Genomic DNA, 144,179 nt, shown 5'->3' with positions numbered 1-144,179 from the left:
GGCAGCTTGAGAAGTTAGATTTGGAAAAAAAGTGTGGAAATTTTTGAAAGTCTACCAAAAAGTTTTCATTTCAACCCCAGATCATGGGTTTTCCAAAGATATTGGTGGTAGGCTGTGATTAAAAAGAATTAGAGAAAGAATTTCAAGAGCTACTTCAGTGTGGAATCATGAGGTTCAATCTTGAGGTTCCAAGTGCCCACATGAATTAATAAGGTATAAAACAGAAAGCATTAAAATGTTGGATTTTACTTCAAATTTGAATGCAATCTTTATTTGTCATATATAGATATATAAAATATATTTGATGAGTATAGATAAATGTGACTAAAACATCTTACTTTATTATTATTTGTCAAATTTATTGTCAGATTTTTAAAAACTGAATGAGAGAAATCTTAGCAATAAATCAAATTGTAATGTTTATATAATTTATAATTCATATTTATTCATCAGTATGCTTTTACACATTTCATGCTTTTCACCTGGGCATGAGTGAATATTGCTGAAATTCAAGGTTAAAGCTAAAGTCCTAATTTTTTAAAAAAGCGAATTTTTGTGCTACTTTTATATATTGACACTATTTAGAAGGCTTGTTTTTCTTCTTGGCTTGGTATTAGTAGCTTCATCATCACATACTGCACAGCCTAAATCAAAGCTTGCTCAGTTGTCAGAGATGTATCACATTATCACAAAGGTGAGAAATATAAAACTACAAAAAATACTATATGATTCATGAGCAATTCTTGTACTATAAATGTAGAAGTGAATTTTTTCATGACAAAGACACTTAACCCCACATCTCAGAAAATAATTGATGATTTGAAAATAAGATCTAACATAAATACTGTTTTCTTTAATATTACATACAATCAATGGAAAGATATTATATAAAAAGATGGGGAGACATTCAGAGAATAATTTGCTCTGTGGCAGGTATGTTGTATCATTTAATTCTCATAATACTACATTCTAATGTGAGAATACTAAAAGTTAGAGATAGTTAATGTCTCAGCCACAGAACTAAAAATTGCTGGTAGGGGCAGTAAGGTCCAAACACAGTATTTTTATACTTGCTACCCTGTTGCTTTAACTCTCTATATTTGATAGTGTTGACTCTTTGAAAATTAGATATGCTTTCCAAGAAAATGTACTTTCTAGTACTCACATTCTATAAACATTAGTTTATCTTGGAAAAGAACATGAATCCTAATTCTTTTATACTAAACTTTTAATAAAAATAAATGATTGTTTATGATCTAATTCAAAAACTGCCAAGTATGAACCACAAAGCAAAACAGAATTCTTAGTAACTAAATTGTTTGAATAGTTGAATTGGTGCATAGTCATTAAAATTTTTGATCTAAAAGTTATATTTTAAATTTGAATATCCAAAGGAGGGATTGTGGCAATTAAATTTGTTATGAATCTAGCAGGAACTAATGATTCTCTGAACACTTATCAATGTGAAAAATGTTAAAAAGAAAAAACAAAACAGCAATAAACACGAACTAGTACATATATCAATAGATTGTAGATTTTTGTCAGTGTTTTTCAAGCTCCACTCTACATTTGAATCATCTAAGGGACTTTTTAAGAAGACCAATATCTGGACCTCTCCACCATGAAAGTTTGATTTAATTGGTATGTCATGAAATCAATTTATCTATATTTTAAAATATCACTTTCATTTATAAGGTTGTTGTGATAAGAACCTCATTAAAAATACTGAGGGACTATGGTCCTCCAGTCATACCCATGCCACAATATTTATCTCTTTTACAGTGAGTTTTTATGGAACAATGAATTACTAAATAGATGGTAGCTACACTAGGTATTTCAGAACACTAAAGGTTCTTACTGCATGCCAAAAGAAAACTCTGGAGCCATAAGATGAAAACACAAACATTAATTATTTTTTGAAGGTGATATAAACCAATGCTGTTTAAATAGTGTATGTTTTCATTACACATGCATATATATGAATAAATGTATAATGTAAAAAATATATATGTACATTTTCTTGGGTTTTTTTAGTATTGGCCATGGATGAAGTATTTTCAGAATATAAATTTCAAAATAAACAATGCTGAAATATTGTATCTGGTAGGCAATTTGTTGAAAGAAGAGATGCTGAGGGAGATTCAGGACTATGCTATGTGTCCTAATATGGCCTTATATTTTTATGTTCTCTATAAGTGTCACAGAATGTTGATATTCATCCTGTTAAAATGTCTCAAATAGACAAAGAGAAAACCTAAAAATACACAATTGTTCTTGAGCTGGTTTCTTCTAAAGAGTGTTTAATGGTATTTGAGAGTTTATTTTAAATATTAACATTACTAATTTTAAGAAATCTCTGTGAAGAGAATGACATAGAAATCCTTAAGGCATAATAGTACAGGTATGGTCTCTCATAGGCCAGTGTTTGCACATCATTGGTTTGTATTTGGAAATTCGTTGGCTCTCTCACTGTGAACAAGCTGTGAGGGATGGTGCATGACTAAGCCTATTGTTGTTCCAAGTTCAGGATTTCAACCTACTATCTCAGAAAATGAAGCAGGACGATTTCCTTAAGTAAAAGTGAAAGTTGAACTGCAAATATTTTTACTGTTAATGCTGGGTAAATAGTATATCTTGTGAGTCACATATGATGGAAGTAGGGATCCATCTGTACATGTTTGGTTTTGAATTGTTTTTCAAATAAAATGCTGGCAAAAGAAAAAGAAAGCATGCTCTTCTGCATAATGGAAACTATTCTGAAACATACTTGAGATCAAACATCTTAAGAATGTCATCTTGGGAGGAAAACTCTGGAACAATATCGTAAAGTCAGGAGGTGAGTATACTTGCCCTTCCTTTATCCATCATGGAAAAAATTAGTATTTAGAAGGAATTATTTTTTAATGACAAAATACTCATCTAATCTTCAAAATTCTACCGAATTTACTCTCTTCTGTGATGACTTACGTGGCAGGCCAAATTGAAAGTTTTTTTCCTCATAATAAACTCCTGTGACATGCCCTCTGTAAAACATTTTTTGACTGCTTCCTTGAAGCTTCATTTTGTGAAGTGTAGTGGGCACAATAATGGGCCTGCAAAGGTGACCTCCTCCTAATCCTTGAAGCCTGTGGATATTGTACCTTACCTGGCAAATGGACTCTGAAAATGCAATAGACTTGAGACAGGAGACACTGGGTGATCCATGTGCATCTGATGTAATCACAAGGGTCCTCGTAGAAGGGAAACTGATGGGTCAGTGTCAAAAAAGGATGTGAGGAGTGGAAAAATGGAAACTGGAAAAGGCAAGGAAATGTATTTTCCCCAGTATTTCTTTTAGAAGGAATGCAGCCTGGGCCACACCTTGATTTTAAAACACTAAAAATAATGTAATGTGTTGACATTGACAAATATTGATATCAGTTATTTTTGCTCATATTTTATACTCTTCTCATGTTCAAAAAGTTCCCATTACATAATAACTTCAATTTCACTTATGAATAAATAATGGCCTCATTTATTAATGATAGTGAAATGTTATCCAGCTCTAGTTTATTTAAATTTTAAAATATAAACTTTAGTAAGCAAAAGGAAACACATTCAAAGATAAAAATTTATATATTCTCATAGTAAATTTTGTGAAACATAATAAAAAGTAGTATGCCATACAATAGACATATTTTGTATGCATGTGAGATAAAACTTAGATTTTGTCTACTGAGTTACATTTTTTTTTCAGAAAAAAGACATTAATTCACATAAAATGCCTGAGATTACATTTTTTATCTAAAGTTTTTCATGATATTGTATTTACATTATTAGTTAACAAGAATGTACCTTTTCTCTTGTTGAACTCAAAGAGCTATATAGAAATGCATATTTGATAATGTTACACATATAACTCAGCTGTTTCTTGCCAGATTGTACCTTAAAGGAGTTGCACTGCATTTCCATGCATATTGCCATGCACTCTTTTCAATCGTTATGATGCATTCATAAATGATTAATTAGAATATAGAGTACAAGATGAGATATTTCATTTTTAAGCACATAGAGATAGTTTCACCAGGTTTAAAATTATCCAGCTGAGAAAATAATTCCTACAGTTTTTCTTTCAAGTTAGCAAGTAGTACAGAAAGTGAAATTGTGTCCTTACTATTGTACACACATTTTTTTTAATTCATCCTTTACCATGAACTGTCTTCTAACTACTGATTAGTAGGGCTTTAGTCAGTTTTTTTGTGCTGTGACCAAAAGACCTGACAAATACAATTTTAGAGGAGAAACTTTGGCACTCATGGTTTCAGAGGTCTCAGTCCACAGACCATCACTCAATAAGTCGGGTCCCATGGTGAGGGAGAATATTGTGGAAGGATAGTGGAGGAAAGCAGCTCAGCATATGGCCACCAGGAGGCAGACAGAGCTCCCCTCATGAGGAACAAAATACATACCACAAATGAACATCCTCAAGGACCCACCTCCTCCAGCTGCACCCTATTTGTCCAAAGTCACCGCCCAGTTAATCCCCACCAGGGGATCAATGCACTGATTATGTTGACTCATAACCCAATCACTTCACCTGAATTTTTTGTCTCACATGTGAACTTAGGGGGAACATCTCACATCTAAAGCATAACAAATCTCATCCAAAAATATCACAAAAATAGAAAACTAGAAACCAAGAAATTGAAAGTAAAATAGAGAGAGTCCCTTTGGAATAGGTTATTTTATCTAATCATTTTTTACTGCCTTTTAGATATGGAATAAAGGACCCAAGGGGTAAAAAATGCAAGTATTAAAATAAGATTTGTTGCATTGTCCTGTTGATGATGCTTTTCAGCTTCAGTCTTTGTGGAAGTTAAGAGCTTCCTGTCATTGTGTACTCATTCCATAAACCCATAATGGTCACATAGTATATCAAATCCTGAGCAAACATAGTCCATTATCTATCTTTTCTTAAAGACTGCTATTTTTGTTGCTTTACAGTCACTTAAAGTCCAAATCTTGAGGCTCAAAAAATATTGTTTATCTATTTTATTGATAATTTATAGCCAAATTAATACAACATTAGTAATATTTTTTAACTTGGTTCTTTGCAAAAGACAGTACAATCTGTAACTACTAATGGGATTGTATTATTTTATGGTGACAACTAGAAATGGAATAGGAATAGTAAAGTCTACATGAATGGTATGTTTTGTGACTATGGAAAAGCCAGATTTATAATTGGAAATAACATTAATAGCTGACAATGTTTAATCATAAATTATTAGAAATCATAATAGGAAACATAAATGGGTATTTTCATTTATTTTTAAATAATTTCATGGGTTAGATCCAATGAAACAAAGTTTAGAAAATTTGTGTAACCATTGTGGCTTTTTAATGAAACTGTGTGAACAAAGAGAAAGGCCAGTAGATGTGAAGTCAGAGAAGTGGCTTTGAATTAAGAATAGACTGAGGCAGATAAGTGTATAGAGACAGCTGAGAAAGCTGTAGTAATAATGCAACTGAAAGACAATGGTAGCTAGGATGCATGATAAAGGTGGGCAGGTACTTCAAGTATTTTCTGTATGTCTCCTGCAAGGATCACTGTTAGCTTATATTTAAAGTACTCTCAAAAAGGAAGAATAGAATTCTCTTTAATTTTATATAGGAAAAACTTGAAAGGAGCAGGTTACTGAAGACAGGCTTTGCCTCTGTGCTCTAAAGTCTGGAGGTGACAAACTTTGCTGATCTGTGGAGAAAACTGCCTGAAAATGAAACCAACACAGAGGAGAGCAGATGCATGAGATGGGCAGAGAAAAGCTCCCATTTGCTTTCACAAAAATCACAAGCTGGCTTTCATTCATCTCATCCTTACTTGCTGGTTTCCAGCCACAGTGACATGCTTTTCATTTCTCATACAGGTAAATCTCTTTCTCATTCCATTTTTTTCCACTCACTGTTCTATTTGCCTAAAATACTTCCTTAGTTCCTTGGACTGCCTTTTGCATACCCTTCAGTTATTAGCATGAGTATTCACTTCCAAGAGCTATATTCTACGTTCTTTAATTGTCCAAAATAAAGTAGAACAATCTGTTGTTACCTGTTACTTTCACCCACTATGTCTTTTATTATATGCATGCAGTAATATATATACTTCAGTGTCTATATGAACATATATACTTCATATATATATATATATATATGAATATACTTCATGTGTTCATATATATGCTTATTTCATTAATATGCTGGCTCATTATATATCCGTTTAATCAACTTAGTTTATTAATTAAATTTAAAAGCATGAGGCTATTATTTACTGCTCTATTCCCAGAATTTATCACAACCCTTAGAATATACAATATGTGAATGAATTAATAAATTTTCTTTGCTGATTTTCTGTTGTCTTTGTATTAGCCGCCCTCCTCCTCCCCCTCCTCCTCCTCCTCCTCCTCCTCCTCCTCCTCCTCCTCCTCCTCCTCCTCCTCCTCCTCCTCCTTCTCCTTCATCTCTTTAATCCAGGGATCTTAATCTGATCAAACAAACTTTGATATCACCTTTCCTTTTACCATAACTCAGCATAACTCTGCTTTGATTTAGTATATTTAGAGTCTCCTAATTTACTGCAGAAAATAATTTTCTTCTCAACATGCAGATTCATGAAAACACCCATATCAATATTTGAACACATTTACCTAAACGTAGTCTGATTTCATCATCGGAATTTTAAATCAGCTTTCTTCATTGTAACTAGAAATGTGACACATTTTCATCACCCTGGAATATTGACTATATATTGGTTAAATATTGGAGTTAATGAGTATATCTATTATGTTAAAATTTAGAATAGTCCAAAGCATGACCAAACCTTTATTGGTAGAATTGTCTAATTCACCAGAAGAGTCACAGTGACTTTTTTCTAATGTAACCCTGCTGATTAACCAAAGATTAAAAGAATATAGAAGGCTGTGTTTATTTCTAAGATTCTATCAATGAATAAGTATAAAATTATACTCAATTTACTTTTATTTTTAGCCATTTTATTCTTAATTATCTGAAAATTGAGGATTCTTTCAGATATCAATAAATTAAATTTACAAACCAGAAGTGGTAACATGAGCTTGTAATCCCACCTAGTTAAAGGTCAGCCTCAGAAATTTGGTGAGACCCTGTATCAAAATTAAAAATTAAAATGGGCTACGAATATAGCTTAGTAGTAATGTTCCCATGGGTTTAGTCTTCAATCTAAAATAAGTAAGTAAATAAATAAATGAAAGTAAATTCATAAGAGTATAATTTCTTTTACCATTTACTTCTGTGTCCAGGCTTCCAAATATCGAGAATCTTTTCAACTAATTCTATTTAATACCATTTTCAACTAATTCTAATTATGTCATCTCTTATAAATTCAAAACAAGTCATCCGAAAATAGAAGGAGTAGGGCAATCTCTAAATTGGACATCTGGATACTAAAAATATTTAAAGGAAGGGAAACAATTTTAATAAAACTAGAAAATATCAAAGCTTTGAATGAGTTAAATGGAGCATGAGAACACAAATATATATTTTAATAAAAGACTGTAAATTATTTATTTATTTATTTATTTTATTTATTTATTTGTTTGTTTCTTTAATTATTGGTAATAAGGATTGGATCCAGGGGCACTTATCACTGAGTCACATCCACAAACCTTTTCTTCTCCTCCTCCTCCTCCTCCTCCTCCTCCTCCTCCTCCCCCTCCTCCTTCTTCTTCTTTTTGAGACAGGGTCTAAGTTGCTGAGGCTGACTTTAAAATTGCAATCCTCCTGCCTCAGCCTCTGCAGCCACTGTGATTATAGGCATCCATTACCACATCCAGCTTAAAATTTAAAATTTTAGAAAATTGTACTTAGAAATTCCACAGTATGTATCTACTTTGTATTCACACATAACATTCATGCTAACTATAGAGAAAACTCCTAGTATAAATGTCCTGAGCTCTTGCCCAGAGACTAGCATTAATAAGCTCTCACTTTTGTTTCTCTAAATGAAATAACCCCTACTCCTTTTTTTCTCTGGAAGTATTTACATTTGCATATATTTACTATAGTATTTTTCAGAACTCAATGAATATATTTATAAATTATATGAAATCACATTTTCATCTTTATAGTAAAATAGTGTGGATAAAATGTACTTATTTCTTACAATTTAGGTTATATAGGTATCTTATGCTCATTTTTTTATGGTTGGTAAGTATCATATTCTGTATGATTTTTAGTAAACTGACAATGTCCCATTATCTTATAATGTGACATTAAAATCAATTTCATTATATATGAAATTTTGAGAACTCTTTTTTATGACAAATGTTTAATATTCTTTGTGTATCAAGTTATATTTCAGTTTAATTAAATACATAAATATAGGAAATTATAAAAGTCTTATAAGAAAATCTCCATAAATATTAATCAAGGTAGAAATTATCTTAGATTATGAAAAGAGAAACATTGATAAATTTTACTACTGCTGAATTTAAAGCACATATCAAAATCAGTGAAAATTGCCAGGCATTGTGGCACACACTTGAAATCCCAGTGGCTGGGTAGGCTGAGGCAGGAAAGTCATGAATTCAAAGCTAGCCTCAGCAAAAACCAAGTGCTAAGCAGTTCAGTGAAACACTGTCTCTAAATAAAACCCAAAATAGGGCTGGGGATGTACCTCAGTGAGGAAGTGACCCTCAGTTCAATCTCTGGTAACTCCCCCAGCCAAAAAAAAAAAAAAATCCCTGAAGCTAAATTAAAAATGTATCTAGAAAAATGGTTACAACAAAGTGGACAAGCAAAACTAATGTCTATATTCATAAAGATTAAAGATGTATGGGATGGCCATCTTCAATAAAGAAAGCCTGTCAAAGTAAAAAAAAAAGATTAAAGGAGAGACAATTCCAATAGAATAATATACATAAAATATGAATGAGCAGATGAAAAGCAAAAAATGAAATACAAAAGGCCAATTAATATAGAAGGAAATTTATTATCCTGAACTATCAAAATTATCCACACCAGCTCTGTTAGGAGCAGAGGTGGATTAAGATTTACAAATTGTGTTCCTAATTCACACAAAGAGAGATGGCATTTAGAGTTGTTCACCAGGGGACTTTAGGGTAGCAAATCCCTAGCTTCCATTTCTAGCACATTGCCTAAGTCAAAGAAGAACAGTTTTATTTAATTGAAAGACTGAAGCATTGGAGTTTAATAATTCCAAGCACTATTGTTAATGGGAATGTTAGATCATGTAATTTTTTTAAATATTTATTTTTTCAGTTATAATTGGATACAATACCTTTATTCAATTTATTTATTTATGTATTTATTCTTTCATGTGGTGCTGAGGATTCAGGGTCTCACATGTGCTGAGGGAGCGCTCTACAGCTGAGCCACCACCCCAGTCCAAGATCATGTAATTTGATTTGTAATTTTTATTCAATATAAGAAGACACTAATTGTTTGCATGTTAAAAACTATTTCCACAGAATGAAGTATAATTTAAGCCCACTAGTATACAAAATTTTAGCGTAATTTGGATTTGGTAAATGAAATAATAAAACTAAGTTACTGATATTTGAAAGTATTTACATAATGTAGTCTATTTGTTGAGGCTATCTTTAAGCTTCCATATCTATTGTATTTTAAATAGTTTTAAAGGTACGAAATATTCTCAAGACTTCCAGACTGTGGTCTGATAACCTGATTCTAGACCTTCAGAAGCATCATCAGATATCAAAATGCTTACTACTTTAAGGTCTTCTCACTTCTCATTCCACATACACCACCCTCTCCAAATCAATGCTTGAAATTTAATTATTAAATCTCCACGGGCTGGAGATGTGGCTCAAGCGGTAGGTAGCACGCTCGCCTGGCATGCGTGCGGCCCGGGTTCGATCCTCAGCACCACATACCAACAAAGATGTTGTGTCTGCCGAGAACTAAAAAATAAAATATTAAAAAATATTCTATCTCTCTCTCTCTCCCTCTCTCTCTCACACTCTCTCTTAAAAAAAAAATCTCCACTACAAAATCCTCAAGGAAACAATGAAAGCCATTACGGGTCTGTTTGAAAATGTTTAGGAAGGAGAACTTGTTTCTCATTAAAATGCACTTTCATAAATCTGTGAAAAAAATACTTTCAAAGGATGCACCTAGAAATCTACTTCATAACAGAATCCTAACAGGGTCTAGTGGGGCACATAGAGAGATGTTTAGTGTTCTTGCCTGATCTCTGTGTCTGTCCTAAATTACAATTTTCCCTTCCTAAGTGGTAACTTAATGCTGAATCTTGACTCCTTCAGTTCTGGGATGTTGATTGAATAAGGTCTCTGTGTACTGATGGCTCTTGCTGATACTCCCTTCTGTTCCTTCATTGCCTTGCATGTAGTAAGTGATAAATAAATATATTTAATTCTCAAAATGTGTTAGAATAGACTTGAAAAATCTTAATGCAGTCATATCCACATGAGAATTTTTTCTTTTGTTGAAACAAATATTTATAATAACTACAAATAGCCTAGTTGTGTGTTAACAGCTTCTAAAAACCACAGGTAGTGGATCTCCCATGGAAATGGAATACCTTTCATAACTTCTATGCTTAGGTCATCTACAGGAACAGCAAAATTGGAAAAGTACAATTTTTTTTAAAAAAAACTGAAAAATCCACCACTGTTAAGTCTGTGTTATAAAAAAAAGCTCAACACCATGAATCTACCTTCAAAGAGCCTATCGTTCAGTAAGGATGATAAAAGATGCACACAGAGAACTGCAAAACAGACAAGATTTTGAGAGGTTGGGTGCTATATAAAAGTTACAAAGAAATTGAAGTTTTCAAACACTCCATTGTGACAATATGAATGCCTGTGGAGAAGTAGAGCCAAGATTTTGGGGGAGATGTGTATAGGTTATCAATTTGCAGAAAGATTTTTTTATTCAAAATAAACTTGACATTTTTAAAAAAATATATTTTTGCTTTTCTTATTTATATTATTGCATTATATAGATCCAGAAAAAGGAAAATAGTTAACACATAAATTCTCAAGCATAGAAAACTCAACTCTTGACATAGTGACTCAGGCTTCACAATTTTGACTTTTTAACATATGGATCATTACTGATTTCATCTTAATTGATATGACAATTCCCTTTATACTCTGTAGCAACATTTGATGTTGTGGTTTTACTCAGAATGAATAACTCAAATATCTGACATCTTAATTGAAGGACATCTGTCAGTCTCAACTAAACTGATCATTGATTTTTCACCATCAAAATATTTAGAATGTAAGGTGATAGAATATAAACTAATCTCCAAAATAATTTGATCATTTTCTATAAGTGTGCATTTAAGTCTAAAAGAGTATGCTTGTACAATATATATTTTAAATCTTTTTCTTATAAATATCGACATATCAGCAAAATATATCACCCACAGTTTTGTGTTAAAATAAAGTTTTTCCTATGGAATTGCAAGAAGTTTTAAAATTTCCTTTTAGTGAGATAGGATAAAATGGATTCTCCTTTTGGCTGATTTCTGAAAGATTTTTTTTTATTTCTGTTACAATGTCTGACCCACAAAAGAAAAAAAAAAATTAAAAATATCACCAGTAGTATATCTTGTGATTTTTTCCCCCAAAGTTTTAAAATAGCAATACATTGTTGAAATTGGTAAAATAGTGGCTGACAAAAAAAATGACATAAAAGATTCTCAACTGAAACAGATTTTTAAAGTCTTTAAATTAATTACCCCCACTGTGTTCTCTTTCACACAATCCCTTCTCCTTCCCTTTACTGATCACTGCTTTGGTCTGCTGTTGGTACTGACAGTGCTTTCTATTCATTATTTGTGTGAATTAACAGGCAAATGGGAATTATTTCCCAAGTGATTTGTGAGAGGGACGGCTTTTGAGAATCTTTACATTATAATGTTAAAAAGAATTTCATACTTAGTAAAAATAAATTTTTTGATACTATAATATTTAGACAATTTTCCTGAACAATGAGGATAAACACAAATTAATTCTATTGCTTTCCCAAAACTGATCATAGATAGAATCATTCTTTCTATTCAGTCTTTGCCTTTTTTGATATGCTCCCATGAATGTTAGAAAAATACATATTGGAATTATGTTTTAAGAATTACTGAGAGCTTTGCCAGTTGTAATTATTAGCATTGAACATGGAAGGATGGTATCAGAGCCAAAGCCTGAATTTTCACTGATGCTGATGTAAATGTTTCATGGCTCATATTTGGAGAAATATGAGTCTGAAACTGTTTGAATTTTAATCCTGGGTCTGCTTTCTTTCTTTTCTTTTCTTTTTTTTTAAGTTGAGACACCTCAGGCATTGCTTATTTAATGTAACTAATTCTCAGTTAACTCAACTGCATGCCAGAAATAATATGTTTCTATTTTCTAGAGTTGTGGAGAGGATGCAGTGATGTGATGCATCCAAAGTATTTTGCCCAGAGGCTGGTCCTAAGAGAAAGCTATCAAGTTCTAACATCATCATCATCATCATCATCATCATCATCATCATCATGAAATAGACATCCTGTAGAACTCCAAACTGAAGATATTTAAAAGAATCTTCCCTTAATGCTTATTGCTTCCTTTGATAGTATACTACTCTATGTTTCATTAAAGTTTGGTAAGATATTATCTAGAATTCAATTTGCTTCTATGTTTTGAGCTTTTTTTGGTAGGGAGTCCAGGCAGAGTTTTTTTTTCCCTAAATATAAAAATATTTAGAGCTAGTTTACTAAAGAAATTTTTCATTTTTGTAACTGTTGCAGATTTCTAAGCTATTTTAGGTGAAAAAATAAAATATTAAATTATACCTAGCTGGGAAAAGGGAATAATTTGTTTGTCTTCAGGAATAAATTTGTTTCTTTTCTCATGATAAAAGCAAACATTCCAGGACTGGTAGCTGCTCTCCTACAGAGAAGAACACACAGATAGTTCTTTATTCTCCTGTTATGCCACACTTGAGGCAATTAAGAATTGAAGAAAAGATCCTGATCACTTTGCTCAACCATATATATATATATATATATATATATATATATATATATATATCTCCTGCAGTTTGGTATACAAGCAAGGCAAAAACAAAACAAAACAAAACATCTGAAACACAGAATTTCTGCCTTCCAATCAACAGGAGTGAGAGGGTGCTTAAGACTGGTGCTCAACAAGGTTATATTGAATGAGAAAATCTGACAGGACTACCATATTGTTTCTGGTGACTTCACTGTTCCAGGATTTGTACCCAGTTTTTTTACTCAGAGAATTCATTTGCCCAAAAGGTTTTCATAAGCAGTGAGTCAGAGGTGGGGCATACATCCACTCTCCCAAGTGATTTGTGAGAGGGACATATTTTGAACTCTTCCTAAATCTGAATAAATTGATAGTCTTCTAAATGTTTTCCCACTTGGTCCTCTCTCAATTCCCTTGAAAAATCACATTCTTTAAAAGCTTCGTGAAACAACCTGAAATAATGAAAATGTTCTTTATCTTCATAGGGTGTTTTTTATGCTATTTGCACCAAACTCATTTATTTACACAATTAAAATTATATATTGAAGGTCCTATACAGAAATTTTTCTCATTTAGAAAGGAAAGACTTCTCTATGTTGATCTATATTTGAACTTTGAGGTGGAGTTTTATACAGGTTTTTATTTATATTTTTTAATTGTTAAAAGAATCATAAATATGTACTTCTTCTTGTTCAGTCACAAGGTATTAAGCTTGAGTGTCAATTATTTGGTGCCCTTGTTATCTACTTGAAGCATGTTACCATTGGAAGAATAGGATTTTAATGAAAAATTCCAGCACAAAGATGGAAAATGGAAAATAATGTTTTCAGAATGATATATTCAGCCCTCATAGTTTTACAGTTCTTGTATGAATTTGAGACCAATGTATGATTTAATCTATGAAGAGTATATAAGGAATGAATATCTGATAAACATTTCTCACAACCTCCAATGTTCCTAACAGATTGTAAGGCAAAACAGCACACAATGTCCACTTTACAAGGCTACTTTAATGGACACAGTTTAACTCAGTGTATTACCTCTTGAACTCTTGTGCAAGTCAAGCAGTGCCCACTTGTGGAAGGCTCTGAGTTTGTAGAACAAACATCCTTATTCTTTTCACTTACACTCTTTTGAGATGGAAATAGAAGAAAGGACAAAATCCACATTGTTTATGTATTTTGGTGGATAAGCTCTGTTAAATAGAAAATGTATACGAATTGACTTTGTCCAGCATCCAGGTAAATGCTTTCACCTGTGTAAATTAAAAGCAAAGGTAGACACAGAGGAAAAGAGCATTTAGGGAACATTGAATTTAAAAGACAAAGAATTAAAAGACACATACTGAAAATATGTGAAATCAGGTTATGATATATGTAGTTACCATTGGCTTTAGTTGTGAACCCGATATAATACAGATCACTATCACTGGGTTTTAGATGTCAAAACAGTCTTTTTGAGACTTAGATTTTCAGCGTTCCTACATTACTAAAACATTGACACCCAAAGTAAAGAAAATTATACAGTTCATTCGTCAGGCACTTTTTGCTTAAAAGGGAATTTGTAAATCCCTGTGTATTATTTGCTAGACCATGTTAAAAGAACACAAGTGGTACTGACTCCTAGGATTAAAGGCAAATGCAATGTCAAGAAATGCATGTAAGTTTAATAGAATTATTATAATAAATTTAAGGTAGGAAAGAGGAAGGACAGGAATCAGTCACAGGAGAGGACACTAAAGGGGGCTCAAAGGTTTAGCATATTACTAGTGAAATCTCCAGGCTTTCTGTTACCTGTCTAAATTTCCCAGTGGCTTCTCTTTATCTCAGGGCAAAAGCCAAAGCTCTGGTAATGATCTAATCTACCCTCACTTATCAGTACGTACCCCTTTATTCAGTCTTTCTCAGACACAACTCCCTCCTTGCTGTTCCCCAGAGGCAAAAAACATGGCTTCCAACACACAACTGTCTGAAGCTGGTACCCTCACTTCCTTCAAGAATTTGTTTAAATGTCACTCTCTCAGTGAAGAGTACCTAATAATAAAAAAACATTTAGGAGCCCTTTCCCCTATTTATTGTTTTCCATGAGACTTAGCACCCATCACTATATGATGTACACGTGTATTATGTTAAAGTCCTATTCCCCCAACTGCATCCCACCAGGAATATTTGTCTTTTATTCACTGATAAATGAACGAGGAGCTACATGTGGCATGTTTAAAGCAAAAGGTATTCAGGATTTCCTGATGCTACAGGATACATATCATCTATGTGCCTTAGTCCATTATACTCCTGACACATGGAGACATCAAGCAGCAAGGGCCATCCTTGAGCACAATCTCCTTGTTAGGGATTTTCCCAGAATAATACTCTAAAGACCTTGCTGTTTAGCTATCTCTCTGATCCTTGACTCAAATCTCAGGACTATACCCCAGATTCAGGTTTCTTCGTACTGATGATTAGCTTGGGTTATAGTTGAACTTCTTTTCCTTCCCTCAACATCTATATATTATATTCTTGCTAACCATTCATCCAGAATCAACTCTGTCATCCTTCTTAAAGGAGGAGGAACTGACAGAAGCCTGTTTCATAATTGCTCCCTTAAAATATGCAGCCTTCAGGCAAGCAATTTGCCACCTACAAATTTGTACTTATAGCCATGTCTGCAATTTTTTAAAAAATCCCTGTTATAACATGTAAAACATGAGGAGGAGAGGCTTTTTTCCCCCATTACTTCTATTTCATCATCTTATTTCCTTTGTTCTTCAATCGATTTTCCTCTGCTTTCTGCTAAGTGGCTTGCCTTTGGGTTTCTCAGTGTCCTCTGGGCCTGCTTCACGTGCTTTGCCTCTCTATAAGTTAAGTTTCAGAAGCAGGTGTGGAGTGTAGGCACCTGAAGCACATCATCTGCCAACAAAGTGCAGTGGCAAACACCAAGTAGAGGCCAGGGATGAAGCAGGGAAGAGGACCGGAGCCAGGACTGAACTGGCTCATGTTTCTGAACTGTGCAATAGGAGTCAAGGAGCCAAGAAAAAGAGCCAGATATAAACTTTTCATCATATTGAGGTTTTAATTCTGGGAACCAGAAAGATTTATTTTTAAGTCTTGGTGTCATCATTTGCTAGGGGTGTTAAGAGTTGAGAAAAACTTTTACTTCTGCTATTTTCATAAGGGCCTGGCAAAGACAGTCTTTGCTGAATACAACTGACAAACTCTGAGGTCCTCCAGCTCCCCTGCCATGATCCCAGTCTCTTTGGGTTGGTGCCTTTGGGTAAGACTTGTGGAAAGGCGCTGTGACTTGCTTCAACTCGATACAATTTGGCAAAGGGGAGTGATGCAATGTCACTCCTGTACTTGTTATGTTATATAAGACTCCATCTTGCCAGCTGACTTGCTCTAGAGATGTTCTTTGCTGGCTCAATGAAGTAAGCAGACATGCTTGGAAAGTTAATGTGACCAAGAATGCATTAGCCCATTGGGTCTGGGAAACCTCTAGCAGCTGAGTGTGACCTCCTGCTTCGACCCAGCCAGCCAGAAGCTGGGATACTCAGTCTAACAATTGGAAAAAATAAATAAATAAACTCTGTCAAAAACCTGAGTGAGTTTCAAAATAGAATGTTTTTCAGTCAGATCTCTAGATAAGAGAATATCTAGCTCTAGCTGACTTTCTCTGAAGCTTTATAAGGCCCTAACCTAAGCAAATCTATTCAAGAAGGTTCCCTTCCACATTTATAAAATTATTAATTACTTTTACTCTAATAAACTTTTCTTCTTTTCTTTCAATATAGAACTAAAATCAAGTTCTTTTTTTTTTTTTTTCAAAGCAGTTGATTCTCTCCAGCTGGTTGATGAGGCTGTTGATGACAAAGACCTGGGGACCTTTGTTCTGTGGTAAGGAAGTTGTTATTCTAGTGGGAGAAACACCACTTTCTTACTTTCAGTTGGCATATACCACTAGTTCTTGAAGTCTGGTCCTGGTATCATTAATATCTCCCATGAACTTGGAAGAAATTCAGATTCTTGGGTTCCACCTAAAGCTGTTCCTCCAGTTGATTCTGATGTTATTCCACACCAGTGGTTCTCAAATCCCACTGGAGATTGGAAGCAGGTGGGGGATTTCACACACACAAGACTGCAGTGAGAGCCACTGGGAACCAGGGCTGGTGGGGAGTTAGATGGAACTCTGGTGGTTCTGTTGTCTTGATTATGGTTGCTAAGGCAGCACCAGGCCTGCTCATTCATTTACCTTGCTGATGCTGCCTGTCCTTACTTCTCAAGCAGTTTGTCCTCAAACTATTTGGTACAGGTGATTGAGTCCAGGGACACTTACCACGGAGCAACATACCTAGCCCCTTGTTATTCTGAGACACTATCTTACTACGTTGCTTAGGGCTTCGCTAACTTGCTGAGGCTTGCCTTGAATTTGTGATCCTCTTGCTTCAGCCTCCTGAGCTGCTGGGATTGCAGGTGTATGCCACTGTGCATGGCTCTCACTCTTTTTAAACACTTTCCAAGTCTGACTGGAAGAAGGCAGCTGCCTTAATTGGCGCTTTGCAGTGACTCTGGGTGGAGTCGACTGTCCCTGGGCAGCTGTTGAACGCAGAAGGCAGCTGCAAAGGTTTCTAGAATTTGATCCTAGCATTGCTTTGAGATTATGTGGCCGATTTTCATGCAAGACACACTATTCCTCAAATATTAAGCATAATTTTATATTTCTAGGGGAAACTGCAATTGTTTGGAAAGCAGTCTTGGTCTGATTAGTTTTTAATGAAAAAACCTGGAGTTTATTATCAATGGAGAGTTTGGGACAGAACTTCTGGGAAGTTGGGCAGAGCTGGTGGTCACTTGAGTCCTAGAGGTACATGGAGGACAGCCCTTCCTTTCAGTTGTGAAGGCTTTGCCAATGGTGTGAATGCTCTTATGTGGCATTTTGTGGATGAGTTTCCATCACTTTTGGGCAAATACTTGCTGGAATTTAGGGTTTAAGTTTAACTTGGCAAGAAACTGCCCGTTCTTCAGGTAAAACAGTATGCTGTCAAGTCATGTATGAGAGTTCCAGCTGTTTTCAGTCTTACCAAGAGCAGATATTGTCTGCATTTTCCACATTCCCCATTCTGGTGGGTGTGTAGTTTTAGCTGTAATTTTAATTTGCATTTTTGGGATAACTAATAATGTGCTCCCTGCACATCTTCTTTGATAAAGGACAGGACTTCTACCTGTCTTGTTCTGTATCATAATATTCCACTGTTTTTCAATATAGTTTTACTCATGAGTTAAGGTGCCCTTGACTAGGTACCTTTCTTGAACACTCCATAGACTTCTAATATGTCACACTTTGACAGGGTCTTGCTATGAGCTCAACTCATGAGCTCAAGTGATGTCCTACCTCAGCCTCCTCACTAGATAACAGATGCACACCATCATGCCCAGCTTAAAATGTCACATAATTGAATATGCAGTCCCACTAGCTTTTTCATCTACCAGGCTCGAGATCACATTTGGTGCTGGATAAGCCTCTAGCCCCACCCTGTCAGTAGTACTTCCATGGTTCCAAGTGTGCCTCTGTGTGGCTGCACCTGCACCTGCATGTGTATTCTTGCCTCACTGAGGTCAGAGACCTTGTCTCACTCTGCTTTGCATTCCTAGTGCTTGTAACATGATCTGCTATGGAGTCAGGGCTCAAGAAATATTGCTGATAATTTGTAATACATTTGATTCTCCCAACATCTCAATGAGAAAGCCTGTTAGCCTCATTTCTTAAGGTGGAGAATAGGTATTATAAAATTATCTATTATACTTAGGTTTCGCTGGGTATTTTTTTTAAGGGTAAGGATCCAGAGGGGTCAAATGACTTGTCCTAGATGACATATTAGAGAGCCAGGCACTACTTATTTACTATAAAGTTTGAATCTTTAATATAAGTTTTCCAAACAGGTTTGTTCTTTGAAGTAGCAAGCTATATGCACCCAGATCTGCATACAGGAAGACTTTAAGAGCTTTGTGGGCACTGCATAGTTTCCAGGGAGTCAATTTCCAGACCCTTGGCCTGCATATACTTATCTGCAGCTGACTGGTGTGAGATGGTGCCTGTGGTGTTTTGCCTCCTCTTCATAATAGCCTTCTCTCACTTTGCACAAAAAGGCAGACCTTCCACCCACTTATTGTCCTCTTAAGGTGTGGTGCTGCAAGATGGAAAACCTGAAGGCCACGTAACAAAGGGATAACTAGACATATCCAGGGTTCTGAGGTGTCAGTGACGGTTTTGCAACTCTGGAGTCTCCACTACTTAGTTTTCACATAAACTGAAGTGCCAACCATTTCCATTAACAAAAGAGATGGCTGCCATGCTTACCCGAGCAAGAATTCTTTGGATTGTGAGATAGTCAGTGCCAAATCTTCTGAGATGAATGTTCTCATTCCTACAGAAGGCGGTGACTTTAACGAGTTCCCAGTCCCTGAGCAGTTCAAGACCCTATGGAATGGGCAGAATTTGGTCACCACAGTGACAGAAATTGCTGGATAAGCAAAGTGCCAGTGGGTTCTTTGCCCTCTCCCTTCACACCATGGGATAAATCTGTTATCAAGACGGTTCTTTTCTAGATTTCCTCTACCTTTCTGCTCTTAAACTGCTTCTCTGCTCTGAGAAGCCCAGCTACCTGCCTTCACTGAATATACCTCGGCTGAGATTTGGGGTGGGATAGCAGGTCAGTTGATCCTCTGCAGGAAGGTGCAGCTTCTCCATATCGGTGTAGCCATACCAGCAGTCCATTCTTAAGGAACTGCAGACCTGGACTGGTGCAATTTAGCTTCCAGCTTTTGGAGGTTATTCTTCCAACACACAGTCCTTTGGGAGGAATAAAACAGTCCCAGGAGTTAACAGATCAGAATGTGCACACTAGTTATTTTTTTTTTCCCTAACAATGAGCATGGAGGTAGCAGAAGTTGGTATGATTCCTGATAGTTTTCCTAACCAAACTAATTTTTCACTGTTGACAAGTGAGGCAAGGGTTGCATTGGACCAACAGCTGAGGCTTGGCCATCTAGCATTCCAAGCAAACTTTGTTTCCTTTAAGTATTCCTTTATTCTGCATTCCATCCTGGGTCTGCCTCAATCATGAGACAGTAGGTTCTCCAGTCCTGGCTGCAGTAGCAGTGCTATGGGTCTTGTACCCTTTCTTTCTCTGGGATCCCTGCTCACCACCTTCCTACAGAGATAACTTTAAAAGAAAAACATCATGCCATTCCAAGGAATGGGGCCCTCCTCCTCCTCCCCTGCTAGGTGCCTGTCATCCACCTTTGCTGCCTCCTTTTGCATGTCATGCTCAATAGCTTAGGGCTCCTGTCCAGATCCCTGAGCAGAGGACTAAAACCTCCACTGCAGGTTGGTTTTAGGTCTCAATTTATGTAAGAATCTTAAACAGCATTGTTAATATCAGTTTTCCCTTCTAGGACACACTTACCAAAATATGCAACTTTTTTTTTTTTTTGGTGGGAGGAGAGATTGCCCTGTGACTTCTACCCATTTCCTAAGGCCTGTGGAAATAAACCTTTATGTACTTAAAGTTATACAGAAAATAGAATAAAGTTAATACCAAACTTGAAAAAAAAAGATAAAAGATAAAATCAAGTTCTTATTTAAATTTTATAACAAACATAAAATACTCCTGACAAACTCATTTTCTAAAATCAATATAACATCCTAAAACTGGTTATTTAACACAAATAGTCATCTAGTTCATCAGGATATCATGTACTTACTATGTTTTTAGAAATGTACAGCTATCCCTCTATATTGATAGGTTCTGTATCTGGTAACTTAACCAATCACAAATGGAAAATATTTGGAAAAAAAGCTTTGCAATTTTACCTACATTTTTCTGGTCTTCATTTCCTAAACAATACAAAAACTAGTTACATGACATTCACATTATTATGTTATTTTAAGAATCTAGAGATGATTTAAAGTAAATGGAAAGTGACAAAAACAGCATGGTACTGGTACCAAAACAGGCAGGTGGACCAATGGTATAAAATAGAGGACACAGAGACTAACCCACAAAGTTACAACTATCTTATATTTGATAAAGGGGCTATAAGCATGCAATGGAGGAAGGATAGCATCTTCAACAAATGGTGTTGGGAAAACTGGAAATCCATATGCAACAAAATGAAACTGAATCCCTTTCTCTCGCCATGCACAAAAGTTAACTCAAAATGGATCAAGGAGCTTGATATCAAATCAGAAACTCTGCGTCTGATAGAAGATAAAGTTGGCTCCGATCTACAGATTGTGGGGTCGGGCTCCAAATTCCTTAATAGGACACCCATAGCACAAGAGTTAACAACTAGAATCAACAAATGGGACTTAATTAAACTTAAAAGTTTTTTTTCAGCAAAAGAAACAATAAGAGAGGTAAATAGGGAGCCTACATCCTGGGAACTAATTTTTACGCCTCACACTTCAGATAGAGCCCTAATATCCAGAGTATACAAAGAACTCAAAAAACTAGACAATAAGATAACAAATAACCCAATCAACAAATGGGCCAAGGACCTGAACAGACACTTCTCAGAGGAGGATATACAATCAATCAACAAGTACATGAAAAAATGCTCTCCATCTCTAGCAGTCAGAGAAATGCAAATCAAAACCACCCTAAGATACCATCTCACTCCAGTAAGATTGGCAGCCACTATGAATTCAAACAACAACAAGTGCTGGCGAGGATGTGGAGAAAAGGGTACACTTGTACATTGCTGGTGGGACTGCAAATTGGTGCGGCCAATTTGGAAAGCAGTTTGGAGATTCATGGGAAAGCTGGGAATGGAACCACCATTTGACCCTGCTATTGCCCTTCTTGGACTATTCCCTGAAGACCTTAAAAGAGCATGCTACAGGGACACTGCCACATCGATGTTCATAGCAGCACAATTCACAATAGCTAGACTGTGGAACCAACCCAGATGCCCTTCAATAGACGAATGGATAAAAAAAATGTGGCATCTGTACACAATGGAGTACTATGCAGCAATAAAAAATGACAAAATCATAGAATTTTCAGGGAAATGGATGGCATTAGAGCAGATTATGCTTAGTGAAGCTAGCCAAACCCTAAAAAACAGATACCAAATGTCTTCTTTGATATAATGAGAGCAAGTATGAACAGAGCAGGGAGGAAGAGTAGGAAGAAAAGAGTAACATTAAACAGAGACTTGAGATGGGAGGGAAAGGGAGAGAAAAGGGAAATTGCATGGAAATGAAGGGAGACACTCATTGCTAAACAAAATTACATATAAGAGGTTGTGAGGGGAATGGGAAAATAAACAAAGAGAGAAATGAATTACAGTAGATGGGGTAGAGAGAGAAGATGGGAGGGGAGGGGAGGGGGGATAGTAGGGGATAGGAAAGGTAGCAGAATACAACAGTCCCTAATATGGCATTATGTAAAATTGTGGATGTGTATCTGACGTGATTCTGCAATCTGCATTTGGGGTAAAATTGGGAGTTCATAACCCATGTCAATCTAATGTATGAAATATAATATGTCAAGAGCTTTGTAATGTTGTGAACAACCAATAAAAAAAATGTAAAAAAAAAATAAAAAAATAAAGTAAATGGAAGATGTGTGTAGGTTATAGATAATTTTGAAACAATTTTATACAGAGGACTTGAGCACCTTCACGTGTGCACTAGTGGTCTTTTTTTTTATAAGAAAGATAGTAGAATGAAACAGACATTATTTTTTTTTAAAGAGCAAGTGATAGAGGGAGAGAGAGAATTTTTTTTTATTTTATTGTTGGTTGTTCAAGAGAATTTTTTAATATTTATTTTTTAGTTCTCGGCGGACACAACATCTTTGTTGGTATGTGGTGCTGAGGATCGAACCCGGGCCGCACGCATGCCAGACGAGCGCGCTACCGCTTGAGCCACATCCCCAGCCCTGCACTAGTGGTCTTTAAGCAATCTCTTGAGGATGAGGAAGGGAGATGGTACTTTGTAAAGGCAATGTTATACTGAATGGCTTATAGGGATAATGATATATAAGAAATACTTTAGAAGAAAATATGCAAACAGCCAGAAATACCTAAGCATTGTGAATTGAACATTGAAGGTACAGCATTAATAGAAGTCTGGTGAGTAATTTTTTGCATCAACATGGCTCAGCCACAATGACTAGATATATGGTAGAATATTATAGAGACTTTTAGAACACTGTTCTGGGTGTTTCTGTGAAGACATTTTACAACAACAAAAAACCTCTGAAGTAGAAAAGTTTGGATGATTTGCACTCTATTTCTATTTTTCATCATTTGTATAATTATATTTCATTAGTGCTAAAAGACAATAGTTATAATTGCATACAAATTGAAAAAGAAAAATTTATGTGCCAATTAACCATGTTCTAAGTTATGGTTCTAAGGAAATAAGTTAATATGCATATGATTCCAGCACAAATGGTTGTAGGTAGAAAAAAAAATCTAGGTAGTATTTTCACCAAAACATTGAACACTGTTATTCTTTCCATGCATTTTGTTTTTATTCATGAACTGACCAGAATAACTGCTACTTGATTATCATTTGGTTAAGAGATATAAATTTGATATTGTTATTATATTTATTTTCAGTGGTTATTCCATCTTTACAATGCTTTTAAAAGCTAATGGTCTATAAAGAATTTTTATGCATACATTATCAAAAGCATCTACATAGAGACACAAAATAATTTATTTTCCTGATAATCTATCCATGTTGGCAACTATGTTTCTTTAAACAGATGGCACTATGATAAATTATCCAATATGTAGGAATCATGGCATGAATCTGGAAACTTTGCGCAGATGCTTATAATGAGATGCTCATGATCACACACCACTTGTACGTTCAGAGAATGACAGAACCTTCTGTTGTGAAAGACGTTTATATGCTGAGGTTTCTTTTAGTAATGTTTAGTCGTGCTGCTTTGGTTCAATAATGATATATTCCCTGGTAAATATATTTATTATATATAGTGATTTCAGTTCTTAAGATGAAATATTACTAAGATAAAATTTTGGTAAGACAGATCAACTGAGACTTTATTCATTTTAGTAAAAGGAGCTGAAAATACTCTAAGCTTAAAGGTGTTTACAAAACTAGCTTTCCAGAGCTCAATACAATTTTAATTTTCAACAGCAGACCTCTCCAGGATATCAGAAAAAAAATTCATTTTCTAATATGGAAAAAAAATTGTTTCAAATGAAAAATAAATGTTGATATCAAGATTTATGAATTGTGGTGCTATATCAATTCTCCTTGAAATACAGATTACAGAAGAACAGATAAAATGGACCATTCAGAACAAAAAGCTTTTATTCAAAGGCACAAGGCTAATCAAACTTGAGTTGTAAAGAACTTTAAGATAATATAACTAGGGAGCTAGTGACTTGGAATGTTGAGTGATGATTCCTGAGGAAGGCAGATAAATCACTTCACATAACATGAATACAAATAACTGGCAGGAGCCCAGTTATTTGTATTCATAACAATATATTTCCTGGTTCTTTAATACTGAACAATTTAAATCTCTAATATTGGAATGTCCAAATCTCAATTATGTGACAATTCCGATGTTTTTCTGACTTATGATGTATGGAGAAAAACCTAGATTCTAGTACATTCTAGGCCCTAGCTTACTTATATTTACTCTCTTTTTTCTGTGTATGTCTCATACATCAGCATCCACACATAAACAGAATTTCTAAAAGTTTAATTAAAGCCAATAAGAGATGATTTGAGACATGTACACAATTATTGAATGTTTTAAATTCATTTTAGACTTTACATATTCAACATAAGAAAGGTTATCTATGTATGTTTATTATATTGTCAGTTATTATTAATCTTTAAGTGTGTAAAACAGTGCTGATGAGTTGGATGTCTAATTGTGTACCATCTATTTTCAGTTTTTTATTTCTAAACTGTATCACAAACACTTTTTACCTAAGCACATTTGAGAGTTACTTAAAACTAGGTATAAATTGAACTAATATATATTTTATTTCTCTTATAAACATTATATCATCAGGAATTTTATTGAAGTGAAAAAAATGAAATGGTGGTATAGAAATTGAATCCCTGATCTCTGAAATCTCTAAGTTTCACATTATTTTGATTCTTCTTATATAGCTCATAAATCATCACTTTAAGAAAATAGTAATCTGATACTGGATCAGTATGAAAATGTGAGAGCTATTTATTTTCCTTCAATTTGTACTATAATGTCAATATACCTTATTTAAGGAACAAAATTAAAAATATACAAAAGCAATTATGAGAAGATGAATTATGTAGAGGTAGAGAGAAGAAACAGTATTTCCCTGTATTTTTCTCACTTTCTATTTCTTCACTATTTACTTTAACTTACTTTACTTATATTGTGTTATTGTGCTTAGAGGGTCTAACAAAACAAGAAAACTCCCCTTGAATAAATAGGTCAACAGTTTTCCAAAAAGGATCCAGGGATCCCAGATGTTTCTGAGATGGTCAGGAGCTTTAGGATATCAAATTATTTCCAGAATACTGAGATCCTGTTTTCCTTTCCACATTCTCATGGGGTCCAGTGGAATTTCCAGAGGATGCATAACATGTGACATCCCAACAGCCTAAAGGCTGAAGTACACATGAGAATTCAGATGACTTCTGTTAAGGCTGACACTGAAATAATTGTCCATGTGTAAAGCATACTACTCTCTGACAGAAATCTCTGACCAGAAAAACAAAATACATAAAAATCTACATTTTTACGTAAAAAAATGTGTAACCTCAAAACATGTTTATTACTGTTTTTTGTGAATTAATAGATAAAAATATTTTAAATTTCTTTAAGTTATGATACGTAAATGTGAATAGGGCTAGCTCTCATTCAAAAAGAATTTGGAGGGACTAGGATTGTGGCTCAGTGGTAGAGCACTCACCTAGCACAGGTGAGGCACTGGGTTCAATCCTCAGCACCACATAAAGACAAATAAATAAAGGTATTGTGCCAATCTACAACTAAAAAATATTTTAAAAAAAGAATTTGGAATCCTTAACAATTTTTAAATATTTTATAAAGAGTTCAAAGTTCTAAAACTTGAAGACTTCTCAATCCAACCCTACCAATGTCTGAAATAATTGCTATTTTTAGAAATGCAAATACTTAAAGTGATTTGGTTTTTATTATACACACACACACACACACACACACATAATGTTAACCTATTTGATAAAAACATATTAAGAATTTTACTACTCAAATCACCATGCTAAATATTGGAGCTAAAAATTATCAGTAAGATCCCATATCTACCTCACAAATAAACACTTTTCTGGAGATGTTAATAGTCTTCTAACAACTATGAGGCAGTTATCCTCTTACAACATTGTTTCTGATGCAGCATATTTACTAAATACTTGGAGAATTTTTGTTGTTGTTTTTTGCATTTTTACATTGATTATTATTCTTCTTTAGGTGGAATTATACCAAAAAATCAAGGTGACTGCGTTTCCATACCTAAGGTTCTGGTCCTGCTCTATGCATGCTGCCTCAAGGAATTTTAACTGTAATATGGAAGAAATAGAAAAATAAAAATAATTTGTAATTTTTTCTTATAAAACAGACACTTCAAATGTTTATTTAAAAATCAAATCCCTGAATTTATAAAATTTGAAGTTTGTTATAAGATTTTTTTTTGGTACCAAGAATTGAACCCCAGGGGTGCTAAGCCACATTCCATAGTGTTTTGTGTTTTATTTTGTGACAGAGTGTTACTAAATTCTTAAGAGCCTTGCAAAATTGTTGAGGTTGGCTTTGAACTTGTGATACTCCTGCCTTAACCTCCCAAGCTGCTGGGATTAAGGCATGCAACACTGTGCCCAATGAGAATAAAATATTCTTGAAAAAAAAAAGCAAGTCACTAAACAGTAGCACAAAAGTTTAAGTCACAACAATAATTGGAGGGTAATAAAGACGTGACTTATTCCAGAAATATGTAGCTCATCTGGCCAGAAAGGAGGTTACCAGACGAGAATGAAATCTAGAATAAGAGATGAGGTTTAGGAAGATTGCATATGCAGAAGCAAATACAGTATCATAGGCCTGGATAGCAAGGGACACAGAATCCTCTCAGAGCTGCATGGGATCCATGACAAGGCTTAAACACATTAATTCTCACATGAGCACTTGCCTTACACATGCTGAGATCTGGAGGCAAGTACATTATGCTTCTCATCATTGCCTGGCAAGGGTGTTGTTTAACAATTTTCTCCAGGATGCCGGTGAATCATCCCACAAAAGTGATTCTCACCTATGCTACAAGACATTTTTTTCTGAGCTTCATTCAAAAGTTCCACTGTGGACATTTTATATTTACCTACAGAACTCTTGCAAGCCCTCTATGTAACATCATAGTATCTACCAAGTAGATTGATATATACAGGAAAGATCATAAATACCAAACAATAAACTCCAAACTCAGATATTTTACACGTAAGGATCTATATCCATAGTACAGAGTTAGTAGTAATCCCTAGTGGAAAACTCTAGGCATTTGAACACAAGGTCATGACTATTTATGAAAACACACATGTGCATGCACTGCACCCCCTGCACCCCCCCAAAAAAAATCAAACAACAACAATAACAACAATCACACACAAAAAAACCCTGGAAATTCAGGAAACATAAGAAAGGAAGAAATTTTCTTTCTTTTCTTCTCTCTCTCTCTCTCTCTCTCTCTCTCTCTCTTTTATTTTGGTACAGAATATAGATTTCCATAGTAACAGTTCAGATGCTTCTTTTCAAATATTGAGATAAAATTTAGAGGTCTGAGCATAACTATTTGCTAAAATAAAATTATAGGGAAGATATCATATATAAAGTGTTATGTTGTGACCTAGAGGATCTTTGAAATCCTAGAATTTCTAGAAGATACTGGACTTAATATCGAGACTAGAAAAAAAAATGCAGCTGAAAATGTGGATAGTGAGTTACCTGAGTTGTGTTTTTGAAATTTAGAGAAACATATCACAAATAGTCTTGCCATTATTTCAAATGTGAGGGCATTCATATTACTCTTGAACCAAAGGCATTTGTAACTCACAACTGGATAATGATGCACTACTTCTCAAACAAGTTCAACTGTGCTGGTGACAAAGTTATTAGGCAAAGAAGTGAAACATTTTTGGACTATGTCAAACCTACTAAATTAGAGACATTGAGGGAAAAAACACGGAAATCTACTTTAATATGCCTTCAGGTGATTCAGATGCATAATTACTTGGAGAATGACGGTTCTCAGGTAAGACATAGTGCCCTCTAGTGTGCATATATACAAATAACAGCCAACTCCCAGATTTTACCTTGCCAAACTTATGAAAAACAGGTGATAGAAAAATCAAGCTTGAGGATATTTGCCTTGCAACATCTAGGATTAAATGACATCCTTGTGTGAGAGACAGTGTGTTTTCCAGGTAAACATGTTTTTACATGGCTAGGAAGACACTAGTAATATCCTGCAAATTACAATTTGAATTATATTCCAAATAATCTCAGTTGTACCATACTATATACATTTTATTAAAAGAAGGCCAAATGCAATTCAAATAAATAGTTTATTGCTTAATTTTTAGTTTAATAGTTGAAACATTGTAGACTATAGAAAAATAATAAGCATTGCTAATTTTTTTCCTACATTTTAGATGCTTCTTTTCAAATATTGAGATAAAATTTAGAGGTCTGAACATAACTATTTGCTAAAATAAAATTATAGGGAAGATGTCATATATAAATGATTTCAGGACTGCTTCAGTGTGATTTAGGAAATACATGTTTTAGCAATGACATAAATATAAATACACAGAATAGAAGTTTGTTAAGATATAGAGGAGGTCTCTGAGAAGGCACCTGTGCTGAAAATAGGGAGAAGATAAAAATTTTAAAAAGGTAGGGTAGGGAACAAACTGGGAAAGAAGAAAGACCTTGCCCCTAGGTGGACTGTAATCACAGAAGACTAGAAGTAGCAGCTTGCCATGCACAGGCAGAAAGAGAGGCAGAAGTGGGCAAAGGAATCACAGCACTTGCTTGAAGCATAAAGGAACTGCAGAGGTTCTTTGTTCTTATCTGAAGTGGTGGCAATGTCAAGAAGGCCTACAAAGTTCCCTTGGGTAGAAAAAATGAACCAACAGAATCTGAAAGCTTTTGATCCAAGACAATAGGAGGCATAGAATCAACATCATTGAATGCCAACCTGAGGAGTCTAAAACCAAAAGGAATGAGGGGCACACCAGCAGACATCAGTTTAGGATGGACTGTCAGGAAAAATCCCAATGAGGACAAGACAATGAATGGACAATACCTTTTAAGACAATTAAAAAGACTTACCTTGAACCAAAGTATGTTAGTCTAGTATCAATGACTATATGCAAAATACCTGAGAAAACTGAAAAGGGAGAAGGAGAAATTTTGGCTTACACTTTTATAAGTTTTAGTCTATAGTCACTTGGCTCTGTGGCACTTAGGCCTTTGGTAAGGCAGTACATTATGGCAGAAGCCCGTGGCAGAGGAAAGCTGCTCACTTCATGGTAACCAGGAAGTTAAAAAAAAAATTGGGAGAGCTTTCATAACAAAGGCCTTCCCCTAAGAATCAATTAAGCTATGAATTAATGCATTCATGAGGGTCAGAGGCCTCGTGATGAATCACCTCACAATTATCCCAACTGAACACTGCTTCATCAAAGCCTTTAACACAAAGCTTTTGAGGAACATTTAAGAAAAAAAAAAAACATAATAAAGGGTACTGAAATCTGAAAGTTACGTCAGGAAGAGACCATTTGAAGTAGAGAATAGTCCTGATAGTATGTCTTAACATTATATTTACAGAATATTCAAGTAAAAGTAACTATACCATATAAAAAATATTATATTTAATAAACAAATTTAAGACCCCCTCCTATGTTCCACCATAAACGGGAATGTGTGCTCCAAGAGACAGTGATGTCAGTTATAGACGATAAAGTTATATTGTCAGGGTTAAAATATGTAACCCAACACAGAAAAGGATTTGAGGTCCATGCACCTATGTTTTTCAGTGATCTCAAACATTCAAAGTAAAGCCTTTCTTGCAGCAAACGAAGAACTTTGGTAACACCTCAGGTGAGTAGAACAATTTTCTGTCCAAGACGATTTTATATTTGCACTTCAGTAAATGCATACTCCTTATCAGAAACAATAGTTATGGGCAATTCATGTACTGCATAAAGGAAGAAATAAGCTATATTTTGTTAAAATAGAGTTTTAACTATCATACTAGAATCTCTTCAAATAAACTTGAAAATAAGCTACAACAAACAAGTTTCACAGGAATATTTTTTAAAAAACCTTAAGGACTTTACAAAGCTAAGCTGAGTAGCATGGCATGTGTGTTTTTCAAATGCTGGCATCCATTCCAAGCCATCAGATATAGCATATAGCCAAAGTTTGAGTGCAAACAATCCAAGATATGCTACATAAAATGATGCCAAATGTGATAATAAATGCCTTCTATAAAAACAAGACTTACTCATAAAAGGCATTCTTTGTGGACAAATAACTCATGCTGACAGCTTGTGAATTCCAGTATTCTTCAGGCTTTCTTTCTGGCCCAAGTTTATAATGTTAACTGATCATCAAAAAAAGGCAGCTAAGAATGCATTTTAAAAGCAGACTTTAGATAGCTTTGGATTTGCAATGGCATGCAACAAAGAATACATTATATTGTCCTTCTAGCCTTGTAGGCAAGTAAAGGAATCTGATGTTAAAAGATTCTAGCAAAACGTGCATGGTTATATAATTAAATTTGTGGCTTTATCCTGAAGGTTTCTAAATGGTCCACATTTTAAAAATGCAGCTATAAATCTATTTAAAGGGCTTCTTATATTCATGCCTGCAAACCTTGCATTGTCTTTGTCAATTTGTCTGCAGTCTGTCCTGGCAGGTGACATTGTACCTGAGTGGTAATCAATTGATGTCTTGGTGCCATCTGGCATTCTGCTGCCGAGCACAGCTGCAACACTGTAAGGTGAGATGTGAGTGACAAGAAGCAGAGTTCATGTTCATCAATATGTAGCAGTTCAGACTACACGGTCAATAAATCCTTCCCATGCCAGGCCAGTGCCATGAGTTGCTTCATCTTAAGAGGTGATGAAATGTCTTGGCAACTCTTTAAAAAAATAGAGAGAAAAGTAACCATTCTAATGAGATTTTGAAGACCTTGCCTTATTTACAGAGTGATCCCATGAGGAACAATACTCTTCATTGTTAGGATAGAATATGAACAGATCACTAACAGGTGCATCCTCATATTCAAAAGACATTAATAAAAACTGATTTCATACGTGTTTTTCATCACTTAGAAATGTCTCTCTCATGGACTCCTTTTCACCACGTAGTAAGGGCCTATGTAATCTGTCACTACATTTCTAGAAAAAAAGCCAACATTATTTATAATTATGCAGAAAATAAGCATACAAAAGGAGTGTCCTAGACAAATAGAGTTTAAGTCTGTAATCTAGAAACTGAGGCCCATTAAGTATTGTAAATTCTGACTAAAATAGCTCTCAAATATTACTAATTTTGAAAACATCATAAATAATCTGTGGTGGAACTTTAGGAAAACCTTCCTCAAACCAAGTATTGTAAGATATTGATTGCAGCTGCAAACACTAATGCCTAAGCAAACCCGTCCATTCCTTTAAGTGGCTCTCTGCCATTGCACCTCATGGTTACCACCATCAGGAAAACCCACCTCGGGAATATGTGTGACTAATTCAAGAACACCTTCCTGATTTGATATTCCACTTCTTCCATTGTTTCTCTTAGACAAAAGAGAAATGTCTGGGCTTCAAATAAATTGCTTCTCTGTGTATCTCCAGCTGGAATAAAACTGGCTAAGAAAACACCTTGGGGAAAGGTACTGACACATCCCCATAGTAGACAACCATCTCTAACAGATGAATGACTTCAAAAGATGATGATAATAAACATCTTTTAAAAATATGTGTGTTCTCTTCCTAAGGAGGGAACTTAGAGAAAGAGGAACACTGTACATTTAAACTAGTTCAGAGAAAAATGATCCACACATTTTACACCTTCATTAATATATTCAAGCAACCACCCAAATTTTCTACTCTGTATCTACTCTGTGTCAGGGCACTTGCAAAGTGCTGTGCATACAAAGTTAAACAAAACGAAATCCATTCTGTAAACTCAAATATGAGATGGTGGCCCTTATGAAGTGGTATGGTATTGACTCAAAAATGTTCCTCCTCATTTTCTCCTCTTGCCCCACCCTATACAATATTTTACTTGAAATAAGCACAGAGTACAATTTTCACTTAAGAATGCCTATTATTTTTTGAGCAATACAGATTAAAAGGAGGAAAAATAGAATAAAATTAATCATCCATATCCTTGCTTTGAAAGCAATGAGCTCTTGTGATATGACCATTCTTTCTCAACTTCACTGTAACTGGCCTTCAGTAGCTCTTGCTCACTCCATCTCCCCCACCCCACACCCTGCTTGAAGGTTGCTGTTTCAGAAGACCTGCTATATGCTTTCACAACAGAAGCAGAGATACTTCTCATTAATGCACTTATCTTAAAACCAGGTGAGAAGAGGAATCTAATCATCATTGACACTAGAATTTGTGTTTTAGGAATAAGAATGTGATTGACAAAAACAATCCAAATATTTTCATTTATATTTTTAAACTGTTACTAATAAGTGAGAAATTAACTAATGACACAGAACATGTACATCATCCAAGATACAACTTTAGATATACGTAATATTTTATGTTATCTCTTACTAAGGTACATTAATAAACAAAAGAAAAAATATCTCATTTGCTTATATAAAAAACTCATGCTGTGAAAAAGCAAATTTTACTGAATTAATGGATTTGATGGAATTTTTAAAATGACCATGCTGTGGGCAGACATTAGTTAGACTCAAAGAGAAGAATATCATGTTTATAGAAGGGCACAGTAGAGCATGCCTGTAATCCCAGTGGCTTGGGAAGCTGAGGCAAGAGGATCACAAACTCAAAATCAGCCTCAGCAAAAGACTGGGGTGTTAAGCAACTCAGTGAGACCCTGTCCCTAAATAAAATACAAAATAGAGCTGGGGATGTGTCTCAGTGGTTAAGTGCTCCTGAGTTCAATCCCTGGTACTAAAAAAATAAAAATAAAATAAAATAAAATAAAAATTATGTTTCTTTCATATAGAGAAGCTAAAAGTAAATTAAAAGTGGGTGGAGATTCATAAAAATAGAAAAGAGTAGTAAGATAGAGAAAGGGGTTTAGGAAAGGAGGAGGGGAGGTGAGGTACTGGGACGTGAAATTTATCAAATTATGTTTTATGTATTCATGAAGATGCCACAACAAAAACCATCACTTTGTATAATTAATATGCATCAATAAAAATGGTTTCCTCTTCTATATGAACCTAGCCTTTTTCTTACTAAAAAAATTCTAATTTTGTTTAGGGTGGCAATATGGCATGTTAAAACACTTTCTCTTCCATGGATGTGTACCTCCATATTTTTTATGTTTATTATGTAAGAAATAATAAAACACATATTGACTTAAGCTATGATTAGGTTTTATGTTGCTCTCAAAAGGCATCAATTCTAGTGGATAGCTAGATCATTAGATTATTTTTTAAACTTGAAAACTAATTTTGAAATTTCACTGGTAATAACAAACAGAAGATCATATTATTTTATTAAAAATGTATCACAAGATACATTTTGAAGATCCAGAGAGTAAACTACTGTGATAGATACAAGAGAAAATATAGAACAATAAAACAGAAAAAGGAATCAACAGGCAAATTTACATTTTGTATGATGAGTGTGCATACTAAAAAAAGGAAATGATAATTAAATTAAGCTTAGAAAGTTATTTATGACAATTATATTAGCTCTGAACTTCATAACAACAGAAGGAGAAAGTAGTGATATACAAATTTTTAAACACTACATGATAATGGAAGAAAATATAGAGTGTGATTTAATTGGAATGAAATAGGGAAAGCCTATTTAGAATATCTAAAGCATAAATGTGTTTATAGTTAAATAAGTGAAAATTTTAAAAAGAAACATTTTAAGTAATCAAGTACACAATGATTGGACAAATAAAATAAGTGTGGTTAAGGTGGATACAGGCATTTACTCAATTCAATACATATGTAATGAACACTAGCCACCTGCTGTTAGCTCTGAATGCAAAAAGCCAATTAAACAGACTTAGTCCTGTTCTCAACGCTTAAAGTCTTTGAGAGGAAAACACAGTAAAAAATAAATAAATAAATAACTCTACAAATATGTTTATATTTTAAAAATTTAAAAGGGCTATGGTGGAATCAAGAACAAATTCAATAAATATAGATATAATACAATTATATTATTTTCCTCTCCAGAGAGAGCAATTATCCAAATATTATATTTATATCACAAAAAACATGTTAGTAAACCAGATATAAGATTAGTATGTACTTAAAATTTATTAAAATAGTATCATGTATTAAAAATGTCTTTTTTCACTCAATTTTACAGCACTGAGTTATGTGTATAGGGCCAAGCTACATTTTTCTAATGTCAATAAGAAAAATCTTCTATGTGTACCCTTAATAAAATAAAAAATCTTTATTATACAAATTTCAATATTTACCTAATTATTCCCAGATATGTGTTATATATGTATTTTTTTCAAAGAAATTTATTCTGTTTTTCTTGTTGCTCTATTTATTCCCACTGACTTCTATTTAATTCACAGATGTGAATCTATATAAAAATATGGTATATATAATATATACATATATTTGAATGTATAGGATATGTTTTTTATCCACTCATTGTTTTGTGAACAAGCATTTAAGTTGTTTCTATGTCTTGGCAAAATTGTGAATGCTACTACCATTAATGTAGAAGTTCTAATATGTCTTGATGTACTGATTTCATTTCCTTTGGGTATATATTCAGAGGTGGAATTGCTGGATCATATGGTAGTTCTATTTTTAATATTTTGAAGTACTTCCATTTTTTCCATAATGGCTTTACTAATTTACATTCTCTCCAACATTTTACAGGGATTCTGCTTTCCTTATATCTTTACCAGTATTTGTGATATTTTTTTGATAATTGCCACATTTTCTGTAGTGAGGTAATATCTTATTGTGATTTTGATTTGCATTTCCCTGAATAGATTTGGTTGCTCCAATTTTAGGTGCATATATATTTCAAATTGTTAAAAGGTCTTTCTGAAATAAGTATCTAATGACCTACCATTTGGTTTCTTTTATCTGATATAATAGGGCTACTCTTATTTTGGGGGGGTTCCATTTGCATTTACTCCATGCCTTCACTTTTCATTCAATGACTACCCTTCAAGGCACAATGAAGTTTTTGCAAGAGTCACATATTTGGCTTTTGTTTTGTTTTGTTTTTCAATTATTTATGTCTTTAAATTGAAGAATTTAATCTATCCATATTTAAAGTAATCATTAATATACTATAGCCATTTGCATCATATTTTCTATTTTCTTTGTAATTCCTTTGTTTCACACTGTCTTACATAGTGGTTACGTGATTCACTCTGCTAGGGTGTTCTGATTTTTTATTATTTTGGGCTGGTCTATTATAGATTTTTTCTTTGTGGTTACTGTAAGACTTACAAAAAGCTATTTTGATTACAATAAGCCATTTTTAAATGATAGAAATATAAAATAATTTTAAAACCTTAGTCATCAAGGAAACAAAAAAACAAAAGAGAAAAAACATACTAATAAAAAAGTATATAGACTGCTAAATTTGTACTCCTCACCATATTTGTTCTTCCTCACATTTTAATTTTTTGATATCCTATGTTACACCTTTCTAAATTACTTAATATACAAATTGTTTAGCATAACTTAATTGTTTTGTTTTATAGTCTTCATACAAAAATGTAAATATTTGCTTGCTATGCTCACAGAATTAGAATAACTTGAGTTTCTTTGTCATTACTATTACCCATGAGTTTTATACCTTCCTATGTTTTCCTCTTACTCATTAATGTTTCTTTCATTCTTTTGAAGACTGTCCTTTAACGTTTCTTGTATAACAGTTCTGATGGAGATACATTCTGTACTCTTTTGTTTGCCTTGGAATGTCTTTATATTTCCTCTTCATTTCTAGACATTGCTAGACACAATGTTTGCAGTCACGGGATTTTTCTTTTCGTACTGTGAAAAATGTCATCTCACTCTCTGCTATGCTTCTCTGTTAGCATATTGAAACATTTCTCTGTTTTCTTCAAGTTAATTGACTTTTCTTAAACAACTGGTTTAATTTTCTTCTTAAGAATTCCCCATGCTAATTATCACCTGGCCATTTTTTTTTTCTCTCCTTGTTTTGTGTGCTCGAAAAGGTCATGTTTTCCTGAAAGTTCTTGATACTTTTTGGTATGCATATTGTCTAGAAATTGAAGGATCTTTTACTTATTCCAGTCTTCATAATCTGAATTTTTGTGTCTATCTTTCTAAAAATTCTAAACAAGTTGTTTATTTTCTCTTAGCCTATAATCGCTTCCACAATTTCAGCATTAGATGGCATCTAAATCCATATTTGTCAGGATTCCACTATTTGTGACTTGTCAGTTGGTATCAGAGGCAATCCAAGTCCACATTTGTTCCGGTTACTACTGGGGTGTTATTGTAAAAGAACCAGGTGAGTAACCAGAAAAAGTAATCTGCTGTCAGAAATCTCTCCCTTAATCTAGAGTAGCTCACATTCCTTGTTGATAGTTACTAACCTGTGATCAGATACTACAGGACTTTGTCCATCTCTGAACAGTCACCATGGATGGATTAACTTCAGGCTAATGACATCACACCTATATCCAGTGATGCTACCAGTTGTGTTACACCCTGAACCAACAGCCCACCAAGAATGGTACAACATTTAGGACCAAGGTCTCTGGTGCTATGTCCTGCCTATTGCTGAGATAGAGTCATGACATAAGAGGCTAATTGGAATAGAAGTCTGATAGATTATTGCTGCAGCTTTTCCCCTGGCACTGGAACTGTTTCAGAAGCTCCATCCATAGGCAGGCTGGTGAATGGGGTCCAGAGCATCTGACAAAGTATTAATCTTTGCCATCCTAGAACTAAGTTCCAGGACAAAACCTTGTGTTTACAACCTATCTTATCCCCAGAATATTGTTCTTGCACAACACTATGCTACTTAAGTTCTGGGTTATTTTAGTGAAAAAAGTCCCTTGGCCACCTAGGCAGATGCTCATATGGGTAGTGACAGTAGTGACAGTCTCATAGCTGCAAGGACCTGCATAGTCTCAGTGGTGTACTTAGACCCAGAATATAGCTGGGGGTGAATTAGGTAAAAACATGATTCCATCCTGTCATGGCATGTCTCTGTCTAGTGCCAGAGCATTTCTCAAGCTCATCTCTGAGAACTGCTCTGATTATAGCTCTACTGCCTGAGATTGTGGGAGGGTGGTAGAAGCAATCTCTTAGCCACCAAGTCTTATGCTTTGAACTTCAGTCTCACAACCATAGCAATAATCATGGTCATGGGAGCAGAGCAGGTGTGTCCCAGTACTATTCTAGGGCTGGAAATGACAAAGACCCATTTGTGAGTCTGTCCCCTTATACAAATGTCTCTGCATGATGTTGAACCAGTCTAGAAGCTCTGTCTGAGAGATTTGACCAGGCTATAGGACCTCATTTTCTATAGGGCGCTTGATCTCACTATGGCAGGCCTGGTGAGCCTCAAGGTAACACCCTATAATAGATTTTTTGCCCTATTCCTGAAAAGGTAAAGTCTTGTTCCTCATTGTAATGCCCATGGTTAGAAAAGTGGTGGAGTGAGTCAGTCACCTGGCCAAAAGGAATTTCATGAACTCAGTCTGTAAGCATTGTCTTGAGAGTAGGGTCCATGAATCTTTGCCCAGCCTTGGATTTCACTGTGGTGGCTCTGGCTCTGTGTTTCAAATCCAAGGTCTGAACTTTATTCTCTCTTCCTCCCCCAAGCAGAATATTTTATCACTCATCTGGGTTGCTTGGAATTGGTAGGGGAGTCATGTGACATATCTTTTCTTTCTGCCTTCTTTATTATGTCTTTGGACTTTTTTCTTTTTTAAATACTAAAAGCAGACATTATGTTCTCTCAGTTGATTTCCTTAGCTCTTGTGAAGGTCATGTGGTGCATTAATAGATGTTTAATTTGATATGTCTACTGAGAGACTATCACAGGAGTCTCTCACTCAGCCCTCATCTTCTGCTACCTCTCGGAATTTCCTTTTAATATCAATTCACTTGCCATGGCTTAATCTGTGGTGTTATTATCACACACTAAATGCTAAATGTTAATTTGACTTTTTTTTTTTTTTAATCCAGGAATAGTTTACCCATTGGTTTAAATCCCCATCCTATGAGGTAATAAAGACCAAACTGGTATCTATTTCTAATTATATTGAACTGCCATTAGAAAACTTGGTCTGTAGTAGAAATTATTTGGTATTTGATGTATCATTTTTTGTGATGTAGTAGTAACTGAATTGTGGAAGAGATCCCAGCATTTCGCTATTTTGGAAACACAGACTATATGTGTGTGTGTGTGTGTGTGTGTGTGTGTGTATTTATATTTATATTAGATTAGCTTTTTTGTTTTTGCTTTTTTTAAAAAACTAGGGATCGAACCCAGAGGTATTTAAGACCTGATCCACATCACCAACCATCATTTATTTTTATTTTTTTATTTTGAGATGGGGGGGGTCTCAAAAATCCCCTGGGATTACAGGCATATTCCACTGCACTTAGCTTAGATTAGCTTTTTTATTATAATGTTTCTAATATTCAAGATTCCTGTATTTTAATCTGATTAATGGAATGATTTCTCAGATAAATGTGTAAAATTATTTGTCTAATATTCCACCTTGTACCAGTATAGCTTTTTATTTTTAGAACATACATTTGTCAAACCTGTGTTTTTCAAATTATTATATATTATGATGAATTTAATGATTCTATTATTATATAACAATTCTCTGAATCTATAGTTTTAATGTTGTCCTTTGTATTTAGTGTTCTATAGCTGTACCATAATTAATATTTGTTTAGTATAAATTTTTCCATTCCATACTTCCAAAAGTTTTTAATATATTTAGGCATGTTCCTTGTAATAGAATACAACTTTCTTCTTAAAAATCCAATTTATAGCCAGGCTCAATGACACATGCCTTGAATCCCAGTTATTAAGGAAGTAGAGGCATGAGGATACAACTTAGGTAACTTAGTGGGATTCTTTCTCAAAATTAAAAAATAATAATAATAACAAAAAAGACTGGAGACATAGCTCAGTTGAGAAGTACCTGTATTCAATCTTCAGTAGTGCAAAAATAAATGAATAAATGCAAAATAGAATAAATGAAAATTCAATTTATATATTTTAATTTTAATCCTATTTGATTCAGTTTTTTTTAAATATCTAGTTTGAATTTTTTCTTAGGTTTGAATTAGGTTGGATCTATTTTGAAAACAAATTTTGTGTAATTTTTACTATACTTCTCTGCTTTTTGTTCTTTCCAACTTTTAATATGATTTATTGAATGTTCTCTGCTTTTTAAAAAGTTTCCTGACTGTATGTTTTCTATCCTATTAATTTATAATTCTGCATTTAAATTTTTCTAGAACCAGTAAATTGATATCTCTACTGTTTTACAGAATAATATATAGAATTTGCATTACTTTAATTTGATCAATCTTTTCAATTTATTAATTTCTGTCTAGACGTTAAACTCTATATTGTTTTAATCTCATAAAATTAGTCTATGTTAATATTCATGTATGATGTTTTATTGTCAGTTAATCTTCTAATATGCAAGTTGCTTTAGACACCATAATTTCCTTTACTGGAGTTTTTTCTATCTTCCTATTTGTTTTGGAATCCTAATCCCATGTTTGTAGTGTATATTTAATAACTGTTTCATCAGGGGTCTGTGAGATGTAAAATAGTTTTACTTTGTAAAGGTTTTTATGACAATTTATGGTACTAAAATCATATAAGCCTCTTCTTTGGAAAATGAAGTTCTAATTATAACAATAATAGTTTCATTTTAGAAAGAAAATTGAATTTACATCTTAAATAAGAAACAGTTTGAAAAAATATGAATTTGTGACATTAGCTGAGTTTTAATTTTTCTTTCAAAGAAAGACATAAAAATGGCCACCAGTTATATGAAAAGGTAATCATTGATTATCAAGAAAATATAAATAAAAACCATAAGAGGTTATATCCTATATATGTATATCCATATCTATATGTAATATCTATCCTAACATGTCATACATCATGCACGTATACAATGTCTATATACATTTAAATTCGCGCACAGACATGTGACAAGAAGAGTCGGAGAAGATGTATAGAAATCTGAACCTTCACCCAATGTTTTCACTATGGAAAAGTTTGTAGGTTATTCACAAATTTAAAAGTAGAAATACCATATGATATATCAATTCCAATTGTTTGTATTTAAAAACAAATTGAAAGCTGATCTCAAAGAGATATTTGCATTTCCATGTTCATTTTTCATACTATTCATGGTACCTAAGTAACCAAATGAAATGTTCGCTTACATATGAATAGTTAAAGGAAATGTGGTGTAGACATACAACTGATTATTGTTTAAACTTAAAAATAAATCTTGTCATTTATAAAAATATGATTATAGATAATCATAAGTGAAATAAGCATAGATGAGTATAAGTGAAAGAAAAACAAAGACTACATGATTTAATTTACTTGATGTCTTACCCTATTTGTGCTGCTATAATAGAATACCACTGATATAGTTAGGATGTATGGTGTTCTGCAAAAACTCATGTGTAAGACAATGCAGGAAGGTTTAGAGGAGCAATCATTGGGCTCTGAGAGTTTTAAATTAATCAGTGAATTAACCAACTGATGGGATTAACTGGGTGGTAAATGAAGGAGAGTAAAGGTCTAAAGTAGGTAGTTACCAGGAGCCATGCCTTTGGGGTATATATTTGAATCTGGCTAGTGGAATCACTCTGCTTTCTAATCATGTGAGCCACTTTCTTCTGCCACCCTCTTCCACCATGACATTCATGATGTTCTGCCTCACCTTGAGTCCCAAGAAATGGAGGTGCCTATCTAAGGACTGAGACCTTAGAAACTGTGAGACCTCAGATAAACTTTTCCTCCTCTAAAATTGTTCTGGTCAGTTTCTTAGTCACAGCAATATAAAAGCGGACTCAAAAAACCAAAGACTATTTATAAAGAACAGAAATTTATATTTCACAGTTCTGGAGGCTGAGAAGTCCAATATCAAGGGAGTGCCATCTGATAAGTGGTGCTCTGTGCTTCCACGATAGTATCTTAAATATTGTGTGCTCCAGGTGTGAGGAATCCTGCGTCTTCACAGGTCAGTGACGAATAAAAAAGAAGGGAAAATCTTCCACTGGTAAGTTCTTTTATAAAGGCATGGATCCATCATTCATGAGAGCAAAACCATCATGATCAGAACACCTCCCACTGCTTTGGCATTAGTGATTCAGTTTCCAACATTCAAATTTTGATGACACATTCAGATCATAGCATATGAGCTCTATAAAACTGTTAAACTCATACAAACACAGAATTGAAGGTGGTTGGCTTGGGCAGGAGTAGGGGTACATGGCAATTATTTCTCAATTATTTCTTAAGTTTCTGTTATGCAAGAGGAAAAATTTTCATAGATCTACTGTGCAACATATTGTTTATACTTAATACAGCCTTGTAAACTTTACAATGTGTTTAAAGACTGAATCTCCTGTCAGACATTTGTGAACAAAGGAACAACACCCAAAAGAACACCAGGAAAGTTTGGAGAGGTGATGGATATATTCAGTACTTTGCTTATGGTGATAGCGTCACAGGTGAATGCATTACATCTGAACACATTAAAATTAAATGTGTTGGGATGCGGTTGTGGCTCAACAGTAGAGCGATCGCCTAGCACGTGTGAGGCACTGGGTTCAATCCTCAGCACCACATAAAAATGAAATATTGATATTATGTGTTAACCTACAACTAAAAAATATATATTAAAAATATTTAATGTGTTATTTTTAATTTTTTAAATATTTGTAGCTTATGAAGCAGAGTTTATTTAAAAAGGGGTAACAAAGACTTCTACCCAGAGGAAGAAGTGGGGCATAGCTAGTATCCTGGTACCACCAAGTCAAATTTTCTTGTATGCCAGTTTTAACTATATATACTAAAAATTGTAAGTAAAAAGAAATGTGGACTTTTAATCCAGATCATTGGGTTTATCCTTTCTCTTCATATTGACTATATCAATTTGAACCAACTTAAATGTATAGTCCAACATATAAAATTAAGATAACAATTAAATAATTGATGTACCTAGAAACTTCATGCATTTTAACTTTTTAAATCCTACAGTTATCCTTTAAATTGTGTGCTATTTTTTTCTGTAATGTTTGAATTTGGCTATCTTCTGTTTTTTTGTATTCCTGTCTAGGTTTTGGTATCAAGTTGTTCTCTACAGAAGTCTGTCTGGTAGTCAAATGTGTTTTAGCAAGTTGTGAAAATTGTCAAATATACGTAGGACAAGAGAGAAGAATAAGTAATAGATACTACTTAAAATTTCAAATATAATTAAAAATAAACATACAATAAACTAAAAACAAATCAGTAAGTAATGATTGATGTCTTAATTATTTTTATGAGTAGCAGATCTAATCACATTGTTCTCCAACAATATAAATATTTCACAGAAACTCAGTGTTTACAATGGCTAATTTTCATTTTCAGTCTCTTTGAGTAATTGCTTATAACTTTGAAAAAAATAAAGTTATTTGTACTGAAGATACAATGAGGAATTTTTACCTAACTTTAGTCCAAGATCACTTTCTTAAATACAACTAGAGATGGGCATACAAATCTATACTGTCATTCTCAATGATAGGTATATAGGATTGTATTGTCTTTTTTTTCTGGGAAGTACACTGATTATTTTGTAATTGTTAATAATTGCATTTGTATTTTCATTCTGGACTTAAAATCATTTTTTCTCCAAATCAGAGTCATTTCATTTTATTCATCAATTGTGGAAAATTCTCTTGGAATTATTATTTTTCTCTTCAGTTGTTTCCTTCTGATATTCATCTGGGATTTATGTCATAAATTTGATCTCCTATTTAATATGTTCAATCATGTTCAAATACCAAAACTTCCCCTTGCTTAATGTGTTTATATCTATCTTTTGTTTTTATTTTTATTGCTTATTCCCATCTTTCTTTTAACTAAGTCTCTCTTGATATTTGTTTTGCTGTTTTCCTTTCCATTTAGTTTTTTTATTCAACTAATATAAATTTTCTTTTTTTATGGATACCTTCTTGTTTTTTCTTTGTTCTAATTAGTTGTACATGACAATAGAATGCATTTTCACACAGCATGCATAAATGGAGTACAACTTCTCATTCTTCTGGTGTATATGACGTAGAATTACACTGGTCATGTAAACATATATGCACATAATGAAATAATGTTCAATTTATTCTAATATCCTTCCTAGTCCCACACCACCTCTCCTCCCTTTACTCCCCTTTCTCTAATCCAAAGTACCTGTATTCTTCCATTGCACAACCCCCATTTATTATGAATTAACATCCTCATATCAAGGAAAACATTCAGCTTTGGTCCTTTGGAGTTGGTTTATTTCATTAAGCATGATTCTTCGGCTCCATCCATTTACCTGTGAATGCCATAATTTCATTCTTCATGGCCGAGTAGTATTCTATTGTGTGTATATACCACATTTTCTTTATCCATTTATCTGTTAATCGGCATCTAGGGTGGTTCCATAGTTTAGTTATTGTATGTTGAGCTGCTATAAACATTGTTATTGCTGCATCACTGTAGTATGCTGATTTTAAGTCCTTTTGGTATAACTGAGGAGTGGTATAACTTGGTCAAATGGTGGTTCCATTCCAAGTTTTTTGATGAATTTCCATACTGCTTTCTAAGTTTCACCAACTTGCAGTCCCACCAGCAATGTATGAGTGTACCTTTTTCCCCACCTCCCTACCAACATTTACGGTTGCTTGTATTCTTCATAATTGCCATTCTGACTTTCTTGAGTCTTAAATATCCACAGTTGTATTTTCTGTTTCTGTAGTGGTGTATTTCCTTACAAATATCTCTCATTCATTTAGGATTATTTATTTTGTATTCCCTCAGAATCTTTTATTATCTCTCTTGGTTCCTTAGAATTTTAGTCTTGATCGCCTGGGTTTGCTGAGTCTCCATTATAGTGTTTTTGCAACAAATGTGCTTCTGCATTTTTAACAACTCTTGTTTCTATTGTTGGTATTTTCCTTCATGTTTAATTCCTTTGTGCTCTGGATGAGGTGATTGTCTCTTCAGAGACATGTTGAGCTTTTCATTTACTTCTTTTGGGACTCTCCAGAATTTCATTGGTTAGGAACTAATTCTTATGTTTCTTAGCTTTTAGATTCCACCATCAAATAAAAATATATATATTCAAATTTCTTGTGCACTTGTAGCACAAGCTTGCCTTGTGTTTTATGATAAATATATTACTCTATTTGTTATTGTTCAAATACACCTACTCACTGCTTTTTCACTGTGACTATTTTATGCTGGCGGCAATTCTCTACTGAAGGAAAATTCATTTCACTTTCCAGCTTTACTTTAGAGTCTCACTTTTAGCTTCTGAAGGCATGTGGACCAAAGATAAATATTCTTCTAGAGCATAGTATTTAAAGTATCAGGACTCCACTGTAATGATCTCAAATTGACATAATTCAGTCTTCACATTCATATAAAGCATTGCAGGAAAGAACCTTAAGGAGCCCAGTGTATTAATGCATGAATACCAGGGTGGATATGCCTCAAAAGACTAGATTTTTAAGTCCTCATTTTGCCATTCGTAAGCAAGTTATAACAGTTTCCTGACAATGTAAGAATATTTATAAGAAACAAAGCTAGTATATATATGAATAGTGACACATATTTAACTGAGAAAATATGATAACATCATAATTGATAACAGCTTTTCCTTGCATTACTTCATATGACTTTTCCCAGTATGAAATAAAATTGGCAAGACAGAAATTCATATTATCTCTTTGGGTTTTGTATTAGGGTTCTCCAGAGAAGCAGAGTAGAGTATATATAGATATGTAAGAATAAATTAATTATGGAAATTGGCTCATATGGATATGAAAGCAAAGGACTCCTGCCATATGCCATCTGCAAGCTTAAGAGCAAGGAGAGATGGGGCTGTAATTCTCACTGAGTCTGAATGCTCAGATCCAGGTGACCTGAACAATGGTGTAATTTCCAGTCCAAGGTCAAAGGCCTAAGAATCAGATGGAGGATGATGTAAATCTTAGGATCAAGAATCAGGAGCTTTCGTGCCCCAGGGCAGAGGATGATAAAGTCCTACCTCAAAAAGAAAGTGAATGTGTTCTTCCCCTGGCCTTTTTGTTCTATTTGAACATGTTTTCAAGTTATAGAAAACACTTGCCCACATTAGTGTGGCCAGATCTTCCTTAATCAACCTACTGCTTCATATCCTATTTTTTTTTGAAACTTCCTCACAGACATACCTAAAATAATATTTTATCAGCATTTAGGGCATATTTTAGCACAGTCAGGATGATTCAAAAAATTAACCGGTCATGTTTTTTTTCTATGTCCACTAATGTAGATTTAAAAATGCTGATACAACCATAATTTTAACAACTTATACATGAAAATCAGTGTGTGTGTGTGTGTGTGTGTGTGTGTGTGTGTATCAGCGCGCGCGTGTGTATATATACATTTCTCTAAAAATTACTATTATAGTAATTTTTAGAGAAATGCTATCTATATATATACATATATATATATATATATTTATATAGTTATTTGTAGAGAAATTCTTAGTAAGTTCTACAAATAGGTTCACTCTTCAAGTTGTGTTTCTTGAGACTTGTAAATCTAATCTCTATTTTATGTCATGTTGATCATTTAAGCATATCCAAAAATAAGACTTTGGAAGAATAACCATGCAGATTAAGTGCTGAAGTGCCATGTGATGTGTTTAAGGAAGAGCTCAGAGTTAAAACCTTTATTGGGAGGAAGCAAGATGTCATGTCATTTTCTCATGTTTGGGGAAATAAGCTTCTACGAATTTAGGAATATGCTCTAGTTAAATCTGCTTTGAATAATAAAATCGTCCTGTGAATGCAATTACACAATGTGAACAGACTGAAAAACAGTGTTAAGTTACAGATTGTGCTAAGATAGAGCAAGATTAATTATTATTTGCCTGATTATATTTAGTAACTGCAGCAATACACTAGCAATCCAGAGCTCAGCTAAATGTCAGACTACTTGGCATTACTTTAGTAATCCAGTTCCAAAACAGAGGTGGATCTCAGCAATTCACTTTTTTTTTTTTTCATTGTGACTTTTGACTCTTTTACTCTCTATTCCTACAGAAAATAAGATTTAAATTTTGGCATTTGCAATGCCATTCTGAAGTGTTAAAATAAATTTTAGAGAAGCAAAAGAGCATACATCTGGAAATATTGCAAGAGGATAAAAAGAAATAAGATACAGAAGAGAGAAAGATTGTTAGAGGAAAAGAACAAATCCAAGAAGACAGGGTCACATTACTGTGGTTTTGAAGGTTTAGATCCTGCTGTGGAAGGCAACATTGGTTGTCCTACTTAAAAACTTATCTCAAAAGTTACTGCAAATATGCTCTTATGGTGATCAAGTGTACTTAGTGAGAAGCTTATGTTTGATTTGAGAATATTTTATGAAAATTGGGAATATTTTCAAATTAAAAGTGCAGAAATATCATAAAATATTTACAATTTCTCACCTCACAAATATAGTAGCATAACATTCCTTTTAATACTAAGCAAAATTCTGCCATCTCCCCTGTGTTAGGGTCAGTTCTTTGTAGTTTTACAGCCAGTGATTTTCCAGAATTTTGACACACAGACTCAGAGATATAAACAGGCGCTCAGACATGCACCCATGAGCATCTGTCATGACCTAATGAAAAGCAACCTTAGTCCCTACTGACAAATTTGAGTAATATGAAGAGGAATTTACACCTCACCACAAATTCATTCTTAGAAATCTTTATTATGCATCTGTCTCCCTATCATATATTCTCTTTAGATCACTCCTTCCAAACCATCTTCTCTTCAACTTTCATCTGCCTCTCACTTTATTTATCTCTCATATCTAAAAAAATTTTTGCACCACTTTCTTCAACTGAAAATGTTTCTTTCTTTCTGTCTTTCTTTCCAAACTGTCCTTAACATGTTTTCCCATGGAGTTTATATCATTCCAATGACATAAATTGGGCAACTTTGCCTTCTCTCAAGTCTCTGAAGTGTTAAAAGTTAATTTATTTTTCATAATTTTAGGTGAAAATCTTAAGCTGGATCATCTGAACATAAAGTTCAGGACAGAAATTTAACTCTTATTTTTATTTAATGTGATTTGCTATTTACACATATATTTATATAAACAATAGTTATATAAACAGTTCATTCGAATTATAGAACATTGTTAAATAGAAACAAATACTTAGAAATGGTTATTGTATATACTCACTATGCAGCAATAACCACTATTGACATCTGAATGTATATATTTCCAAATATTTCTGTGTGCATATTTACATATATAAAAACGGGGTCATAATTTTCATAATGTTCTGTAATATATATTTGTAATCAAGAATTTTCAACTCAGTTATTCTTTTCAGAGCTAATATTCAGAAATTATTCAAATTTCCAAAATTGGCCCAAAATATTCTTTCTGATAACCGAATGCATTTTCTTTTTTTTTTATTGGTTGTTCACAACATTACAAAGCTCCTGACATATCATATTTCATACATTAGATTGAAGTGGGTTATGAACCCCCAATTTTACCCCAAATGCAGATTGCAGAATCACGTCAGTTACACATCCACAATTTTACATAATGCCCTATTAGTAATTGTTGTATTCTGCTACCTTTCCTATCCCCTACTATCCCCCCTCCCTTCCCCTCCAGTCTTCTCTCTCTACCCCATCTACTGTAATTCATTTCTCTCCTTGTTTATTTTCCCATTCCCCTCACAACCTCTTATATGTAATTTTGTATAGCAATGAGGGTCTCACTTCATTTCCATGCAATTTCCCTTTTCTCTCCCTTTCCCTCCCATCTCACGTCTTTGTTTAATGTTAATCTTTTCTTCCTACTCTTCCTCCCTGCTCTGTTCATAGTTGCTCTCATTATATCAAAGAAGACATTTGGTATTTGTTTTTTAGGGATTGGCTAGCTTCACTAAGCATAATCTGCTCTAGTGCCATCCATTTCCCTGCAAATTCTATGATTTTGTCATTTTTTATTGCTGCATAGTACTCCATTGTGTATAGATGCCACATTTTTTTTATCCATTCATCTATTGAAGGGCATCTGGGTTGGTTCCACAGTCTAGTTATTGTGAATCGTGCTGCTATGAACATCGATGTGGCAGTATCCCTGTAGCATGCTCTTTTAAGGTCTTCAGGGAATAGTCCCAGAAGGGCAATAGCAGGGTCAAATGGTGGTTCCATTCCCATCTTTCCCAGGAATCTCCAAACTGCTTTCCAAATTGGCCACACCAATTTGCAGTCCCACCAGCAATGTACAAGTGTACCCTTTTCTCCACATCCTCGCCAGCACTTGTTGTTGTTTGACTTCATAGTGGCTGACAATCTTACTGGAGTGAGATGGTATCTTAGGGTAGTTTTGATTTGCATTTCTCTGACTGCTAGAGATGGTGAGCATTTTTTCATGTACTTGTTGATTGATTGTATATCCTCCTCTGAGAAGTGTCTGTTCAGGTCCAAAATTAGACAATAAGATAACAAATAACCCAATCAACAAATGCATTTTCTTTATGAGCCAATGTGCTACTTCTGACATTTTGTTCAACCTACACATGTTTCTTTTTTTTTTAATTTCATTTCTCTGTATTTTTTTCTCTTTCTACATTTTTATTGGTGCATTGCACTTGTACATAATGGTGGACTTTTTGTTAGATATTTGTACATGCACACAATATAACAATATATTTTTTCTTATATCACTCCCCAGCACTTTGTACATAAATTTGTCATTGTTTTGTTGACAAGACCATTTCAGGAAGCCCCACATCCAGAATTTCTCTGTTTGCTTCATTGTGCTTTAGTTTGGTTCTTTCATTATTTTCTTTGTTTCCTGTAAAATACAAGTCATACATTTAAAAAATAATAAAAATTCAAATAAAAATAATAAACTAGATGATGTATATGCTTAATATCCTATATATTCTACCATTGAATTTTACTTAAGTTATGAAATTCCAAATGTAATCTGTGTGGTTTCATATGAATTTCACAAATCTTGTTCATCATCAGTCATACACATAGTGACTTTAACAACAATGGTTAGCCCTTCTCTGAGATAATATTTTCATCAAAATTTGTGCAATCTTGTTCCTAACATATTGTCTCATCTACAAACATTAGTTTTTGTCTGTTTAACATTAGAAATATCATAAAATATTTACAATTTGTCTCTCAAAGAGAACTATTATATTTATTTATTGTCTCTCAAAGAGAACTATTATATTTATTTATTATTTATAGACAGATGGAATTCCATAGATCTTTTTGAGCATTTAGAGTTAAAGGAGTATAGTATTACAAATAACTGAAATATATCAGAAAAAATAATATTCATATGCATACAGATACACACACACTACACAGACATAGAGATAGATTCCAAGTTCTTCATCTGCTGATTCAGCCAACAGCAGATAAAACACTCCTTTTAAAAAATTGCATTTTTACTGAATATTTACAGTTTTTCATTGTTATTATCCCTTTAACAATAGTTTAACAATTATTTTCTATAATATACATAACTTAAGACTGATTAAAAGTATATTGGAGGTTATACCTAAGATATATGTAAATACTTTGCCATTTTACATATAAGACTAGAACATCTGCAGATTTGGGTGTCCAGGGAACCTACCTGGAACCAATCACCTGTTAATACGAAATGACAACAATGTGTGGGTATGTATACGTAAATATATAATGTAGATATATATGTGTGTATATATACATATTCTTTGTAGATGTATTCTTCACATATATGTTTGAAGAGAATAATATTGAAAATAGATCAAAATATTAATGGGTAGTAATATGGGTAAAAATTGTATGTGAGTTCTTTATATTGATCTGAAATTATATCTGAATTAAGTTTAAATTTCAGAAACCCCAAACACATGAAAATATATTTGATTTTAACAACAAAAGAATTCATCATAAATTGTCATACCTTTACAAATTTAAATGTAAAAATAATGAAAAAAATGTGTAATGCATTGTCTTTTGAGCAAAAGACATACATTTTCCTAGACAACTGATATGCATATAAGTTGCTAATATTTCATGGATGTAGTTGGTCACATAGGTCTTATAGTAAAAAAGAAAAACTTTTGAACAATTCTGGTTTAAGTGATTATTCCATGAAAAATAAGAAGTGTTCAAAATATTTAATCATATTCATTTTCATATTATTTTTTTCCAGGAAAATTCAATCTACCTTTCCAATGAAAACAGACTAGGTAATTTGTTATGCTACATCCATTAAAAGTGTTAATATAGATAATATGACAATGTTGAAAAAAATTGATAGCATTATTTTGAAGTAACTTAAAATTGGTTATATGAATATAGCACAAAAAATATATGTGACACATCCCCAAATTACGGAAAATTGCTTAATTATACATGAGCAAAATAAAGAAAAAAGATAAAGAATAAATTTTGTAGGACAATTTCCTCAAGATATAGGGTCAAGGATTTGCCTCTTTCTGGTATAGAACTTCTCCAAACAATCTCAAAAAAATTTCATGTAAATTACAAGCATCCTTGTATAAAAAGCATCACAACTTCCTGTTACTCACTCTCCCTTAATTCCAAAAGGACAACTTGCTTTACTGATGCCCTGCCCACAGGCATTTCCATATTAGTTGTTATCTTATTCTCAAAGTGTTTTATTATTTTCGTAATTGGGCCCACTTTGAATGTCTGCTGAGAAATCCATCTTCAAACACCTGTCACATCTGGGAATGAATGTCTAGTTCTTTGGCTCCAGAGACTTGTTGAGATTTATTCTGATTAAGAACATTTCCCTTGCCAAGACTGTTGGATACATTCCTATTAAATAGTCTGTGAAGAATCTCAGAAGATGAAAATCTACTTTGTTGCAGTGATAGTCATTTATTACATTTCTGGATAAATAAAGAAAATAGGAAAAAGATATTCAAATATCCATATATAAAATGCCTGTTATAGTTACTGATCTCATGAATATTAGAAAATAACTTCAATACCTTCATAATTTGAGGAATAATTACTTAAAACTCTTTGTGGCTGAATTTCTTCAACCGAAATTAAGGATAAAAGACTACTTACTTTTAAAGGTGATTATAATTTTTAAAAGAATTACTATATTCAAAGTGTATAGAACAGTGTTTGTAAATAATATTTATTATCCAAAATTATTATCATAATATAACAAAAGATAAAATAATTATACGTGTATGATAATATACCAATAATACAATGATTTAACAGGTAATTAGTACCATGAAATAAAGGAAAAATTATATCAAATCATGCAACCAATGCTATATATAGCCATGTAACCATAACCACTACAAGATTTTTCAAAAGTAAACAAAATAACCCAAAGTGATCTTTCCTGCTTTGTGACATATAAATTGTAGAAATATATTTTTATAACTGTTAAATTATTTTTGTAGTTGTAGATATATAGCATGCCTTTATTTTATTTGTCTCATTTTTATGTGGTGCTAAGGGTCGAACACAAGTTCTCACTCATGCCAGGCAAGCGCTTTGATACTGAACTACAGCCCCAGCTCAGAAATGTACTTTAATTTGCAAACCACACTTTTTTCAGAAAATGCATTTATCTTGTTAAAGAAAGTATTAATAAAGAAAATATTAGAACACTTTTATGGCATCATCAGACCTAAAAATAGGCACTTTTGTTGAGGCTGGCTTTGAATTCATGATTCTCCTGTCTCAGCCTCCCAAGCTACTGGGATCACAGGCGTGCACCACCGCACCCAGCCTCTCCTAGGAGTAATGTTAGACTCATGGTTTAAAATCTTTCTTGAATCAAGAAAACATCCAGCCCCTGATAACTGAGTCACAATTAAACCTTAAGAACTCAAGGCATCGAGGCTGGGTAACTGGAAGCCACTGTAAAGCCAAGACCATAATCCTTGCCAAGACCAAGTTTTAGCATATGTAGCTGCGAAACCTGAGCTGTATTAATGTTATGTCAAGAGTCTGTGGCATTTCATCAGTGTCAATTTTCAGCATACTTAACATTTAACAGCAGGATCGCTAACCATGGAGGATGTGAATAACCCTTGCCTACTAACCCTGAAACACACTCACTATGTGTGACCTACATCCTCCTGCTAGTAGTGTCAGAAAAGAATGACGCCACCAAAGCAGATCAGCTGCTCTATGTTGAGCCACAGAGGAAACCACTCAAGTATGACAGGAAGAAGAGATGCTTTAAGGACGAAGTAAAGTAATGCATCTGACAACAGGGCATAGCTTAGAAACCATGAGAGTGGTGAACTAAATGGGCAAGAGCTAAAGATGACTCACTCGAGTAAAAACAGTGAGCAGGAAAAAAAATGTCAGGTTTTGTAATCAGTTTAAACATCTGCTTGTAACTGATTTTGGTTTTAGCATCCTTTTTTTCATAACAAAAATTAAATTATGTGTAAAAATGTGATATGTTTTGTATAGCATTGAGTGGGTATTAGGAGCATGCAAAATACTCTGCTGAATTCACTAAAATTAAAAATCCTCAATAATTGCAGGGTTTGAAAATAAGATTAACTATATACTAGCTTAGAAAACAATGCAATGGAGTTGTGTGGGAAGAAGAATTTTGACATTTGGATAAGTAAATCACTACATTGAACTAATGGCCTCTCTTGTAAGCCATCAAAATTAATGCATTTTAAAGCAAAATGCCATTACTTTGAAACCCATAGCAAAACTGTCAGCATACTTCCTCTTAAAAAGACTTTTTCTGCATTTAGATACACCATGAATTCTGTTACTTTTCTTTAACTAGGTTATTAGAAAAACTATATTCTAAATACATTATAAATCATTATTGTGAAGTTTATTAGTCCATACTGCCTAAGTAGTAATTTTCATTAAAAAAAAGACAAGCTGAAAACAAAATGACTTTCACCTGGGAATTAGTTGACTTGAAATGATGTCATACAAATCCATGTTAAAATTCTGATTCCCTCAGCTACTTATGGTAGGATATACAGCAAATTTCTGATTTTTTCCAAGCCTTAGCTTCATCATCTGAAAGTTTAGTTAATAGTGTTAACTAAATTTTTAAAAATATATTTCATGTAAATTGTTAGTTTTAATGCTTGATACACAATAGAATAACAACAGAAATTGCCAGGTTTTATGTTTGCTTTTTAATATTTAAAATATTGAATTCCGAAAATCAGCCTTTCTACAAATACATGCCTTCTGATTAGTCCTCAGTGAGACCAAAGATATTTAAAAGTGAAAGATCTCATTTACAAAAGATGAAAAATGAAACAGCACTGAGAAGTCAGGTATTAAAGAGTTCATTAGAAGTATTTCTTTTAAAAATTTTACCTAATATGTCTTTCAGGGAAGATGAGCATGAAAGATAAAAATACATCCTCCTTTGCATATGCACTGCCAGCTACCATCTACAAAAAGCCTTTTTTACAGAGTTTGTTGAAGATCTTTCATGGTATTTCCTTGACTTGGCCAGAAAATTGCAGCTTTTCATTGCGTACACCTGCATGCAGGGCTCCCTGAAAAGTAAATTACTATGAACAGTGAAATTTGTATTTGTATGACTTAAATAATTGTTGAGACGTGGGGAATGAAAAGGGACACATATCAGAGATGTTCATTTAGTTAATAAAACTAGGCATTTGATTTGAATAGCTTTATATCTACAGAGTGATTGTCTCTCACTTTCTTTTTTATGATGCTTTAAAACTACATAATTTTTGCAGATTGAATAGCAAATTTCAATAACATCATTTCTTTACAACAAAGTGTGCATCTTTAAATCTTAAGCATAGGAAAAAGCTATAAAAGAAAAAAAAAGTTCTGATAGTGTTAAGAAATCGTGTATTTTCTGTTTAAAAAAGCTTCCATATCTTTTTTTTTTTCAGTCTTAGAAGACTGCCTGTGATTATAAAGCATGATCCAGTAATACTTTTGTAAATGAATCACTACTGCATTCATACCATTAGCCTCTGAACAGATGTCAGAAAGTAAAGATTGGCTGCCTCTAGATCAAGTTGCTGCTGCCAATTCTCGCGAGCTTTGTCAGTAACAGTTGATTGTAATGTCAGTGCAGTCCAATTTACAGGCTGGAGCAGCAGCTGCATCCTGCATTTCCCTGAAGTATTGCATGATTTCTACTCCTTGGAAACTTTATCATCTTTATTTTTGCAGAAAGTCGGGTAAGTTGATCTGAATTTACACTTTTTTTGCTGAGATGTAAGTTACTGTGAGGCTCATTCTGTGGGAGGAGTGTGGTTTCTTCACATGTTTGTTTGCCCTTTGGTGCTCTGTGGGGAATAGTCACTGAAGCTTGCAAATGGGACAGATGAAGCAAGTGAGCCGGCACATGCATCAGATCTTTCTATTTTCCTGGGAATGCAGATCTAGTCCCCATAACTGTTGAGGGAATAGGAGTTTATTCTCCACATAAAGGGCCATATCACTTGTGGAATCAAATATCACTGTGATATTTGTTCTTTCTGAGCTCCTTAAGGAAATATATTTTACACTACTTTATTCTTATATGCACTGATTAATGACTCTTGCCTTGAAAGAGTAATAAAAGTGATCTTTGGCCAGGTTTGATCTATTTTCTCCCCTTTTTGAAGTGGCATAACATTAATAGTTCTCTTACTGATTACTTTGCAAAGTAATTTCTCAATCAATATCTTGTCGTTTGAAACTTTCACATTATCAACAGACAGAAGCTCAACTTTTCTTTTATGTAAAACAAAAATCTGTTTCCTAACTTGATTTACAAATGTTTTCCCTTTGCCTGGTTAGACTTCTTTTTTTTTTTTTACAGGCATTTTTAAATAGTAGCAAAATATCTTATATTTACTGTTATTTTATTATTTAGAAATATTAAGCAAATATAGACTTTCTGCTGATGTTTTAACCTTCTAAACTTAATGTTATTTTTTTGACATCAGTAACCATCAATAATCACCAGGGCATTAAGCTTTAAAAGTATAAAATGTGTTAAATTGAAAAAAGACTGAAATGTGAACACAATTGTTACATTTTTTAAATTTCTGTTTTTTATATACATTTTTATTTTTGGAGTAGGTCTTCTACCTTTTTATTAATATATGTCAGTTAAGAATGTTATGTGTAATGTATCCCTAATATAAACTATTACTAGTGATAAATGAAACTTTCTCATTCATAAATTCTTTACTTGAGGATAAGATTGAGCATTTGAAGTGTGGCATATTGCTTGGAAGGGTATTCCTTAGAGTTCTCTGTAGGTGTAAAATAACGTGGTCTTTGGATCCAAAAAAATAATTTCTAACTGGATTTTCAAAGTTATATTTTATTTTCCTAGCTGTGTTATTTTTGTTTATTTGCAATGTCCCACTATTTTAGTTGTAAAAAGCATCCAAGACCTATTCCATATTATATTTTATAAAGTATAACAAGTATTAGTTTAACAAGTCATATCTTCTGTACAAATGTAGTACCTTCTTTGATTTATTTATAGGCAATAATAATACATATTTAAATTATACAGCATGTTTGTTTTGATGCTTTTGTTAAAATTTGCTCACTCTTACGAAAACTGGACTGTCAAAGAGAAATAGAATAGATGACAACCTCAGAGAAAATTCAACTTCTGGAGAAGACCTAGAGATCTAAATATTAAGGGTTCAAATTATTTCTACAGTGAAAGTGTGTGAGCACTTTTCTTGATTGAGGACAGACACAGATCTTGTGCTTCTCATACCTAAAATATTGTCTTCTATCTGTATACAGCCTCTCAGTGCCTACCAGATAACTGAAAGAGCCCTGAGAGACAGTGGCACAGTGAAAAATAGTCTTTCTCAATTTCCCACTTTTTTAAACATGATATGAAACAAGGTTTGGGGATTTGATATAAGAACTTATTTGTTTTAAAATGACCAAATCATTTTAGTGGTTCGTGTTCTAGATCATATCAATATTATCTAGATTGGTCTTACTTCATCATTTTAATAGGACTTGTTTTCAAATAAAAAGATACATTTTATTGTGACTTTTTAAACATTGGAAAACTAATATGCAGAGAAGACTCTTAGGAATATTTTTGACATTTCTTTATGTAGGCACTGGCTGGCCCATTATTTTAAATACTTAGTTGATATCCATTTTAAGTTAAAATGCAAAAAGAAGAAAGTTATTGAGTTTCATTTTTTAAATTATATTTTTGAAAGTTCAGAATTTCAAAAAAAAAATCACCACTTTAATTTGTATGTCCTGGAGCATTTGATAAAATTGGAGTTTATTAATTTACTTTTGCCTCATCTTTCTTTCAAATATTATCTACTACTTCAATAGGTTAATTGATCTAAATTCCTTTTATTGTTGTACTTGTTGTGCAAATTTGCCCCATTTTTTATGATAAACTTGGTATGAATATATGTATTCAGTGGCAGTTGCCAATTATAACAGAATTTATGAAAAAATAAACAACGAATTTTTATTGAATATTTTAATCATTTTTAACAATTTAGACATGTAGACTGGTAACATTTTGTTAGTCTTCTTTTATTTATTTCTATTTTAAAAACATAAATTGGAAGACTGTATAACCAATGTGTTAAAATACAGAATATCAGATTATAACAACAAACTGATGTTTATTTAAACAAAACAATGAAGGTGAATATAAAATTCTCAAACTACAGGAAGTATATGAACATTTGCAAATTTTCTTATGAAGATATAGATTTACTTTTATGGTATATAACAATCTTCAACAAGTAGCATTTGGGTCAAAACTACATAGTTATCTTTGCAGTATTTGTATGCTTAAAACACTTGTTTTTAATGATAAAAATCACATTATTTATGAGGTAAAATCTCGTAATTATTGAAAAAATTCTCTAATTCATATGAATAGTATTGCATAAAATTGAGATATACTTGAAATGTAGATAAAAATATTTATGTAAATTAATGTAAGTGACATGAAAATGATATTGCAACCTTTTAGATGAAATAACACCTATTGTAAATGTAATAAAGTTACCATATTTATTAATTATATATGAAATAATGCACTTGTTAGTAATCGTATCTGCATTGCAATAAAATTAGTAAAATGTTTGTAGAAAAAAAGTTTTCAAAAAATCAGAGGCCAAAAAAGAGTTAACATTTTGTTTGATTCTTAAAGATAAACCAATATTTAAGTAAGATCAAGGAAACAATAAAGAATCTTTTCATTGGTCAGGGGGACACTGACTCAGCAAGCTAAGAAGGACAAGTGATAATCAAGAACCTGTAATTAATTTGTTGAAAGGGTGTAAAGACTAAACCTTCTTTGTATCTTATTCCTTTTGCCTTGACAATGTAGGTTTTTAAAGAGAGAACCATCCTGCACAGTACTTAATCTCCTCCATTTATTTATGTAAAAGGACTTACTAATTATTAGGAAAAAAGAATAAAAAGGACTATAATAGCAGTGCCTCTAAAACTCCTGTTAAAAGTCTGTAACTCCCATAGTAAATGTTAGGCTACCAGAAAATGTACATTATTATTATATATTACTTACCTATTGTTATTATAATGCAGCAAGTTACATTTACTATAATAATAATAAGTTTTAAATATCATGAGCAAAGAAAATGTTAAAATATTTCTGCTTCATTAATATATTTTATTGATGTTAGTACACATTCAATAGTATTAAAGCAAATGACATAAAAATAATCTGTGATGATTTAAAGACAGAACTTATTATAACATTTTATATAGAGATTTTTTTATTTACATATGAATATTGATAGTATTATATTTTGATGTGGATAAGGTCATAACTAGTAAGCTCTAAACTAAGTGATATAAACCATGGTTTAATTTATTCAGATATATGTTTGAATCAAAAGTTGTTTTTTTTTTCTTAGCTATCCTATGAACAGTGGTGAAATAAGCTGATTTTTAAACATGAGTATTCAAGGTCTGGAAGAATTGAGAGTTATTCTACATACCAGGAGAGCTCCTTATTCTTGGCCTTCTAAAACAATCTAAATTAACAAACAAAGTAAAAACTAATACAGATGTTCAAGGCTGACCAGATTAGTTTCTTGGTCATGCAAGTTGGATTTATAATTACAGCATCAGAAAAAAATAAAGATTTTATATATATAAAATATATTTTATATATTTATATAGATGAAAACCACTACTTATAAATGAATTTTCTAATTGTATTTCTTGTAGTTATATAAAGATGTTAGTTCTTTTAAAAAATATTTGCGTTACGTTTTTCAATCCCTCTTTAGAACATAGTCTTTGATGTGTTTTTTAATATTTTTATGTAAAAGAAACTTAGATATCCATTAAAAATTTTTGATAAAACTTAGATCTATCCAAATGACATCTTTATATCATCAAAAATAGTATTTAACAAAATTTTAAATATTTATTATTTCGTACTTTACAAAAATTATTTTGCTTGTTTCAATTATCCCCTTAACTTCTCAGCTATGGTCCTCTGATTTCAGTCATTTTGTCCACCATCAAAACAGAAATAACTCTGACTATGCTAACACATTTAACCAGTTACATATTCTTCAAGAAATTAACAATTTAGCAGATGTGCATTGTGTACAATTACTTCTAAGCCAGTATCTTCTTCCATACAATTATAATATCAGTCATTGTTCTCACCACCAGATTTGTAATTCAGACAGAAGCTTCTCATCCTTATTAAATTTCAGAAAAATTTCCCTGGGATGCATCTCTGGCCCTCCTCATTTTTTTTTTTGCTTTAATAATGGAGCAGATTTGTTATTTTTATGATTTATAAAATAAGCTGCAACTGTTATATTTTTGTTACTTAACATTCGATGAATACGTTGTCTAAGTCATTTCTTGACAATAGACTAAGATTGTATAGAAAGAGAAATTAGTAAGTGAAAGGACCATAAAAGGGACCATGTTGCAAAAAAGGGCAATAGTAGAAGTCTATGGATCCTAAAAAGTTCTTTATGTACTTCACAGTTTTGTCATGAGCCAACAAGCCAATATTTCAAAAAATACATGAGCTTGTATTTTGTCCTCTAAGGCAGAAATTATACCTGAAATACCCCTTAATGCCATATTTAATGTGGCTGTACATAGTGCAGAATTGATATTATATATGCTTGGGACAAACTTCCTCTTTAAAATATAAAATCTTTACAGATCATGAATATTTCAAAAGCAAAGTTACTTCTACTTTCCATTCTACTTATTTTTCTTCTAAATTGAAAACTAAAATAGCCTCATTTTCTTGCCCCCCCCAAAAAAATTTATGCCTTTGTAGTGATAGCAGACTTTGTAGTGTTCATATTTTTTAGGATAGAAGCAATATGTTTTAGTAAATTATCATCAATAAAGTATAACACTTTATACATAGACTAATAAAAATCTCTGCTTACCTCTCTTTTAGAAATCAACATGCAGAGCAAGCACTCATTCGTAGGTGTTCAGTTTCTCTTGTGGTTTCTTCTGCTCTGCATGCTTATTAGGAAGTCACACACTGAAGAAGATATGATAATTACAACCAAGACCGGGAAAGTGAGAGGGATGAGCTTATCAGTCCTTGGTGGCACTGTCACTGCCTTTCTTGGAATTCCTTATGCACAGCCACCCCTTGGTACACTTCGATTCAAAAAGCCACAAACCCTGAATAAGTGGTCTGACATCTGGAATGCCACAAAATATGCAAATTCTTGCTATCAGAACATTGATGAAAGCTTCCCAGGCTTTCCGGGATCAGAGATGTGGAATCCAAACACCGACCTCAGTGAAGACTGCTTATATCTGAATGTGTGGGTTCCGGCACCTAAACCAAAGAATGCTACTGTAATGATATGGATCTATGGTGGTGGCTTTCAAACTGGGACATCCTCTTTACATGTCTATGATGGCAAGTTCCTGGCTCGGGTTGAAAGAGTTATTGTAGTTTCAATGAACTATAGGGTGGGTGCCCTAGGATTCTTAGCCTTACCAGGAAACCAAGAGGCTCCAGGGAACATGGGCTTATTTGATCAACAACTGGCTCTTCAGTGGGTCCAGAAAAATATAGCAGCCTTTGGCGGAAATCCTAAAAGTGTTACTCTCTTTGGAGAAAGTGCAGGAGCAGCTTCAGTGAGCCTTCATTTGCTTTCTCCTAGAAGCCACCCTTTGTTCACCAGAGCCATTCTTCAAAGTGGATCCTCCAATGCCCCTTGGGCAGTAATTTCTCCTTATGAAGCCAGGAATAGAACCTTGACCTTAGCTAAATTCATTGGTTGCTCCAGTGAGAATGAGACGGAGATAATGAAATGCTTTCAAAATAAAGATCCCCAGGAAATTCTTCTGAATGAAGTGTTTGTTCTCCCTTATGACACTCCTTTGTCAATAAAATTTGGTCCCACTGTGGATGGTGATTTCCTCGCTGACATGCCAGACACACTACTCCAACTTGGACAATTCAAAAAGACTCAGATATTGGTGGGTGTTAATAAAGATGAAGGGACAGCTTTTCTAGTATATGGTGTTCCTGGTTTCAGCAAAGATAACAATAGTGTCATAACAAGGAGGGAATTTCAAGAAGGTCTAAAAATGTTTTTCGAAGGAGTGAGTGAATTTGGGAAGGAATCAATTCTTTTCCATTATGCTGATTGGTTAGATGATCAGAGACCTGAAAACTACCGTGAGGCCTTGGATGATGTTGTTGGCGATTATAATATCATATGTCCTGCTTTAGAGTTTACCAAGAAGTTCTCAGATTTGGGAAACAATGCCTTTTTCTACTATTTTGAACACCGATCTTCCAAACTTCCTTGGCCAGAATGGATGGGAGTGATGCATGGCTATGAAATTGAATTTGTCTTTGGTTTACCTCTGGAAAGAAGAGTTAACTACACAAGAGCCGAGGAAATTTTGAGTAGATTCATAATGAAATGTTGGGCAAATTTTGCAAAGTATGGGTAAGTGATGATTTTTGTTGCTCTCTGCTTTAGTTGGTTTTGTTTTGCTTGGTCTCTTGATCTTTTGTGTAGACTTTCTTAAAGGCATAGATAAGTTTTGATGATTTATTCTCTTTGTATCAAAGATAATAAATATTTTTATCATGTAGTAAATTTCAATTCTTTATATCAGAGTGCTTTGCAGAAATCATCATAGAATTTTCATGAAAGTATTTCTTGATTTCATTTCCAAACTATTGCAGAGTACTTTAACAATGCTAGTCAAAATTTGTGTGGAAATAGCTGCTTGCCTGAACAATTGAAATTTTTGTTACAGTGCTTTCTAAGCCTCAAGTTTATGATGTTCACAGATTTAGGCAAGAGTAGACAAATATATCTTTTTTATGTTTCTAAGCCTTGTAGAGTGATTTCTGCTACATGAAGTGATAATCTTTGCTCAGGAAAATGAAGGGACAAGGTGGTGATGGAATTTGCACTCAGATTATCCGAAATACACAGTATTGTTCATTCTATGAATTCATTTTCCCTAACAGATTTGTTAGAGCTCTCAGAGACTCTGTGTTTGACAGGACCTATGAGAATCTTCATGTTTAGCTAAGCTGTTCTCCAAAGAGGTCTTATGGTTGATGTTAGATAATCAGAGACTTTGCCCTAGAAGATATTTTTCTTATGTATTATAAATATTGCAATATTATGTCTTCAAGAGTCAGAAGAAAATACACGTACTTAGTGAATTATAGATGATTCAAATTATGCTTTGTCTATTTTTTTAACCTACAGTAATGCAAATGTGATACCATTCAATAGAAACGGTACTTTGAATTTTGAATTTTGATGTCTTCTTGGGCCAGCAGTATTAGGCTGGATACTCTTCAGGATGCTGGACAGCGGCAGCAAGTCTCAGCTCCCAGGCAGAAAAAAAAAGAAAGCAAGAGTAAACAGGGGATAAACTGGGGCTGGGGATGTGGCTCAAGCGGTAGCACGCTCGCCTGGCATGTGTGCGGCCCGGGTTCGATCCTCAGCACCACATACAAACAAAGATGTTGTGTCTGCTGAAAACTAAAAAATAAATATTAAAAAAAAAAAGAATTAATCTCTTAAAAAAAAAACAGGGGATAAACTATAGGCTACTGTGTTGCTAAACCATAGCTTGCTCAGTAGCTTAGGTGTATTCAATGTGTTCTTTGATTTATGATATTTTCAATTTACAATGGCTTTATCAGGATATAACCCCATCATAAATCAAGGTGCTAAGAGGACATAACCCATTCATAAATCAAGGAGCAACTGTAATCGGTAGGAATACATTTTTGAATTGGGGTGCATTCATGTAAAAATAGAATCTTTTCTTTTTCACTACATGTATATTCTCAAAAGAATTTTAGACATTAAAGTAGTTTATATCATTGTGAATAATAAAAAATAGAAATTTACAGAACCTGCTTTAAAGGGAGTGTATGTCCATGTATCAATCATAAAAGTTGATTGCTTCTTTAATTAATCTGTGACAATTTCTTTAATAATTAAACATAATGTTGATAATGATATAATTGCTTTCTGGTGTTCTTAATTTACCTTCCATTTGGAATTCTTTATTTCCATGTTATTATATGGATCATTCTGCACTATCAGTTACATCATATTATTCTCAAAACTGCATGTTATGTATTCACTGTGTGTAAAGTTATAAATTTTCCATGTAGTTTTTAAGGGCTTCTATAATCTCTCTGCAACACACATTATCTAACAACATCTGGATATGTTGTAGACCAGTTTTCTCAGGAATGCAGACTCCAAGCAGAACTGTACCCTGCAGCTGTGCTCTTGCTGTGTGTCTCCATTAAAACACCTACACTTTTCACTTTCAATGACTGAGTCCTACTCTTTGTAAGATGCTGATCAACTACACATGCCATCCAGTGTTTCTTTACTACCTAGAACAATTTCTTTTAACATCTTTTTTTTTCATGGAGATTAATTATAAATTGTCTATATCCTTGCCTTCAATATAAGCCAATTCTTCTAAACTATATTAAATTACAACTTCTTGAAATAGAAAGTATGATTTTGATGAAGACTCATTAAAGAACTGAGATGGGTATATCATATTTAAAGATTTGGATAATGATTGAATGATAGTGAAAACTTGTTTAATTTTTTTTTAAATTCTTTCAAGACATGTGGGTTATTATATTTCCTGTAACTGTGAAATATTTTATGTCTTCTCAACATTCGTCTGAATGTTTACTCAAGACAAGAATCATCATATTATTTTTGAGATACATTAGAATTACTTATGTCTCATTCTGTTCTCTGCCTAAAACCTACATCCCCATGGGATCATTTCAATGTTTTGAATTTTTCTTACAATAGAATTTGCAAATTATTTAAAGAAAAATATTTTTCGAACCTGTATGTTCATAATTTGTAAAGGATTTAATATTTTACTTGTTGAAATTATGAAGGAATCTATATTTTGTCATAGTGGAGAACAGTAAGAATTAGATATGTTAAACACATTTTTATATAAACACAACAGCAAAAGAATAAGAAAATCTTTGGCATAATAGAAACAAAATTTAACCCTCCTGAAAGGCAGGTATGATTAATATTTTAATTGGAAATAAAAGGTTTACTTTTTAATTATAATGATAAATTCATAAAACAGGTATTATAAAATACTGAAGTTTAAAGTCAACATACTATATTATTATAACCATAACAAGATGTTACTTTAGAAAAGGAAGTTCCTTTCTGGTTTATATTTGCATGATGGAACAGAGAAAATGATAATTTGTCATATATGTTGAGAGTTGACTTTATGGCAAGAAAAACGATAATAATAAATGGACTTCAGTGGAAATAAAGTTTGTAAATGTTAAGTTTGGAAATCTGACCACAGTCATGATGTTCCAACTCTTTAGCTCTCAAGAGGGGAAATTATCATCTATCCATCTCATGCCTGGATCTCATTTTGAATGTTTCACTTGGGGGTGAGGTAGTACTAGCAAGGTGTAATCTTGTATCTGACATCTTTTGTTAGCATGATATATTTTCAACTCATCTCTGTCCTATAATCAGAAGTTTATTTCTTACTCTCATAGTGATTGCTATTCCCCATGGAAGATTATGCCATAGTATGGTCATTCATCTGCTATTTGTTTTCTGCTTGGGAATATTATGAATAAAGTGTCAATAAATATTTTGCATAAGATGTTTGTAGATCTTGTAGATATTCTTTTCTCTTTTTGAGTGGTGAAGAACTAGGAAAGATATTTCTGGGAAGTCAGTAAGTACATACTTATCTATTCTAGAAATTGTCTTTATTTAGTTTTCTTTAGTCGAGAATATCATATTTCCAGAAAAAAAAATGTGCCAGAGCTCCAATACATTCACAACCTTAGCAACATTTGCAATTATCAGTCTTTCCTGTTAGCTCTTCTGCTGGCTTTGTATTGTGATACCACAGTGGTTTTACTATTTACTGATAACTAATGAAATAGAACCCATTTTCACATGTTTACTGGTCACTTGTATTTTATATATATATATATTGAACTCAATGTATTTCCTATTTTTAATTAGGTTTTACTTATCAGTGAATTGTAAGGGTCTTATATATTTAGTATAAAAATTTTATTGATTTTGAATACTTTCTCCTAGTCGGCATCATGACTATGAATTTTTAAATGACTTTCTTAATAATATATAGAGCAGAATTTTTAATTTAATTGTTTTTCATAGAAATACTTACATATTTCATTATTATTTATTGGAAAAGATACTTCTTTAGCTATGTAATTATGTTGGAAATTTTTTTCAAAATCAGTTGACCATATGTGTGTGGATATAACTGAGGACAATTTGTTCTACTAGGTAACCAATATCTATTTTTATGCCAGTATGTCTTCAGTAATATGTCTACATAGTATGGTTTTAAATTGAATCATTTAAAAACATACAATTTAATTTAAAAATAAAATTATAACTTGAAAAGCATGTCAGTCCTAGGTTTGAATTTCTTAATTAACTTCACATTCTTATTAAAAATTTAGTTAGAATGTTACAGTTATTGATAAAATTGAAGAGAATGTTGATCTTAACATTATGGCTTTCCAAATCCATGAATATGATGTTTGTAATGTTATTTTCTTTTGCTTCAAAATAGAATTTAAAAGATTTCTGTATAAAGGTCTGGTATATGTTTTTTTTGTGAATTCATTTGTATTTATTTTTTTATTTTTTTTATTGGTTGTTCACAACATTACAAAGCTCTTGACATATCATATTTCATACATTAGATTGAAGTGGGTTATGGATCCCCAATTTTACCCCAAATGCAGATTGCAGAATCACGTCAGTTACACATCGACAATTTTACATAATGCCCTATTAGTAATTGTTGTATTCTGCTACCTTTCCTATCCCCTACTATCCCCCCTCCCCTCCCCTCCCGTCTTCTCTCTCTACCCCATCTACTGTAATTCATTTCTCTCCTTGTTTATTTTCCCATTCCCCTCACAACCTCTTATATGTAATTTTGTATAGCAATGAGGGCCTCCTTTCATTTCCATGCAATTTCCCTTTTCTCTCCCTTTCCCTCCCATCTCATGTCTCTGTTTAATGTTAATCTTTTCTTCCTGCTCTTCCTCCCTGCTCTGTTCATAGTTGCTCTCATTATATCAAAGAAGACATTTGGTATTTGCTTTTTAGAGATTGGCTAGCTTCACTAAGCATAATCTGCTCTAGTGCCATCCATTTCCCTGCAAATTCTATGATTTTGTCATTTTTTATTGCTGCATAGTACTCCATTGTGTATAGATGCCACATTTTTTTATCCATTCATCTATTGAAGGGCATCTGGGTTGGTTCCACAGTCTAGCTATTGTGAATTGTGCTGCTATGAACATCGATGTGGCAGTATCCCTGTAGCATGCTCTTTTAAGGTCTTCAGGGAATAGTCCCAGAAGGGCAATAGCAGGGTCAAATGGTGGTTCCATTCCCATCTTTCCCAGGAATCTCCAAACTGCTTTCCAAATTGGCCACACCAATTTGCAGTCCCACCAGCAATGTACAAGTGTATCCTTTTCTCCACATCCTCGCCAGCACTTGTTGTTGTTTGACTTCATAGTGGCTGCCAATCTTACTGGAGTGAGATGGTATCTTAGGGTGGTTTTGATTTGCATTTCTCTGACTGCTAGAGATGGTGAGCATTTTTTCATGTACTTGTTGATTTATCAACAAAGATTACACATATTTTTAAATTTTATTTTTCAATTTAGGTTTTGCTGATACATGGAAATTATAATTAATTTTTATGTTGACATTACAGAATGAACCTCACAATGTTAATACTATTTTTAGTTGTTTTTGCTGCTGCTGCTGTTGTGGTTATTATTGTTATTGTTTTGGAAATGGGATTGAACTGTGGACCTACACTTAACATAAGTGAGGACTGAGCTCTGCCTCCAGACCTTTTCAATTTATTTAGAGACAGGATCTCACTGAGGGATATCAGCTATCCTAGAACTTGTGATTCTGCTACTTTAGCCCTCTGGTTTATATTTGCATAATTCAATAGAGAAAATGATAATTTGTAATATGTGTTGAGAGTTGGCTTTATGGAAAGCAAAATGTTAATATTAATAAGTGAACTTTAGTGGAAATAAAGTGAACTTAGATTATAGGCATTTGCCCCCAAGTCTAGAAATTTCAGTCATTTTATAGAGTTATTAAGGATCACTTCATTGGTGATAAAAAAAACATTTTTTAAAAATTTTGGTAGTAGGGCTGGGGATGTGGCTCAAGCCGTAGCGCGTTTGCCTGGCATGCGTGCGGCCTGGGTTCGATCCTCAGCACCACATACCAACAAAGATGTTGTGTCCGCCGAGAACTAAAATAAATAAATAAATTCTCTCTCTCTCTCTCTCTCTCTCTCTCTCTCTCTCTCTCTCTCTCTCTCTCTCTCTCCCTTTCCTCTCTCTTTAAAAAAAAAAAATTTGGTAGTAGACAGTTTGCCTTTTTCCTATCAATATTTGTGTTTTTATTTTCCTTGTTGCTGATTTGTTATTTCATTATGATTTTAAAGCAATAGTAATAATAGAGGTGCAATATATAATATTTCTTTAAATCTTAGAAGATGTGTTTATTGTTTCCCTACAGTAGTACAACTTTATACAGTTTTGCTTTCCAAGGTTTCATTTATCTGCAATAACCCATATAATTAAAATATTATTAGAAAGTTCAGAAATAGCAACTCCTAAGCTTTAAATTATCCTTCTGACTAACATGATGAAATCTCACTCTGTTCTGACATGCCCAACTGGGAACATGAATCATTCCTTTGTAACTACATGGTATGTTTTCCATCCTGTGGCAGTTGAGAAAATGGGAGACCACATCCACATAACATTTATATAGTACATTGTTATAATTGTTCTGTTTTATTATTAGTTATTATTAATCTCTGTATATAATTAATAAATTATAGTTTATCATAGAAATGTGTACATAGAAAAAATATTATATATCATATATAATATAGTATAACATATCAATATAAATATATTATATTATAATATATTATATTATGTCCCAGGTGGGACAGAGGAGAAAAAAGTGAGATTTCATCATAATGCTCAGAATGAAAATTTAAAATTTAGGAGTTGTCATTCAGACATCCATTGGCATTCTTGGAATGTATCCTCAGTGGATAACAGGGCTGACTCTATTTTCAGTAATAACAAGTTTTTCTTTTCATCAAATTGAAGATATTCCCCTATAGTTCCAGTTTCTTAAAAGACTTTAAGGATGTTAAATGATAATGAATGCTCTGTCTGCTTCTATTTAGAAGGCTACACATTTTTGTTGTTATTTTGTTTTTCTTATTAATTCTGTTAAGGTGGTGAGTTACATTGATCCAACTTTTGAATACTGAAACAGTCTTGCATTCCAAGGATACAAACAACTTGTCACAATATACTGTCTTCTTAATGTATTTCTGGATTGTTTTGACAATAATAAATATAATTTGTTGAGAAGTTTTCCTCTTATTCATGAGGATGATCAATATACATTTTTATTTTCTTTAATTATTAAGAGTGAAGTATCAGAATACTCTTCCTTCTGCTTCAAAGTTTGGACATTGCACATCATAGGCATTATTCCTTTGATATTTAATATGCTTTACTAGTGAAGCCATTTAAATCTAATGCCTTTTTTGTAATTAAATTTTTGTATTATAGGGCTGGGGATGTGGCTCAAGCGGTAGCGCGCTCGCCTGGCATGCGTGCACCACATACCAACAAAGATGCACCACATACCAACAAAGATGTTGTGTCCGCCGAGAACTAAAAAATAAATATTAAAAATTCTCTCTCTCTCTCTCTCTCTCTCTCTCTCTCTCTCTCTCTCTCTCTCTCCCCTCTCTCACTCTCTCTTTAAAAAAAAAATTGTATTATAAATCTAGCACTTTGATTGAGACAGTGCTATCTAGATATTCCAGCTCTTCTAGATTCATTTTTGGGAGTTTACATTTTTATGATATTTTTGCAATTAATCAAAGTTATCAAATCTCTTGGCATTAAATTGTGCATAATATTCCCTTATTGGTAGTATTTTATTGAATATTGTGTTTTCCTTCTTGAAATTGTTAATTTTCTCTTTTCAATCCCTTGATTATTCTTGCTTAAATATTTTTAGTCTTTTCAAAGAATTATTTTAGTCTAATTTTATCCTTTTCATTTTCATTGCCTTTTGTTGAATAATTTTCTTCTTTATGTCTACTAGGCTTAATTTTAATCCTCTTTTTTAGCTTCTTCATAAGTAGGTAAATTTTTAGGCACTTTTTTCTTTTGTAATACAGACGTTTAAATTATGCTTCCTTCTAAGCATTACTTCAGTTTCTTCCAGCAATTATGATACATTATATTTTTCATTATGATTAATATAATTTTGAATGTTCCTTTAGTATTTGTTTTACCTATGGGTTCATCAGTATTCTGATAATTAATTTCCAATATTTTGGGAATTTTTTAGGACTCTTATTGTTATGCTCTTCTAATTTAAATCAATTCTTACAAGATAATATATTCTATAAAATTTCTCCCCTTTGAAAATTATTTATACTTTCATTGTTTCTTAGGATTAATCCTGAAATTTAAATATATCATGATTGTTCAGATCTTCTAATATGTGTACTGATATTTTCTGTGTGTTTCAAATACTCTGAGAAAAGTGGTAAGATCCCCAGTTATAATTGTGGTTTTATTTATTTGCCTAAAATTTTTCTTTTAGTGTTTTAAATCTAGGTTATTTTGTGTGTGAACATTTTATTATTATGAATTCATGATTAATTGACTGCTTCATCAATGTATAATATCCCCCTTTGTCTAGCTAATTCTAATACAGAGATATGCCATATTTTCCATGTTTATGTTTGCATAACACATGTTGTTACATCCTTTTATGTTAAACTTATCTATATATTCTAAAAAAACTTTTTTATATTATTTGTTTTTAATGTTTTTGATATCTAATGTAATTATTGATATAGTTTGTTAACGTCTATCACTGTGCTCTTATTAAATCCATCTTTTCTATTCTTTCTTTGCAGGTTTTTAAAAATTTAGTGAGCATTTTTAATATTGAATTTATTTTATATAGACTTTTAAATTTTACTTTTAACATTTCTTCATGATGAATTTAGAGCCAACAACTGTTAAGAAATAACTTTGGACACCTTAAAACTTGACCCCCACTTTTTCACTACCTGTTTTCTATTTTATAAATCATTCTTCCTTTTTTCTTTTTCTGTCTTACCACTTTACATATGTAAGAAACTTGCAAGATCATTTAATGTATTCTCTGCCATGTTTTCCTTATTCTTGCTGTGTTTTTATAACAATATGTAAAGTAATCCCATATTTATAATACTTTTTACTTCATTATATCTAAGTAAATTGGTAAACACACAAAAAAATCTTTTATATTTCTACATATACTTGCTATTTCCAAAGTTCTTTACTTTTTCCTACAGTTTCTAGTGTTGTGGGTTATAGGAATTATACTATGGTGAATTTCACTGTGGCTTATTAATACATACATAAACTATAATTTGATCAATTTTATTCCCAGTATCTCCACTTGGCCTCTCCTTCGTCCTCCTCCAACCCCGTTTTTCTACCCTTGGGTCTCTCTTCTACTTCCTGTCTTTCTTTTCTTTTATGCCCCTAAATATTTATGCATATGAGAGAACATCTATGGTACTTTTCTTTCTGTGTCTGGCTTATTCACTTAACAGAATGCTCTCCAGTTCCATCTAATTTTCTGCCAATGACATAATTTTCATTGTTCTTTATTACTGAATAAAATGCCAGTGTGTAAATACACTACATCTTCTTTATAAAATTCACTTGTCACCTAGGCTGGTTCTATAACTTTACTACTGTGAACCATGTCATAATGAACATAGTTATACATCTATTGAGACTTTAACTCTTTTGGCTAAATACCCAGGAGTGGGTTAGCTGCAAAATATAGTAGTTCTACTTTTAGTTTTGAGGAAGCTCCAAAGTAACTTCCTTAGTGTCTTCACTAATTTACATTCCAATTAGCAGTATATAAGGTTTTCTTTTTCTCTACATCCTCACCAGCATTTATTATAATTTGATAATAGCCATTTTGAATGGAATGAAATGGAATCTCATTGTAGTATTGATTTGTACTTCCATGATAGCTAAAGATGTTGAAAATTTTTTCATGTAATTGTTTCCCTTTTGCATGTCTTCTTTTGAGAAGTGTATGGTCAATTCAGTTGAATGTATTATTTGGGGTATTTTTTAATATCGAATATTTGAATTTTTTTATATTGGGGAAACTAATGCTCAGAAGAGTGACTGGCAAAGAATTTTGTAGGCAGTCTCTTCATGCTGTTGCTTCCTTTGCTGACAAAAAGTTTTTAGTTTGTCCTTATCCCATTTATTGATCCTTGCTAATTATTTCCTGAGCTGTAGAATTTGTATTCAGGAAATTCCTGCTTGTGCCTCTGTGTTAAAAGGGTTGCCTCTGCATTTTCTTCTAAGCAGTTGAAAAGTTTCTGTATTTTGAGTTTATTTTTGTACAGATTGAAAAATATGGACATACTTTTATTCTCCTATACCTGGATATCCAGTTTTCCCAAAACAATTTGTTAAAGAGATTGTCTTTTCTCTAGCATATCTTTTTGGCAACTTTGTCAAAAATAAGGTAACTATACCGTGTGGGTTTGCCTCTGTGTCTTCAATTCTGTTCCATTGGTCTAATGTGTCTGTACTTATGAAAGGAGCATGCTGGTTTTCTTACTAAGGCTTTGCAGTATAGTTTAAAATTAGGTGTGAAGATGCTTCCACCAATGAATGCTTCTTTTGGAGGGGTTGGGGATTGAACTCAGGGGCATTCTACCATTAAGCCACAACCCAGCCCTATTTTGTATTTTATTTAGAGACAGGGTCTCATTGAGTTGATTATTGCCTCGTCTTTGCTGAGGCTGGATTTGAATTCACAATCCTCCTACCTCAGCCTCCCAAGCCACTGGGATTACAGGCATGCACCACTGCACCCATCAGCAATGCTCAAGATTAAACTTTTTCAATTCTGCATCTTTTGCCTTTCCATATGGATCTTTTAACTGTTTCTTCTTGTTCTGTGAATAATGTCATGGCTATTTTGATGAGGATTATATTGATCTATATAGATCCCTTTGAGTAATATGGCCATTTGATAATATTTTTTAGAATACTTTTTATTAATTTTTATTTTATGTATGACAGCAGGATACATTACAATTCATATTACACATAAAGAGCACAATTTTTCATATCTCTGGTTGTATACAAATTATATTCACACCAATTTGTGTCTTCATAGATGTATTTTGGATAATAATGTCCATGACATTCCACCATCATTTCTAACCCCATGCCTCCTCCTTTCCCCTCCCACCCCTCCGCCCTATCTAGAGTGTCTATTTCTCCCATGTTCACCCTCCCTACCCCACTATGAATCAGCCTCCTTATATCAGAGAAAACATTTGGCATTTGCTTTTTGGGGATTGGCTAATTTCACTTAGCATTATCTTCTCAAGGCCATTTGGTAATATTAATTTTGCCAATCCAAGAGTTTGTGAGGTGTTTCCTCTCATAGTGTCTTCTACAATTTCTCTCTTCAGCATTTTATAATTTTACTTTTAGAGATTTTTCACCTCCTTGAATAGATTTATGCCTATGTAGTTAATTTTTTAAACCTATTATAATTGGATTTTATTTTGCTGATTTCTTTCTCAGTGGATTAATTGTTGGTGTTTTTATAAAGTAATTGATTTTTGTGTGTGGATTTCTCATCCTGCCATTTTGCTGAATTTATTTATCCTTAGATCTAGAAGTTTTCTGGTGGAACATTTATGGTCCATCAATATAGGATCATATCATTTATGTATATTTTATTTATTATTTTCTTATTTGTAAACCTCTTATGTATATTTCTTGCCCAATTTCTCTGGCTAAAATTTCAAGTACTGCATTTAATAAGAGTGCTGAGAGTGAACATCCTTAAAGTTTTCCTGTTTTTAGAGGAAATGCTTTTGTTTTTTTCTCCATTCAATATGGTATTGACTTTGGGTTTGTCCTCAATAGCTTTATGATGTCCTAAATAGCTTCTCTTCCTATGTCCTTCCAGGTTTTTAACATGAAGCAGTCTTGAATTTTCTTGAATGACATTTCTGCATCTGTTGAGATGTTCACTTTTGTTGTTGGTTCTGCTCTATGGCACATTGTGTCTACTGATGTGAACAGGTTGAGTCATTTTTGCATCTTTGGAATGAAACCAATTTGATCATGCTATCCTGTCTTTTTCAAGTGTTATTGAATCTTATTTCCTTATTTTTGAAGGATTTTTACATCTATATTCATCAATGGTACTAGTATATACTTTTGTTTTCTTGAAATGTCCTTATCCAATTGATATCGGGGTGGTACTGGTTACATAAAATGGATTTCGACGTATTCCCTCCATGTCCATGTCAGGCAATAATTTGAGGAACTTTGGTATTGGTTCTTCATTAAAGATCTGATAAAATTCACCTGTGAATCCACATGATCCTGAGATTTTCTTTGTTGAGAGGCTATTTGTTCCTTATTCCTTTACAATGCACATCATTGGTCTGTTTAGGCTTTCTAAATCCTGTGGGTTCAGTTTTGGTAAGTCATATGTGTCTAGAAATTCATCCACTTCTTCTAGATTTTCTAATTTACTGGAATATGAGTTTTCAAAATAGTTCCTAAAGTTCTTCCTGATTTCATTGTGTCCATTGTAATATCCCTGTTTGCCTTCAATTTTATTAATTTGGATTTTTTTGTTAGTTTGATTGTGAGCTTATCAAAGTTGTTTTTTTTTTTGGACCAATTCTATGTTTCATTTACTTCTCATACTACTTTTTTTAGTTTATACTTCATTAATTTCAGTTCTGATATTTATTATTTCTCTAAGACCTTGAGATACACCATTAGGTTTTTTGAGATATTCTCTCTCTCTCTCTCTCTCTCACTCTCACTCTCGCTCTCGCTGTTAATGGGGGTGTTCACAGCAGTAAACTTCTCTCTGTATCCTGAGCTTATGCTTGTATTTTGTTTGATTCTAAGAATTTTAAAATTTCCCCTTAACTTCTTTAATGATCCACTCATAATTCAAAAGTACATTGTTCCATTTCTATATATTTGTATAATTTCTGTAGATTTTCTTGCTGTAGATTTATAAATTTATTTCATTGTCTGAAACAATGCAAGGAATTCTTTAAGAATTTTTGTGTTTGCTAGCTAAGGCTCACTTTATGGCCTAATATGTAATCATTTTTGGAGAAAGTTTCATGAGTCTCTGAAAAGAAAGTATATTCAGCTATTGTAGATAAACTAGTGTGTAGGTGTCTGTTAAGACCATTTGTCTATAATATAGTTCAAATCAGGTGTGTTTTTGCTGATTTTCTGTTTAGATATCCTGTCATTGGGAGTATGTATTGAAGTCCCCTGCTTTCATTGCACTGGGGTCTCTCAATCCTTGTATATTGAGTAACATTTGTTTAGTGAAGTTCCATGAGTGAATATTCTTGGCATAGATATTTATAATAATAAAATTAAATGCAACTGCAATTTTAAACATTCCATATTAATGAAAGCCCAGCATCCTATGTCTCCATTTGTAATTTCTGTAATTTCGGGTAATTTTAACCCTTATATATTTCAGTTAGTTTTTAAAAACTCATTTTCTATTACATTAAAAGATTTCATGAGGGTTGGAGGTGAAGCTAAGTGGTAGAGTATATGCTTAGAACGCATGAGGACCTTAGTTCAACCTCTAGCACCAAAAACATCAAAAAAATGAAAAAAGAAAATGTTTAAATTTGATTTATTGGCAGAAATTATTAAATTATTCTGTGATAATATTAAATAGTGTTCAAATTTTGTATCTTTAGTTACAATGTTGTAGATTTCTTACAAATAGAAGACACAACATAATTTTGGCCTTTCCTAAGTGTGATTGTTATGTATTTGTATTTTACTTGCTCTGATCTTCTTCTAATCCCATCTGTAAAAATGAACTTAAAACTTACCCAAATAGCACATGTTCCATATGTGTATGACAGAGAATAGCTTATAATAATATATGTTATAATAGCAAGACAACATATTTTTCCACCAAGAAATTATCAAAGCAATGACTTGGTGGCCACAAAAATAAAATAAAATTTGTTAGCTGCACTTAGTGATATACTGTGAGCACTATCCAAGTGATAAAAGAAATTGGTAAATTCCAATTTGGTTTGTTACAGAGAACAGAAGGCTAAAGAAGAAAAATAAGCCAAAATATAATTAGTACCATAAAATAGAGAAAATTCTTATTCTAGTAGGCCTCTAGTTCCTTCCTACTCTTGCAGAGAATTTTTTGTTTGTTTGTTTCCTATGTCCTCATTGAGTTATATCCAGAGCTTCTTCAGTGTATAACCTTTGGGGAAGCAGTTTATGATGCCTTTACAGAGTCTTCCAGATTGATGTGTTGACTACCTTGCTGTGCCCAATGTTAATCTTTCTACAGATCCTTTGCATATACAACCTCTGGCGAGTTACTTAAAATTCCCTGATATTTTTCTTATCTGTTAACTGTGAATATAAATATACCTGCACCATTGACATATTGAAATATACTTTATCATTGGCAGGGAATTGCATTCATCCTCCCTATTTAGAAAACAATTTCCCCCTTACCAGGCGTAAAATGCTTAGTCATATCTAAGATTGAACATGATTTTCCCCTCAAAATGTACAAATGTTTACTTTCCTAGTTTAGAACTATTTAACTAAACAATTACATTTTCAAACAAATAGCAGTAAACATCAAAATTAAGGCCATTATCTCCTTCTATATTTTAGTAATAAATCATTTATTCAGAACCCCTCTATAATTGTTAGTGTTTTCTAATGCTTTTTGTCTGATAAATATTATGACACATAATCTTTGTGTTTTTTTTCTTATTTTTATAACTTGAAACCAAAATTTATTTAGCAAAGGGATTTGGAAGTAACATTCAAGCATCCTACTGCTATTCCCACAGAAGAGTATTTTCTTATTTATTGTGTATCACCTTGCATTTTAAGTAATTTATCACAGAGGAACAAATTATTAAATATAAATAAAATGAATTATTAAACTTTTTGATGCCATGATTAACTGGCCTAGTAAAAAATATAAGAAGTAATGTTAACTTTTGCAATGTGGAGTAGGTGAGATTAAATTAAATTCTAAACCATAATTTGTTAAAACACTTTTAAAAAATAATTAGGACAATTTAAAAACAGGCATAATTCTATGTACTAAACTGACAAAGTCATAATAAATTACACACTTAACAGATTTCTAAAACAATAAGTATTGTCTCTGGTTTATAATGCAGCCACACACACATACATACACACACACAAATAAGAAGAATGCTTCACATTGATGATCACAAATTCATTGTATTTTTAGGAATACACTCAATAACAATGAATTTCCTAATACTTATAATGTAAAAATAGTTTAATAATATTTGCCATTAAATTGAAATATTTCTATTTTATCTACTTGTATATCACAGAAAGTAAAATAATTAAAATATTTGAATTCCACTTATTTTATAATTTTCTTGGCATGCCCTTTGGTTTTTCTCTTGGAATCATTTTGTATTTTCAACAAGCAACAGAAAAAATGGGAAAGTCAATAAAATTATGAATGGAGAGCCAGTGCTTCTTCATTATAAATCACCATATAGTAATTTAGCATGTATCTATGTTCATAACATAGTATTCATATAAATTACTTTATCAATAAGTACATTTTTAAATTACACATGAATGTACTTTTTATTATATTTTTCAATTAAAAATAAATATTCTGTTACTTCACTACAGCACACCTTTTAATAGGAGGTATTTTAAATATACTAGAGGAATATCAGTTAAAGTTACTTTTAACATGAATAATACCATCACACTAAAAAGGCATTTAACATATGGATTCTATTTTTAAGATAAAAAATGATGAAACTATCTCACAGCTTTTCAGATGAGAAAATTATGGGCCATAGAAGAAAAGTGAATTGCAGCCAATCGGTGACAGAACAAAGATCAACTATGACTTATATCTATTAACAACTATTTTCTTATGTTATACATTCACAAGCGTATCTTCATTATGAATTATTATAACCTGTTATTAAGTGTGCTTTAAAAATTTATTTATTTGAAAACTTGTAATATTAACATGTTAGCATGCTGATATCTGTTTGGTTAATGCTTCATAGATAAGGGATGAGAGCAGACTAAAAATGAACTACAGAGACAAGTATGCGAAAAACTGTCATCTGACCATCTACTCAATTATTACCAGACTTATAATTAGATTTTTTGACACATAATGGTTCATGTGATTTCCAGAGTGAAGAAGAAAAAATTCTCATCTTCTTATTCTATAATTATTTGGGTACATTACCGTAATTAAACCAACTGGAACATTTTGATGATTTTGCAGAATGATCAAGACTTAAATCTTCATGGATTTATTTTATTGCTATCATGACAGCATCAAAGTTCTATCACTTCAAATACCTTTCCTCCCCTTAGGGATTAGAGGAGTAATTACTCAAAAATGAATAAAACAATAAATGCTAACTGCAGCATTCCTGTAACTTGCTTCAACAGATAGAATATAAATGTAGGTGAAAAAACCTGATGCATTAGTACAATTTATTTGAAAAGGAAGAATTACATTATAAGACAATTTAAAGCATACTTAATCAGATCACTTGAAAAACTACTTTAGAACACAGCAGTATTTTACCATCAATGACAGGTGAATGAGATGGAAAAATCAGATGCCCCCAAAGGGACAAATTTATAAAATAAAGTATGTTCGACCAAATAATTCAGAATACTCTTTCATGGCATAGTAGGGGAAAACTAATGCTTTCTTAGCATAAGAGGGTACATTAAAACATTATATATATATATATATATATATATATATATATATATATATGTATGTGTGTACATTAAAACATTATATATATATGTATGTATGCATCCATATACTTGGAGATCATTTAATGTGATTTGTTTCTTATGTTTCCCCAAATGTCTTCTGTATTTGGAAAAATTATAACATTCAAACCACTTTGACATCTTTTCAGTCTAATATTAGAATCAATCTTTTTATATAAATCAAAATAATAATCTTAGAAATATGTTTCAAAATACCTGTCAGACACAAAGTAATATTTTCAAATATTACAAAGTAACAAAATACAGTAATCAAATATGACTTTAAATTTTTGACTGCATATGTTTTTCTGAATTTTACAGTCAGATATCACTAAAATGTGGTCAAATTGATGAGTTCCAAGAAATTATTCTTTCTCCAATGCTTCCCTAGTTGATAGCATTCAAGATCATAGACAAAAAGCATATCATCCCTTTTATGTTAATATTTTGCTTCTACTCCTTTACAACAACAGTAAAGGTACTATTAACCAGTAGAGTTATCAATTGGTTTATTACAAATGAATTATTAATATTAACTAGTCTACAGACCTTGATTAGGTGAAAACAAGAGAGTCTTCATACAGATTAAGCTCAATTATTTATATCAGTCTCTAAGAACTGATAAAAGATTTCTATGTTTTATGAATAGAGTTAAAATATTCATTTGGAAACTATTTTTAATCAACCTTTCAAAAATCATGGTAATAATTCATCATTGCCACAAATATTAGAATTTCAGAGTTTGCTTAAAAGCTATAACATCAGTCACAATTTTTTATTTGATTTGATTTGATTTGATTTTTGAAAGCACAAAAGCTGCAAATTTTATAAAACTCCTTTAAATAAAAGCATGCCTTATTTTAGAGTGCTACTTAATCACAAGTTAAAGTTGTTTACATGATTAGGTCCCATATTACCATAATTTGTATTTCTAATTTTTCATTTATTCCTCCAACAACTATTTTTGTAAGCGTATATGTATCAAATATTACTAAGTTGACAGTGTTATATAAATAAACAAAATATAAACAGGGAAAGAGGAAAAAGTTTGTCACAGTAGAAGAGAGGGAAGAGGAAATATTCACCTTGAAGGAACTTAGAATCTAGTAGAAGAAGAAAAAAAAATCATATAATGTAGTTCCCCCTCATCTGTGGTTACACTTTCTGTAATTCAATTACCAAATCACCTGCCATGCAAAAATATTAGGTGAAACATTTCATTTAAAAAATGTCTTAGTTTCAAATTGTGTACCATTCTGAGTAGCATGATGAAATCCTGTGCTATCCAACTCTGTCCCTCCATGATGTCTATCATATCATTGTCCACTGTTTCCATACTCTATATACTACCCCCCTTACTATTCATTTTGTAGCCCTATTGGTTGTCAGATCCACTATCACAATAGCACACTCCTTGTGTTCAAGTCTCCCTTATGTAGTAGCCTAACTCAATATCAAAATGCTGATGCTAATTATGTCCCTTCTTCCTATCTTGTAGGCACTATATCATCTCATTTATCATGAGAGGAAGAGTGAGTAGAGCACAAAAACATTCATTCAGAGAGAGAGACAGAGATCAAAAACACATTATTTTTTATAGTATATCATTTTACCAATGCTATGTATTATTATTTGTTATTACTCTGTAACTATGATTTATTTGTTTATTGTTTATTTATTGTGGTTTTGGGGAGTGAAGTAAGGGCCTCACAAATTCTAGGTAAGCACTCTACTAAGGAGTTTTATCTCGAGGCCTGCTATGCCTAATTTATAAATCAAACTTTATTATAGGGATTCAGTTTTAAGAACAAAGACAACAAATAGGGTTCAGTGTTATCTTTAATTCCAGACCTCAACTGATGGTGTTAGAATGTATTCCCCAGAAAAAAGAGGAAAATACTGAAATATGTACTAATATGATGAAATATATGAGAAAAAAGTATATTAAACATAGGCAGGGTCATAGACTGTGATAGGATTTAAATATATAATATTTTGAAGAGTCATAAAGAGCCTATGACAAAGTTATATTGAGTGAAGAGAGAGTAAATTATGTGGACATCTGTGGGGGGGAGTTTACTTAGTAAGGAGCAGACCTCTAAGGTATTTAAATGTTTGAGGAACAATGCTATGATGTGATTGGAATAGATATGTGAAAGAAAAGTGATACATAGTAAAGTCAGAGATGTACAGAGGGCCAATTTATATAGGATTTCAAACTTAGGCAAATCATTGCAACCCAGTCTGAGTGAAATGTTAATCCAGGTTCATAGAGTGGCATAATTTGACTTAAACTTTAAAAATAGTCCTCTGACTGGTAAGTGCACAGTAATGAAATGGACAGAAGAGCTAGAAGGCTGTTCAACATTTTAGCTGATAAATGATGATGTATGGGATAACTGAAATGAGATGGTCACATTCAGGATATATTTCAAAGGAAGATCTAACGTGATTTTCTGGTAGACTGGATATAGAATACAAGAAAACAAATGAAGAGCAGAAAGGTTTTTGACCTGAATCACTGTAGGAGCAGAGGTGTCCCTTTATTAGATAAAGACCATTATGGGAGGATGTGGTTGAGACACTGTAATTAGAAGAGCTATTTTAGACATTTTAAGATGCCTCTTTTGCAGACACATCAAACATTAAAAATCACTATTATGACAAAGAAGTCTGGAATTCCAAAGTAAAGTACGGGCTAGAGATAAAAACTTGTCCATGAAGATGACCTTTAAAGCCATGACACAGGATTATATCACTTGGGGAAGTGGTAGAAAGAACAATTGTATGAGCACTCCAAGGGTAGAGGGCAGGAGCACAGGAAGAAACCCAGCATGGAAAATCAATTGACTAAGTAAGTTAGAAGGCAAACTAGGAGAACAAGGTGTATTCCTGACATGGTTTCATATGGTTGCCATGTGATTGCTTGAGCCTCACTATGGCAATGTAAGAGAAATGGAATATTTAAGAGGCACAGCCTAGTAGGGAGTCCTTGTGTCACTTCCATGCCTTCAGAGGAAAGTAAAACATTTCTCTTGAAGGCAAATTGTTAAATGAGCAAGACTGACCACTGAATCACTCTCTGGCTACCTGGTATATCCTCTTGGTCATATTCCAGCCATCTATGAGATTCTCATCAAAACCAAATTGATGCAAGCTCCATCCCTTTGAACCTCCAGAACTATGAGCTAAATAAACTTCTTATATTGCTCAACTGGTTTCCAGTATTTTGTTATAGTATTAAAAATGGACTTAAAAATCCCTCAAGAACAAATGAAGAAAGTTTTTCAAGAAAGAAGTAATTTCTGCATCAAAAATAGAAGGATCATAATGAAGACTATACAAAAATATGTACTTGTGGATTTAGATATGTGATTATTGGTAGCAAAGGCCTGTGAAGTTTGGATGACCTGATAGAACCTAAAACCTTAATGGAGATTCAAAAAAGAATAAGAGGAGAAGAATCATAAATTACAATTTTTAGTAACTCTTTCAAATACTTTTATTCTGACATGAGCTGGGAACTCATTTGGAGGATGTGGACACCAGCAAGTGGGAGGCTTTTGATTGTTTCTGAGAGATCTTGTTTATGAGAGATATTGCAACAATTTCATGTGCTGATGGGAATTGCACAGTGATGATTGTGAGTAATTTGGTTTAGAGCCAGCACCATAACTATCCTCCTTATCCATTTATTTATTTATTTATTTTAGAAATTAATGCTTGTAAAAAAATGCAAAGCATTTGATTAGAACTTAGGTTGTCAGTAACTTAGGCAGTCAGGACTGTGTGGAACACAAATAAGAGAAATCAAGAGATAAGAAATGTAGAGCTCTGTAGAGGAACAGAACCAAAGAGGGAAAAAATGAAAAAAAAATATATATATATATGAGAATTTGAGTGTTTGAATATTTATTGATCTAGTATTTATAGATCAAAAAATGGATAGTCCCACATGGTTGTTTGCAGGCAGAGAACTGTAAGAATCATAGCTGCTCTTGTGAAGAAGACTCAACCTCCGAAGAAACAGGACCAATAAAGTTCTAAAGGGCCAATGAAGAAGCCCCTGTCTGTGACTGAAGTCCAGGAAGCTCTCAACAGAATCACTGGTCAGAGTTGGATGCAATTTGGATTAGTGAAGAAGCCAGTGTGTGATGTCTTCTGGCAATCACAGAAGCAAAGGAAGCTCTCACTCAAGAAAAGTGGACTTTGCATCTGTGTTGGTTTCCTCTTTTTTCCCACCTTTATTGCAAGAGGGTCCACAGCCTATTGGACTGTGTCATCCACATTCAGGACAGTCAACTCCTCAATTTGCTATCCCACCTGCCTATCATCTCTGGAAACACCCTAAATGACACAGAAGTCTCTTAATCTTAGGCATCTCTTCATACAATCAGATTGACAATCAGATTAACTATCACAAGAAGCAAAGGACAAATGAAACAGCTACCTACACATTCTAAACATCAGAAAGAGTTATCCCAGAAAGAGCTCATTGATATTTATTCCACAAAGAAAATTGTATTGGAAACTATTGGCTTAAAATATGTGCCCTATATTCCACAATAATTACTCTTTTAATTTATGAACTTTCTTTTGAGATGGGATCTCTTGTGTTGCTCAGGCTTATATCTAGCTAATGATCTCAAGTGATCCTCCTGCCTCAGCCACCCAAATTGTTGAGACTACAGGCACATACCACTAAAACCCGATATTCCTTTACTTTTTAAGATGCACGGAAAATAAATAATAGCTTTGTAAGAAGGTTTATACAGGAGACAAGAAACTTTACAACAGAACTGTAAGAACTCAAACTAACTGGAAGATAAAAAATTGGGGAAAGGTTTAGAAATGATCTCTCTTCCTTCTTCTTGGACTATACCCAAAGGACTTAAAAACAGCATACTATAGGGACACAGCCACATCAATGTTTATAGCAGAACAATTCACAATAGCTAGACTGTGGAGCAAACCTAGATGCCCTTCAGTGGATGAATGGATAAAAATAATATGGCATATATACACAATGGAATTTTACTCAACAATAAAAGAAAATAAAATCATGGCAGTTGCAGGTATATGGATTGCGTTGGAGAAGATAAAGCTAAGTGAAGTTAGTCAATCCCCAAAAAACAAATGCCGAATATTTTCTCTGATATAAGGAAGCTGACTCATATTGGGGTAGGGAGTGGGAGCATGGGAGGAAAAGATGAATTCTATATAGGGAAGAGGGGTGGGAGGGAAAATGAGGAGGCAGGGGATTAGCAAGGACGGTGGAATGTGATGGACATCATTATCCAAAGTACATGTAGGAAGACATGAATTGGGCTTCAATCTACTTTATATGCAGATATATGAAAAATTGTGGTATATATGTGTAATAAGAATTATAATGCAAAAAAAGAAAGTACATGTATAAAGACATGAATTGGCATGAACATACTGTATATAAAAAGATGAAAAACTGTACTCTATATGTGAATAAGAATTGTAATGCATTCTGCTGTCGTGTATAAATAAAATCAATTAAAAAAAAAAAGAAATGACCTCTCTTAGGTATGCTGGTATAAGCAGTGACAGAATATTGACCTGAGAACACAAAATATGTAATATTTTCTTTGTTTTATTGAATATTCATCAAAGCATTATATGATATATGAAAAAATCCAATTTTTAAATTAAATATGGTTATAATAAAAATAACACAGCTCTGAAAGAATATACTTTTCATGTAAAATACAAAAAAAAAATTAATCTAGCTTATTGAATGGTAAAATGTACTCAGATACTAAATAGCCTTTAGTAATTTTAAACCTATGGTCTTGTTGGTATTAATAACAATAATTAAAATTTTTGAACAGTTAGCATGCTAGCTCCCTGCTCAGGAGTTCATTTTCATTATCACAGCAGCACTTTATGAAAGTATAATCAACATCCACAGGTGGAAGGAGATAGTGAGTGTTACATTGGCTCAAATATCCATAGCTAATTTTATAAAACAGAGTTCCAAACTGCACTGGAGGAGCCCAGGTACATGGTTATTAAATTTTACTCTTTCTGTGTTGATTGACTTTGCATCTCTGTGACCAAAATACCTGATAAGAACAATTTAGAGGAGAAAAATAGCAGAGGAAAGCTTTTCAGTTTATGGCTGGGAAGCAGGGTGGGGGGGAAGAAATGGGAGGGGAGGAGAGGGGAGGGAGTTCTGAGAAGAATATAGACCCTTTTAGGACATGTCCCCAGTGATTTACTTTCTCCAAATTGGTGTCACATCCAAGTAGTATATTTAGCTATTAATCCACTGATGTAGTCAGATTCCTCATAATCACAGACTTCATAATACAATGATTACCCACCTCTGAACCTTGCTGCCCTGGGGACTGTGCTTAAAGCACATGAGATTTTGGGGGACAGTCCACTGACAAACCATAATGCTCTCCTTTAGAATTTTTGTGTACTAGTAGCAAAAGGAAAGAATAAATTATTGCATACCTCTTTCCCTTAGTTTCCTTTTCTCTGAAATGGATGATTTAATTACCTATATCTTGAGAGATGTAAATTTGAGAAATGATATATACTTGTGTGTGTGTGTGTGTATGTGTGTGTGTGTGTGTGTGAGAGAGAGAGAGAGAGAGAGAGAGAGAGAGAGAGAGAGAGAGGCAAAGACAGAACTGTAAGTGAAATTGCCAGATAAAATTAGGATATCAGGTTCAATGTGAAGTTCAGCTTGAAAAGAAATAATTGTTTAGTACAATGTTTCCAATAAATCTTCACAATACATCTTTATACTAAAATATATTTATTGAGCTGACATAATTTTTTTTCTTTCTTTTTCTTTTCTTTCTTTCTTTATTTTGGTAGTGCTAGGATTGTATCCAGTGCCTTGTACACACTAAGGAAGCACACAACCACTGAGCTACATTCCCAAATTTGACCTTCAAATTTTTTTTTTTTTTAAAGATAGAGTGAGAGGTGAGAGAGAGAGAGAGAGAGAGAGAGAGAGAGAGAGAGAGAGAGAGAGAGAGAGAATTTTTAATATTTATTTTTTAGTTCTCGGTGGACACAACATCTTTGTTGGTATGTGGTGCTGAGGATCGAACTCGGGCCGCACACATGCCAGGCGAGCGCGCTACCACTTGAGCCACATCCCCAGCCCTAACCTTCAAATTTAATTGAACTGTTTTGTTTTGTTTTTGCTGGGTGTAATAATTCTAACTGCAAGTTAATGGCTTGGGAGAAAAAAAAAAAAATCTAGCCCTAGTATGAGGGGTCTGATGAAAGCCAAGAATGATGTCTGTGGGAATATCAACAAAGGGTATGCAGGTTGGTAGGAAGAAAAAAAGTAAGGATCAGAACATCAAAATTAGTTGTTTTGACAACCTGCTCAGGTCAGCAAGGATGGAAGTTCTCAAGGGACACACTGAATTTCAGAGTTACTTACTTTATTCCAGAGCACTGCCTCGGGGCTAGGTTATGTTCAGCTTGTAGGTTCCTGGTTTCCCTTACTGGTCAATGAGTTGAAGAACATAAAAATAAACATCACAGGGGTGAAGGTTAGTAAAAGCTGTTAACATTTTATGAGAGCAATAGAGTTTTCTTCCCCTTAGCCTGAACTCTAAATATATGTTTACATAGATCTCATTATTTGTTTGCGTTTTTTTTATTTAGAAATGATAACCTCTGGATATGAGTGGTTTTTAACCTGTACTAAATATACATTGAATCATTTTAGTGAAACCCAAAAATAATAAAAATGAAAAATAAATCAAAAAGCATGTTATTTGTAGACTCTTGAAACTAATTCTGCATTACTCTTTGCAACCTTAGATTTAATTTAAATGATCTATTACTAAATTATTTCTTTATAATTACTCTGTACTTATCAAATATGAATTATTAGAAAACAAATGATTCAGACCTGGTACTATAAGGAAACCACCTACATTTATTACAAATAAACCATTGTGAAAGTAAAAGAAACTTAACATTCTTAAAAATGTCTAAAATTCCAGAATATTCATGTTTTAATTCATCTATCTGATCTGTCAATTTTGGATTCAGATATTAGTTACATAGGCCTATAATAGACTATGTGTAAACTAAAACAGTTTTTGTCCTCAGCCTTAAATTTTAGCAAAGAACCCCATCAATTGTTTTCCTTCTCTGTTTAATCACAGTCATTTTTTACTTTTCATATAGTGAAAATCATTTATGTAAAATAAATATGTAGTATTAAAGTAAGACAATTATTAACTTTTAAATATGAAATTAAATTTCATCTTTTATATCCCCTTTTCTTATGCTGTCAACATTTGTAGATATTTGATTTAAACTCATAAATTTCTTTTAATTATATTTATTTCTTTCACTTAGAACTAGGAAGGATTTTGGTATAAATAAGAGAGTTCAGATGTAGAATGAATTATAGTACAAACAATATGCTCCCAATCAACTTTTCAATGTGACTTAAGAGTCTTCATGATTACTATTTGTTAAAGTAGTACTTTATAAAACATTGGAATGCCACATAAAAGCTTTCCTATATAAAATGTGTTCTATATGTGTAATATGAATTGTAATGCATTCTGCTGTCATATATAACAAATTAGAATAAAAAAATTAAAAAAGTTTTCATATAATGTATATAATACATACCATATATATACAAATATATGCTATAGATATAAATATGTAATCAGATATATATATGTATGTATGTAAAAATCAAAGATAACAAAATGAGGAAAAATCACAATTTGTCTTCATTATTTATTTAAAAATTAGAAGTTTTTTATTTATTAATGGAAAAAGATATGATTATGTTAAAATCAACATAATTATTCTATCATTTGATACCTAAAAAATTAAAAATTAATTTAAAAATAGAAAAAATTACATCTATAAGTTATCTTTTAAATTTTTTGATTGTTTTGTTTAAGAGCATGTCATCAAGAGCTGATTTATTATAATTATGAAAATCTTATGATTGAATTCTGTGTAGCTTCTCTTTTTACCATATTTGACTTTCTGGTAAATGTTTCAAACTGTTATCTTGACAAATAAATATGTTGTAAATATTCATAGAATATTTGAGAATGAAAGATCAAACAGAGAATTATGGAACTCCTATTACCTTATAAAGTGTGTCATCAACATTTCTAGTAGCTTGAAATAATAGACAACAGAGAAAGGAGTCTCAAAAAGATCTGGAAGAACTAAAGCCAATGAAAAGATTACTGGAGCATAGTCCCTGAATGACTAGCCTGGATTTATGTACCAAGAAGTAGTATTTCAGAAAGCACCTAACACCCACATACTATTAGAGTTTGTGACCACTCACAGCATTATGCTTTCTTCTACATTTATGGTTGAACATTTTTTCACTAAAGGGGAAATAATTAGAAAATATTACAAATACATAAGAAGTATAAATGTTAGAAACTGGCAAAAAAAAAGTGGGAAGTTTTTAGGCAAAATATTTAATTTTATCTTATTTTTCTGATATTCTGAATTAGTTGAGTTCTAAATCCAAACAAGAGATGATTTTAAAATAAAATATTTTAGTCCATGCAGTCAAAAATATCAACCTAAAACCCCCTTTAAGACTTGGACTGTACATTTATTTGAAAGTACAATATAATTTTTGTATGGTTTTCTATGCCTAACACATGAAATAAATAGATAGTTATACAAGATGAGATAGTTTCTTAAACTTTAACACAGAATTTTAATAGTATTAAATGTTTCATTTTTTCTGTATTATAAGAGTGGAACATGAAATTTCAGAAAAAAATTCTTTGGATCCCAATTTTTATCCAATTATGGATTCATTTCTAAGAAATCATTGTGTAAGAATATTATAGTATTTACTTGTTTTTCAACACTTTTCAACTATTGATAAAATTGTATATCTCAGACTTGATACCAAAGTGTTGAGACTGGAAAAAAGACCCCAAACAAATTCTCTTAAAAAATTTATATTTGTTCTTAATAGAATTGAGGTAGTTATTTATTCTTTAAAGTCAGTATTCACAGTATTTAGGGTCCAGCTTGCAAATATTCTGAAAATTTGGAATGATCTATGCTAAAATAAATCTCTAGAATTTTAATGATGACAAAAACAGAAAGGAAAGAAAGGGGAAAATGAGGCAATATAAATTTACTGACATTCTAACATTGGATAATATAATGAGTGACATATTAACTCATTTAAATTTGAGAAGGAATTCCTCAGAAAATATCTGTTAGGTGAAGAGAATCAGTTAAATTGAGCCAGTCCAAATTTCTAGACACAGCTTGAAAGAGGCTTCTGACCTAAATATTTCCACAAGATCACTGAGGCACGTTGATATACTCAATTCTAATACTTTTACTAGTTTTTAACCACTACTGTGTTTAGCATTTATTCACTTTTTCTTGGCTAGGTTGGAACTCCACTCAATAGAATGTTAAAACAATGGTTATTCATGTAACTTACCACCTTGTAGTGTAAATATCAAGTTAAATTATCATATTGACTTCACTTTATCTCAAATACATTTAATATTTAAAAGCTGAAAACCAACATCCCAAAGTAGAATTTTCAAATGCAAATGAAGCTAATATTCTTTTTGTCAACTGAGCTTTGTGTTCCTTTGCAAATGTAAGTAGTTCGCTTACTCCTATGACATTGGCAGCATCTATTGACACACACCCTCCCATATGTTTAAATTTTTAAATATTTTATTATTTTTCTCCTGTCCCACATTCTTGTAGTTTATTTACACACTTATACTCCTCCATTAGATATAGATATTAATACATATAAATTCATGAATATATATGTATGCATGTTTTTACTTTTACTTCCGATTGGCATACTTTAGAATTAAATGGAAGTTTAATTTGAAGAAGCCTTTTAACTTTCACCTGCATGTGCAGAATCACTTCCAGTTTTGCCCCTTCTGTTGGGTTATGACTGCTTATTAATTATAAGGTCTAAATACCATAATTTCAGACTTTCTTGCATTTTACATTTTCACTTTTGAGCAACGTTGTTCAATTCCTAGGCTGTTATAGTCTAAAATTTAAATTGATTCTATTTTCATAGCTAAATTTAAAAATAAAAGATTTAAAAAATATATAAAATATTTCAAATCCCAAATAGTACTTGCAGTTTCATTTTTGTCATCATTTTTTTTTAATTTGTACTGGGGATTGAACCCAGTTGCACTTAACTACTAAGCCATATCCTCAGCCCTTTTTATTTTTTATTTTGAGACAAGGTCTTGCTAAGTTGCTTAGGGCCTCACTAAATTGCTGAGGCTGGTTTTGAACTTGCAATCCTCCTGATTTAACTTCCTTAGTCCCTGGGATTATAGGCATGCACCACTGTACCTGTCTAGTACCACATTTTCTTGATCCATTCATCTATTGACAAGCATCTGGGATAATTCTATAATTTGACTATTATGAATTGTGCTGATTTAAACACTTAGGTGGCTGTGTCACTATAGTATACTGATTTTACTTTTTTTGGATTAATACCATGATTCTATACCTAGAAGATCCTAAAAGTTCCACCAGAAAACTTCTATAACTAGTAAATGAATTCAGCAGTGTAGCAGGATATAAAATCAACACCCATAAATCAGATGCATTTCTGTATAATCAGTGACAAATCCTCAGAAAGGGAAACAAGGAAAACTACCCCATTTACAATAGCCTCAAAAAAAAAAAAAAACTTGGGAAACAACTTAATGAAAGAAGTGAAAGCTCTATATAATGAAAATTACAGAACCCTAAAGAAAATCAAAGAAGACCTTAGAAGATGGAAAGAACTACATTGCTCTTGGATAGAAAAAATTAATATTATCAAAATGACCACACTACCAAAAGAACTATACAGATTTAATGAAATTCTGATCAAAATCCCAATGGCATTCCTCATAGAAATAGAAAAAGCAGTCATGAAATTCATCTGGATAAATAAGAGACCCAGAATAGCTGAAGCAATCCTTAGCAGGAAGAGTGAAGCAGGTGGCATCAGTATACCTGACCTTAAACTATACTACAGAGCAAGTGTAACAAAAGCAGCATGGTATTGGCACCAAAACAGTTCGGTTTAGACCAATGGTACAGAATAGAGGACACAAAGACTAACCCACTAAATTACAATTATCTTATATTAGACAAAGGCACCAAAAACATGCATTGGAGAAAAGATAACCTCTTCAACTAATGGAGCTGGGAAAACTGAAAATCTATATGCAACAAAATTAAATTAAACCCCTATCTCATCATCACTTTTAATAAATTTTATTCATTTTCATATAAATAAAATTCCAATGAGAACATGTCACTCAACATGTTTTAGACAAAATTTTAATGTATTAATCTTCAGCTAAAATCTTCTGTTCTTTCAAGTTTCTCTTCCATCTAATCTGTTGTTCTTACTCAGTGTACCCTTTGAGATAAAAGCATCACACAAGTTCTTCATTTATAGGTAGACTAAAAAAAAAAGTTAAACGTATTTATTCACTTCAAATACTGGTAAGAAAAATGAGTCTAACAACATAGCATTTATTCAGGTGGGGAACTTGATTCTACAGATGGCCACCAAAGCATAGCTAATGAGCAAGTTACTCCCTTACTCCCAGTGATAATCTAACTAGTACTATTTGCTTTTCTAATTTCCCTGTTCCCTTCGTTGTCCACTATGCTTTTAGTAGATGATCTGAATGACTCAATGTCTTAGCCTAATCTTAGATGGAAGGCTAGCAACAATATAACACTCCAATAACAAAGGGCAAAATTATAAAGTAATAAAGCTATACAAAATATTCACTGAATATAAAAGATAGCCATCAGTCCATAAATAAATAATGAATGAAATGCTCATTCTGAGAATTCGCTTTCTTGTCGAATATATATTATATAAAATATATTATATATTATATATTATATATACATATATGTTTATATAATCTGTTGAAATATTTTGAGTGAGCACAGTCTTTGCAGTATAGACAATATAGATAACTTTCATAGATGTTTTCTCTGCCTTGGAATCTGCTGCTGGAGAATCACATTATGAACATAAATATAATTTTGCCCACACTGATTACAACTATAGATAACACAACTAATTCAGTGGTCAGTTATCTATTTTTAAGCATTCATGAGCAAAAATGCATCCTATTTGAAACTTGCTTTTTTTGTCTTTATAATAAACTTCAACTTCTTAGACCAATTTAGAAATAGAGAAAGTGTTTAATTGCAATTTAAATACCATGGTATCGCAATAAGCATGGTAAGTATGAATGAGAATTTTTAAATGATAACCTATTGTTATAGTCATAAAAATAAAAACTCTTAAGATTATGTAAATTCTTGTGAATGCTGTAAAATACCAAAGAAATTGGGACATTTTTCAATAAACCATAACAAAATAATTTAGCTTGATAACACCTTAGTTTAAAGTCTGACAGTTAAAAACCAAAAAACAATAGTGTTTGGAAATACTTCTCCTCAGCTTCTTAAATGGCTGCAAGTTCAATTATCATAAAAACCATGGCATATCTCTTAAGGAACTTGGCTACATTATCATATCATGCACTTTTCCTTAGAAAGTACTATAATGAAAAAGCATGTTTCTTTTGTATTACAAAAGTACATAGTCATATGTGTGAGGGGAATATATCTAACATCTGCCTTAGCATGTTTTGATATACTTTTGCTAAGTGGAACAGTTTTGTAGATGAGATTATTCAGACATGCACAAAATGGAAAATAATGTATTTTAGAGTATTTTAGGTGTTAAAACATCAATCAAATATTCATTTATCCCAAAATGAGGCAATAAAAATTATCTTGTATTTAATTTTTATTTGGGATGCCATACAAGAGACCCAGGAACACTCAAATTTGGAATAATATGATGTCATGACATAAAAACAAGAAACTTATATGAATTTTTATTATTAAAATTGGGTTTGTCTATCATTTTTGTCTAAATTTCAATATTTTTGTTATATTGGCTTAATATTATCCTTCCAATCCTACAAAAAGTACAACAAAATCAAGACTAAACATTTTTAAAATATAGAATTATGATAGTTCATAAAAATTCTGTCTTTCATGAACCGAATGCCAAAAATATTTTGAGCACTCATTAAAATAAATCATAACCATTTCTAATAAATATTAAAATTATATGGATTATTTGATTTTTAAATATATAAAATAGTCTTTGTATTTTTAAATATTTATACAATATAACATATAAAATCAAAAGGAACAAATAACTGTAAATATATCACTATATAATAGTGATAACTTTTTTATTATCTCACAAATAATTTTTTAGAACTTTTTAATTATATTTTACTTTTGAAATTAATTCAGAAATAAGATTTTATTCTGTACTTTAGGTCTCTATTTTGGTGATATGAAAGGCATTTTAGAATTATGTATATAGCAGTCTAAATGCTATTCAAATATTGGTCTTTTGAGTTATAAAAGAAAGTTACTATAGTATATTCATAGTTATTAAGATCAAATATTTAATATTTTATGAAAGAAGAGTAAATTGATATTAATTTAAATAGAAGATATTTTCTGAGGGCAATATTATTACATAGTGGATTAGATAGCATTCATTCCTAAACATTTAAAAGTGATATACAACTTTTTTCGTTATATATGTAATTCTTACAGAAAGTTGAGGTATGTATTTTTTAAATTTTTTTTTTACTTGTAGATGGACACAATACATTTTATTTATTTATTTATTTTTATGTGATGCTGAGGATCAAACCCAGTGCCTCACACATGCCAGGCGAGTGCTCTACTACTGAGCCACGGCCCCCCTCGCCTTGAGGTATGTATTTGATGAGTTAAAAGAAATTTTGAAATCTGTTTCTCATAGTCATATATGAATTCATAAATGGCATCTGGCATATATACCACTCCTTTTTCAATAGCTTCAGCTGAAATATTTACCATTTTTTAAGGTGGGCAAGATTATACTAGGTTATTAGTTTGTCTTAAAGAAATTCAACTCAACAAAATATTAAGCATTAAACATTCACTCTGAGTTACATTAAGAGATTAATAATTTTTTATTTGATCTCAATTATTTTTAAATGAATATTTCATTATATTTACTGTACTGATGATAGCTGTTTTTAAAACAGCTATAAGTGTTTTAAATGTATTAAAATATTATTGTGCTCCAGAGAGAGAAAACTTCAGCTATATTTCTTAAGGAAATTTGTTGGACAATAGAATTTGGGAAAATATTACTTTTCTTTTAAAAATGTCTTATTGTGAAATATTTCATAAAAATTTCATCTTGTACAATACACAAAAGTTGGACAAACATTATAGTTCAAATATAATTTACACAATATTCAGGGAATTTCTTTTGAACTTACGAAAAATGGTAGATGTTGGAAATTTCTAATTAATGTGAGGAACACATTTAAACATTTTCATTTGGTTCTGTAAACTTTTAGCTCAATTAAGAAAGAAATGAAAATTATGATGTAAGTGTTATTCTTCACCAATGAAATAAAACAAAGGAATAATCTCTGAAAGATAATATGTATTCATTCAACAAATATTTTTTTAATATTCATTTTTTAGTTGTAGTTGGGCATAATATCTTTATTTCACTTATTTATTTTTATGTGGTGGTGAGGATCGAACCCAGGGTCCCACACTTGCGAGGCAAGTGCACTACCACTGAGTCACAACCCCAGCCCTATGTATAGTCATTTAAAGGAGAGATTTTAAGGTTTAGAAGTTAACTCAGCAATGGCATGCTTGCCTACCATGTGTGATTCCCTGGGTTCCATCCCTAGACTGCAAAAAAAAAAAAAAAAAAAGACATTTTGATTCTATTTATTTAACATAAACCCACAAAGAAACATAAACCCAAAAAGAGAGACCAACATTATTTATAGTTGTATAAAATCAAAGTGTTCTGCCATATTATTTTTTTCTCTCTAAACTAATACTGCATTGTACACAATCAATACTGCCACAAAAAGACCCAATTTGGTAATTAAAATAATAAGAACAGTATTTCATCTATTTTGTCCATTATTCAAGCAGATTAAAATAAACTACATAATTATGATCATAAAGATATAATTATACCATTATGTTGGCATCTGGTTCTAGTCCCTTTTTGTCTTATTCAACATTATGAACGTAAATGATGATTTAAAAAATTGAGTTTTATATTAAATTTACCTCATATCTGTATAGTATGTTAAAAATTTCATTAATTTAACCAATGTTCATAGATTACCAATAACAAGCCAGGTACTGGGCTAAATGCTGTTGCAGTCAGCACAAAAATATTGCAGAATGAAGGAAAGCCCAGTATCACAGAGCCTACCATTTACTGATAGAAGGTAGCAGCAAATAAATAACTTACCACTACAATGAGGATCATACCACGGTTAATTACAGACTGGGGAACACAATCTTGGTCAACCTCAATTCAGTCCAGAATCATAAAAAAAAAAAACCCTTTTCTCAGGCAGATAAAAATATCTTTGGGAAGATTAAAAGTATATTTAAAGACCTAGAGGTGATAAAACAAGCAAGAAAAATAATAAGGCTTGTGTGGGGAGACATGAATCTGGAGAGATGTTAAAACACCAAGTTACAAATTTATAAACCATGCTAGTTTGGGATTACATGCCAAAAATGCCTGGTGAAACCCTTTTTTATTATTAATTTCAAGGGAGCATGCTATCATATTTTGATTTTACAAAGATAATTCTGTCTAAAGAGAAAATGCCCTATAAGGGAGCAAGAAAGGTGAGAGGAGGAACAATATGGAAACAGGTCACATGGTCCAGGAAAGCAATAATAATGGTCTGTATTAGGGGATAATGTTCAGAACTTAATAAAGAAAAATAGACAAAGGATGTATTTGAGCAGATTAGCAGATAACCCATGGGCTTTGGTGATTGCTTGGATGGATAGGGACAGTGTAAAAAAGAAGGGCAATGAATGTTATCAGTTTTTGTTTTGTTTTGTTTTGTTGTTTCCTCAGTAAGAATTAGGGCCTTTGCTGAGTTTAGAGTATGTGGAGGACTGAAGGTCACCATAAGTAAAATTAGAAGATGTGTTATTTCTGAAAGCAATGAAAGTAAGTTTCTCAAAAAGAAATAGAAAACCTTGGCAAAGCAAGGACTGAAAGTATGACCTTTATAAGTAATGATTGAGGTCCTTGCTGTCATCCACCCTGCTATATCTCAAATCTTACAGCACTATGACAGAAGAAATCTCTCTCCATCTGTCTACACACATATGAGTGTACAGACATCATGTGCCATATGCAAACTATGTAATAAAACAGCTTATGCCATTAGGAGACATTAAAAGATTATTTTGGAAATGTATTTGTGTTCCTTTAATAACCTAAACTGAAATCTGCATTAATCAAATTTCCACATTTTCCAAACTTCCAAAACATGGGTGCTTCTGAGATTCCCAGCCTGGGGGGGGAAAAAATCTTGGCAGTTTGAACTTCTAAACATTTCCTAACTGCTTGGCTTTAAGTAATGTCTGGCTGATCCTAAAGGTTCCATTTCACTATCAACCTTCACAAGTGCTAGCTGTTTTTATAATACTTCTCATGTACCACTGAGTCATATATGTCGGCCTGAGTGCTGTTTAGCATTTCTAAAGCATTACTCCTTCCTTCTCAAAAGAAACTCTGTTGGAGCAGATTCTATCAGATGATACCCATCATACCCCTTTCTTCCTGCTGTCCTCTGCTTAAATCCTGCTGAATCCTTTTCATTCATTGGTGATTTTTAGTATCCTGCTTACTTTCCTTCTCTCTGCTATAAATCCTGTAACATTTAATATCATTTCAGTGTTCATGCCAAAATTTTGTTCAATGCTTTAGCCTCTTTCAATATTTCTCACCAGTGAAAATCATAGCCTTACTTAAATCTAAATATGTGATTACCACCAGACAGCTTAATTTACATGGAAACATACACAACACACACAATGTGCTAATAAATTCAAGACCTTAAATTTAAGAGTGTTTAATGTGCCAAGTATTATAGGTTCTTAGCTAGTTCATTCTTCACATCTTTTCTAAAGAATATCTTTTCTGTTCTTACAGCTCAAAAATTTCTACTTCCATCACACCTTCATTTATAAACTTGCTTCCTACACTGAAATAGCAATACAAACAACAACAAAATTTAGGATCAATTAGTCTACCACATCAACAAAGTTATCAAATCCATATACAAGCCCCTCTCTACCCGCCTCTTGTAATGTCTGTGCTATCCTTGTTACCCATTTTCACCTGAAGGTAGGATCCTGGAGAGTCCATGAACTCACAACAGTAAGCTCTTTGCTGAAATTATTTTTCGTTTTTTCTTCATTTTGAAATCTCTTTTTAAATGTTTTTAAATCTCTACTGCTTCATTCTTGTATGTTTGCTAATGAAAATAATATTTCTTATTCATTCTGAAAAAGAATAGTTTCACATTGTTCTATAGCTGTTTTCCCAGTTTTCTATTTTACTTGAGAGGAAAAATTGCTAAATAAAATACCTCTTTCAGTTATCTACTTTTCTCCTCTGATTCTATGTTTTAACTATTGTATTACCCCAATCACCTCCTATAAACTACTTCCATGATGCCAATCAAAAGATCATGTCTCAAGCATCTTTGTTAACCTATATTAGTGTTTGATATCTCTACTTTTCTCCTCCTTGAAACCTCTTTTTCAAATGAGTCATGGGAAACCTGAACTCACCAGCTTTACTCTAACTTTTCTAGCCTTGCTCTATTTTTTTATTGTATTTTTTTCCTTTCACATCACTGAATATTGTAATGCCCATGTTCATTGCTCAGACATCTCTTTTATGTATTTATTCCATAGTAAATATAATGCAGTAACACTGCTCTAACTACCATCTATCTACTGATGCCTTCCAAAGTTATATACAGATACAATTTTTCTATGAAGCCCTGGGCCTTATGTACATATTTGCTTACATATTTAATGAATATCTCAATTTTTATATATCTATGACTTAAGCTTAATATTCTCCTTACAGGCTTTTCTATCTCAGATAAAAAAAAAATCCCATTCTCAGGGCTGGGGTTGTGGCTTAGCAGTAGAGCACTCACCTTGTACGTGCAGGACCCTGGGTTCAATCCTTAGCACCATATAAAAATAAATAAGTGAAATGAGGTTTTTGTGTCCAACTAAAAAAATAAATATTAAATTTCACAAGTGGAAGAGTGAATTTCACAATCCACTTGTTCCAATGTTGATTCAGAATCAACATTGCTGCTTCTATTTTTATAATTCTCCACAGCCAGTTTATCAAGAAATTCTGTTACATCGACCTTTCAAAAATAACCAAGCCATAATTCTCTTCAAGAAAATATACCTTGCTTAAAATTGTTATGTGCATTACATATTTTTAATGATAACCTGGGCATTAGGTAACATAAAAATATTATTATTAAATATATTAGATGTGACAATGTTGTAGTTGTAGCTAAGTAGAAGCATATTCTCTGTTCTTGGAAGTGCATGCTGATTGCTTAGTATTACAATGCTTTGATTTTGTACTGCAGAATAAAACAAATATCTGCAAAGAGTTAAAAGCTTCCTACAGATTCTCACACATGTAACATTTCCCTCTTCTACTGCTTTTAGTCCCCTTAGCTTTTATTATTTGTCTGATTGATCTTCTTTATCATCAAGTCTGTTTCTATCCAAAATATCAGCTCCAGAAAGATATATTTTGTTTGTTGCTTTTATCCAAACTTTATTCTCAGTACCTAAACATTAAGTGGTATATAATCAGTATTCAAAAATAATTGTTGAATAAATGTGTAAATAAAACATTGAAAATATCCTTCTCCTCTTTCCTACCTCTAAATCTCCCCCAGAGCTTCATTCTTAGATCACTTTTTCTATATTTGTTCCTAAGTCAGCTCATCTATTGCCATGGCATTAAATATCATATGTACACTTGTGAATTCTGTTTGTAGTTCCGTAAATGACTCTTTGATTTAGTTACCAAAAAGCCAAAATCTTTGCAATTTTTTTAATCCTTTCTGCACCTCACACCAGCAAGTTCAATCAGTGCAGCCTCAAAACACATATGAAAAAAATTTAGATCGCACCATCTTCAGCTGCAAGGGTAATCTAAGCCACCAAGGAGTCCTTTCTGTTTTGCTGCAATAGCCATTCTCCCTGGTCCCACTCTTCCTCTCTCTAGTTCATTCTCCTCATTGTTGTTGGAGTGATGTTTTCAAAATATAAACCTTATCTTACCCCTGCCTACATAACATCTATTTTGATATACAATAAAATTCAATTTTTTTTATTATTTTCTATAAGGCCTATAAGACATATTCTTTGTCAACCTCTGTTGAGATTCTCTCCATGTTTGAGTACATTTCTGCCCATTTGGCTTTTTGATACCACTTGTTAAAAATTAATGAGTAAAATGGCTCTAAAAGGTGAATAACTTCATGTATGAGCAATTTTAAGTAGCAGTCTCTAGATGCAAAGCCTGTGATTTTAAACCATGTATCATGCAGTTCCCCACTTTAGGGTTTAATATGGTAACAAGAACAAGTCAGGAACCTTAGCTAAACTGAAAGAGATAGGTAGTGTGCTTTTGAGAGGACTGTGTGGTGTTGAGGATTAAAACAGCTTCTTCCCTTCTACTACTCCTTTGTTCTCATTCTTATTTACCTTTCCATTGAGAATCACTGAGAGAACAAAGAGAATTTAAGAGTTTATTTGAAGAGAGAACAGTTCATGAATTGGGCAACAATCAAAACTAGAAGGAGGTCCAGAAAGATCAAAAAGCATTGCAAACACCAAGCTTTTATAAGTTAAACATGGAAACAAATCAGAGAAAACACTTGATTCTCTATAGCTAGATATCTGTCTTATTAAAACATGATATGATGAAGCATTTGTCTTATTTGGGCATAGTATGATCAGTTGGTTACCTGTGCTTCTCTGAAGTGTAGCTCTGTGTGTGTGTGTGTGTGTGTGTGTGTGTGTGTGTGTGTGTATATATATTTCATGTTTGATGTTTTTACATGCTAAATAAAGTAGATCATGTTTTGTTCCCTGGCAATATAAAGTACAGACATAACCTCAGGCTAATGTCCCTCTGTTCATTTAATTTAACAATAGTATAAGAAGCTGACACTCACCTAAAAATATATTTTCAACTATACACTTAAAAGAGAAAGTTACAGCATAAGGTAAAATAATGGTAGTAGTAAAAAAAGATCCGGTATGAAAATAAATAAATATTTTAATTAAAATCTACCTTGTGGAGAACACTGTCATCACTGTACATTTGAATAATACTATCAGTTACTGGTAGATACATGTGTGAAGGAAGGTACTTCCTAAAATATTATTGGGATGATGATTTTTTAAATTATAAACATTATTAGCAGATGCAATAATTACATTTTTATTACTTTTGAACACTAAAATTATTGCAATAATTCACATTAGGAGCTGAAGATCTAAACATACACTGGAGTAGGATTTTTTATTTTTATTTCTCAAATCCACAGGAAACAAAACCTTTTTTTAAAAATTGAACTTCCAGAATATTAGAATGCAATATTAGAGGGAGACACACTTGATTTTGGAGCTCATGTTTACCACAGAGTTGTCAAGCTAATTAATCCCTCTGTGTGTCTATTTTCCTAATAAAAAGCCATCTGACAAGTTTATTGCAAAAATTTGTCCAGTGGGTAATATATATACCCACTATGGGTACATAACATTATGGATATAGTACGGGGAAGTCTTCAAGCAACCTCTGGATTGGCTCTGGTGGTCAAAGGAACGTTTTTACTGTCATCAGAATTGCCATTGTCTCTCCTTCTATCCATTCATCCATTTATTGAGTTTATTATTAAGATCAAGTTTTAAACATTTTACATGAAAATTATACATATTCTTTACAATCAGTCTGTACAACCATTAATATGTCTATTTTGTAAATAAAATCACTGATGATTGGAGAATTAAGTAAATTTACCAAAGCTGACATAACTAAAAAATGTTCTACCGTTTTATTGGTTTTATAATCGCTTTTAAACTATGGAGTCCAAAATAACAGTTCAGAATTCTTTATATTACTAATAAACTTAAAAACTTAAGATAAATATTTTCTGGTAGGAATATTCATCATTTTCTTTACAAGGCTTCCAACCTCAATGCTGTACACGAGCTCTTATTCCTTCCTTAGATTGAAGATATTTTATGATTTTCAATTTCAAAAAGTCTTTATTACATTTACTAATTTTTATGTATTATTTATGCCATGTTAATTTAAAATTTATTTGATTCTTACCTGTTCATATAAAATATTAATACCTGATCATAAAAATATTTCTATAGCTCTAAACATAAAACATGCTTTTGCTTCTTAATCATTTCCTCCTATAAGATTTTACATAATATTCATGAGACAATTTCCAAGGTACATTTCCTTTAGATTTGTAATTGTTTTAATTATGAAAATAAATAAAGAATTACCTTTACAGTTCTTACTTTGACTCATCTGCTTTAGACATAAGAAATAAAATCCCCTAGGGCTTTAGCTGTAATTAGCAAGTCATTCAGAAATCACATTCATCACTGTCAGTGAAAAAGAGTCTGGGAGGAATTGCCTGAGCTGTATTTAGCATCAGTGAATACTGCAAAGTCCAGGCTGTTCATCCTTCTCATGTTTCTGTTTTCAAGTAAAAGCCGCATGACTGTAGCCAAGAAGGGAAGGAAGGAAGCTTTGCTTCCAGTACTCTTCTTTAGTTGATGTCATAGCTCCTATGACTCAGAAACCAGTTCCAAATTACTATATGATCTTCCAAGTTAGTTACTTGGATATCCTGCTTACCTTGCTGACCATATTTATGATATATATTAACTTGTGTGTTTATTCTCCACTGATTCAATAGGTAAATCTCTAGTGTCAGATACTCTGTATTGTCCACTATTATATTCATTACCTACAGACAAGTTCCTGGTACAGTGAAGACAATAATATCCAATAAATAACAAAGAACTTTCTTTAAAAAAAAAAAAAACTCAGCATTTTATTTCGGATTATTTAAGAAAACCAGCAACAATTACTGACAAGCATATTATAAATGCCAGGTAAGAGGAACCTCATTTTCTCACACATCAAAAGAAACAGCAGGAAGGAAATTAACAAAATTCTACTACATACATACCCAGTGAATTCCACCTTTATGTATATCTGTAAACCACCAATTTAAAAAAATCTAGTAATTATTTTAAGTCTTTAATATATATCTATTTTTCCAACTACATTTAGTAATGAATTCATTTTCCAGGGATTGGAATCTCCTTGTCTAACAAGTGACACACATCCCATTGTAGAAAGTAAACTGAAGTTAGACTAGTTTTATGCCACTATTGTAGAGAAAACAAAAGCTAAGTGGGAGATTAGGCTATATTACTTCAAGGAAGCCACTGCTTTTTAATTCAAAAGGCATAATATTTATTTTTGACCAAAAAGTAAAGTTATTTAAGTAGTAGACATACTATGAAACTGTTAACTGAAATGACTTGAAAATAAAAAATCTTTTATCTTAACATAGTTTTAGATTACCTGGTGACAAGATAGGATTTTTTTTTTTTTTTGTACTGTGGATTGAACTCAGGGACACTCAACCACTGAGCCATATTTCCAGCCCTATTTTGTATTTTTATTAGAGCCAGGGTCTCACTGAATTTCTTAGTGCCTCGCTTTTTGCTGAGGCTGGCTTTGTTCTTGGGATCCTCATGACTCAGCCAGATTAGCACCCAGCTAAGATTAGGATACTTTAGTCATAAAAAACTGAATGCTAAAATGGGACATCGGAAAAGTTTAAATTATAGAAAATGTAGATAATTTTTAGTTGGCTAATTAGTTGTCAATTAATATAAGAATTATTGGAAAAACAAATGAGATTTTATATTTTATATTATTAATATTGATTTAATGTTATTTTCATCATAGGTTTTCACCAGTTAGTAAAGTATCTTAAATTGATCATTAAAAGAAAATAAGGCTATTTCATAAGCAGCACCATTTTAAGGATTAGAAATTCTATTTGCTTAGATGCTCAGCTTTAAACTTCACTATGAAGGACTTGCCTTCCATTCTGTTCACAGATGTATGGCATTGAAACTTCAAGCATTTTCTATGCTGAAAGTTTCCTCCCCAAAAATAGTACCATTGCTATCTGTGCAACTTAACATAGCACATTTGATTGTGTCACATTTCTTTGCCTAGAAACAATGTCTTATATGGAGATATACATAAAAAATCAAATATGCATAATGTATTTAAAATTTTAGTTTGCACTATATTCATTATGTTACCTAAAAGTTTTCTTTGCACATTAGATATTGTGCATATTTACACATAAAGTAACACTTGGTTTAACATTTTAATGTTTTCCCTAAATTCCTTCACAATATACCACTTGTATCAGAAGCATAGGTTTAAGAAAGTTCAGATTGAAAATTTGACTGAAATAGTAATATCTTTTCCAAAAGCATGAAGAAATGTAGGGTAATAATATTCTCATGAGTCCAATGTGAGATTTGTGCCACTTGGAAGATACAACAGTAAATAGAGAACAAATTTTGGAAAGTGGGTTGAATTTTTATAAAGAACAAAAATAAAGCAAAAATAAATATGATATTTCAACTTGAAAGCTTAAAATGTTTCATTTATCAAATTTTACCCAACATTCTCTGAGATATTATGGGTATGCCTTCTGAATATGTAATAAAGAAATAAGAAGATGAAATAGTCACCTACAGCCATGACTATTATAGTAAACACTTTAATATTTCAGGTTCTGTCATTGAATATTGAATGCTTTCATATCTTGCTTTTGAAAACTGCATAAAACTACATTTCATTAGAAAACAGCAATATAAAAATTTTAATGTTCATTTGTGGCATATAGGTGAACCATGAAACAGCAGATTTGCCTTTTTTAATTGTGGACTTTGGGATCATGGAATACAACCTTCTGAGTTTGAAGTCTTAACCATTACAGTTGTGTGAACTGGGACAAGTACCTCAGCTTCCTTTTCTATGAAATCTGAATAATAATGTTACCTCCTTCAAAGAACAGTTGTGAGGATTGAGTTATTGTATAAAAAGTGCATACAGCAATGTCTAAAAGATAATAAAAAAGAGTTTCAAAACAGGTTTGCTGAAGTATATCATTCTTATTTATTTACACACCTCTGAAATAGGTCTCACATGATGTCAAAATATCTTACCAGGCACACTAGTATTTTTTATGAGAAGAAAAAAAACCAACTTGGTTGTTTCATTTAGACAGGCAGAATATAATTTATTATTTCATGCAGTATCATTCTGAACACTTTAAATTTTCATTCAAAAACAATCGGTCAATGGCTTTCACAATGAAACAAGTGCTAAGGTAGGTAAAATCTTTATGAAACTGATTTTTCTTGGAGCATTGACCATCCTAAGCTGTGGGAGTGAACAAAACAGACATCATCTGTTCGCATGGACCTTTACAATCTAATGGAGGTGATTACTGAAATATGAGTACCACCCATGAATCGTGATATAATGAAAATAACTGTGAATTCAAGAATTATTTGGTATGCTTAAAATACACATTAAAACATAATAATTAAGGCTTTTCCCTAATAATAATTTTCTGGAGCATCTGAAATCCCAAGTCTGTCTAATGTTAAAGTATTTATTTAAAATCAATCTATTTTAAGATTTGTAAATGCTACTCCAGAACTAAGATTCCAGGACTTTTTCTTGGCATTTTCTCAGCCCATTCCTGAAACTGTGGGCTTGCTGCCATTAACTTTATGGCACAGACTAGAGCAAACAGACATGAATTGAGCAAAACTGATAGAACTTGGGAGGCTCAAAAAAAGAGTCAATTTGTTTCAAGTTTGGAATTATTATCCACATTTAATCATATTTAATGCAAAGCTTATTTCCTTATTAAAATAAATGCTCTAATGCCATTGTATGAAAGTACATTTCAAGTTTCTGCAGATCATTGGGCTATAGCTCCTCTGGGATTCATGATTGCTTCCAAAGGGCAGTATTTGTTTTGCTCTCACAAGAACACAAAAATAGGTACAAATATAGTGCATTTTCACATTTAAAAATTAGGCAAGACATCTGGATATACTTTCCAAACTGATGCAAAGAAAGGAAAGAAGAATTGAAGAAAGAAAGAAGGAAGGGAGAGAGGGAGGGAGGGAGGAAGATAACACAGGAGTCAGGAAAAAAAGAAAAAAAAAAGGGAGGGAGGAGGAAGGTTTTCTGCTTCTCTTTAAATTTATCTAGTATTCAGCCTAGTTCATTTTCTGGAGAGCTGGAGGAGGATAAACATCGCCTGGTATTTCTCTTTAACTCTCCAACAAATTACACAAACAATGCATAGGAAAGAAGAAAGAATGATCTTCCAGACTATGAAAGCTTTGTTCATCCATCACACCAACAGTATACTACAACCCTTTGCCCTTTCAGCTGATGAACAAGTGAAGATGTGCAATGCAACCTAATTACTGAGAACTGAGCAGCATCAGGAATGAATTTGTTTTCATGATGCTCTCCAGCTACTTTAGTGAGGTATTTAGGACAGTGTGTTAAGTACACCACCCTCTTCAAATATGAATTAAGATTTAAATGTTTTCATAAGATATAGATACATGCTTTAACATGAGAACTCGATTTTCAGGTATAAGCTTAGAATTCAACCAGAGTATGTATTTCTTTTAAGGAGTGTAACCTTTCTTTTAACAAATTTATCCCAGTAGTTGTTGGGAAATGACCTAAAAAGTATAAAATCATAAAAATTAAATAACTTTTAAACAATAAATAATAGCATATCATTTGAAATAAACAAAATAATATGTAAACATTTATCTTGGTATCCACATGAAAGTACAATAATTAGGTTACTAATTATTACACTACAAGAAGAGGATTTGATAAATAGTGCCCAAAACTAACAGCAGGAAGTATCTCAGTAAAGGGGGAGGAAAATAACCAAAAAGCAAAACTAACCAAACTAAAATAAATAAATAAAGAAGCATGACTGGAAATACAAATCATATCTCAATTGTAACCTTAAATGTTAATGGCCTAAACTCACCAATCAAGAGACATAGGCTAGTAAACTGGATCAAAAAAACAAATCCAACAATATGCTGCCTTCAAGAGACTCATATGATAGGAAAAGACATACACAGGCTGAAGGTAAAAGGTTGGGAAAAATCATACCACTCACATGGCCCTCGGAAGCAAGCAGGAGTGGCCATACTCATATCGAATAAAATCAACTTCAAACCTAAGTTAATCAAGAAGGACAAAGAAGGTCACTATATACTGTTAAAAGGAACCATCCACCAACAAGACATAACAATCATCAATTTGTATGCACCCAACAATGGAGCTGCAACGTTCATAAAACAAACTCTCCTCAAGTTCAAGAGTCAAATAGACCACAACACAATAATTATGGGTGACTTCAACACACCGCTCTCGCCATTAGACAGATCCTCTAGACAAAAACTGAATAAAGAAACTATAAAACTCAACAGCACAATCAATAATCTAGACTTAACCGACATATATAGAATATATCAACCATCATCAAGTGGATACACGTTCTTCTCAGCAGCACATGGATCCTACTCAAAGATAGACCATATATTATGCCATAAGACAACTCTTAGTAAATATAAAGGCGTGGAGATAATACCATGCACCATATCTGACCATAATGGAATGAAATTGGAAATCAATGATAAGAGAAGGAAGGAAAAATCCTACATCACATGGAAAATGAACAATATGTTATTGAATGATCAATGGGTTATAGAAGACATAAAGGAGGAGATGAAAAAATTCTTAGAGTCAAATGATAACACAGACACAACATACCGGAATTTATGGGACACAATGAAAGCAGTTTTAAGAGGGAAATTCATTTCTTGGAGTTCTTACCTCAAAAAAAGAAAAAACCAACAAATAAATGAACTCACACAACACCTCAAAAACCTAGAAAAGGAAGAGCAAAACAACAGCAAATGTAGTAGAAGACAAGAAATAATTAAAATTAGAGCAGAAATCAATGAAATTGAAACAAAAGAAACCATTGAAAAAATAGATAAAACTAAAAGTTGGTTCTTTGAAAAAATAAATAAGATAGACAAGCCCTTAGCCACGCTAACGAAAAGAAGAAGAGAGAGAACTCAAATTACTAACATACGGGATGAAAAAGGCAATATCACAACAGACACTACAGAAATACAGAAGATAATTAGAAAGTATTTTGAAACCCTATATTCTAATAAAATAGAAGATAACGAAGATATCGATAAATTTCTTAAGGCATATGAATTGCCCAGATTGAGACAGGAAGACACACACAATTTAAACAGACCAATAACAAAAGAAGAAATAGAAGAAGCCATCAAAAGACTACCAACTAAGAAAAGCCCTGGACCAGATGGGTATACAGCGGAGTTCTACAAAACCTTCAAAGAAGAATTAATACCAATACTTTTCAAGCTATTTCAAGAAATAGAAAAAGAAGGAGCTCTTCCAAATTCATTCTATGAGGCCAACATCACTTTGATCCCAAAACCAGACAAAGATACTTCAAAGAAAGAAAACTACAGACCAATATCTCTAATGAACTTGGATGCAAAAATTCTCAATAAAATTCTGGCGAATCGAATACAAAAACATATCAGAAAACTTGTGCACCATGATCAAGTAGGATTCATTCCTGGGATGCAAGGATGGTTCAATATACGGAAATCAATAAATGCTATCCACCACATCAATAGACTTAAAGACAAGAACCACATGATCGTCTCGATGGATGCAGAAAAAGCATTTGACAAAGTACAGCATCCCTTTATGTTCAAAACACTAGAAAAACTAGGGATAACAGGAACTTACCTCAACATTGTAAAAGCTATCTATGCTAAGCCTCAGGCTAGCATCATTCTGAATGGAGAAAAATTGAAGGCATTCCCTCTAAAATCTGGAACAAGACAGGGATGCCCTCTATCACCACTTCTATTCAATTTAGTTCTCGAAGTACTAGCCAGAGCAATTAGACATACAAAAGAAATTAAAGGCATAAAAATAGGAAAAGAAGAAATTAAACTATCGCTATTTGCGGATGACATGATAATATACTTAACAGACCCAAAAGAGTCTACAAAGAAGCTGCTAGAGTTAATAAATGAATTCAGCAAAGTGGCAGGTTATAAAATCAACACGCATAAATCAAAGGCATTCCTATATATCAGCAACAAAACTTCTGAAATGGAAATAAGGAAAACCACTCCATTCACAATATCCTCAAAGAAAAGAAGATATTGGGTATCAACCTAACAAAAGAGGTGAAAGATTTATACAATGAAAACTACAGAACCCTAAAGAGAGAGATAGAAGAAGATCTCAGAAGATGGAAAAATGTACCCTGTTCATGGATAGGCAGAACTAACATCATCAAAATGGCGATATTACCCAAAGTTCTCTATAGGTTTAATGCGATGCCAATCAAAATACCAACGGCATTTCTTGTAGAAATAGACAAAGCAATCATGAAATTCATATGGAAAAACAAAAGACCCAGAATAGCAAAAGCAATTCTAAGCAGGAAGTGTGAATCTGGAGGCATAGCGATACCAGAGGTCAAACTGTACTACAAAGCAATAGTAACAAAAACAGCATGGTACTGGTACCAAAACAGGCGGGTGGACCAGTGGTACAGAATAGAAGACACAGAGACTAATCCACAAAGTTACAACTATCTTATATTTGATAAAGGGGCTAAAAGCATGCAATGGAGGAAGGATAGCATCTTCAACAAATGGTGCTGGGAAAATTGGAAATCCATATGCAACAAAATGAAATTGAATCCCTTTCTCTCGCCATCCACAAAAATTAACTCAAAATGGATCAGGGAGCTAGATATCAAATCAGAGACACTGCGTCTGATAGAAGAAAAAGTTGGCTACGATCTACAAATTGTGGGGTCGGGCTCCAAATTCCTTAATAGGACACCCATAGCCCAAGAGTTAACAACCAGAATAAACAAATGGGACTTACTTAAACTAAAAAGTTTTTTCTCAGCAAGAGAAACAATAAAAGAGGTAAATAGAGAGCCTACATCCTGGGAACAAATCTTTACCCCCCACACCTCTGATAGAGCCCTAATATCCAGAATGTACAAAGAACTCAAAAAATTAAATAATAAGATAACAAATAACCCAATTAACAAATGGGCCAAGGACCTCAACAGACACTTCTCAGAGGAGGACATACAATCAATCAACAAGTTCATGAAAAAATGCTCACCATCTCTAGCAATCAGAGAAATGCAAATCAAAACCACCCTAAGATACCATCTCACTCCAGTAAGATTGGCAGCCATTATGAAGTCAAACAACAACAAGTGTTGGCGGGGATGTGGGGAAAAAGGTACACTTGTACACTGCTGGTGGGGCTGCAAAATGGTGAGGCCAATTTGGAAAGCAGTATGGAGATTCCTGGGAAAGCTGGGAATGGAACCACCATTTGACCCAGCTATTGCACTTCTCGGACTATTCCCTGAGGACCTTAAAAGAGCGCACTATAGGGATACGGCTGCATCAATGATTATAGCGGCACAATTCACAATAGCTAGACTGTGGAACCAACCTAGATGCCCTTCAATAGATGAATGGATAAAGAAAATGTGGCATCTATACACAATGGAATATTATGCAGCACTAAGAAATGACAAAATCATAGAATTTGCAGGGAAATGGATGGCATTAGAGCAGATTATGCTAAGTGAAGCTAGCCAAGCCCTAAAAAACAAATGCCAAATGTCTGCTTTGATATAAAGAGAACAACTAAGAACAGAACAGGAAGGAAGAGCATGTGGAAAAGACTACAGATAACAAAGACGAATGGGGGGAGAGAAACGGAGAGAGAAGGGAAAGCATATGGAAATGGTAGGAGACCTTCAAGGATACATAAAATTACAAGAGGCTATGAGGGGCAAGGGGGAGGGAAAAAAAGGGAGAGAATTGAACAACAGCAGGGGAGATAGAGAGGGAAGATGGGAGGGGAGGGGAGGGGAGGGGTGATAGTAGGGGTTAGGAAAGGTAGCAGAATACAACAGACACTAATATGGCATTATGTAAAAATGTGAATATGTAACAGATGTGATTCTGCAATCTATATTTGGGGTGAAAATGGGAGTTCAAAACACAATTTGAGTCTAATGTATGAAAGATGATATATCATGAGCTATGTAATGCTTTAAATAATCAATAAAAAATTAAAAAAAATAAATAAATAAAAAATAAAATAAAATAAATAAATTTATTTATATATTTTAAAATTAAAATTAATTTTTTTCAAAAGAGTAAAAATGTGTTGAAACATTTTTAGATTAAAAAGAGAAGTATGGTTGTGTCTATTGAAGGCATTTTTTATTTCATTATTTTCTTAAATCTAATTGAGTTACACAACACTGATTAATAATCTGTGCCAGCTACTTGGTAAGATTTTCTGGTTTAAAAAAAAGAAAAAAGATTATATTAAGATAAGATGCCTCACACCAGAGATCACTCAAGAACTCTCACCTTATACATATGGTTCAACATCATGGATATCTTTTTATCCTTCAGACTCAACATTTTCATAGCACATATCTAGCTATATTATATCATAATTGGGCTTTTCTTATTGGTAGTGCTAAAACTTCACCTCATGTTCTGCATGCTTCTTGTTCCTGTGGCTATTATTATTCTTAAGTTAGAAGATGATATGCAGCTAAATATAGCTCATCTTTCTAATGTTCATTTAACTGAAATGTAATTTGTTATTTTTTAATAGAGCTTAAAAAATAGAATTTTTTTCTTGGAAAGTTTAGTACATTACCATGTGTTGCCTTTGGATTAAATTTGTTAATAGGATCAATAATACAAATTATTTTTCTCTTCCTCATTCTTTCCCTTCTCTTCTCATTTCTCTCTCACAAAAGGCTATATTCCTATTGCTCAATAAACGTCAGATATTTAGCAATCCAGTAATTAGGATGACAAAAATAAATAAATAAAAATAAAATTTTGATAAACAACTTGACCATGAACTCAGTTGACATGGTATATTTGGATCCAAGAAGTCATCCTTAGTGAATTATTATGAGTTATTATAAATTACTAAGGTATGCCATAACAATCCTGTCCTTATGGGTACTTAGATTCTTGTCTATCAAAATAAAACTTAATGCATACTTAAGGAATAATTTACCAAACTAATGAATCTAGGAAATTCTTTTCACGAATTAGTTCTCTCATTTCTACAGTTTGTAATAGAAATATTAGGAGATGTCAGGAATCAAGTAACCAAAGGGAACTAGATTTTGATCTTGATTTTAAATATAATTCACATTGCAAATAATACATCTATAAAACTTCTCTGTGTACAACTGCACTATTTTATAGTTCATATTGCTTTGGTAATTAATCCAGTTGCCCTTATTGCATCCAGAAGGAAAAATGTGCACTCATTAAAAACCTTCCTTGTAAACTGTAAACTATACTGAGCCATGATGGAGAACATGGGCCCTGGTAAAACTGAGTTAAATTTCAATGTTAAATTTCAAGCTTCAGAGAAAATCCTACATATGAAGACTCTGTGTGAGCTGATATAGTACACTGAAGTCAAATGCATTACTACATTAGGGTACTTGAAGAATAAACATAATTTTTTAATTGTTCATCTTAAAATAGTAATATTTATAAGAGTCTATATTTTCTCAACTTAATACTTGAGAATAAAGAGGCACTTTCCTCTTCTATTACTCTATTATTTTTATTTTATAACTGATAACTTAATTTTTGAAAATCCATTGAAGGTTCTGAATGTTGTTCACACAGTTCTAATTTCAACAAGCTATTTAAACATATAATTTCTACCCTGGCTTATGATAGTTACTGAGCAGGCAAAGATAAATAAAATGTGATTATCTCTGAATATTCAAATACAATTCCTATTTATAAATTTTGGCATTATTACAGTATGTTCCATTAGTGTGATATTAAAATATGAATTCAATTTTTCATAAATGACGTTTGGTCAGTTGTTTTAGATATTCCTAATATTGAACTTACTGAATGTATATACACACAAATGCATATTTCTGTGCATGTGTTTTTGTGTGCTATATACTGAAAGTTTGTGTCTCCATAAACTCATATGTGGAAATACTAATTTGTAATGAGATATTATTAGGAGGTGGACTCTTTTTCCAGATGATTAGATCATGAGAGCAGGGCTCTCATGAATGGGATTGATGTACTTTTATCACAAACCTAGAAAAATCCCCCTTCTAATGGCTAAATTAGCCATAGGAGGACGAAGTAAAAAGAAATTTCTTCCAGTCAAGATGTGGGCTCTCATTAGGCAAGGAATCTGTCAATGACTTTATCTTGAACTTCTCACACTCCAGAACTGTGAGAAATAAATTTCTATTGTGTAAAATTACCCAGTTTATGGCATCAAGTTATCACAATGGAGCCTCAATGTGTGTATACATGTATATATGAAAAGAAAAAAAAATTAATTATTCCATTTGTCTTTAAATCTTACTTCTGTGAGCTTTTATAAAAGGATATTTCATTATATGAAATTTTATAAAACTAACCATTCAGCCTAGGACATTGTCTCTAGTATTAGGAAAACTTAATGTTTGCACATAGTCTATGTGGAAATTACTTGAAACTTCACCACTTTCTTTTTTTACACATGTAAACTCAAAATTAAACACACATAAACTCAAAATGGATCAGACTTAAATATAAGACCTGAAACTATAAAACTATGAAGATACCAAAGGAAAACATAAGGGAAACACTTTGAGCCAACTGTATAGGCAAATATTTTTGTAAGATCCCAATAGCATGGGGAACCAAAAAAGAAAAAGTAAATGAGATTACATCAAATCAAGAAACATTTTCAGGGCAAAGGAAACAATCAACAGAACCAAGATAAAACCTACAGAATAAAACAGGTTTTTTTTTTTTTTCCAAATTTTTCATCTGACGAAGGACTAATGTCCAAATTACATAAGGAACTAAAAACTTTTATAATAAAAAGCAAATAAAAACAATGTAAAATGGGAAGATGATATAGACTCAAAAAAGATATCCAATGGCCAAGAAATTTATGAAAACTGCTCATAGATAAATACAAACCAAAACCACAATGAAATAACTTTGCCCCATTAGAATGGCTATTATCAAAAAGGATGGATAGATAGGTAGGTAGATAGATATAAATAGGTACAGATACTGTTGAAAATGTGAAAAAAAGCAAACTCATACATTATTGATGAGAAAATAAATTAGTATTACCATTGTGGAAAACAGCCATTATGGAGGCATATCAAATAATAAAAATAGAACTGCAATATAATCTAGCAATCCCACTACTAGGTATATATTCAAGTAAATATAATTGGTTTGTTGAACAGACATCTGCACTTCCCTGTTTATTGTATCCCTATTAACAATAGGTAAGAAACAAAAACAACCTAACTGTCCATGCACTGATGAATTGATAAAGAAAATGTGACACACATGCATAAGGTAATTCTATTCAACTGTAAAAAAGAATGAAATCTTTTTATTTGTGGCAACATAGATGGAAATGAAGACCATTCTGTTAAGTAAAATAAGCCAGGCGTAGTGCTAAACAATTTTACTCATGTATGGAAAGTGAGAAATTTGATCTTATAGCAGTTAAGAATAGGTTGGTGGTTCACAGAGACCAGGAAATGTGGGGAGCATAGTGGGATGGGGAAAGTTTGATTAACAAGTACTAAATTATAGATAGGAGCTAGAATTCCTGTTGAGCTATTTCATAGTAGGGTGATTATAGGTAATAATGTACTGGACAGCTAAAAAAAATGATAGAAGGTATTTTTAATGTTTCATCATAAAAAAATAATAAATGTTAAAGAAAATAGATGTTTTTCAACCTGATTTAAAATTACACAATGTGATAATATATCAGAACATTTCATTACCTGATTAATAATACAATTTTACATATCAGTCTCAGTTAAAAATAACTTTAAAAAATAAAACATAAAATAGATCTACCACATGTGAGCTATTGGTATTGTCCTCCAGACATGTTCTTCTTGTAGTCTTACCTCTTACAGTATAGTAGCTCCACTCATTCTTCCAGTTTCTTGGCAAGGATGCTTGGAATCATTAAAATTGACACCTCTCTTTACCACAATATCTACCTATTGGTCTATCATAAGTACTCCATCTTTAAAATATATTCAAGGCCTCATTACTTCTCTTGATTTACTACCTCCCTGTTCCAAACAATCATCATCTCTTACCTAAATTATTTCAGTAATCTCTTAATGGTCTTTCTGCTTCTAGCCTTGAGCCATCTATATCTATCTATCTATCTATCTATCTATCTATCTATATATATATATATATATATTAAGAACACTGCAGCCAAATGATCTTATAAATAATGCAAGTCTGATCTTATACTTTCTTTGTTCAAACCCTCTAATTCTTTCTCCTCTAAGACTAGACACAAAGAATTATAGGGTATGAAAATATGTAATAGCTTTCCTTTCACTTATCTCCCAGTATTTCTTTTCTATCCTCCTGAAATACTTCCCCCCAGAATAACTGTACTTCCTACTCCTTCTTCAAGTTCCTATTTAAAAGTTTTTTTGCTATTAAATGTTGCAAATCTTCTCAAATTAAGTTAGTCAAAGCTTAATTATCTGTTGAGAGCCACAGCCGAAGGGGCCCCGGCAAACTTTCAGCTGCCAGCAAACTTTCAGACTGCCAGCTGATGATTGGCTCACAGGGGCCCCAGCAACATCTAGCTGATTGGCTCCTCTGTGGTGATGCTCATTGGGGGACTTCTTTGGCTCCGCCCATGCGACCCAGCCAATCGGCCTCAAGAGCAAGAGGATTGTGGGAGGTGGTGAGGCTTGTGTTTGTGTGAGAGGCTTGTGGGAAGCCGGTGGTGGCAGTTGGGCTCTGAGGGTTTTTCCTGAGGAGCTGTTTTGTTTGGCCTGTGTGGTTCTAAAAATAAAGTTCGTTTCTTTTGAAAAGTGGCTCCTGAATTGTGCCCAGCCAGACTGCGGCAATTATCCATACTGTCAGGAGCATAGTTAGCCATACTGCCAAGTCAACCCAAGCCAAGATTTCTGACATCATTCACAAGCTCAGGATCCCTACAGCTTCTCTCACTTCAGACTAGCCTGCTACAAATCTGGAATCACATGGACTCCCTCAGGTTTGATAATCCCCTAAACTACTCTCAGAACTCTGAAAAGCTCAGTAATTATAATTGTAGTTACATTATAGCTTGAGAATACAAATCAGAATAGGCAAGGAAAGAAACAAATAAAGCACGATCTTGCATAGAAGACTTGAAATGCAAAGTTTTTCTGTTCTTGGAGATTCATTACCCACATGTCACACCATTCCAGGAAGCTGATCAGAGATTTGTGTGTATAATATTTATTGGCATATTATTATACAGTCATGATTGATTGCATTATTGGTCACATTGTTGATCTTGATCTTCACCCCCCTTCCTTCCTTCTACATCATAGTAAGATTACATGGCTAGAAGTCTCAACTCTCTAATCATATGATTGAACTTTCTGACAGGGTCAGTTCCCACCCTAAGATTATCAGTGTAACCAGCTCCATCCTCAGTTATCTTATTAGCCAATTTATCAGGTACTCACCAGGAGGCTCTTTGTTAGTATAACCTATCAGACTGATGTGATACTTCAAAGACTTAGAGGTTATATCAAAGAAACCTGGAAAAAGGGGCTGGGGATGTGGCTCAAGCGTAGTGCGCTCACCTGGCATGCGTGCGGCCCGGGTTGCACCACATACAAACAAAGATGTTGTGTCCGCCGAGAACTAAAAAATAAATATTAAAAATTCTCTCTTTCTCTCTCTCCTCTCTCACTCTCTCTTAAAAAAATGAAACCTGGAAAAAAACAAACATGCAAAATATAACAAAGGTTCATAGTAACTCATAGTAGTTCACTATGGAATGGTGATTACCAAAGAATGGGGTGAGAAGGGGAAAGCCAGGGATGGAGAAGAGTTGATCTAAGTACTAAAGTACTTAGTTACTATAGGAACTAATAGTACTATTAGTTCTATTAGTACTAATAGTACTATAGTAACTTAGTACTATTAGTACTATTAACAATAGTAACTTAGTACTATTAGTACTAATAATAGTAACTTAGTATAACTTGGTACTATCAGTACAAATAGTACTAAGTTACTATTAGAATTAAGAAGTTCTGATGTGATATTTTGCAGTAAAGTGACAATAGATAATAATAATATACTCTGTATCTCAAAAATCTAGGGAAAAAAAGACTTTCATCATTGTTAGTCAGTTTTTCACTTCTGTGACAAAATACTTGAGAAAAACAACTTAAAAGTGAAAATATTTATTTTGGTTCATGGTTTCAGAGACATCAGTAATGGCCACTTGGCTCTGTTTTTTCTGGTCTTGTGGTGAAGCAGAATATCATTTCAGGGAGTGAATGGCAGAACAAAACTGCTCACATCCTGGCATCCAGGAAGCAGAGAGAGGGGACAGGGTAGCAAGATATAATCCTCAAGAGCATGCTTTAAGGACCCACTTCTTTCAAGTAAGTCTCACATTCTACAGTTCCCTCACCTCCCAGTAGATCAGACTTCTATGAATTCATCATTGGATTAATTCAATCATGATGTTAGCGCTCTCATGATCCAATCACCTTCCAAAAGTTCCACTACTGGGTATTGCTGCTTTGGGGACCAAGCCTTCAACACATGAGCCTTTGAGGGATGTTAGAAATTCATATCATAAAAACCATGAAGCAAGCCAGAATCCGTGGCACACACCTATAATCTCAGCACCTTTGGAGGTTGAGGAAGAAGGATCATGAGTTCAAAACCTATCTCAGCAAGAGCAAGGTGCTGAACAACTCAGTGAGACCCTGTCTGTAAATAAAATACAAAGTAGGGCTGGGATGTGACTCAGTGGTTGAGTGCCCCTGAGTTTAATCCCCAGTACAAAAACAGAAACAAACAAAAACATGAAGCAATAATAGATGCTTCAGAACATGTTTAATTTAATATAAACATTATATAATGTACACGTGTATCAAAATATCAAATGATAACTCATAAATATGTATAACAATTATTTAAGTATCAGCTTCAAAAAACTAAAAAGGACAGTATTTATTTATTTTGTGGTACTTAAGATTGAGCCCCAGCCCTAAAGTGTGTTAGGCAAATGTTCCATCAACATTTGAAATGCATATATTGCTATATGAACTTATATCCCAGACCTTTTTTTTCCAAGATAAGTTCTTGCTAAGTTACCAGTTAGTTGCAAGGCTGTCCTTGAATCTGTGATCTTCCTACCTCATGAGCAGCTGGGATTAAAGTTGTGTACCATTGCAACTGGCTCCAAAGTCTATATTATGTACTGCACTAACAAGTTCTTCCAACTGAACTTATTTGCCATTTCCTATTATACCCATTCCCCATTTTTATCATCTCTAGAACCTATTACTATCATATATATATATATATATATATATATATATATATATATCTTATTATATACATACATATATTATTGCTTGTGTTCTATCTTTCTCATAGAATCAAAACTGAAATATGTAGTCTTTTTATTTTATCTGTTAAATCTCCTGTTATTCAAATTATTTTATGTCATATACACTCCATAAATATTGGTTGAATTAATTAATGAATTTATTTTCTAAATTCCAATTCTCTTACAGCCATTCTATTCCTTAAGGTATATTTTTATTTAAACATGTTTTCATATGTCATATGAATACAAGAATATTTGCATTTTCAAGCTATTATTCAATGTAAACTGTCTCCAGTCAAACCTCTTATGAAAAAAAAAAATATTTCAAGTGTTTTTTTTCAATTTAAAACTACAAAACATGGATTCATTGTACTAGATTTTAAATCATATTGAAATATATGCATTTCAAAATTACTGTGTGTAATTAGAATTAAGTATGTTAAGCAAGTTATAAATGATAAGCCTTTAAATTCTTCATCAAGGAAAATCTTAATTCCTGTGTTAGAATTAGGTAGAAAGATTCAGATAACTATCATCTGAAGAAAATTTATACATAAACTAAGTTCATACATCTCCACAGGGTCATCCTATATCAATTCATTTTTTTTTTCAATTTATTTCTATGTCTTTTTTTAATATGTGCTCAAATATCAAAGACACGCATGTAATTTTCTATAGCACAGATATTGGATGACAATGTCTGATTATTTTATAGTCTTAGGTTGTGTCTTCCAAACTTTTAAACCTACATAAGGGACAAATTGTAATAGAGCATCTTCAGATCATTTGGTGTAACAAAAAAGTAGAAAAAGAACTTGAGAGTAAAAATATAGTATGATCTTCAGTATTTCTTCAAAATTTTCAGGTATAGTCACTTTGACATCTTATTTTGTGGCAAAAGCAGAAAATATATTTGAGAAATAGCCAACTCAAGATGTTTTAAAATGATCATGTAGTTTTGAAATCAAAATTATATATTGTTTCAGAATTGTTTTACCTGTGGGGAAAAATGCTACATTTTACAACATTTTAATTGATGCAGACAAGAAGAGAGATGTATCTCTTGTTCAGGTTTCAATTCTTAGGAGATTTCTTCAAATTATAGAGTAAAATGCTCTATCGATTCAATAGCTACTTCAATCATTTTTTGAAAACTATATCTGCATCCATAGGAAAAGGGATTTTATTATCTTTGAATTACAATTTGGAATGTCATGAGTTATATCATAGGACAAAGTTTGTTAAATGAACACTGGCAGTGCCATTAGTGCTTTGCTCTTGAACTCAAGTACAAGTCAGCTCCGTTTAAGTCACATTTGTAGAAGCCAGAAATGAATGTGCAGTTAAAAGGGTGCCATAAGTTAATTAGAGTGGAATTAGAAGGAAAGTGGGCAATTTAGGAACATTAGAATTGCTGTACCGAATCAGACCAATGGTTCTCCTGGTTTAATATCCTGCCTCAAGCAGCTGTACTTGTTAGTTTCTACAGCTTTAAAAGAAAAGAAAAAGACTACATAATTCTCCTAGACAAGTGTGCCATCTGTGATCTGGAGAAATTTTCTTCTTGACCTCTCTCAAATAACACCCTAAAGCAGGAGGTTTCAATCCTACTATGATTTTGGTTTAGCTTGAATAGCTATGGTTATTAATAATCCTTATTAAATCATCCAATTGCTACATAAAATCAACTAGTCCATCAGGAAGCTATTTATCTCTAAAGCTCCTGAATTCACGGTTGAGTATGCCTGCTTCTATGATAAAATATGAATTTATGGTGCTTATTCAATACAAGTTCTTGATGGCAAAACCTGCCACTTGAGAACTATGCTGGATGAATGCTTCTCTTTCCATAACTCTGCTGAGTTCAGAGGCTTTTGCTTAACACTTTTCCCCAAGTCCCCCAAAATCATGTATCTACTAACACTTCCAAATTTATATTAATGATCTACAGATCTATTTGAATGATGAAGAATTTGAGGTACTAAGAAAATTTCAAATGGAGTTTGCATGCATTTTTGCTTAAGATAAAAATAAACCTAAGAGAAAGGATTGCATTCATTGATTATCTTTATTAATTTAGTGTTCTGTGTCTGGGGTAGAAGGAACTATAACTACTTCATAGACCTTTTAAAAATTACTATGAAGACCACCTTCAGATTAATATTTATAAAATAGTGCATTCGTGACAGACTTTTCATCAAAAATCCCTCAAGAGTAGTAAATCCCTATAAGCTAAAGTCTAAACTATTTACCTAGGCTACCAGATATTAATTTGATAACAAAAGTATCCTGAATTTTTAGTTCTTCTTCTACCTTAGAATTTGAAATAATATTTTTATCATTATTTGAACCAAGAAGCAAATTTTTTACTTATGTCTCTCTTTATTCTTTTCCTTTTCCCTAATCTTCCCCACTTGCCTTTCTGATTCAGTTTCTTTTTACTTCAACTAGAATCCCTTTCTTCCAGGTAATTTCCTTTCAAGCATGTAGTGAATGCTCCTTCTTCTGACAAATAGTGTCCTTTGTTTAGACATGGTTCAGGATACTTTGTACTGTTGGTTCTTTGTATCCATTAATATCTTTGCTTATGAATTCCCTGAGGAAAACTGTATGTCCCATATTTATTTGTATCTTTATAACCTAGATTAGTATCTAACTAATAATAAAAACATAAAGATGCATTAATGAGAAACCTATACACTAGCCAATAACCACTTAGAGCCATTTTTATGATATCATGGTAATAATGTTTATGGAGTGCTAGAAAGGTATAAATGAACCTAAAAATAAAAATGGAGTCAACTTTTTATTGAAATCACAATTAAAGATTTGGAAATATAAACAAAAATATATTATGAAGTTTTTGAATAAATGTATACCCATGAGATTGGTAAATAAAGAAATTCCAAATAGAATTAGAAGCTGGAATAAAGGCAAAGAAGTAAAATAGAGCTGAGAGTTACAGAGAATTGTCCCTAGTTCCTATTGGCTACTTTATGAAAACAAAATATGTGAAAATAAGCTCAGCAATGTGGCTTACACCATATTTTTAGCCTTACTCTGAACCCAAGAGGGAATAATTGAAGATTTTTTTAATCAATTGGATCTATGAGAACATAAGAAGATCTTAAAAGTAAGATGAAGCAGTTTCGTAGATTAATGAAGTCACTACATAATGAGGAGATATGTCTCAAACATTGAGTAGATGGTATTCATATTCATGGTGAAAAGTTGGGGTCTGGGAAGAGAATGGAACAAAAATTACATGTTCTTTTGAGCATGTTTAGGTATAAATCAATAAATACTTTATTGAATTTGAAAATATTTTCCCTGGTATATTACATATATAAATGCATGCAATAAACTCATCTTTACATTTTAATTTATGTAATTTTTACTAATACACTGCTTCGAGATACTAAAAATGATCAACCCCGTTCATTTATGTTTGAGATTACCAAAATATATCACCATTTTTGACTGATTCAAAGTGCTTGTTGACTGTTTTACAGAAGAATATTCTTATTTTATTTAAAAATTATCTTAAAAGAAATAAAATGTCTATATTTAGGCATCCAAATGGGACCCAGAACAATAGCACAAGATGGCCAGTCTTCAAAAGCACTGAACAAAAGTACCTAAGCTTGAACACAGGATCTCCAAGTGTACACACTAAACTGCGTGCTCAACAATGCCGATTCTGGACACTGTTTTTTCCCAAAGTCTTGGAAATGACAGGTATTTGTGTGTTTGTTATCGTTTGGTTAAATAACAGATTGCAACTGTATAAATGAGAAGAGGTCTACTATTCAAGGCATTATTCATGTAATAATGTTAATATTCAATATTATGACTTTACAGCTACTTGATTCCAATGAGTCCATAATTTTAATAATATTTTTCCAGCAACTTTAGACATATGTTTTGAGCACTAACTATATGAGTAGTACTTTAGTAGTATTTTAGTTGTTAAATAAATAAATCAAAAATAACTTTCCCCCTGGAGAAGTATAAAATTTAAATTGGGCCCTACTTACTCAGCCATCATCATGGAATGAATTAATGAATGTATGAATAAATATATAAAATAAACAATGTATAGAATTAAAAAGTATGTACTAAAAATAGGTAAAATTAATTTGTTAAATAGAATCTGTGGGATGAAAGAGCTCCAAAATTTACATATTTAAAAACATAATCAAAATGTTTTAAGGAATCTAAGATTGAAAGTATTTAAGAACATACACACATGTGTAAATTACATAATATTATAAACAAATGTGGTTAACTAATCTTCGGGGTGTAATTGCTTAAAACTATATAAGGAAATACTATAAAAATAAGTTCTGATTATCATTAATTCAATATTCATTACTGAGAAAATATTTTAATTAGCTTGAGTGATCAGACATATATCATCCTACTATGATGTCTCTGAGAAGAATGAAATTCATATTCAATTCATTGCCAAGTTTTAAAATACCCAGTCATTAATGATTCATGTTGTTCCTCAAATCTATTTTTAAATTTTACTTTTCAAATAATTGACTTTCAATCAGCTGACCTATTGCTGCTGAGTTCCACCATTCTGATTGTCATGGTTGTCTGTAATTTTCAGCCTATACAAATAGGATGTTGCAACATAGTATGCTTTCATTTTCTTGTTTAGAGATTTTAGGGGTTAGTTTCAGACAAATATGAACATCTTAGAGATGCTCTGGATTGTTTAATATGCCTTTTGATTATCAGACATTACTCATCAACATTATGATTGTGTACTCCATCTGTTTAGGATATGTTTCTTACATACCAGTGCTCTGTGTATTGCCAAATGTTGTGTGACATAATATATACCCAGAGATGGGTCTCTGCCTCCCTTGGCAAAGCAACAGTGCAGTCCTTGTGTCCTCCACATGTGAATAACAATGAGGTAACCCATTTAATCTGCCAAGAGACCCAAACAGATACTATTTAACATTTCACAGACTACATATTCATCTTTATTTAAAATATTTTGAATGAGTGCATCCTAATTTGAAGGAAAATAAGTGAGGGGAGAGGGCAATGGTGATTTTAAATGACTCATTTATTATAGGAAAAACTGAATCCTTTTCGTCACAAGTTGTCTATGGTAATTTATTTGTTGATAAAATAAAACTCAAATACTAGAAAACATTGAAAACAGGCTTCTAAAATCTCTCTGTCAATATACTAATCTGCTACAAAACAGGTTGAATAAACACATTCCAATATTTTGGACCAGCTGCTGATGCTTGCAATAATGCTGGACAATGTCAGAGCTTGAGCCTCATGAGCTCTATAGAAATACTTGACTTGCTCTGGGCTAGTACCACACTAAGGATAGATCCAAGGTGGCTTAAAAAGATAGTTTTGTATTTAAGCACCATTTTTCTTCTAAAAAATTCCTCCCCCAAAACACTTTTCATATTAAATATATGAATTTGTAAGTTGTAAACTAAATATATGCCATGATTATAGTAACATCAACAATAGATTCATTAATTAAAAATCATTACATTTAAACAAACAAAACCAATTTGAAGTTACATGCTTTAGGTTTCATAAATAAACAATATATGGGGATTAAAAAGTTTAAGAACACACGTTTTTGCCATCCCTTATTTTTTCCAGCCACAAAACTTCAAATATTTTCATATTTAATTTTTTGAAAATTAGTGTCAATAAGATAGCTGAAGGACTTAGCTATTTTTCTAAGGTAGCCCTACAAATAAATGAAAATTTCAGAAGATAACTACTGACTGGTTTTCTTAAAAGCAGAAATGTTTACTTCACGTAATACCAGAAGCTCACTAAACATTATAAGTACTACTTCAGTGATAGTTTACATTTGAGCAATAAATGTTCTCAAATAGACTGATTCTTAGAACTTGTTTAAACACATGAATTTTAGCACTTCACTTCCAGGCTATACTTCAGTCCATGCCTTGGAGCTATTGCATGCACCTGTAAAAAATAAAGTTACAGTATTTGTTTCTAATTCTATCAAATTCTGCTTTTCACTATATCTCATGCTTATCTGAATAAAGAAAGGTAAGTAGAGAAATTACCCATTATTTGTCCTCAATGATATTGTCTTTTCCATTAAAAATGAAACAGTAAATTTATTTAAAGTAAGAAGTTATTTGACCTTTATATCATCCCAATAAAGAAAAATATTAGATACAATGGTTTTTCCATTGGCCTTTGAATAAATCATGGGATACTGTTGCTTGCTAAAATTAAAGAACACCAAATAAAAAATTGAAGAGGTCAGATATCTTTTGGATTGTTTACTTTGTAGTTATTTACTTCTGTTTGCAAATCAATAAGTAAGACTGACAACCAAAAATGAGAGCAGACAGGTGATTTGGAGATAAAAAATCAAACTGATTTTTTTGTATTAATATGTCTGAATTCTCCACTCATCATTAACAGTAAATCAAAACAAAGACAAATGTGTTGAGTAACTTATAATGAAATCAACTTAATTGTACAAGTCTTCACAATACCCAACCTGAATTTAAAGTAGTTCATTCTATCATCTCATCCCACATTAAAACTAAAATAGGAAATCTAATACATTTGTGAGCTACTACATAAAAATATGAATTCCCTGATAATTTTTATAACTAGTCCATGATAGGGAAATAAATATAAGATGGGGGATGAAATAAATTTTAATGAACTCTCGAATACATTAATTATGGTGTTTTAATTATCATACTTGGCACAATTCAATGTCAATTTCGTGTCTTCTTCTAACTTACCTCCAGTAAAAATTTAGATCAATTGATCAAACTGTATTTTAATTCTCTCCTTCTATGATCTGAATGTCTGTGTCCTTCTAAAAATCATATGCTGAAATCTTAACCCACAAAGTGGTGGTATTACAAGGTTCAACCTTTGGTAGGTGATGAGGTTATGAGAGTACAGATTTCATCATGGGATTAATACCCTTATAAGAAAGGTCTGAGAGAACTTCTTTGTTGCTACACAGGGGGGACACATGATAAGACAGCCTTCTATGAAAGACGAAACAGGACTACACCAGACTTCAAATCTGTGGGTGCCTTAATCATGTTCTTAGAACTGTGAAAAGTACCTTTCTGCTGTGCACAGGACACCCAAAGTGTGTCATTTCATAATAGAAGAACAAATGAGCTAAAACATCTTCTAATTTCTCTGATTTAAATAAATAGACTAAGTTCTGCTGACAAGTTGCTCAATTACTTTTATTAACAACAACAAAAAAATCTTATCATTATTATTCTTCTCATAAGGAAAAAATAACATTTTTCTCAAATAATACAAAATATGGGCAAAATAAAGGTTACAAAAATGTGAATTAAAAAATTATTTTCATATGTTTATGAAATTACTTTTTCTTATTTCTTATTATTCTCCCATTGCTATTCCTTTCTCTTTCTCTTGTATCTTGTCAAACAAACAAACAAAAATTGATCCTCTTCTTTTATACTCCCCAAAACCCACACACATAGAGCAGGTTGTCTCTGTTTTATATTTTAGAAAATATTTTGTGCCATTTGAAATAATTTTAGTTAAATTACTCATCTAAATGAAATTGTAAAAAAATGAAACAATCTCATTTAATACTAGGCATAATAAGAAAGTTAAAAATAATAACAAATTAATAGAATGTATTTATCAAGACATATACATGAATATATAAAAAAACTTTAAAATACATTTATATTTATGTATATGAACTCATTACACTTGTGATGTAATATTATGCCTTATATATTCATATTAAAATTGCTATCATAAATATAAAGGATTACTCTTTTTCTAAGGAATCTTCAGGTAAAATCATAAATTTATTTATGCACTTATTATCATAATATTCAGATTCTCTGTGTTTGTTTTTCACTTTATCATTTAACAGTTATATTTCAGGAAACAAAAACTGCATTATCTATTATTTTTTATAGTACATAAAAACAATCCATAATCTTGCAGAATTTAGTTTTATTAATGCAAGCCTAGTCATTGACTCTTTTTTTTTTTTTTTTTTTTTGGTACTAGGGATTGAACTCAGGAGCACTTGACCACTGAGCCATATCCCCAGCCCTATTTTTTATTTTTATTTACAGACAGGGTCTCACTGAGTTGCTTAGTGCCTCAGCATCACTGAGGCTGGCTTTGAACTTGGGATCCTCCTGCCTCAGCCTTGTGAGCTGCTGGGAGTACAGGCGTGTGCCACCGTGCCCAGCCCATTGACTCTTCTCTGGATTTTTGAAGAGGAGCTTTGCCTTCAGAGTATAAAATGTACTTCTATCTATATTAGGAGATCAATGTGTTGTCAAATTACACATTGGTATGAGTAATGTTTATATAGTCCCTTCCTCAAAATATTACTAAATTAGCATTTTTGTTAAGATAGATGTTTTTTGGGGGGTGGTAGGTGCACTGTGAGTGGACAATATTACTTTTGAAATTGACATTAAAAAATAGAAAATAATTTCTAAACAATTAAACAGGTGTACCGAGTTTGATTGGAGTATCTTTCCTAGGTAGTTAACACTTCACTATTTACTGAGCATTTTCTAGAGCATGTTATGACACGTATAACAAAATATCTGGTAGAAATATGATTTCTCTTTTTTTCTATTTTTTTCATCAGTTAATTTGATAAATTTTTACAGAGCTTATTGTCTGCTGCTGTGTCCTAAGAACTGCACTATCAGCTAGAGCTACACAAATAAAAATGATAGAGTTTGCTCACTCACAGTGAAGTGGTGGAGTCAGGCTGCATGATCATGGAAAGCTTTTAAAAGAAGATACCTGCACTGAATCTTAATCCCAAGGATAAGTAGAGAGAAGCCAGATAAGCAGGGGCCAGAGATGAAGTGTCTCGTGTGTCATGCAAAGGAATTTAAATTCTATCTTAAGCAAAGCCATTTAGTAATTTTAAATGGAATTCTGACATGTTCTGGTTATTAATTCCTGAAAGTATTAGATTTCATGGCATGCAAGTTTTTCTACCTAGTCTACTTAGAGTTTCTGGAAGTATTATATGGCATCAACATAATAATTTCACTTCTGAGGCAATACTGTATATCCAAATAGCTGCTTTCCTTTGCTTGATTGTATCAAGAATATATTAGCTTCTCTTATATTCATTTATACTTTATATTTTATTTATATTTGTTTTATTCTTTAAAACTTGCCATGAAAGTGCTTTTTCCTGTTTTAGTATGACAAATTAAATTTACCTCTAAATGGAAATTTGTATTCAAGGAACAATGGAGATGCGTTAAATTCTACAATTTAATTCTACAATTTATTGTTCTTAACATGTATTTAATATTTCAATAGTGCTTTTAGTTCCTATGTTTCACTGTGATACTCCTTTGTTTAAAAATCATTGGAATATTTACTTTCATTAGTAGTGAAGATTTTTAATCTTATTTCTGAATAATCATTTACTTATTTAAGATTTTGAACTTGATTAATTTCTTGTGTTATTCATATTGCCCTTATTTTTTTCTTTTATTTATATTTTGCCATATATTTGTTCTTGATCTTTTACTTTTTACTTTTCTATATTACTTTATTTTGCATATGTCATTTAAATGACATAAGTTGAAGATAATTAGTAAATAGTATTGCTGTATTTTTTATATTACAAATGAGAAGATATTTGTCCATACTTACATTATATCAAAATTGTATGGAATGAATAAAGAGGACATCACATTCTGCATAAAAACTGGGGAAGGCCTATCAACTGATCTGTACTTCTTCATAAAAGTTAATTAAGTTTAATATATCTTGGTGATCATTCCATTGTTTCTAGTGTCCAAAATATAAAGTATTACCACTAGAGAGACAAAATAATAATAATAATAATAATAATAATAATAATAATAAAACTCTTCAAGTTAGAATTCCTTCTTTCTAAAGAAGTTGAAAGAGGATTCTAAGAATTAATTTATTTGAAGACAATTTCATTTCAATATTAAATGGTATGAGTAATGCTTATATAGCCCCCTCCTCAAAATATTACTAACTTAGCATTTTTGTTAAGACAACATAAGGTTTTTTTTGGGGGGGGGCGGGTTTCATGGTGACTGGTGAGTAGACAATATTACTTTTGAAATTGACATTAAAAAATAGAAAATAATTTCTAAACAATTAAACAGGTGTAGGGATGTTAATCAATATTAACATGGTTTTAATCAATATTTTATTTTTAATTTGATTGCTAACCATTCACTTGTTTTCTATGTTCTATATTTCCTTTCATTTCTTAGTCATTCTAAATTTTATTAACTTTTTTCTTTTTAACAAAGAATATTTGTACACATATAACATATTACTATAATTAGCACACTTACGGACTTTCAGATATGACTGGTTATGATGAGAAATATTATAAAACAAGATTAATTTTCTACGATGACTATATTCAGACAAAATTTATTTTGATGGCTTTCAGTTATACTTCTAGTTTAAACCCTGTATTTTGATCAATATAAGAAACCCATTTTCTTAAGCAGTGTCACTCTGTTCTAAGATATAATTTGATTAAGATTAACTTTAGATCAAATACGATTTACTGTAATGGTCTTTCCTCTCTTAAATTTTAAATAAATGAATAATTTCGAAAAAAGTATAATCCTTAACTGTGACATTTCTCCGTACTCAAGTTAAGTGGTTTTGTCACTGGTTATCACTGATATTGAAAATAATGGAGACATTGTCCCATGACTAGATTTGTATGTTCTTAGGAATAAGCAAGCTAGTATAAATTGAGAAGAAATAAGATAAAGAACAAGAGGAAGAGAAGATGGGAACGGAGAAAAAACTTCTAATTTTGATTTGGGATATAGTCCTCAAACCTTCATTTTCTTTTTATTATAATGGCATCTTAACTTCTTTTGGATTTTGCTGGAAAATAATTAAATGTTTAATATTTTATTGTTTCAGTCAACACTATTTTTAAAGTCAAAACAAAAATTCCTAAGGTTTACACAGCATTTGTGCACTAAAAAGTTTTTCAAAACACTAAAATGTATAGATATTTGATTATGAAACATAATGATTATGAAACAACTTTACATTTACATGTACATGAATCACTAGATTTGGGACCATTCCACAAATAAGAAAAGGAAGTCAGATCCAGGATCTTTTCTGTAATTATTAAAATTCATGCCCTAAATGCTAAATTACCAAAAACTTATTTTTTATATAAACATTTCATTATTTTTTAAATTTATAGAGTCCTCATTTTGTCAGTAACATTTAAAATAGCATTTAATTATCAATAAAGGAAAATAAAAGGGGATTATTTGGTATGATATTTAAAATCCTTTTTTTCACATTTAATCTGTTTTTGACCCTTTAGGAAAGTTCTATTATTAACAAAAAAAAAATTATAGTGTTTGATCTTTGAAAGGCTATTTTTATATAAAAGTGGGATATTTTATATAAATTCTCAAATATTTGTCCAATGTCCAAGCATTATAAATACTCCAAACCTAAACATATCTTAAAATACAAAGGATATTTAATGGATATTCAAATGTTTTATACATTTTGATTTTCATGCAGACTGAAAGTGGATCATTGAATTGTCTTCTCCAAATAAATTTCTTACAAAATTACCATTAATTTCAAAGTTTTAAACTGAAAATATATATTAAAATAAATTGTCAGTTTCTTTCATAAGCATTCTTGAAATTACTTAAAATTTTTTTTCAGTTTAATGATATGACTCAGAATCTTAAACATTTAAAAATGAAGATAATCACAACTGTATAAAATGCTTATAGATTTATATATCTTAAACGACATTACAGTTCTGTCTACTTATATCAGAAACATTTAGAGTTTTTAATTTTCACATATATTAATATACTTTCAAATAAATCAGGATTTTGAGGCTCTTGATATTCATAAAACAACTTTTTTTTGGTTTATTGCCTCATTTTATTTCTGGCCAAACACTCCTTTCTCCAGACACATATGAATACTTTGTGAACTGCTTGAAAAGAGATTTGTGTTATCTTTCTATTTTACAAAGAATTTAATAAACTGCTTTCACACAGTAAGCAGCTAGAACAACAGCTAAACATTTTTTGGAATTTAAATAAAATGTAATATGTGAAAATGATAACCTCACAGTTCTCTTTATGCATTGATAAATACTCATGTGTAAGCATTTTACCAACAATACTGTTCTGCTATATAATTACATATTTTAAAAATGCTTTACATGATATTTTTTGTTATTTTGAAAAGGATTAATGAAAGTGAATCTACATATCTTCTCAGAGGCTAAAGAAACATGTTTAGTAATTTGACATAGTATTATATATGAACCCATTTCTTCATTTTATTTATTTTTATATTTTATAGAAATTTTATACACATGTTATTCATATTTTCGCATATGCATTAAAATTGTATTAAAAATTTATCAGGTAGAGATAGAAGCTGATATTAAATAATGAATAAAGAATTGCTATGTGGTGTACTTGGAGAAAATGGCATCTATAATCAAATTTATTTTTCAATGAATGTAAGCAGATTAAAATTTAGATTAATGCAACTTATTCCATGTTCTACAGGAAATATTGATGAAGCAGAACAAGAGTGGAAAGCAGGATTCCATCGCTGGAACAATTACATGATGGACTGGAAAAATCAATTTAACGATTACACCAGCAAGAAAGAGAGCTGTATGGGTCTCTAATTAATAGATTTACCCTTTAGAGAATGTGCATTTTCCTCTAAATGAAGGTAAAATATCAGTAGCTCTCTACACACCTTCGAAGAAAGCTATTATATAGCTGAAACAAAACTGCCAGAAGGGTAATATTGAAGGGTAATATTGATCCCTCACATCTTTCACTTAGTATTTTACCTAGCATTTCAAAACCCAAATGGTTAGACCACGTTTAATTAAATTTCACAATATGAAGTTTGACAATTAATTATATGCATATTAAAATGATGTGCTGCTTTAATCTTTATTTTTCTGAATAACTAAGTGTTTTTCCCCAAAATGTATTTTGTTTTTAGTGGCATATATATTTTCATTATTATTCATAAAAAACAATCTTTTTTAAAATGAATAAAATCTTGAAACACTGGATGCTACAATTTACAGTATTATTTCTTCTAATCAGTTGGCAAGATTAATGCCAATGTGAGATATTAAAACAAGCACAGACAATAATTCCCCTCTTTTTTGTTTTACAAAGGCAAGAGAGAATCCTAAAATGAGAGGCTGAGCATACTGGAAGTAATGATCATAAAATCAAAATGTTGCCATCAAGAGACATAATCAAGGAGTCTCTTTATAAAGCAAGAACAAACTAACTTATATCCAAGGTGGGAGGAGGAGTGGTTCATGGGATCATTCCATGTGTTTAGGACTTGTCATATGAGGCATGTTACAAGTGTCCTGCACATATTAATGATGGGTCTCTAATTACCCTTCTCACAGATGTTCTCTTAAAGTGCCTTTAATGCTGATGATCAAACATAATCCTGTTTCACCAATCAGAGGATTTTACATCAAAAGACTTAAGTGATTAAAAAAATACTAGAATCCTGGAAAAATGGCCTCCAAAACCATGATTTTGGTGTATAAGAGAAACCCTGATAATTCAACTACCTTTTGTGTGATTGTTCCTTATGAGAATGAGGAAGGAAATATAAAACAAAAATGTCCACTTACTGTATAACATATATGATACCAAATCCAACCTGGGTTTTGTCACAACTATCTTTAAAGTAACATGAACTGTGAGTGACTCTTTGAGTGATGGCCATTAAAAGGGCAATTTAGATGCAGATTCTAAATCAGGAACTCCAAAGACAAAGTGGGTGCATGAAGATATAGAAATTCTTGTCTCTGATTTCTCGTTGGAGGTTTATATTTCAGCTGGCTCATGATGAAATATCAACATTTTGTAAAGTCCTTTTTCTAGCATATACACAGACTCATGGGAACTATCACTTAATCTTGGTACATGTCTTAAAAACTGATAATTATACATAAATCTGTAACAGAGCAAATATAGTAAATCCAATTAGTGTCAGGACATTAGCTTGATCAATTATTTACATAATGGAAAACATATTTTATGGTTTAGTATTCAAAATACTTATAAGGACTAGGGTAACAAGTCATATACCTTAAAAGAAACAAAATTATAACTAGTTTTCATTTTCTTTTTTTTCTTTTTTTTTTTTTAAAGAGAGAGTGAGAGAGGAGAGAGAGACAGAGAGAGAATTTTTTTTTTTAATATTTATTTTTTAGTTCTCGGTGGACACAACATCTTTGTTGGTATGTGGTGCTGAGGATCGAACCCGGGCCGCACGCATGCCAGGTGAGCGCGCTACCGCTTGAGCCACATCCCCAGCCCCTAGTTTTCATTTTCTAAAAATTGGTTATGGAATATTTTCTGCAAAAAGAGTATAATTGTAAAAGTAAACTAATTAATTTCTGGCCAATTTTGAAAATAAATTCCATGAATAAATCTTAACATAATTTTAGCTGTGACATGTTTTGCCAAGTATTCTAATAAATGTAACCTTCTGCATATTGCTGAATAGGGTAATAAACTCAACAGTGAGTGAAATTTCTCTTTCATAGAGAGTTTGGTTTAAAATGAAGGTGTTCAGGAAGAAAAAGAAACTTAGCTTTTGTTGGATCTTCCTAATGTAAAACAAACTGGAAGCACAATCAACCTTCAGACTATGGAAAAGTAAAGCAAAAAACGTCAGATTTAAACACACACAAACACACACACACACACACTTACATACATTTCTACAAACAGGAGGTTATTGGTATTCAGCACATGATGATATTAAAGAAATTCACTAAGTGATCTCATGCAGGAGTAAATCAGAGTATGAGACAGAGTGTATGGTGGTCATATGATAGTTATCTAATTAAGCATCAAAATCAAATGTAAAATAACATAAAATATATTTTACAAATATATTATGTATAATTTATGCACATGTAATAATAAAAATAGTTAACACATATAACATATTAGAGATGGTTGTGATAAAACACAAGAATTTTTTTCTATTTCCAAGTAATTCTATAATTGGCATTACTTTTTTTACAAATTGAAAGATGGAGACATTAAATCAATCATATTGTTAGTAATTGAGTGAAAAATACTGTTAAACAAATATGGAGAAGTATTAGAGGTTTTTAGGGCAAAGAATGATAAAAACTCTATATGCCATTCCTCAAATCTACCACTAACATCCAAATGTGATCATCTACAAATCATAATTTTTTTGAAATAATGAGAGAAATCTCCTTTTACAATAAGCCCCAGCTTCTCTAAATTAGCTTACCTTTTTTTTCTTATCTTTAGTTGAAATTTCATCATGACTGAGAGGTGAGATATCAAGACAAGAGAACTGGTATACTAGTTTTACCAGCTGACCCTAATAAAAATAGCCACGCGAAGACAACACAGAAACTCATATAGCTAATCAACAGAAGGCTGATTTTTCCTCTAAACATTGCCCATTTTCTTAGGTTAATTTAATTTCTTACGGTTACCCTACTGGTGAACAAAACTGAATTTTCAAGGCAATTAGCTGTCAGTGCTCTGCCATCATGAGAGTCATTTCTGGATGCTCACTTAACACAGTGTGCTCCATGCTTGTTGATTGAGTAGATGATTCAGGATAAGAGGCAACAGAGTTGAATTCTTCTATATGAGAAGACAATAGCACTGTGAATCTTTGGGGAACCAGAAGGAAACATGAAAAACAAAGGACTAGGAGGGGACAGGGGGAAGACACAACATTGTAGCCACCTCGAACTGAATTTATCAAAATGTGCCATTCAGACTTGAGGATCTCAATGTAGAAGAGTAGATTAGTTAGGGAATTGTAGATATATTCAATGAATCAGAATTTCACATAGACATGTGGAGCATTTAGCTCAATGATTCCCAAACTTCAACCTCAACCATGCATTAGAAACCTTTGTATAACTTTGGTCTAAAACACACTAGGCCAATTGAATTAGAATCTCTAGGAATGAAGCCTAGAAATTGGTACTTTCAAAAATTTCCCTGGTGGTTCTGACTTATTTTTCTATGATGGCACTAGTTATCTTGACATACTTGAGGTCAGTGCTTTTTCTAAGAAAGAACTCCTAGATGAATAGTTTCAAAACTGTTATATATTTGAATTAGCTGAAAGGAAGTTAAAAATTCCAAGAGACATGCCACTCCCCATACTAATTAAATTATAATGGGAAAGTGGGTGACAAGTATCTGAATTTCTTAGAGATCCCTGAATAGTTTAAATGTGTGACAAAGTTTGGAAACCCATGCCCATCCTAGATGGTTAATTTAAAGTTCTGGAGGAATTTTCATATTGTAGTACTCACAAGATTGTAAAATCTGCAATTTTAGGTGAGAAAGAAATGTACTTATTACAAGTAATTATAACAGCAATTGCTGAAAGTGCACACTCTTGTCCTAAGACCTAGACACTAGCAAGTTATCTTTTCAGGATATCATTTTTTCCAATAATTATATGCTTTGGAGAAAGGTGTATTTAAAAATTAAGAAATATTAAATTTTAAGTGCATATACAATATTTTATGGTGGGTTTATATAATAACAATTATTGTAAGCAATCATGGTTTACTTTGAGCTAATCTGGAATTTGCTCACTTGATTATAATTAATGACATGAATTCAGATTTAAGATAAATAATTATAATTTTAATATTATGTTCCAGTGTATTTCTAATGTAAAAAGTGTTAACTATCCTATAAACACTCACGATTATAGGTAAACCTTCTTTCTGGTCTCATAAAAAGATGTTCTTTATATTAATTACCTAATGATTATTGAACTAAGTAGGTGAATATTAAGAATTGTTTTTCATTATGAAGTACTGGACCAAGTTTTTTTTCCTGAGGCAATTATTGTGTTATCTTGTTTTCTTGAAAAGAGACCTTCTATTCTCCTTCAGTTGTTTTGGTATCTTTCAACACATCAAGAAGACCAGGAAAAAAAAAAAAGGTATCAAAGAAATATAGTAAGGCTAAAGATGCATTTAAGAATGTCAAGCATTCTAAAACAATTTTTAAAGTACATGCAAAGAAACTCTACCCATATATCATCTATCCATCTCTCTATCCTTTGACCAATTAATCAACTATTCAGGATAGTCACTCCCAATTTTAGCCAAAGGTGTGAAATATAGAGGAATGTACTGATTGACCTAACCCAATCTGGAATAGAAATTTAAAGGAGAAAATATGGAATTGAAGTTAACAAAATCATCCTATGTGAACATATAAATATACCTCAGGAAATTCCACCTTTATGTATATGGAGAAAGCCCCAATTAAAATAAATAAATAAATGATAGAAAGGAAGATCAGTAAAGGAAGAAGAATAAGGGGAGGGAGGAGGGAAGGGAAAGGGACTAACGGGGCCTGAAATGGTATAAATCAAATTCTGTGTGTGTATGATTTTATCAAAATGAGCTCAACTATTCTGCATAAAAAAAAGAAATAGAGGTACTCTTGAAAATCTGAAGATGTAGCAGAACTTGAATTGTAAGAAGTGTTGAATATTTAATATTTTAATGGTCTTTAGACTTCAGATAATTTGCATACCTCTATTAATCTCATGTTGTTGCCATTTTTCAATTAAGTATTTCTTTATGTTTTCAGAATATTTTTCCTTCTTTTCTACACAAAGTGAAATTTTCATGAATAAGCATTTTTTCTATTAGAATGTCCCCAAACAAATTGATTGTTTTATTTTGCGCATACAGTTGTGTTTTTGTTTTGTTTTGTTTTCTCTCCTGTCATGTCTTTTGTATCTTCTTTTTCCCCCTTAATGACAAAGAATTGCTATAGATCATTGGGTGGTAGTGTAGAAACCACTGTTGATTTAAATTTACATATGAAGGCAAATTTTTAATATACTGTAAGGCATTTGGGAACAGATCCTAGGAAATATGATTATCCCAAAGAAAGATATAACAGGAAGCTAGGATAACTTAACCTGAAGCATACTCATTTACAAGGACCATTTTAAAGACACTGCATATAATTTTGTTTTCGTAATTTTACATTATTTATCTTAAAGAGATTTCTCAAAGGATATGTTTCAAGATGTATAAAACATAGTTTATTTAGCTGTTTTTCACCACATATATGTGAATCTGCCATTAGTCTTTAGCCCCAGGCACAAAATAATATTTTTTGTTTAAAAGGATAATTCCTCTCCCTCTTCTTAAAGACAATTTCCTAATTTTCTTTATTTATAATATGTTTTTTGGTTTACATCATTGTAGTATAATTTGGAAGTTACTATCTTTGCACAAGGAAATAAGTGAATGAAAATTCACATGCTAATATCCACAATGGCATTTTGATTTTAAATCAAATTTGTGCATAACATTCTCTTTGGTTAAGAGAAGTTAAATTTTTCACATAATCATGAAAGATAAAATTTAAATAGTCTCCCTTGGAGTTGTCTCTTTGAAGTCATATGCAAAATATTAAGTGAGAATTCCAACAGAACACTATTCCTTCTCTCCTTCCTTTTAAAGGTTTTAAGAACTTTCAGAGACAGTAAGTGAATATAATGTCCTCCCTCTCAGTTTATCTGGTGTAACAGCCAGTTAGGGAGATTCCATTTACTTATCTTACTGTGGACTGAATGGAAGCTAAGAAAGAAAGTCTCAAGTTCCAAAGTACCTAAGGTTCTTGATCACTGATGGCACAGATGTATGGAATTCACATGAAGTTTTCAATGTCTAGAAAACTTTGTCTAGAACCTCTTTTAGCTATTTTTTTCCCAACCCATTTTTAACTGTCACTATCCCTTAAGAGAAGCAGCTAAGGTCCTAAGGAGCAGCATTTGATTTATCACATTACTATTATCATTCCAATGCAGAGGGTTCTAATTCTAGTGAAGTGAACTTGGTACACCTGCCCTCTAAATAAATTCAGTGGTAGAGTCTTTTGGTATATTTTTCCCACTTTAGGTACTCCTACTAAACAGATTTTAAAAGCTGCCTCAGAGGACAAATCTTGCACTTACATAAGAAAACAAGGACATGGGACCATCTATCTTCAAAACAAATTGATAGCTGTGTAACCATAGCCCAAATAATTAATATCTTTTTCTACTTATCTGGGGGAAAAAGTGTTAATAGTGGTACTGGTCTTGGAGATCAGTAACAGGTCCTTGTTCCCTGGTGGAATTTCTCAGGTATTTAATCTTCAACACCTGGGAACAAGGTCCTATTCCTGTTCTCCAAGATTGGTATCAATAATATAGGCCTTCATTAATTATTAAAAACACTAAATATTAAACATAAAAATATTAAAAATAGTACAAATATGAAAAAAACTGTAATTGTACTGACCCCTATTTTGGGATCATATTTTATATTTTATATATGGAATATGTATGTATGTATATAAAATTATGATTTGTATATAAGGCATTCTCCAAAAGCTCCCATATTAATACAGTAATATTCAGAAGTAAAATGACTTCATTTTGAGAGCTGTAACCTAACTATTCCATCCTACTTTGAATGGACTGGATAGTAACTGTAGGCAGATGGGGCACGACTGGAGGTGGGCCATTGGGGCATTCGATAGAAGGGTGCATCTTCTCTGTTGCCCTTTCGCTCCTCCCTCTTTTAGCTTCCTGACCCCACCATGAGCTGAGCAGTTCACACACACATATATATAAAACACATGATCATATAAAATTATATACCTTTATAAAATATAGAGTTCAATTTATTAAATTGTAACACAGGACATATCAAGACACATTTTTCTTTTGCCATTTAGCAGCTATTATTAATTTTCATGTATACTTTTAGATTCTGGGCATATAGCAGTGTTCAAAACAGAAAATTTTACTGCTCTCATTGATATCATATTCCAGTGGTATGGGATGCACAGAGAAACAATATACAGCTATAAAATTGCATAATGTCAAAGTCATGAATAAAACATTGTAAAACAAACAAGTGGGGATTTACAATGGGGTAGGGCAAATCTGAGGAGATGACAAATGACATGTCATACCTGAGGAAAGTGAGGCAGCATGTTATGCAAGTTTTCAGAGGAAGGTCAGGTCCAGCAGAAGGAAGGAAAGAGCAGGCTGTGGGGAATTCTGCTGAATGAAGAAAGGGAGACCGGTAGGAGTTGAGGTACTCAGGAAGTCAGGGTAAGATTTAGATTGTAAGCCCTGGTGATGGTTTGAGCAGACAAGTAATATCACCATGCCCATAATTTATTTTGGAAGAATCATGTTGGCTTTTTGAGGCTAGTTATAGATATTGAAGAAGCAGTTTAACTCTTTCATACAAGAAAGGATGATGGCTTGAGCTAATTGGTGACTGTGGAAGGTATATTTCTAAGCAACAGCTAACAGGACTTTGCCAAGATAGGAGTAAAAAAAAAAAATCATGCAAGACTTTCTGCCTAAATCCTCATTGAATTGAGTTATTTTCTGAAACAGAAATGTTTTGGTTCAGCAGGTGTAAATAGAGAAACAAGCATTTTGTTTAGACAATATTAACTAAGAAAGAGAGAAAAGCATTATGTTAGATGAGAGTGGAGTTAAGGAACGACTTCTAAATTAGAGATAGGAGTGTCCAGCATAAGATGATATATACAGGAGGTGTGGGGGGTAAAAATTTGTTCCCAGGATGTAGGCTCTCTATTTACCTCTTTTATTGTTTCTCTTGCTGAGAAAAAACTTTTTAGTTTAAGTAAGTCCCATTTGTTTATTCTTGTTGTTAACTCTTGTGCTATGGGTGTCCTATTAAGGAATTTGGAGCCCGACCCCACAATATGTAGATCGTAGCCAACTTTTTCTTCTATCAGACGGTGTCTCTCTGATTTGATATCTAGCTCCCTGATCCATTTGGAGTTAATTTTTGTGGATGGCGAGAGAAAGGGATTCAATTTCATTTTGTTGCATATGGATTTCCAATTTTCCCAGCACCATTTGTTGAAGATGCTATCCTTCCTCCATTGCATGCTTTTAGCCACTTTATCAAATATAAGATAGTTGTAACTTTGTGGATTAGTCTCTGTGTCTTCTATTCTGTACCATTGGTCCACCTGCCTGTTTTGGTACCAGTACCATGCTGTTTTTGTTACTATTGCTTTGTAGTACAGTTTGACCTCTGGTATCGCTATACCTCCAGATTCACACTTCCTGCTTAGAATTGCTTTTGCTATTCTGGGTCTTTTGTTTTTCCATATGAATTTCATGATTGCTTTGTCTATTTCTACAAGAAATGCCCACCTCCGATAGAGCCCTAATATCCAGAATGTACAAAGAACTCAAAAAATTAAACAATAAGATAACAAATAACCCAATTAACAAATGGGCCAAGGACCTGAACAGACACTTCTCAGAGGAGGACATACAATCAATCAACAAGTACATGAAAAAATGCTCACCATCTCTAGCAGTCAGAGAAATGCAAATCAAAACCACCCTAAGATACCATCTCACTCCAGTAAGATTGGCAGCCATTATGAAGTCAAACAACAATAAGTGTTGGCGGGGATGTGGGGAAAAGGGTACACTTGTACACTGCTGGTGGGGCTGCAAAATGGTGAGGCCAATTTGGAAAGCAGTATGGAGATTCCTGGGAAAGCTGGGAATGGATCCACCATTTGACCCAGCTATCTCACTTCTTGGTCTATTCCCTGAGGATCTTAAAAAAGCGCTCTATAGGGATACGGCTGCATCAATGATTATAGCGGCACAATTCACAATAGCTAGACTGTGGAACCAATCTAGATGCCCCTCAATAGATGAATGGATAAAAAAAATGTGGCATCTATACACAATGGAGTATTATGCAGCACTAAGAAATGACAAAATCATAGAATTTGCAGGGAAATGGATGGCATTAGAGCAGATTATGCTAAGCGAAGCTAGCCAAGCCCTAAAAAACAAATGCCAAATGTCTGCTTTGTTATAAAGAGAACAACTAAGAACAGAACAGGAAGGAAGAATATGAGGAAAAGACTACAGTAAACAAAGACGAATGGGGGGAGAGAAACGGAGAGAGAAGGGAAAGCACATGGAAATAGTAGGAGACCTTCAATGATACATAGAATTATAAGAGGTTATGAGGGGCAAGGGGGAGGGAAAAAAAGGAGAGAATTGAACAACAGCAGGGGAGGTAGAGAGGGAAGATGGGAGGGGAGGGGTGGGGAGGGGGGGATAGTAGTGGATAGGAAAGGTAGCAGAATACAACAGTCACTAATATGGCATTATGTAAAAATGTGAATATGTAACAGATGTGATTCTGCAATCTGTATTTGGGGTGAAAATGGGAGTTCAAAACACAATTTGAGTCAAATGTATGAAAGATGATATATCATGAGCTATGTAATGCTTTAAATAATCAATATAAAAAAGATGATATATACAGCTATAGAAATGAAGGAGATTAGCTAGAGATTGAGTGTAAATCTGGATCATGCAAAGCCAGCACTCCAGCACTGAGACTCAATTTGCTGTTTAAGTCTCGTTAAGCCTTTTGTGTTTATTGTCAGACCTTTATAAAGCAAGTTTTTAACTTTGACACATCTCCAATTCATTAGCAATTTAAGAACTGTTTTTTAAACTAATGGTAAACAAAGTCTTTTTATAGTTGAAAAAATAGTTTGATTGCTATCACAAATACATGAATATACTTGGTTGAATTTATAATCACTATTAAAATACATTTTCATAAATTCTATATAATTCTCTAGAGAATTTTAGAAATGCAAGAGCAACTAGATTTTTTTCTTTTTCATATACTCTTTAACTTCTGCTCAGATACTTGCATTATTCATACATACATATATAGATATGTGCAGGTTGAATAGGTTGCAAAAAGGGATCCACTTCTTAAATGGTGGAACTTTTGAATAGTCTATTGTAAAAAGAATATTACAAGTTAAAAATAAGGGTGGGAGTCCTATTCTGAGTTACTCACTTGGGTACAAAATGTCATCACATGAAAAGGGAGGCTTGACCAAAAGAGGAGGAGAAGGCAATGTGCTATAGGCAGAGATTAAAGGGATACTGTCACAAACTAAGGAATTCTAGTAGCCACCAGAGGATACACAAGGCTAGGAACTGATTTTTCTTTTGAGATTCTATGGAGAGAGAATAGCCTTGCTAGTACCTTTGTTTCAATTGTGTGTGTGTGTGTGTGTATGTGTGTGTGTGTGTGTGTGTGTGTATAATTTCATCAAGATATATCTAAATAAAGATTTCTAAATATTATTTGTCATTTATCTAGCATAATTTTGCCTATATTTTCAAAGGGTTTTCAAACTGTGTGTTTGAATATATCTCCCTCTGGTGAAAATTTTCAGATATATGTCTTTGTTACTTTTGCTCTGTCTTCTCATCTCCATCCTATTTTAAATGATAATATTCCCCAAATCTGATCCAACTTAGCCATGCTTTATTTTTTATTTATTCCTTTCCTTTTAAATATATTCTGGGAAAATTTCTCTCTATAGTTTGCTCTTTCTCTCAGATTTGTCTTTTATATCAGAACTATCATTATCATCATGATTATTACAATTACTATATTTTTTAATTTTATAATTTTTATTTCATCCTCCTAATTTATGTGATATGAATATGTAAATTATAGAAAAACTTGGTGAAAATTTCTGGCTGAATCCCTCAGACATTGACCTATGTATGTATGTATATACTCATATATAAAGATATATATGTAGATATACATGTGTATGTATATCTATCTATTTATTTATTTAAATATAATTTTTTAAAGAAAGAGTGAGTGAGAGAGAGAGAGAGAGAGAGAGAGAGAGAATTTTAATATTTTTATTTTTTAGTTCTCGGCGGACACAACATCTTTGTTTGTATGTGGTACGGGGATCGAACCTGGGCCGCACACATGCCAGAGGAGCGCGCTACCACTTGAGCCACATCCCCAGCCCTAAATATAAATTTTATTATCAGTGTGGAAATCTAACATTTTGTAGGGATTGAGAGGAACTTATAGTGGATGGCCTTGCCACAGAAGGGGTGTTTATCTGGGGTGCAGAAATTTATTTTCCAAGATAGATGTAACAGAAATCTGTCACAGAAATTTGCCTAAACAACAGCCCATTTCAGTATGGTTTTCATTGGGCTGTTTATTCCATTCCATTTTATATCAGCTTGCAGGTTCGTGGTCACTGCATGCACCTTCAGAGGTCTGTTTGCCTTGTTCCTGATTTAGTTTTCAGTATGAGGGATATGATTAGTCCAAATGGTAGAGTCATACAGTCATGCACTATCATACAGTGGTATAGAATTTTAAAACTTAAAATCACGAAAAGGTGTAGATTGTGATTATGTGTAATTGCAGTGCAAATCTTTAAAAAAATTCAAATAATTTAATGTATTTCAAGAATAAGGGAAGAATGTTCTAATTTAATAATGTTCTTAGAAAAATCCCTCCAGCACAGTATTTCTGACAGCTATTTTATTCTAGACTCAATTTAAGTCAGGAAACCAGCACTGGTTTACAGAAAAATGTGAGTTTATAAAGGAAGAAAACTGGATAATAAAGGAGGAAGACAAAATACTAAAAAAGAAAAATGATTCCATCGAGCAGATAAAAATTGTGACCAATTATATTGCCATTAAATATGGAATTCTTGGGCTGGGGTTGTGGCTCAGTTGTAGAACGCTTGCCTAGCATGTGTGAAGCACTGGGTTTGTTCCTCAGCACTACATAATAAAGGTATTGTGTCTACCTACAATTTAAAAATATTTTTAAAAATGTGGAATTCTTAATAATAAAGCAAGAAATTATGTAAGTCAGAGGCTTACAGCAGAGATATGAAAATTTAGAAAAGATGCTATAGATAAAAGGGTTAGTAGAGCCCAAAAAAGTGGAAGGCAAAAAAATTAAATCAGTTATGAAGTCCACATTTGGATCAACATGAATGAGAACAATCAAGAATTAAAACAATGAAGATATGACAAGATTAAAAATAAATGAATAAAGTGAAATCAAAGAAATATTTTTAAAAGATTATAATATGTAGAGAAATATTTAAAAGGAAATCAAACCCAATCATTTTATTAAAACCAAAAAAAAATGTAGCCTGTTATTGGAAAGAAAAATAGACAATAGGACTCCTTTAATGAGAATTCAATTAATTTTATTTTACTTTTATAAGTATATATTAAAAGGTCCACTTATAGTTTGCTTCAGTCAGTAATTGAATGTTTTTATACCCTAATGGATGTGAGGACCTTCCTAAAACTCATGACATTGTTTCTTCTAATAAGATAGAGAAAGAGAAGAACCAGAATTTTAGAATCATTAACATGTTCAGACAGAATGTCTTTAAACTTCATTTAACCTGTTCGTACTCCCACTTTTCCCTGCTAAAAGATGGAAGAAAAAGAAACAAAATAGGGGAAAAATTGAAATGGCATGCCAAAATAGATTCTTCATCAGGTTATCAAATCTGCTTTCCAAATGATAGACCTGTCTCTTTGGAGAATTTTCACCATACTGGCTTCTGTAGTTTCTGAATAAACCAATAAACTCTAGGATATAAGATATTACAACTGATGATTTTTGTTATACAGCAAGATGTTCTTAATAAAGAGAGCAGTACCTTATTTTATGTCTGGCTAACATTCCTTATTTCCATTTCCAAATACTCAGAGAGAACTTACTTACAAGACACTTATTAGAGTATATTCCTAGCAGGTGATGGTAGGGGTTGAGGGCGATTTTAGATGCCTCCCAAGTCAGTGATAATTAAATCTGAGATGAAAATGCAATAATAAGATGGCCATGCAAAAATCTGAAGAATATTCTAGGCTAATGTAAAAACTCTAAGGAAAATATAAACATAATATTTGAGAAAATAAATATAGTTTAGAAAAGATGGAAAGAGTCACAATGGATAACATTGAATGATATAGGGTCTCATAAGACATAAGGTCTTTGTATTTTGTTCTAAGCTCAATGGAGAACTGTTGAGAGAATAACACAAATGGGAAATGGTATAATTAGATAGTAAAAGAGCACAGTGACTGCTATGTGGCAAATAGATTCCTGGGAAAGTTAGTCCTAGCAGAAGCAGAGATACAAATAAAGAGGTCATTTAAATAGTCAAGACTGAACATAATGTTTGCTATAATGATTGTGACTTAAAAGAAAGTAGTAATGTTAAAAGTACAGATAGGAATATGGAATAAGCTTTGGAATTAAAATCAGCAGATACTTTTAATATGTTGAATATGATTTATGAATAAAATGTGTATCTGAAAATGACTAAAATTTTTTGCTTGTTCAAGTCAGCATATTGTGGTACACTGAGATGAGCTAGAAAAATTGAGATGTAGTAGCTCAGGATATAAGTAAATTTGATACCTGAGGTCATAATTCAAATATTCTGTTCTCAACATGCTTATAGTTTACATTAGTTATATTAATATAGACTCTATACTTCTTTTTATTATTGATTTTAAAAATAAATGACAACAGAATGCACTACAATCCTTATTACACATATAGAGCACAATTTTTCATATCTCTGGTTACATATAAAATATGTGCACACCAATTCATGTCTGCATACATGTACTTTGGATAATGATGTCTATCACATGCCACCATCCTTGCTGAACCCCTGTCACCTCCCACACCTCTGCCCTATCTAGAATTCTTCTATTCCTCCCATGCTCCCCCTCCCTACCTCACTATGAGTCAGTCACTTTATGTCAGAGAAAACATTTGGCATTTTTTGGGGGGGATTAGCAAACTTCTCTTAGCATTATCTTCTCCAACGCCATCCATTTACCTGCAAATGCCATGATTTTATTCTCTTTTATTGCTGAGTAAAATTCCATTGTGTAAATATGTTACATTTTTTTATTCATTCATCTACTGAAGGGCATCTAGGTTAGTTCTACAATTTAGCTATTGTGAATTGTGCTGCTATAAATATTGATGTGGCTGTGTCCCGGTAGTATGATGTTTTAAGTCCTTTGTGTATAGTCCTAGGACAGGGATAGCTCAGTAAAATGGTGGTTCCATTCCCAGTTTTCCAAGGAATCTCCTTACTGCTTTCCAAATTGGCTGGACCAATTTGCAGTCCCTCCAGCAATGTATGAGTGAACCTTTTTCCCCATGGCCTCACCAACACTTA

General features: G+C 32.5%; 1 protein-coding gene and 1 long non-coding RNA gene across 2 annotated transcripts; one reads left to right on the top strand and one right to left on the bottom strand.

Moving 5' to 3' along the window:
- Positions 1-46,099: 46,099 nt before the first annotated feature.
- Positions 46,100-97,432, bottom strand: LOC308653121. Its single transcript, XR_014022988.1, has 5 exons — positions 97,313-97,432; positions 85,594-85,657; positions 60,013-60,113; positions 49,075-49,418; positions 46,100-47,987 (listed from the first exon to the last, which is right to left on the bottom strand). It is a non-coding gene; the product is annotated as an uncharacterized lncRNA (long non-coding RNA).
- BCHE (butyrylcholinesterase) lies at positions 54,668-129,728 on the top strand. The gene is made up of 4 exons (XM_081301576.1): positions 54,668-54,789; positions 60,024-61,548; positions 120,494-120,660; positions 129,543-129,728. The coding sequence occupies exons 1-4, from the start codon at positions 54,672-54,674 to the stop codon at positions 129,665-129,667; spliced, it is 1,935 nt and encodes a 644-aa protein (XP_081157702.1). The 5' UTR covers positions 54,668-54,671; the 3' UTR covers positions 129,668-129,728.
- Positions 129,729-144,179: the final 14,451 nt, after the last annotated feature.

Source organism: Spermophilus citellus (genome assembly GCF_964194105.1).
Source record: "Spermophilus citellus genome assembly, chromosome: 7".
In the NCBI taxonomy this organism is placed as follows: Eukaryota; Metazoa; Chordata; class Mammalia; order Rodentia; family Sciuridae; genus Spermophilus; species Spermophilus citellus.
The sequence above is the reverse complement of the archived record's forward strand: the minus strand, read 5'-3'. Positions and strand labels throughout refer to the sequence as shown.

Coding starts and splice junctions, on each gene's coding strand:
- BCHE (XM_081301576.1), top strand. CDS start 54,672: ATGTCAGTGCAGTCCAATTTACAGGCTGGAGCAGCAGCTGCATCCTGC. Junction 61,549..120,493: donor GCAAATTTTGCAAAGTATGG/GTAAGTGATGAT, acceptor GTCTATATTTAG/GCATCCAAATGGGACCCAGA. Junction 120,661..129,542: donor CAAAGTCTTGGAAATGACAG/GTATTTGTGTGT, acceptor CATGTTCTACAG/GAAATATTGATGAAGCAGAA.